Source organism: Cyanistes caeruleus, chromosome 17, assembly GCF_971803275.1.
Source record: "Cyanistes caeruleus chromosome 17, bCyaCae1.hap1.1, whole genome shotgun sequence".
In the NCBI taxonomy this organism is placed as follows: domain Eukaryota; kingdom Metazoa; phylum Chordata; class Aves; order Passeriformes; family Paridae; genus Cyanistes; species Cyanistes caeruleus.
This window is the reverse complement of record NC_141717.1, coordinates 5,679,146-5,822,223: the sequence shown is the minus strand read 5'-3', so window position 1 is coordinate 5,822,223 and position 143,078 is coordinate 5,679,146. Positions and strand designations below refer to the sequence as shown.

General features: G+C 43.1%; 2 protein-coding genes across 28 annotated transcripts; one reads left to right on the top strand and one right to left on the bottom strand.

The window, feature by feature from the left end:
* Nucleotides 1-39,255: 39,255 nt before the first annotated feature.
* On the top strand, nucleotides 39,256-110,142 carry USP7 (ubiquitin specific peptidase 7). Of its 26 annotated transcripts, none has more exons than XM_086855001.1 (33): nucleotides 39,280-39,347; nucleotides 40,238-40,381; nucleotides 70,197-70,301; nucleotides 70,694-70,726; nucleotides 75,986-76,184; nucleotides 77,563-77,701; nucleotides 78,404-78,492; nucleotides 79,191-79,299; nucleotides 85,057-85,187; nucleotides 87,538-87,592; nucleotides 88,133-88,213; nucleotides 88,306-88,396; nucleotides 89,147-89,229; nucleotides 90,163-90,272; nucleotides 91,129-91,285; nucleotides 92,172-92,316; nucleotides 92,893-93,023; nucleotides 94,111-94,245; nucleotides 94,451-94,552; nucleotides 95,019-95,124; nucleotides 95,485-95,577; nucleotides 96,382-96,449; nucleotides 97,331-97,431; nucleotides 98,767-98,920; nucleotides 100,199-100,266; nucleotides 101,323-101,431; nucleotides 101,524-101,601; nucleotides 101,939-102,039; nucleotides 102,637-102,736; nucleotides 103,579-103,698; nucleotides 104,954-105,025; nucleotides 105,925-106,015; nucleotides 108,762-110,142. In XM_086855001.1, exons 2-33 carry the CDS (start codon nucleotides 40,300-40,302, stop codon nucleotides 108,866-108,868), a joined length of 3,345 nt encoding a protein of 1,114 aa, XP_086711127.1. In that variant the 5' UTR covers nucleotides 39,280-39,347; nucleotides 40,238-40,299; the 3' UTR covers nucleotides 108,869-110,142. The 26 variants fall into 26 exon arrangements, with proteins under 26 accessions (XP_086711141.1, XP_086711127.1, XP_086711134.1 ...); XM_086854993.1 differs by having other exon boundaries at nucleotides 39,342-39,427; nucleotides 40,200-40,381; XM_086855018.1 differs by having other exon boundaries at nucleotides 39,346-39,451; nucleotides 40,183-40,381.
* Nucleotides 110,143-115,727: 5,585 nt separating this feature from the next.
* Nucleotides 115,728-129,165, bottom strand: LITAFD (LITAF domain containing). 2 transcript variants are annotated; one of them, XM_023936597.2, is made up of 5 exons: nucleotides 129,033-129,165; nucleotides 121,589-121,689; nucleotides 118,151-118,216; nucleotides 116,868-117,027; nucleotides 115,728-116,395 (listed from the first exon to the last, which is right to left on the bottom strand). In XM_023936597.2, exons 2-5 carry the CDS (start codon nucleotides 121,674-121,676, stop codon nucleotides 116,287-116,289), a joined length of 423 nt encoding a protein of 140 aa, XP_023792365.1. In that variant the 5' UTR covers nucleotides 121,677-121,689; nucleotides 129,033-129,165; the 3' UTR covers nucleotides 115,728-116,286. The 2 variants fall into 2 exon arrangements, with proteins under 2 accessions (XP_023792365.1, XP_086710999.1); XM_086854873.1 differs by lacking the exons at nucleotides 121,589-121,689; nucleotides 129,033-129,165 and having other exon boundaries at nucleotides 118,151-121,530.
* Between the last annotated feature and the right edge of the window lie 13,913 nt (nucleotides 129,166-143,078).

The window sequence follows — 143,078 nt, the reverse complement described above, 5'->3', positions numbered from 1 at the left end:
CTGTAGGGAGTGATTTTAGCAGGATTAGATGGCTGAGTAAGCCATGACAGCCAGCTCCCTGATCCAGCCTTTGAGGCTCAGCAGGACCCTCACTGAAGCTACTGAACATTTTGCTTGCAAGGACAAATGAATTTGAACATTTTCTTTAAAAGAGCAAGTGGATATATTGTGCATAATTGCAGGCAGTAGTATGAACAGAGGTTAGACATCAGATTTTGAATACCAGCTGCAATGTTCTTTCAGTTCTTCACCAAATTATTTCTTTGAAAAAGTGAATCTCTCCCTACACTCTTCTAATCAGTTGAGTAGGAAAAATCCAAACCACCTACTCCCATGTTGTAATGCATGTAATGACTGACTGCTTAAGTTTAAAGAATTTCAAGTGCTAAATATAATATTTGCAATCCTGCAGCTCAGTTATTGGAGGATTCAAGAGCAGTTGGAATGCCAGTAATCTCTTGGGACCCTGGCCAGGGAAAACTTCATTTAGTTTGTGTGGAAGTAGGAGGGACAACACTTCCCAAAAGGTGTCCTCTAGCATCTCTGATCAATTCTCCGCCTATATAAAGGAGATAATTCACTTCTGTTCCATCAAAACTGTGGAATGATACCTGCACTTCAGAGATCCTCATAGTGTCAGTTCTTTGAAACCTTCTTAACAATTTGTCCTGAGCAAACAGAACATGAGCTGGGGAAGGTAGTGGAGTCATTCAGGCTCAGTGGATAATGTATGTAGTTTGTCTTCTGCAATGACTGGTTTTCTCAGCCAGGACAGCAGGGGTGGAAGGGCTGTAGCAAGGGTGGCAGGAGGTGGCACGAGCCCCAGCACCCCCAGGGCAGCCTAAAATCACTTTGCAAAGGCTCAGGCCATGATCTGAGCCCCCTTTTTCATAGTGGGGTAGTGATATGGTGGTAGAGGGCAATGTTGTGAAGAACACAACCAAAACTTCATCTCAGGTCATTAAACCTCTCCAGTACTCTCCATAAAGAGCGAGTGCTGGGCCCCAAAAGCTTGCTGTGTATGGAAGAAATTGAAAATACTCTTTCCCAGGTTTGACCCCATCTTTCAATAGCTCTCTGCAGCATAAGAGAGCTGCTGCTAATGTTCCCAGTCGCTGCTGTTGGATGGAGTGCAGGAGACTTTAAGTGGCACTGGAGCTGGGCTCGGGCTTCAAGTGCTACTTCAAGTCCTGAATGTATCAGGCTCCTTTGAGAAGCAGGACAGGGAGAGATGGGTGTTGCAGAGTGCAAGCCTTCTGTGATGGGGCAGTTTTCTGGGTTGCCATGGTGCGAGCAACCACCATGCTGTGCTCTCTGTTGTAACAGCCTCAGAAATACAATGGCCAGAGTCTATTCCAGTGCAGATTTATGAGGATGCTGAAGCACTTACTCCAAAGCATATTTTTCTCCCCCCATTGCTATAGTCTGTTGTTGTCAACAAATGTTCTGTAACTCTTCCTGTATTTTACTCCTGGGAACAGACAGAAACAAACCCTAAAATCCAATAAACATGGAAATGGGATATGCTTTCTCTAAAAACTCTTTTTTTGCCTAATATTTTTTTTGCCTTTTACTCCAGATCTGAAGTTCTAGTTCTGGCCTTGCAGATCAAAGCATTTTGGGTTGTCTCTGCTTACTTTTGCTGCTCCAGCTCACCCATTTCATTATGGGCAGTGTCAGCCAAACAGGGACAAAGTACAGGCACTCATCAAAAGGGCCTCAGCCAGAATTTTGACTCCCTTTCTTTTATGTCAGCATTCCCAATTGTCCATCACATGCCAAAACAGATCATATTCAAGGCATTTTTTCATCTTGCCGTGTTTGTAAAAGTACTGGTTTTCAGTCAAATTGGTTCCCCAAGCTGGTCATTGGCCCCATGCAATGTGGAGGTGCTGAGACACGTCACAGTGACAGAGCAGACACGAATCAATATAAAGTCATCAAGAAACAGCACCTAAATACTGTGTTCTAAGTCATTCTTCTCTTCTGCAGGTGAAATATTAGCTGCCAAATTCCTTCACCTTTAGGTTGTCTTTTGGGAGGAAAGAAGGAATAAACTAAGGGAAGGAGAGTTTTTTTTAAACATTGGCCTTCCCTGAGGTAAAAATGTCTGCTGAAATGGTGAGAAAAAATCATAAATAACCCCAGTACAACTTGTAGAACAAATAAGGCATTCTAAAACACAGCTGAAATTTGTTTTAAATTCCCTGTGCCCCCACTGGCACACATTGGCTTTAGCAGGCTGTGTTAGCTGGAGCTCTGCCAGCCCATGATCACTGCCACCCATGCAGGTTGTTTATCTGGAATAAACCACTCTCCTGCCAGCCAGGAGGTCCTGTCTGCAGGTGGGTGCTGGATGTCAGGTGGACAAGAGCCTATGGGATCTGCTCAGGCTGGGAATTCCTGGGCTGTATCATCATTTGGTTTCCTTTGCTGCCTCAGGTCTGCCACAGGTTGGAAGAGACTGAATTTGCCCACTCAGAGCAGAGCAATTTTGATACCCTTGTGTTTGCAAGGAGGACAGTGAGTTTTACCTGGCTGCAAGGTACCTATGGTGTGTTTTCAGGGGCAGCAGTTGGGTCTTGTTGGATATTTTATAAAGTGTTTTTAGTTCTGGGGTTTTCCTGTAGCCAAAACCTAACAGTTGTCACAGAGCACAGCAATGAGATCAGCTATTTGATACATTTCTGTTCTTCCTGGGAATTCTTACTATTTTCCTCTGAAGTTGTGTTTTCCTGCTGCCACCTCTTTTGTTGTTTTGTTAGTTTATTCCAAAAATTAATTGTTCTAGTCCACATGGCACATCACGTTTTCTACATAACGTTTTCTCCATTTTGCAGAGGGTGACCATCATATATTTTCATATATCCCTTTTAAAAACTTCATTTGTACTTATTTGTGTCAATTTAAGATTAGTGTGCCAGGTCCTTCCCTCTGAATTAGTGGAAACAGATTGTAAAAATACATATGGGATATAAAATTTCTACATTTTCTTCTCTGGAGCAGACTCAGTGTCTTGGCTCATGTTGTGCCACAGCTGGCAGTTCAAGGGATGTTGGGGATGAGGATGGAGGGGAAGGTGTGTGTCAGCACACAGATGTTCAAATATTTGGGGAAAAAAAGATAATTATTCTGTTCTAAAATGCAATTTGTTTCTCTAAATAGCCTAGAAGCATCACATGGAGTTAGAGTTAGGAAGGGATGTACTGCTGGTTTTCATTTGGGGGGCTTAATACTGCACATATGTTTTTTACAACTGTTTTATCTCAATTCATGACAGTTAGATTATCCCTTGGCTTTATATTAGTGTTTAATATATTTAATATTCATAGATCCATAGTTCAGCATGTGTAATCAAATAATTACAGATGCCATTAGCTGAGTTATCACACTAATCTGGGTGTATTTCTATGGATAATAATTTAACGAAATTATCACTTAATTTCTGGAGCTCTCCTCTCTGCACAGAAATGAAAATGAAATGAAAGTGCTGCTTTTTTCCTTCATTAAGAAACTCCAGCCTTGATTAACAGGATCTGAATATCCAAACATTTAAAACTTGGTTTCCTGAATTTCTACTCCCAGTGGCATTCACAGGAGGACACCAGATTAAAAAAATAGAACAGAAACTCCCCATTTACACAAAGGCTGTGTGGGAGGGAGAAGGGAGCAGTGGTGCCTCCTGCTCCTGTGCTGCACTCCTGGAGCAGGGAACACACCGAGCCTTGGCATGGCAGGAACAGCCATGGCAGGAGAAGCTACAAGAGGGAAGATCTCTGTCTGCGGGCAGCTCCCTTCCACCCCTAAAACCTATCCGTGGAAGATACTGCTCATCAGAAAGGCCAGGAAGGCAAAAATGTTGGGAAAGGACATCTGAGGGGCAGAAGGGAACGGATGGCAGAGAGGCTGTTCCCTGCAGAGCCTCAGGCACTGACAGAAGGCTCAGCCCTGGCTGTGATGGGGCCCCACCTCTGCTCTGTGCAGGGCTGGGTCCTTGCTTTGCGTGGTGCAAGTCACACAGCTGGCAGTAAATGGCTCCTTACTGGCACTGACAGCAGGGGTTGTTTCCCTGCTTTTGAACCAGCTTTGAACTCGTATTGTCTTTCTCAAATAGATTTGAGAGCTATGATATGAGCTCAGTGCAAGGCCAGCAGCTGCAGAGCAGTTGGACCTCCAGGTGTTCCCTCCAGTTGTTCTCTCTCACCTTACCTGATCCTCCCATCAACTCAGTCCATATCCTTCACCCCTACACACCACACAAAGGCAGGGATGGCATTCCACGGCATCCACAGGGGACAGAAGCTGGGACAGTGAGCCTGGCACAAGCACAGCAGGAGCAGCAGCTCCTGGATACCCCAGCCCATGGGGCTCCATCTGCTGGGAAACCACCACAGCCTGCGGGACAGGGAATGCTGCCCCTGGGAAAACCTGCACCTGGGCAGCCAAGGGCGATGGAAACAGCCAGGGATCTCATCAGGAGAACAAGAGAAACAAAATAAAGAGATAAAGCAAATTAATGGATTCATTTTCATTTATCAGCATCACAGTGGTCTGGACACTTCTGACTCAGGAATTCCCTAAGTTCCCACTACAAAGCCTGTAGGAATAGGGCCAAGGAGGCTGGCAACCATCTTCAGCAGTGAGGCAAGTACAGAGCTGCTCTTCCCTGCTGCACATTCCCACAGCAATGGTTTATGGACTTCCTGGGTCCATGGCTCCATCCATTTCCAATAACAGTAATGCTGATCTGCCCCTTTATAAATAAAAACAAAGCTGTTAGGAAGTTATATACTATGGGATCATTTTCAGCAAACCAGACTGTGAGTAGCCTTTTCCTTCTGTTTGACCCAGGAGTGGAATTTGATGAGTGCAATTTGATGATGCAGAAGGACGCTGTGGTACCAAGGTTTGAGCAAGGGACTGTCTCAGCAAGCTTGACACAGTCTGAAACTTTGTGGCTGAGATCCTCTGCTCTGTCGTATGCAGAAAATCAGATTTTCATAATAGAGTTTCTGGTAAGCAGGGAAAATAAATTTGAATTCTAGATCAAGCTTTTTGTTGAAGCACTACCTTATTTCTGGGTTTAAATCCCTCCTCATTTTCAGACCTATCCTTGGATGTGGTTCTTCACTTTCTATGCTGGGTATTGCTGTGTGCTATTAAAGGAATGTTATGTTCCACTTGAGAGGCGGTAAAGTGAAAATCACATAAATACTCAGGAAGAGCTCTTTGAGATGCTTCAGGACTTAAAGAGCTATGAATTTGCAAGCTCTACTAGCATGATATTCTTTTATGGCATATGTTTGTATCAAAATATGGTATTTTTACACTCAGATTTGACACGTGGACTCCTTCCAACAGGAATAGAAAGATGGCATCAGTCATCTGTATTTAAAATCCAAATGGAGGATGTTGCATATAAGAATTGGCACTGGGTAATGAGAGGGAAGTCACAAGTGGCTTCTATTGATCCTCAAAGTGTGACCCTGAGCAAGTCCTTGAATCTTCTGTGCCTCAGCCTGTGATGCACAGACATGATTAGCATGTGTACTTTATCAGCAAGGTTGTTGTGCAAGTTGTTTAATGAGTGCTTGCAAAATGATTTGCGGCATTTGAATGGCAGAGGCTGTGTAATTGCACAGCACTGCTCTGGTGTATAATTGCAGAGGCTGCAGGGAGCCTATGGCGAGCCACTGGCTGCCTCCTTGCTGAATAACCCACGGACAAATGAGCATTTCAGTGCTGGGAGGAAAATCCAGTTACCCTGGAGCATAAGCATGGATCCTCTGCATTTCTGGGCAGCTCATGCTTCCTTGTGTAAAACTCGGGGGTAGAAGTTTGCTGCTGAGTGCTAAGCAGATTTTCCTAGTGCTGTCTTCTGACTTGAAAATATTATTTAAGCAGAGAAAAATCTGTCAAAGTCAGCAACAATCTCAACAGCAGAGAGAAAATACCATGCTTTGCTTGTGTCTCCATCAGGATGAAGAGCTTGCCACTGGAGGTATCTCTGCCCCAGAGAAGGAGTGCAGTCCTTGCATGTATTTTGTCAGGCCTCTCTCTATAGCCCTGGGCTCCTCACATGTCCAGCTGGAAGGTCAGCCAGTGGATAACTCTTAGCTGTCACTAAATAATGCTAAACCCTGCCAAACAAACATGTCCAGCAGTGAGGAAGCTGGGCACTGGGTCTCACACAAGAGCCAGAATCCTGCTGCACTTGCCTCTCCCTCTGCCACCTCTGCCTTCAAGGCTGATGCCTCCCTGATGTCCTGCCCCTGAGGACACCAGACACAGCTCCAGCCAGGGCTTTGACCTTCTGTCTGTGTAAATAGAGCAGCTTTTTTCCAATGTTTGCACTAGAATTCCTGAACTGCAGCAGTGCAGAGGGGGACTGGTTCAGCTGTCACTTTTGCTGCTGCTTTTTCTCCTGAGCAGGTGCCTTTACAGAGAGTTCTTCTGGTTTAAACTTCCCAGCTGTGTCAGGAGGCTTTGACATGCACCTAAAGACACAAAATATTTACTGTTTAAGAGCATCTGTAGGACCTGCTCCAAGCAGCAGCCTGTGCTGAATTCCAACTGATTTGGTCTTTTGCCCATACCATACCATTTTTATTAAAACTCCCTCCTCACCTTTCGAATTGTGCTGTTCCTTTGCAGAGCCAGGGCTGTGTGTGTCTCACCCCATGTATGCAAACCCCTCAACACAGGGTTTAAAAACACTTCTTAAATTTTGTTCCATGTAAAGGTATACACCCATTAATTTTGAATGTGAGTATAAAGTCCATGGACTCAATGTAATTTGCTTCATTCCTCAGCAGGGATTTCACTGGGATGGAAGGAATAAAGCTGCTGCCCACCCTTGGACACAAGCTGACTTTGGAGGGGATTTGATGGCATTTAAGCTTTAAGGTTGCACAAAGACAAGAAGTTTGGATTGCTATAGCTGTCTTACCTGGGTTTAGTTTCAGTCCATTTCCTTAAGGAGCTACTTGTGAGCATTATTTGAATAAGCAGCCTTTAATAATAAGCCCAGATGTGCTTATGATTGTAGGTGATCTGTTTCTATAGTGGGTGTTGAATTACTCTTTCTGATTTGGGAATAAAACTCCTGAAAGAGATTTTGAAACAAATAAGCCCATTTCTTAGGCAGATGCCAATTTAGGTTATAATCTAGAAATAATTATTCTTTCTACCACTTCAATTTTAAACAGCTGTGGCATGACATTGTGAGCTGTGCTTTGGACAATGTTGTCAAAAACCATGCCCAAAGGCCAGAAGGCTTGTTAAATGGAAAAATCATGGGCAGAACTCTTCCAGAAGGAAAGAATATCTTCCAGAAGGAAAGAAATCTGTGGGAGCTCTTCAGATTTCTTCATTCTGAGTGCAGTTCTAATTTTTTAGGCCAACTGAACAAAATGTCTGTCTAGAGAGCTCCAGAAAGAGGAACAAAAGTAAACTATAAATATTCAGCTCTTGATTTCAGATTTTAATAAGTTATGAGCTCTGGGAGAAGCATTTTTTCTTTCAAATAACAACTGGCTTGATTCATTTTAGAATTTATAGTGCTTGTCACCTTCTATCTGGATACAATGCATAAGTCTCTGGGAACACTTTAAGGTGACATATCCTGAAGGAAATTGGGTCCAAGGGTCTAATGAGGAACAAACACTCCCCGTGGAAGTCTGTATCTCTGTGCCTGTGTCTATAGCTATAAATAATATCTCCTGCTCGGGAAGGTCTGATGTGAGGCACGATGCTCAAAGAGTACCTAACATATATATATATGTATATATATATATATGTATTTGTATTTATATTTATATTTATATTTATATTTATATTTATATTTATATTTATGTTTATATTTATATTTATATTTATATTTATATTTATATTTATATTTATGTTTATGTTTATGTTTATGTTTATGTTTATGTTTATGTTTGTGTTTATGTGTATTTATATTTGTATTTATATTTTATATATATATTTATCAAGCCGGGAGTGCTCCGGTGCCAGCCCCAGGCTGCCCGGGGCAGGACGCTGCTGCCAGCCTGGACACCCGCTCTGTCCCAGGAGCACATCTGGCACATCTGGGGCTGGGCACATCTGGGCTGGGCACATCTGGGGCTGGGCACATCTGGGCTGGGCACACCTGGGGCTGGGCACACCTGGGGTCCTGCCGCGGGTACCGCTGCCTGGGGGTGACAGTCTGCATGCGGAGACACTTTCAGCTCTCAGGGAGGTGCAGCCGGAGCAGACACGGGCCTGATGGTGGGAATGGTTAAATTGCAGCCTGTTGGTGCTGCCCAGGACACAGCCTGGGGACTGTGGCACCTCCTGTGGCCGGGAGCCCGAGCAGCCGCGATGCTGCTGCCTCCCTCCCTGGGCCCCGCAGCGCCCCGGGGAACCCGCAATAAATTCTTATTCCGCCAGTTTAGAAGCTGCCGATTGATTCTCAGTGCTCAGAGGCGGATTTCTGGGTGGGTAAAACCCCGGAGCTGAGCTCTGCCGGGCCCCGGAGCGCTCGGGGGAAGGCAGGGCTGGCAATGCCCGCTCTGCACACACAGCCCACGGAGAGCAGCCTGGCAGGGTGAATGGCAGGGGACTGGCTGCCCTCTGCTGTCCCCTACTGTCCCCTGCTGTCCCCTGCCCGTCACTGCTGTCCCCTGCTGTCCCTGCTGTCCCCTGCCCGTCACTGCTGTCCCCTACTGTCCCTGTTGTCCCCTGCAGCCCGCTGCTGTCCCCTACTGTCCCCTGCTGTCCCTGCTGTCCCCTGCTGTCCCTGCTGTCCCCTGCTCCTCGCTCCTGTCCCCTGCTGTCCCTGCTGTCCCTGCTGTCCCTGCTGTCGCTGCTGTCCCCTGCCCGCTGCCAGCCCTGTGTCCAGCCCGGCTCACAGCCGCTCCCCAGCGCTTCCCCAGGCTCCAGGGAACGCTTGCAGGGAGAGTGTGTCCCCAAAGCCAAACACTGCCTGTAAGAAAAGTGTTTCTCTGGTGACTTTGAAATTATTTCATGCAACTTCAGGCTAAGCAACATTTCCTCCTTTCTTTAGCTTCACGCCCACCTCCAGGGCAGGAGAAAGGTGGCCACGCTCGCCCGCAGGCTTCTGCCTACTGACCTTCCACGCGGGTTAATTATTTTAAGATCGACCCAAAATATATTTAGAAATTCCAACAAATAACTTCTCCAAAATAAACGCTTCCCAGCGCTGCGGGGTTTGCCACACCATCACCCTACACTTCAAAGTGAAAACATGAATAACTAACATGAATAAATGTGACTCGTGCACTCCGCTGAACGCATCGGCAAAATTGCACAGGGAACCTCTTCCTTTAATAGGAACCATCAGATTAAATTCTCCCTGCTGCTTTGAGAGGGGGAATTCAATTTACCCTCAAAGATTACTAAACACTAATGCAGCCCTAACTTCAGGAACCTGAGAGTGTTTGTTTCCAGAAAAGAAAAGCCTTTTGGAGTTAAAATAAGGAGCCGTGTAAGGAGTGACTTAGAGAAGTACTACAGAGAGAAATCTCAGAGTATCAATCACTGCTCCAGGTTACTGGTAGGGCCATCCAACCCCTCTTACTTAGCTATAATGAGGGAAGGTCATAAATCTAGAGCCCTTTGTGTAGGGCACAGAAGGGATGGGCTTGATTGGCCCTTACTCCCTGGGATCTGCAGTTCTGAGCAGATCTTTAGCACAGGTTCTGGCTCACGCTTATTTTGCATCTTATTTCAAACTGCTGTGTCCACTCCTCTCATTCCAATCGATGCTGGGACACCTTTGGCTCCTCACGCTGAAAGATGTGCTGGCAGCACCTCCTCTGTGGGATGGTGCCAGAAAAGTTTTTCCAAATGTCTTCCTGTGGGTAAGGAAGGAAGGTAGGCGTAAGGAAGGTTACACTCCTATCACCACACTCACTCTGGCCATGACAAAATAACCGGCCTGATGCCCTTTCGGGGGGCACTCGTGCTCAGGAGGGCTCTGCCCAGCCCAGGATGCCCTTTCGGGGGGCACTCGTGCTCAGGAGGGCTCTGCCCAGCCCAGGAGCCCCTGGGCCGCCTGCTCAGCCCGGGCCAGCTCCCCATCCTTGCCCGGGCCAGCTCCCCATCCTTGCCCTGGCCAGCTCCCCATCCTTGCCCTGGCCAGCTCCCCATCCTTGCCCTGGCCAGCTCCCCATCCTCCATCGCACCCCTCCTGCAAGGGAAGCAAGGTCTTCTTCCTCCTTGTCTCTGTCAGACACTGTGCTGTGTCTGCCCACCTCATCCCTCAGGTTCCCCGCTTTTAGGGAATTGCTCTTTGGGTTGATGGGGCTGATCTCGAGCTCAGACCATGATTAGGAACATTTTTTATTCGGGCACTGCCTCTAAAAGCACAAAGCTTCCCAAATCACCTTCCCCTCGTCTGAAAGAGCAAGCTGTAAAACCTAGGCTGAAATTCCCATGTTGACATAATTCCAGGGTGTGAAGCTTGAAAAATAAATAATAATAATTTAAAAAAATAATAAAATAACATAAAATAACATAAAATAAAATAAAATAAAATAAAATAAAATAAAATAAAATAAAATAAAATAAAATAAAATAAAATAAAATAAAATAAAATAAAATAAAATAAAATAAAATAAAATGTTGCACAAAGCATTGCGAAATGCCTCATATAATAGTTGAGAATTGGCAACGTCTCAGGAACCTGTGTACCTGAAAGGCCTTTTCTGTCCCCTGCCAGCCCACTTTAGGGACAAATAGCTGGTTGTTGTTAAAATCGGGAGATTAGGGGCAGCTGGCAGAGCCCAGGAATGTGGGCTGTTAAGCAGACATCTCCCACCCATCCTGCTGGGGGTTTGGGCCAGCAGCTGCCCTCCCCCCGGCGCCCTTCCAACACAAAGTCACCTTTTCAGCCCCAGAGCTGCCTCTCTTGAGTTTTGCAAGTCTTGAGGACTTGCAGCCTCTCCAGAGTTTTAGCTCTGCCCTGTTTTTAGCCTCCTCCGAGATGGAGCGTGGTTTACTCGCTCCTGAGATTGCGTCCCTGTGCCTCATCCTTCTGCTCGGACTGACAGCATCCACTCGCTTGATATAAAGGGACATTTTTGGGGTTTTTTTGGGTAAAAACCTCCTGCGGCAAAGCGAACTCGTACACAATACCCGGCAGAAGCTCCTTGCAGGCTGACTCTAATTGTCAGAAATTCTTGTTAACGCAAGGCTGCAAAGTTTCAAGCACAATCTTCTGTCCTTCCCATTCCTGCTGAGCACTCAGATGTGCTTAAATCCCTCTTGGTGGCTCTTGAAGTATGAATGTGCTCGGATACAGAGTATTTGTCATTGTCCACACTAAATGTTTGTGTCAGTGTCATCGCCTGTGGGCAAAACAATGAAAGTTCCTTTCCTCCAGAAGTGGGAGCAGGCATGCCCCTCTGCCAGCTCTCTGTGCCTGACATCACAGGGATTCCCAGATCTAGGGTGTGTCCAGCAGGTCTGGGGAGCTCCCCCTTCCTGCATCGCCCTCTCACCTGGGAAAGGGAAGGGAAAGGGAAGGGAAAGGGAAAGGGAAAGGGAAAGGGAAAGGGAAAGGGAAAGGGAAAGGGAAAGGGAAAGGGAAAGGGAAAGGGAAAGGGAAAGGGAAAGGGAAAGGGAAAGGGAAAGGGAAAGGGAAAGGGAAAGGGAAGGGAAGGGAAGGGAAAGGGAAAGGGAAGGGAAAGGGAAGGGAAAGGGAAGGGAAGGGAAGGGAAGGGAAGGGAAGGGAAGGGAAGGGAAGGGAAGGGAAGGGAAGGGAAGGGAAGGGAAGGGAAGGGAAGGGAAGGGAAGGGAAGGGAAGGGAAGGGAAGGGAAGGGAAGGGAAGGGAAGGGAAGGGAAGGGAAGGGAAGGGAAGGGAAGGGAAGGGAAGGGAAGGGAAGGGAAGGGAAGGGAAGGGAAGGGAAAGGGAAGGGAAAGGGAAGGGAAAGGGAAAGGGAAAGGGAAAGGGAAAGGGAAAGGGAAAGGGAAAGGGAAAGGGAAAGGGAAAGGGAAAGGGAAAGGGAAAGGGAAAGGGAAAGGGAAAGGGAAAGGGAAAGGGAAAGGGAAAGGGAAAGGGAAAGGGAAAGGGAAAGGGAAAGGGAAAGGGAAAGGGAAAGGGAAAGGGAAAGGGAAAGGGAAAGGGAAAGGGAAAGGGAAAGGGAAAGGGAAAGGGAAAGGGAAAGGGAAAGGGAAAGGGAAAGGGAAAGGGAAAGGGAAAGGGAAAGGGAAAGGGAAAGGGAAAGGGAAGGGAAGGGAAGGGAAGGGAAGGGAAGGGAAGGGAAGGGAAGGGAAGGGAAGGGAAGGGAAGGGAAGGGAAGGGAAGGGAAGGGAAGGGAAGGGAAGGGAAGGGAAGGGAAGGGAAGGGAAGGGAAGGGAAGGGAAGGGAAGGGAAGGGAAGGGAAGGGAAAGGGAAGGGAAGGGAAAGGGAAGGGAAAGGGAAGGGAAAGGGAAGGGGAAGGGGAAAGGGAAGGGGAAGGGGAAGGGGAAGGGGAAGGGGAAGGGGAAGGGGAAAGGGAAGGGAAAGGGGAAGGGAAGAAGGAAAGGGAAAGGGAAGAAGGGAAAGGGAAGGGGCTCTGACACACGCTGTGTCACAGTGGCTCTTCCCCACACTAACTGGGAGCAGGTTGAAGGTAACAGTGTTGTAACTTTCGATGAAAGCCGATTCCTCGTGGGCACAGCAGCCCAGAAAATCCCTTCAGGTCATGGCAGCGAGGTGTGTGCGTGGCAGGCCCTGGGCAGCCGGCTGTGTCCCGGGAATGCTGCACGGCTGCTGGCCAGAGCCTGAGCACAGGGGCTCGGCCACCTCACACGGGATCACTCTGCCTTCAGAAAAACGTGAAAGGCCTCAACAGGCACTTTCTCACCACAAACTCTCTCCAGTGAGTTTGCCTTTAGATGCTGCATATTCTGTGTCTTTGTGCCTCTGTCCCTGGGTAATGTATCTAAAGCAACATTCCGAATTCAAATGGAACACCTTATGGTCCTAATTGGGTTTGGTTTTATTTCATTGTGCAGCTTTCCAGCTACATCTTTCTAATGAAACAAGAAAACCAAACCGGACCCAGAATGGCCAATGTCATCGTTAATGCTTGTTGCAAATGCTTGTAAACGCTACATTGTAAAAACTCCGAGCAGGCGTTCCTGGGATAACCAGGGGATGCGTTGCTGCCTGGGAAGAAATTATTTTCAGGGCCCTTCGTGCTGATATTTCACATTAAACCTCTGTCTAACGCTGTTAACAGGAACAGAACCTCAGCTGGGAAGGGGAGGAGGTCAGGGAGCAGGGAGAGCGGAGGGAGGGGATGGGCGAGCTGGCCCGGCTCCTGCTCCTGCTCCTTGCCCAGCCTCCCGAGCACAGCCTGCCCCTCCAGGGACAGCGGGATTAGCTGGGAGCCAATGCAAACCGCAGCCTTTGTATTGAACCAAGGGAGAAGATTGAAAAGGTGTGCACAATAACCCTGAGTGCTTTGGAAATCACGGCCATCAGCTCGAATTAGCATTAAATCGCTGCCCTGAGCAGCGCCTGGGGCTCAGAGCGGGGCGGGGAGGTACCTGCTCCCAGAGCCCAGCATCCAGCTCCCAGCATCCAGATCCCATCATCCAGCTCCCAGCATCCAGATCCCATCAACCAGCTCCCAGCATCCAGCTCCCAGCATCCAGCTCCCTGCTCCCAGAGCCCAGCATCCAGCTCCCTGCTCCCAGAGCCCAGCATCCAGCTCCCAGCATCCAGATCCCATCATCCAGCTCCCAGCATCCAGCTCCCTGCTCCCAGAGCCCAGCATCCAGCTCCCAGCATCCAGCTCCCATCATCCAGCTCCCTGCTCCCAGAGCCCAGCATCCAGCTCCCAGCATCCAGATCCCATCATCCAGCTCCCAGCATCCAGCTCCCTGCTCCCAGAGCCCAGCATCCAGCTCCCAGCATCCAGCTCCCATCATCCAGCTCCCTGCTCCCAGAGCCCAGCATCCAGCTCCCAGCATCCAGATCCCATCATCCAGCTCCCAGCATCCAGCTCCCTGCTCCCAGAGCCCAGCATCCAGCTCCCAGCATCCAGCTCCCAGCATCCAGCTCCCATCATCCAGCTCCCTGCTCCCAGAGCCCAGCATCCAGCTCCCAGCATCCAGCTCCCAGCATCCAGCTCCCAGCATCCAGCTCCCTGCTTCCAGCTCCCAGCATCCAGCTCCCTGCTCCCAGAGCCCAGCATCCAGCTCCCAGCATCCAGCTCCCTGCTCCCAGAGCCCAGCATCCAGCTCCCAGCATCCAGCTCCCTGCTCCCAGAGCCCAGCATCCAGCTCCCTGCTCCCAGCTCCCAGCATCCAGCTCCCTGCTCCCAGAGCCCAGCATCCAGCTCCCTGCTCCCAGATCCCATCATCCAGCTCCCAGCATCCAGCTCCCTGCTCCCAGCTCCCTGCTCCCAGCTCCCAGCATCCAGCTCCCTGCTCCCAGAGCCCAGCATCCAGCTCCCTGTGCCGGGCTCCTCCTGGAGCCTTCAGCAGCCACAGTGGTCTTGGCTCTGTGCTTGGAACACTCACACCTGCCCTCAGCTTCCTATCCAGGTACTGAACTTCCATGAAATAAATGAATAAATAAATAAACAAGTAAATAAATACTGGCCACCGGGAGATGAGACATGAAACATGAAGTCACACAATTCGTAATGTCCATTTATCTTCTAGCATATTTCCATGGTTACTCCCTAAAGGAGAGCAGTGATCTCAGCAATTTCCTAACCCTTGTAGTCAGTGCTGTGCTGAAGGGCTGCCTTGAAGGTGAGAAGAGTCCTGCAGAGGAATTCCATCACCATCCTCTGTCATCCCATCATCAGCCTCCAAATGCGGCCAAACCAAAGCCCAGGCACCGCACTCTCCCCTGCCCTCTCTCACGGACCCACACAGGGTCCTGCACTCTGTTTTCAGGGACTCCAGGAGTTTTAGCAGGTGTGTGTAGCTCACTGCAGAGCCCTGCTGAGAACGGGACACTGAGAGCAGTGTGCCCTCCCCTCGGGTGGGTGCAGGGCACCCCAGGCTCCCCAGAGCCACCCAAAAAGGGGGTGGGTGCTGCTGGGGGTCAGCAGCTGTGCCTGAGCCCTTGGGGAGGGTGTGAGCAGACAGACAGACAGACAGACATACAGCCCTGCACTCGGGAGCTCTTGGGACCATCCTGCAGGAGCAGCTGACCCACAGCCCTCTCTGAGATGCTGGGTGAGGTGACCCGAGGGACTCTGCTGTAATCTCAGGAATTGTCTGCTGCCCGAGCACCGGCTTGGAGCAGCAGCACACAGACCAGTCACTTCAAGCTTTTCACAAGTCAGATCTCCAGAGTCGAGGAATGGCTTCTCTCTACAGGGGGGGAGACAGCAAAAGAGATTAATCTTCTCCAAGGCAAGTAAGTGTTCAAATAAAATTCATCACTTAGTGAGAGGGCTGCCATTAAAGCAATACCCTCTGAACCTCATGTGAGTGGTTTTGCTTTAAGCACTGACAATTGGGAGAGCTGTGGCTGATGTAACTGAGACCCCAAGGGGGAACTGACACCACAGGGAGCTCAGTCAAACACAAGGACAGGAATTCCAGGACTGGAATCCCCATGAAACCACGACAATCCTATTAGACTTCACTACTTATTTCCCAGCAAATCCACAGCAGTCCTACCACATCATTTCGGAAGTGGGAATCACTCAGGAGCCTCAGCAAAAGTGCGTGAGATTTTCTTTCTGTTGGGAAAGAGATACCAGAAATCTCAGAAATCAGAAATCAGATATCAGTGCTGCCTTGCTAATCCTCAGTGCCAAGGTTGTGCTGACCTGCAGTGCTGACCACCCAGGGCCAGCGGGGCTCTGCACCTCATTTCTCCTGTGAGTTACACGGGAAAGGCCGTGGGGGAAAGGAGTGCATCCCTCTGCTTCATAGCAGAGCTCCATATGCTGGGACAGGTTGCAGAAAAACATTGAACTTTATTTTATAGCTATAGTTGGAACAAGGTTTAGGAAACACAAGTAGCTCCACTTTAGAAAATTGGAAAAGTGCCTCCTTGGGAATAGGGCTGCATTAGCAGGGCGTTTTGGCTGATTAAATGAATTTGCATGCAGATTTTGCTGTTTCAACAAAGAAAAAAGGAAAGATTTTTCTTCCTTCTTGGCTGGTAATTTTTCCAGAATTTGCCTGCCAGGGTAATTGTTTAGGATGGCGAGCGATTAAGATCTGTTTTGCAAACAGAAGTATAATGAGGTTTTAATATCTGGCATTTCCACAGCAATACCCTAAAATCCCCATAAGATAAAATACAGTCAGGAAGAACAACAGACATCTCCTAAGTTGTCACCAAGAAGTTTCTGGCTTTGGTGCTTTCGTGTGGTTTTCAAAAAAAATAAAAAGAAATGAGATGTTAGATTATAATTATCCATGATGGCAACACAATGCTCATAATGAGAAAACAATGCTCTTTGGACTTCCACCCAGGGCAGCACCCGCCTCTTCCTCTCTCCATCCCTCTGAGTAGCTGGATAAAAATAAAATATGATCTGGAGGAGGAGGCACGGTGCCCATGGGCAGGGGGAGCAGCCCCAGCCCCTGGCCCCGCTCGTGATCGAGAGCGTTCTGGGCCCACGCCAGCCCCGTGCGGGAGGATATTGGATCATTTTCTGCTCTGACAACAGGAAGCTTGAGACAAGGCATTTCCCATTCTTGTTCCAGCATTATATGAATGGCCTTTTTAAAAAAAAGGAATGTCCCACAGAGGAGTGGTTTTGACAGTGCCCCTGCTCTCTCTGCACGCAGCCGAGCGCGCTCCTCACAAGCCAGAGCAGCGCTGCTCTCAGGGCTTCCTCGGGCCCCTCCTCATGGCACTGGCCATGAGACACCTGCACTGTAAAAACAGCCCTTTAGCTGGGGCTCTAACACCAATGGTCCTCACCTGGCACATTTCCAACAGGATATTGGAGTTTAGATCCAGGTGCTGCCCAGACCAAGTGTTTAACAATGCTCACTTCAGTCACAGAGAAGGGAAGGAAGGAACATTCCAGCCATTCTGGGTCTCACTTCTGAGGTCACACCACCTCCTAGGAATGGCTGAAGAGATTCCTGCTATCCTTGATGCCCAGAGAGAGCCTCTACCAATTCTGACCCTACTGACTCTAACTCTCTCCTTTACCATTTTGCAATCCCCCTTTCTCCCACCTTATCCTCTTCTGCAAATCCCTTTTCTTCCCAAATCTCTCCCTCTACCTTAATCCCTTCTGACACTTTGTCTCTAGAATAAGCTCTCATGTTCAGTACCTCAATTTACAGAACAGCTTAGACTTCTCCCAGTCACTGTGCCAACAGCTGGACCTATGAGAGGATAACTGATGCTTTCACTACTGCCCATTCCCCAGTTCCCTGTAGACATGGATCCAGGCTGCCTCCAGACACACTGTCCCTTAATCAGTGCTTAGCTAAGTCATAAATAATGCCTTTAAACTCTTTTTGCAAGTCTTCCAGCCTTTGAACTGCTCTGTAAACTTTGCTCCAGTGCATCTTGGAAAGAACCTTTAAATGATTCAAATATTGCCTGAATTTTTCATGGGTCCTCTGCAGAGAGGTGACATTCATTTGAACAATCAGCTTTCATTTGCACCACGTGGGAAACGGGACAAGGAAAAGTTAAATGTTCTCCTCAGGGCCATGCCACAGCCTAGACAGAGATGTAGTTCCTTGACCCTAGTCCCAGTGCTGGCCCCAAACCAGAGGCAAGGAGATATCTATCTCTTTAGGAGGATTGCCATGCTGATCTCATCACTGGCATCTCACCCGCCTGCTTTTTTATCTCTAATTATGTACTGACACAATTATCCTTCATTACAGAGAGTGCCCGCTGTGCACACACAGACAGAGAAACAAGCTCTGCACTGCAGCTGGGCCATGCTTTATTCTGTCTACAGCAAGATTTACCCACCAGCATCATTTTTTAACTGTTGAGTGTAATAGAAACCAGTGAGGGGGGTGGGTTTTTGTTTTCTGGATAGAACTGCCCTGGTGTCATCTTTTACAGTTCATCCACAAAGATACAAATTGTTTTCATTTCTTCTCGCTTTTAGCATTTTCTGCAATATTAAGTTTATCATTAGACATGATAAAACTGCCATCACTAAAGTTTTCTGCTTGGTTCAGGGCACTTTCCCATGTCACCTACCTGTATTTATTTCTCCTTGGCAAGGATATAAATAGAGAAAATGCATGACCTGAGGCAATCTGGATATGGCAACCACTTCTGAAGTCACCAGATGGAAATCAATCAGATTTTAACTGCATAAGAATGAGTAAGGATCCCTGGCCTGATGACTGCCACCCACGGGGTCATCCATGAGTGAGGTTTTGGAGAGGGGAGGGACTGCAGGTGAGGCTGAGCTGGAGCCCCACACCTCCCACTCTCAGGCTGTTCAGACACTCCAGGCTGGTTGTCCCCATCCAGGTGTGGGTGGTGGGGATGGCAGCAGTGCCTGGCTGACCACACTGCCCTGGGCTCCTGCAGAGACCTCTCTGCACAGTGACTGCCCCTGCCAGCCTGTCCTGCCAGGCCACGCTGTCAGCATCATTCCCTGGCAGGGACAGCAGCTCCTGCCTGCCCACACTGTTCCCCTGGCAGGAGGGGCCAAGGGCTCTGCTCTAGGGGTGCCCAGCGTCTCTTGGGTGCCTTCTTGTGCCTCTGGTTGCAAAACAGCTCCAGCCCAAAGGCAGTGGCCTTTCACTGGTACAGGGCACCTTCAGACAACTCTCAGGACATTTGGTGACAGTTTATTTGTCCAAATCAGTCATAGGTCAGTGCTTAAATAACTCTATTTGTATCTTGGTTCCTATTTTGTTCCATCTTTGCTTTCGGAGTCAACCTGAGAAAGAAAGAGACAGTTCCTGGGGTAATATAAACCTCTGTTTTAGCAGCTGACCATGTGAACCATTATGTCTCATACCAGAAGGGAGCTTCTCTGCTGTCAAGAGCTGGCTTTCCCATTTAATTCAGTCCTCTGTCCTGCTGCCAAGGAAATGGGTTTCAGATTCCTCTGAATTTTCTTGGATGAATGGCTAGACCATGCTGGTTTGCAAACTTACTAAAAAAAGCAGTCAGGGCTGTGTTTTCATTTGCTCGTATTGTTTTAAGAAGTTGATATATTCCACAAATAAAACTATTCTTCGTCTTATGCATAACAGTAAAAGAAGTTGAGAAGATGAAGCTCCAGCAAATCCATCAGGAATTCCCCAGCCCAGTTTCCATTCTGTGTCACCTGACCAGGAGTGAAGTGCTTTGTGACTGATTCATATTTTGACAGTGCTGTATTTTATGTGCCATTTGTCAGGTTTCAGCACCATCAGAAAAGTTCTAGTGGAACATTTCTGTGGAGGACAGAGTGAGAGGAGGACTGATGGGAGGTGGACAGGAAGATGATTCTCCCCTGACTTGGTGGAAGAAATGAAAAATATCTCCCATAAAAAAGAAGGGAATCTGTGAGTTCACAGGGATGTAATACAGTCTGCCTGTGGCTCTGCCATGCCCTGTGCACAGAAACTCTAAAAACGCTCCTTTTTGGTTTTTTTTTTTTTTCTTTTAGAATCAAGAGAAGCTGTGTAATATTTACACCCTTCTTGAACAGAGCAGAGGAGTGAGTCATCACACTTATCTCAGCACAGTCCCTGACAGCAGCATCTGAGGCACTGGGCAGCATCTCTGAGCCAGAGCAGGGTGGGAGAGGCAGCACAGGGGCAGCTCTGGAGGGGCAGACCCACATCTGCCTGCTGGGCAGAAGTGATACACATACAAGACATCCTGCTACAGCAGAGCCTGTATCTCTGTGTACACTTTTGTACACTTGAACTTTGGGGCACACTATTAAAGGACTATTTGAGGACTCTTCAAGCAGTTTTTGTTTTTAGAGGAAGTTTTGGGCAAAGCCCAAACAGCTTTGGCTTGGTGAGTCAATGTTTCTTTCAATCTTTTCACCCCATTTGCAACTTGATTTGTAGCAAACTGTACTTGAAGGACTATTTGCATATGATCCTTGATGTTATTCCACCAGATCAATGCAACATTAGTCACCACACAGAGCAGAACCAGCTGGAAAACAGCGCAGACAGAAGCCGTGTGTTGCTCTTGTTCAGAGTTCAGAGAAACATTCAGAGACAGCTCAGCATCCAACTCTGTCAATGCACCTTAAATTGATCTTTTGTTCCTAATCCTGACTTCTCTGGAGATAATGTCCAGTGAAATTGCTCTAACTTTGTTTTTGTAGGTCTAATGCTGATCAAAGATCAGGATACTTTCACATACAGAACATTATGAGATAAGGACCAATCTTACAACCACAGAGGGTGCAGAGCATGCCATGTCCTCTCATAATGAGCTGTGACAGGAAATAAAATTATTTGGTTAATACTTCTGAATCTGGGAGGACTGAAGAGATGTTCCAAATAGGTCCCTGTGTTACTTTGCTCAATGAAAATTACATTATTTTATCATGCTTTCATACTAAGAGATTGGTTTATATCTGTTTGTGTACCAATAGCAACATTTCTAGTTCAGCATTCATGACCTTTTATCTCCCCTACCACTCCACATCTCCATTTCCCCACTGAGAAGCTTCCACCACTGAGCTGTGTTATCACCGCCAAGCAACCACCTCGATATTTGAGTGCTGGACCACAGCTGCCTGTAACACAAACTGAGCTGCTCAGGACATCCCTGCAACACACATTTAGAGAGCCATTTGACTAAAACAAGAGAGAAGAGATGGGCTCTGGTCTCTGCTATAGAACCTTCCCACAGCTCCTGCCATCCCTTCCACCCTCCACTGCTGAGCTTTGCCTCTCATTTTCCCCTGGAGCACTGTGCAGCCCTCCAGTCTCTTAATGAATCAGCACATTTTGTTCTTCCCCCTGCAAGATGTCTCACAGTTTGGGATTTAGGAGCCCAGGCAAGAGGTAAGCAGGTTGGTTTTGGATGGTCTCACAGTTTGCCACTATGCCAGAGTTAATGAAGGTGAAAACAAAATGAAAAGCAAACAGCACTAAGCAAACTGGAGGTGATGATAGGAGGGGGAGATGAACAATTTGGGGGCTGACAGTTATTTTTTGGGCCACTGTCAACCTACAAGCTTTGCTTCCCATTGATTTATCATCTTACTGCCCTCGGTATCAGGATAACAAAGACTCCCTCAAGCATCTGATAAGGAGGGAGACTCTTCCGTGGTTTCCCATGCACTGCATAGCTCACATCCCTGGCCCTGCAGGCGGTGACAGTGTCCTCCTGCATGTCTCCAGAGACAAATGACAACTGAATGTTGCACAGAAACTTTGGTGACATCTCTGAGCATTGCTGAGAGGTTTGTGGTGTGTCAGGGGCCCACTACTGCAATACTCCGGGCTTTGCAGAGGGCTTCAGTTCTGGATCTATGACAAATTCCTTGTGCTTGGGCAGTACACCTCAAAGTTTGCCTTTCTATCCCCCACCTGGCTGTGGCTTGGACTGCAGTGGGGAACAGAAGCCTTTCTCTTAAGAAGCAAGGTAACCACGCACTGAGACTGGTTCTCGGGTTCGGGCTGTACCTGCTATCTACACTTGCTCTGGTGTACCAGTTTCTGAGCATGCCCCTCCTGGGAAGGGTCACATGTTAAGAAATAGGCCTCCTCTAATTAGCCAAATTCAAACTGTAGAATTGAGTGGCTTATCCACAATGCATCATTTACATTTACCCAGGAGCAGAACCCCGGGTACTTGGAAGCTGTCAAGAAGGTTCTCACCTTCACTCTGGGAAGAGATCAAGTAGACAGTTAATATAAAATTTCCTTTTATCCTTTTATATTTGCTTATTGTCTCTCTCTTTTCAGCTACTAGGAAATAAGGTCAGCATCACCTCAGAGAGTACCTGTCATGCTGTTTTGCCGTCCCCTACTTCTTTTTGTTCACCAAAAGCCATCCTGATCTTGTCTGAGCTTTGCTTCGGCCGTTCTGAAGGGTTCATGTAGTGAGGAGCCAGAAAGACTGCATAAAGAAAAGGCACATTCACAAAACAGCAAAGGTTATTCCCCTTAAAAATCTTCCTGTTATTTTATTTTCAGTGAAGAGTTAAAAATTCTACTACAGAAGACCCTGGCCACGAGGCAGTGAAGTATTTCCCCAAGTCTCTCCCCAAGCTCTTGTAGAACATTGAGTCCTTCTGCTGTAGGGCTCCTTCTTCCCTGGTGCAATCAGTGGTCTTTCCAGATAAGTTATCAGTTTGATTCTCCCAAATTCTCACTGCTCCCTAGGCCCTGCAAGCTTGGTAATAATGTCCAGTGAAAAGTCTTCTAACCTGCTGAGCTGCTCTCTGGTGTGAACTTATCAGTCCTGCTGCCTCTCCGGTGTCGAGTGCAGGCTTGTCAGTAAGTGACTCTTCTTTCAGGAGTCCTACATGCTGGAAGCAGATTTAGTTTCATGATTGTTTCCCATGAATCCCGGGTGACTCTTAGTCCTGGGAAGAAGTAGGTCGTATTAGCGAGGCTAACAGGATTAAGCACAGTTCAGTAGGACACTCAGATGGCCACGGATTTCTGCCCTGCTGACAAGCACCGTGCAGCACATCAGAAAGTGCCAAATGTCCCCGACAAAGGAAAAAACTTAAACTCTCCTTCCTTTGGTACATACCTATTTCTACCTCGAATGAAAAACCATGCAATCTCATGATGGGAGCCTCAGACAGAGGATGTAAAACGAGTTCCATTTTACCCTTGGCTTATCTCTTTACTCATCACCCCTGGAAGCCCCAGCAGCAGAGTGGCGTGTAGGGCTGCAGGACCCCCAGTGTCCCCCAGAACAGCAGAGAATACATCCTCGCCATTGCCTCTAGAGGGTAGAGCAATCCTGAGTCTCCACAGGGGCAGGCAGGCCGAACAGTGCCATTTCAGGCTCCTAAAAGCTTTCAAATTCCCTTAGCAACCCTGCACAAAACCTGCCAGTCAGTGCAGCCAGCCGGCAGACCTGAGACTGGTGATGCAGCAGTTTCACAGCCGCTGCCAGATTCATCCCGCTCCAAACATATTCATAGCAGTCTCATGGACGTCCCAGGACTGCTTTGGCAGCAATTGTGCGGGATAAATAAAGCTCCCATTGTTGCAGATGACTCTGCTTTCAATTGCACGGGAATCCAGGCCAGCGGGGACTTCTGCCTGATAAAGGCTCGCCCATTTGTGCCACTGCCCTGGTAGCGCAGGGCTCAGCTGCAGCTCCACTGCACCTTCCCGAGCTGCTCCTGGGGCAGATGTTTCCCAGTCATTTGCAGCACTTTTCTAAGCACTTACACCTCCACTGTAATGTTTAATTCTTGTGTCCCCTGCACTGCCATATGAACAGGCAGGAGCTGGTATAGTCTCGGCCATGGGTAGGTCTGGCTCTGCGCATTAAAACAGAGGGAATCTTTGCCCCAGAAATCTTTTTTGGGGAAGAGGGGTTTATATCGTGGGACACAAGTCTGTAATCAAGGGCTTGTGTGATTGCTGAACTATTGAGTGGAAAGAATAGTGTTCTTTCTATAATATGCCTCGACAGAAAGTCTTTCTGTAGTTGTTTGAGCTATGCAGGTTCACTTATAGCAGTCCTGATCATGACCTCTGAACATGTGCCTGAAAACTCCTTGGATTTCACTAGCTGTAAATATTCCTTTCATAAAATAAATTAAAAGGGCCTGATGCAGATGTTTGCATTCTACCTTAACTTTACAACACATTTATTTACCCCTCCAGCGATCTACGGAACAATTACTGCTCCTGACTCATGTGCAGCCTGAACAGCACAGAGATGCAGCCTCCTCAGACAGAAATACCAGTCCATCTTCATTTGCTTAACTACCTTCCTCCTAAAACACTTCAGAAACTGCATGCAACTTCCCTGGAACAGAAATTTCTCACTAGTAGGCACCTGAATAATTAGAAGTCTTACTGAAAATTTTATTCCAGCAATCTGCTCTGCCTATACAGCACGTGTGTTTGAAGCTAATCAGAGCTCAGAAGGCAGTTTATATAAATCAGCCTGGGGATGGTAATATGATAGCAGCCATGCTTGATTGTAATACAGCCTTCTACATGGTGCAAAGTCTGAGTTTGATTGTTTATAGCAGCAATGAAAAGCCATGCTTCTGCCTTGCCCTTTGATTGCTCGCCTCATGTGAACCGCTGAAAGCTGCAAAAAATTCCAACAGCACTTTTTTCTAGATGTTTAATCCACTATGCTGCAGGCTGTGTGATAGGGAAAAATAAAAATGAGTAGTTAAGGTGGGCAGATTTTCAGGAGTCTAACGTCTCTGACAGGGGCCAGAGTGAGTGTCAAAAGAAGCTCCCCACGGCCCTGCAGCGCTGGCCGGCTGCAGCAGCTCATGGGCTGTGCACAGCCAGCACGCACAGCCCAGCTGGGCTCACAGGGCAGCCAAGGAGGGGAATGGGGACTGAGAGAGTCGTTTGTTTTCCCACTTCTCTGGATGCCAGACGTCTCAATCTGCTTGCAATTTGGGGAGGGAGAGATCCCCATGGGAGCAGGAGGGAAAGGAATGGAGGAGGCTGCTTCCTATGCTCTCAGCATGGCAACCCACTGAGAAACAAGGGAAAACAGACAAGAAACTTGCTAAAATACAGTCAATTATGTCTAAGGACCCTACAAAAGGGAGAAATGTTGCTTATAAACAATGCTCTAGGAAGAACAGAAATGACTGGACTCGGTTTCTGCACACTGTCCCGTGCAGATCAGATTCTCTGATGTCTGATAGCACAGTTGTGCTCTCCTTGCAGCTTTTATCACAGGGGAGGGAAGGTGGGTTTCTCCCCTGCACGGCACACTATTGGAGTGACACATGGAGCACTGGGGATGTGTTCATTTGGGAGCTAATCTCCTCGCTGCTTTTGGAAAAAATGACAAATGTGTAGGGCACAGCCTGACCCCTCACAGACAGGCTGAGGACCAGTGCAGGGGGCACTCCCTCGCTGCTGGAACAGGGTGGCACACCTCACCTTGGTCCCAGGCCATAACAAGTAGCACCACATGCCTAACTTGGGGCTCACCTTTGCTTTTATAAGCCAAACAGGAAGCTTTTTCCTCACAGGTTTCCCATGGCCCAGCTCCAGCCATGCAGAGCACACGTGGCTGGCCAGGGAAGCAGAGAGAGCTCCTGCTTCATCCCACAGTGAGGAGCCCCAGACCCCAGGTCACCAAATGAGGACCCCAGCAGCTGGAACTCACCTTTCTAGAGCTCTGAGTGAGCAGATCACTCCTGAGTATATAAATGAGCATGGACTGTAATAATATAGAATACAAAAAGCATATGAATGGGCAGGGCTGGCTCTGCAGGGAAGGTGTCTGTCCCCCATGAGCACAGCAGGGTGGGTGACACATGCCTGGTCTATGGCTGGTGTGAAGGCTACATGAAAAGCCACCTGAGGCTGGTGGCTGAACATGACCATGGTTTATGGCACGTTGTTTTCCCCTTTACTGTGCTTCTCCAGGAATGTGGTGTCACCTGAGAGTTGCAAGATGCACCCTGGGGTGTGTGACAGCCCCAAAGCCTCCAGAGCACTGAATTCATGGCTTGGCTGTGCTGAACTGCTCACGTTACAGAACTTGGGGAAGTCTCTTGCAAAGCCTATAGCATGTTAGCTATGTGAGCTTTGCATTTATTTTGTTATCAGACTCTCCTGTAGCTCCTGGGACTGTGCCCACCCATGGCTGTGCTGGGCTCTCCCTGCAGGATCAGCTGCTGCTGGGTGATCCTCTGCTCTGCTGCTCCAGGCTGTGCATCCTGTGAAAGACCAGGCTATTCACAGGTCATGCTCTAGTAATTTTATTGGTTCCCTTTATCAGTTTTCAGCATCCATCTTTAACCTTAATTATATATTTATATTTCTGGTGACTGTAACAACTGCCTTTTCTTCTCTCAGTATTGCTGACAGTAATAGTGTAGATACACAGATGTATTTACCTCCTTGGTGGACAACAATGAGTTTAAATCCATAAAGAAAAGTTAGACTTAGAACCACTATTTTCACGTTGGCCTTTCTTATTAGAGTAAGATACAAATCACAGAACTCTTAATTTTCTTTATGGTGCTGCCCAGTCCTCTCTGTTCATGAATTAACCAGCATTTCTCCTAGTTCACCATCAGTGTGCTGAGATGATGATAAACCTTACAGCAAATTATTTTGGGAGTGGGAGTAGGTAGTCTGAATTTGTGAATTTTTGATTCCAGATATATCTCAGAACAATTCTGCCTTTCTGTGACAGTATTCCTCTGGGACAAACTGAGATTGCCTACAGGTTACTGCTATCATTTTGCTTCTTTCACTTACTTAACCTATTTTTCTGCTTCCTGGAGTCAACCATTAAGCTATCCAGTCCTTTAAGGAATGATTCAAACTTCCTAACAGGGGAGTCATTGATATTCAAAGACTTGTATTTCTTGGGAGCAGCTGTTCTACAGGGCCTCTGCAATACCTATATGTATTTATTTATTTCCAGTGTAAGGGTTAAGGAAGTGTCCCAAGCAGCAGAGGCCACACGGGCTGCTGGCTGCAAGCCACCACACAAACACCTCCCATTTGTAACATCCCCATTCAAGTGTCTTTTTGCACAGTAAAAACATTCAGCAATGAACTCAGGCCACAAGGAGTTTATGTGAGTCGCTGTCCGACACAATAAATGACAAATGTGAGCGTCTAGTAAACTGCAGGGGTTTTAAAACATCACCAAAAGTGGTTTTGGGAAAAGAATCTCCATGAGTGCTAAAGTAAAGCAAGGTGACAGGTCTGTATGTGAGGATGTGGTTGACACTCCTCTGCTCTAACAGCCAGTCTTTCTCCTTTTCACTGACATGAGCCTGTTTCGTGTAATTTCCGTGCTGAGTTTTCTCTATGCAAACTCACAATTACTACAATATGTGTGTAATTGGTTGTTGGTAGTTAATCATGTGGCTAAATCATCTCTCCATAAATAAAGCAGGAAGAATCACACACCATCAATCTAGGAAAAGAAATGGAAATAAGATTTTCTACATAAAGTCTTGTAGAAAGACTTAATTCCCCCAGTCTCAAGAGGAGACAGAGCGCTCTGTCAGCCTTGCTGCTGCTGGGTCTGGTCATCTCCTGCTCCCCTCTGGTGCCAGCTGGTGTTCCCAAAGGGATCCTCCAATCCTGGGCATTGTCAGATGGGCTCTGGCAGTATTTGCTTGGAGTTAGGAAACCTGAGATTTGTTATTTTGTTAATTGATCTATTTCACATTCTATCTTTTAGAAATGGGAAGAAGTGGATTGAAAAATAACCAGGAGAGAACGAGGAAGCTGCTCTGGGCAGAAACAGTCAGAGAACTGATGGAGCCAGAAGAACTGGAAGAACAATAGGCCTTTGTCCTTCTCACAGGTTATTGCTATTTTGTTTTCCTTGAAGTTTAATATCCCAAGAAATTACTCCCAAACCAGCCTTGGTTCCCTCTAGTTGCCTCATATGATGTTTTCTGGTGGGAATTTCCAAAGTGCTCTGATGATTTAGGCTTTGAAAAGTTTCAGCTCCCCTGACAGTTACAAAATATTGCTGGGTTTTTTGCGGATTTTTTTGGTTTTTTGTTTGTTTTTTTTTTTTACCAATAAAGTGATTTTTAACTAAAATAACAGGGAAAGGAAAGTAATGAACCTGAGTTTTATGTAGCAGGGAAAGAGGAGAGGGTGAGTGTGGGAGCATAAGCATAGCACAAAGCACAGGTGTTGGCACAGGTCTCCCTGGGGCACCGCAGCTCCCTGGCAGTGCCAGGACCCACCAGAGGCAGGGACCCACCAGGGACACGACAAAGGGACAGATTGCTCCTGGAGCTGCACCCTGGCACAGCCCTGGGCACCTGCCTGCACTGCCCTGCTCTCAGGAGCCTCACCAGCACCTCAGCCTAGCCTTGGAGATTCTCTTCCCTTCGGGCCTGGGCTTCCACTGCTGCCTCCTCCCACCGCCACACTGAGATGTGGCTCCCCCTGCTCCACCAGCTCCCAAAATCACAGCTGCTCCTACAAGTCCTCGAGTCAGATAGAGTCCTTCCAGCTGTGTCTCCTCCACGTTTCCTTGCTGCCCTGCTGCTGTGTATATCTACTGCCCCATTGGGGCAGAAGACCGAGGCTGTCCCAGGGATTTCCAGATAGCCAGTCCTCAAGCAGGATTCAAAAATGGCTTATCACTATGTACAAGCTCTCTACAACCAGCCAAATCAGAGCAACAATCTACCTGGCCTCTAGTCCCTGCCACATTGCCCAGAACCTCTCCATCACTGCCACTATCTGAGGCTGAACAAGGCTCCAGCATGCTTGGACCAGCAGATTAAATCAGCAGTCTGAGGTTACACCACCTTCAGTCGTGCTCCTCTCCAAGGCAGAGATCTCTGATCCTCTGGGGAACCAGGTCCTAGATTGCCACTGTCAGCCCAATGTACTGAAGGAAAATAACTCCAGCCTGGATTTGCCTTAATACAGAATTGCAGCAGCCCCAGTGCTGATTCACAAAAAGTTGTCCTTGTTGTCAGGGCAGTGACACCTGGCAAGAGGATGGGAAAGGTGAGCACAGTGGTGACATCTTTAAACATACTGACCTTAGCAACGTGCTGTTTCTGGGACTGTGTGACACTGCTATAAATTATTATTCAGACACACAGGAAATGAGGACATTGGACTGGGAAAAGTATCCTACTCCCTTGAAACCAGCGCCGAGCTGCTGGACTGAGAGATGATCAGTAGCAAGTTGGAAGAATCTTTGAAGAACAACTTATTTCAACATCAAGTTGCTCTCATATTCAGACAGCACTCCCTGTACTACAAGTAATTTTCAGCTCTCAAATTATAGGCTACAGAGAGGAAGAAATCAATTGCACTAGATTTGCAGGTCTGCAAATGGCCATGTGTGAAGTTATGCACAGGAATATTCCCTTTGGAAAGCTGTGTGAGCCTGAGGGCATCAGGGCTCATCCTCTTCCAGCAGTACCTGTGCTGGCTGAGGCGCTGTTTGCCTTCCTCAGACCCTGAGTGTCAGTGTAACCTGTCCAGGACTGCTTCCTACTGTTTTAAACCCCTTAAGGCACAGGCTTCCACCTTCTTCCTGGAAAGGGATGTCCGTGATTTGGTACCTAATACTAATAAGGCATTTTTCATATACTCAGTCTAAAGTTTTTGAAAATATTCTTTCTCCTCTCTTACCTTGACTCAAATTCCCAGAACAAATGATTGCTCTTTTATATTTTGTATGCCAAAAAAAAAATCTATAAATCTGAAATATTCCATAGAATAACCCATTTCTGAATTAATGTATGCACATTTTTTCCTAGTTGTTGGTTTGTTCTCTAGTTCTGGTTAAGTGTTAGTGCTGTGAATGCCTGGTGAGACATGTTGTAGTGTACTAGCAACACCCAAACAGTATTGACTGTGGAACACCAACTCCTTTAAAAAAAAGGTTAGTGATGGAGGAGAACATTCAGATCCTCATTTCAGTGAAGATTCTCAGTTCTATATCTTGGCTTCTCAGAATGAGATAAACAGAAGCCTTTATAACCCACAGAGGTGGTGGCTGGGTACAAGTGCCAAGCACAAACTGGTGGCCTCCACAACTGCTTCAGCTGCTCCATGCAGCTCCCAGATTCAGCAGGAATCAATGTTTTACCAGAGAAATAAATCAGAGGGCAAAATTAAAAGAGGATGAGAGTGGGAAGTCTGACAGAACAATCCAGAAGTTACAAAATCAATATCTTATCAGACTCTCCTGTTGTTAAAGGACAGGAGTGAAGAGTCTCTTCAGGGAACTCAGCTCTGCTGATGGCTGCCCTCTCTAGAGGGCTGTCTGGACTCTTACACCCCAAATATCAGGAGGTGACAAAAAAGAAGATACAACTATGAAAAAAAAACATGGCAGGATGGAATTACTGGGAGAAAGGGATGGATACAGAAGCCAAGTCATATTTGAAACAAAAGGTGTGGTAACTCAGAGAGATTTCCATCACAGCATTGCATTCTCTGAAAGATGCATGCAAGCTTACAGCAAAAGCAGCTCAGAGCTAAGGGATATATTATCCTGAAACAGATGAAATTTCTACTGGCTTGAAAAGCTTGATTTCTATAATATCAGAAACAATTTCCACAGCACCAGATGACTAAAATTTCTTGTTGTAGACCAAATCTAAAGCATAATGGTTCTGTAGAGGCCTGGAGAAAGTCCTCATAGCTCACCTTCAGTGGCCTTTACAACTTTACCTCCGGTTGCTAACAAAAATTTAGAACAGGACTTTATTATAAGATTCAGGGTAAAAATGGCAAAGTGTCTCAAGTCTCCTCTTTGCAGGGACTCTCAGATGAGTTTTCTGCAGCACTCTACCATTTAAAATCTGAAAGATGATAAAGGAGTGACTAATGCATGAAACTCACTTGAGGTCAGCAAAAAATTCTTTAAGAAACAAGACAATGATTGAATCCGAGGAAGTCAGCAATAGCAGACCCTCATAAAGACCCTAGAACAGAGCTTTTTGTAGGAGGTTTCAAAAATACCCACTGCCATATGAACTCACAACAAAGGCTTATGAGTCTACCTTGGACTAATTCAGTTCAAGTAAATGTTGTTGGCATTTTTACGTCAAGGAGCCAGACTGCTTGGATGTGCTGCCTCCCACATATATTGAGGAAGGTCAGTGCCTTAACTCTGTGCTATGATGGGCTAAATCACCTAGCAATCATCAAATGAAAGCAGTTCTTCTTCACTTGCAGCTGTAGGTCTTCTCAAGTTTGAAATCCAGCTGATGGTCACTCAAAAATCTTCTCCTCGACCTGATCAAAGGGCAGAGGCAGAAGATTTGTCTTGGATAGAAAGCTCCTGACTGGAACTTTAAATATTCCAGCCTCTTGGGCTGTGCTGCAAGATTGCTTTTGCTCCTTCAGCATCTGCTGTGGAGGATCCCTGAGACTGATTTCCTTGAAGCCACTCAGAAGCATAAAATCCTATTAATAAATAAGAACCCCCATCCCTTGCTGTGACTGGAGCGTTCAGGTGACTCTGGGAGTTAACCCTTGGCAGAAACACCCAGTTTGATGGTGAGAGTTTATTGGCCTGTGGACCAAAATGTGAAAAAGCTGTGCTATTGAGCCTTTACAAGCACCAAAGTAAGGCTTTTGTAGAAGATTCTGGTTGTTAAACTATTAAAAAAAAAGCTTTTTGAAGTATCAATGCACTCTGAGCATTGAGGCAAGAAGTATAATGAGAGCATCACCAGTCTGCCCAAACGCAGTAGCCTCCAGAGCAGCCAGGGAAATCAAGTGCCCAAGCAGGTTCCTACATGCATCACAACACTCCAGGCAACAGCCACTGGTGATTTGGTGAGGACTTCTTTGCCAGGCACAGTCAGAAGAAATGATGAGGGACATGAAATATTCATATCCATATACAGACATATATACAGGTAGGTATACTTGCTGGAAAGAGTGTAGGAATCATAGGAATGCTTTTTGTTTAATGCGGCAACTGCAGGATCAAGACAAAAAGTTATTGAAAGTATTTTGTCCTAAAGATTCCAGACTAAGAAGTGACTTATACTGAAAAATTATCAATTGCAGAGTTTTCTTAGCATAGCAAATCTGAAAAATAAGTGACAATTCTCTTTCCTTCCCATGCACTTCTACTACTGACCACACCAAGCATCAGAAGTGTTTAGAATACAATATATCTAAAACTGCCCCAAATATCTTCCTCTGACCCTCCCCACAAGTTTTCCCAGTAGAATTAAATGTTTTTTTATTGTTAAAACCCGAGTTCAAGCAAACTGTAGCCTGAGTGAAAGGCCACTTCAGTCCCATTGCAGTGGCCACAGGAGGGGTTGCCCAGAAACCAGGGTGAGCTGAAACAGTGCAGCCTGCTCTAAGCTGTGATGTCAGCACCAGCCAAATGTCTCCTATTCAGATAACAAACCAGCTTGATTAAATGAATTGATATTCATGGCTAAATATTGAGGACAAATAAAGGTAGTCAGATGCCACACTTGGCTTCGACTTCACCACTGTAGAAATGTTAATTCATGCTCCCATCTCGATTCCCACACTATTGTCAGTTCTCCTTCTTTGCTCTTAAAAGTCCAGCTTCCCAAACTCCTCTGAATGTAAACTGCCACTGATAATAGGAAGAAGTGCAATTATGTGATTCCACCAGCAAGCAACTCCAGTTTCAGTTCCATTTCAGAATCCCAGTTAAATTAATCCTTCCTATTTTCAAGTCTTCAAATGCAATTGCCTGGAGGAGCCTTCCAGATGCTTATCTCTGTGCTCCAAGCTCTATTACTCTAATTGATATCTTCCTCCTCTCTGCAACATGCTGCAAAACTCAGGCATTGCTGGGGTGAGAAACTCCTCCTCCTCAAAAAAAAAACACATCAGGAGCAGTTTTATAGCAATTAATACTCAGCTTCTGCCCAAATGTTTGTAGCATTTACTTCTGAAAATTGCCTCAAGGAGGAGGCAGCAAAAATATCTCATTTGTTTCTCAAGGCCTTTATGACAAAAGAGTAAAGATATCTTTTGTTATTCTGTCCTGGGTTTTTGGCTGGTTTGCACTTTGACCTCTCCAGCTTTGCTGGCTGGCAGATAGCATAGGAAAAACAGGAGGGTGACAATGGCAATAAGGCTGATATCTGAACAATCAGAGGGCAGGGGGTTCTAATCAAACTACTTCTTCCTGCTACTGTAATTCTTAATAATAGGAGAGAACTTACTCTGGGCTAAATTCAGCAGTCACATCTCTATCAAATGCCAAAGGGCTTTTACTTCATGACTTTCTTGTAGGAATTATGAAGCTTCATAATTCTGATTATTTTTAAGAAGGGAGAAATAATTTGGTTCATTTTACTGGGAATTTCTGACCTGAAATAAAAGCTTGAGACACTGAAGGACACTGCATTGATTCTTGGATCCTCCTGCCCAGAGCTCCCTGCAGGATCAGGATTCTCATTTGAAAGTGGTAGAAAGAGAGTTCTGTCTTCTAGGACCTAGTTTTATTCACTTCAAAGCAAAGGTGTGTCTTCCCAAGCTTATATTTTAAAACTTTATCTCTGTTACTAGCTTCACTTCTGTTTTATTCTCTCTCTAGGATCTTTTCTCTGCCACTTAACAAAAATGGATTAATTCAGCCAATGCTGTGACACTCATATGAAGTAAAAATGCCAGCTACAGATGTCACTTGCCTTGTTTATTTAGTCATTCTGTGACCACAGATTTTGTGAGGTCTGCTTGTGAAACAGTTTACAAGAATAATCTTCAATACTGGAATCCGATCCATCCGAGCGGACTCCACTGACTTCATTGGGTCTGCTGGGGCTGATCGAATTGCAGGATCAGTTCCTACATTTGCACTGAACTCTGCCAGATTGTAAATAACACATTGGAAAAGAAATCAAATCTACCCCTTAGTATACAACAGATTATTCTACTATGACAGATACAGATTGGATGTAGCCATGGCATCCCCTGGTTATGCTGTCCTTGCCCTGCTTTCTGTTTGTTAAACCATCAGGATGAAGTGAAGACCAGGGTGAAGAACCCCAGTGCCAGAGAGGAGGTCATCATTAATGTGGAATCTTGAAAGTAGGAAGGGATTTAGGAAGGCAGGTTTTTCTTCTGAGGAAGAAGGCATGGGAAGGAGATAAGGAAATCACTGGAGTTAGACAGGGTCAGCCATCATCTTCACATGAATTGCTAAACTCAGTAACCAGGCTGGGATGTGATGCACAGTCAGGCAAAGGGAGGTGATTTCAGGGAAGAGAAATGGCTCAAATTTTAAAAACTCAGATATTTCATGTTTTATTTTATATTAATTTTCATTTTAACACAGTAACAGTTTGTTTACCTAGAGCACTAACACCTGGCAGAAAAAAATGCATTTTGTTTAGCAGGGACAGTACCTGCCTATCTCTCTGCCCCTTTCCTGCAATCAAAGCAGAGGAATACATTTGTGGACACACAGCTAATGCCTCTAGTTAGCAAGGCCAACTTTAAAGTGTGCTGTGGTCTTCTGGGTCAGCCATTTGGTGTTTTGCAGAGCAGGTGTCACATGTGTGACACAGGTGTGACACAGGTGTGACAAAGACAAGAACTGAAGTACCATCTCCTAAGCCTCAGTGTGGTACATTAACTGGAAAGTTTCTGTTCTTGTTGTGTTCAAGCACTCTCTGGGCAAAATGCACAGAAATTCTTTGGTATTTTCAGTTGAACAGAAAAGTGGCCAAATGCCATCACAAATGATCCTTGCTTTTGATGTCAATAATCAGGAAAATTAAAAATTAAAAAGTTTTTTGCAGCAGGGTGATAAATTGCTATGCCGAATGAAGAATTCACCTCATTTTCATCCCGCTGCTCTCTGTTGGGGCGTGCAATACAGGGATGGACAGAACACACAAACCATTATTTTTTCTAAAAAGTCACTTTAATACACACACAGGTCACATTCTGGACTGGTAAGGTACCTTCCATTCCCTTTTTACTTTGGATATCTACTGCTGTAATACTTGACTTTATACTTTTCAGTGTCCAATAAAATATGAGAAAAAAGAATCATTGGACTTTTCAAAGATGGTAAACAGAGACTGATCACTACCTACTAGCTTAGGTGTAAACATTCAAGTTTTCAGTAAAACAATCCCAGTTTTATTGTGAAAATTAAAGTTTATCAGTTCTTTTTTTTTTAATAGTTATGACATCAGATGTGTCAAATGTCTGTGAAAGCCATATGAAGATTTTGGCTTTGAAAAATTGCTATGAAATATACTTTAAATCACATAAATCTTTGAATTAATGTTGTATTCTGTTGTAATGGCTTCACCACCTTCTATTACTAAGGAATAATGACTTAAATCTCTCCTTAAAATATAATGTTTGTGTGATTAAAGAGAAATCATCAAACCAAAGATCTCCATTGAAGGTATCTGTATTGAAAGCATCCCTGAAAAATGTAGTTATGTATTTTCTGAGGAAACAGAGCTTAGGTTATTGCACTGTCTGCCAGTCCATCAGTCTCAAAAAAACCCCAATCAGCAAAGGGGTAAAAATCTGAAGTGGGAAATACCTCCATACTTTGTGGAATTTGCTGGCACATTAAAGAACCATGGAATTATTGCAGCTTGGAGGGGCTTTCAGATGTCATTGACTCCAGCCCTTGCTCAGAGAAAGACTGAGGTTATTTGGAACATTTTGCCACTGGAAAGAAAAGCCATAAAAGTCTGAGGTTATTGCAGGATACCGAGTGTTATGAAACGTAGAAAATACATTTACAGGGCATGAAACTTCATCCATCCCAATACTTGTGGAACAAGTTGCTATAGGTAAATACATACATTGCAGTCAAACAAATAACCTAGTTTTCCCAGCTCATTTTAACAATATTTTATGGCTTTTGCCTTTGGCTTCCTGTGTCACATGCTACAGAAGGCTTGTGATTCTTTCTTTCCCCACACTTAGTTTGAAGGTGTTTGCAAGAGTCACTGGTCACCTGCTTCAGCTGGAAGGGCTCAGGTTTGCAATTATGTTGATCTACAGCACGGGGACAATGGATATGATTATTTGGGTCCCCAAATAAAGGTTCCTTTCACTCTTTCCAGGTACAAAGCAACCCAGGCAATGAGGCAATTAGAAGGACCATGAACAACAGAATAGGGGGCTTCTGGCCACGGTGAGATAATTTAAACTACTTTTAACACTGTAGCACCAAGTGTCTGATTGTGCGTATGTGAGATGGAGGAGAAAAACTATGAGAGACCAGAAGAGGCTGCCTGAGTGGGGCACACTCAGTGTCTTGAGTGTGTGTCAGTGCCTGCTGGCACAGAGGCACGTCTGCAGTAATGGATATTCTTCCACAAACATAGCAGAATAAACTGCACAAGCAGCAACCCCAGTTCTGCTGGCTTAGTACATCGGTATAAGGGTGTGCGCTGGTGTAATTGCCCTTCTGCCATTAAATGGCTATACATCTTCTTAATTATAGCCACGGCCACCTGCACACATTATGGAGCCCCATCCGTGGTGCTGGGAACGAGTTCAGCACTGGCTGGGAGAGGCCATCTCTAGGCTGAAGCAAATGGAGCCAAGAGGGAAGCAAGATTTCCTGCAGCAGGGAGGAAATAAGCAAGCTGGCAGAAACACGCCTGGTCTGGCTGATTCTGCCACGGGGCACAGGATGGGCTGAGCACCCTCCTCCTTTCCTTCAGTTTTCCGCAGCTCCCTCGCACAGTTTTCCAAGCCGTGGCCATCAGGCCCTGCTGAAGAAGGGGTACCCCGGAGCAGGACGGGGTGAAGCCCCCGGCTCTGCCACGCTCAGGATCTCTCTCCTGGAGGGCAGAGGCACACGGACACACGGGGCTCGCTCCGGTTCCCCAAGGCTCGGCCTGACCCACAAGCACGGGCCTGGGAGTGTTTTAAAAATAAACAGCCTGACTTGGATTTATTTTTACGTTTCAGGGAGGCTGGGGAGCAGGTCAGCCTCGCAAAACAAAGCCCATTTCTTCAATGGCATTTTAAAGACGATAGCAGCTCTTTAACTCCATCTCTAGGATGACCAACGTGGGGGGAATGTGGCGAGGCCGCAGCCAGTCCCAGCCCTACTGACCCTGGCACACCCCGGGGATCCCCTGTGCCCGCAGAGCCACGGGGAGCTGGCACAGGGAACCCTGGGCTCAGCTGCAGCCCCAGCAGATCACCCAGGGGACACAGGGACCAAGGGACACCGCGCTGGGAGACACGGGAGAGGACCAGCTTCAGAGAATATTCTGACAGTGGGTGTAAGAATTGAAAGGAAGGAGTGAAAAAGCAAGGACAAGAATGAAAGGAATGGATACCTTGACTCTATTCGTGATGTTCCAGCTAATGGTATTTACTCTAGCTTTTTGTAAATATCAGTAACCCACGCCAGAGCTTTGCCCAACTTTCCTGCACAAGGAATTTGCCGTCAGAACTTCAGTGGACAGCAGTCACAGGAGGATGTGGTGTGCAGCACAGAAACAAATTTGTAAGAAAATAGGAGGCATTTATGGATCAGCTGGATGAGTAAGCGATTTGGAGTCAGAGCTGGAATGGAGGCAGTGGGAAGTGCTGGCAGCAGTGACATGGCCAGGTGGTTATACAAAGGTGACTGTCCTTTCCTCCAAAGGGCAGAACCTTCGTGTCTTGTGCTGGAGAGAGATGAAAATTCCAGGAGGGAGTAGCAAAGGGTCAGGAACATTCAGCAGAGGTATTATTCATGTAGTTAGCATAAAGTGTTAGCATTATGTTGAGATCTGGACTTCACCTTAGGCTCAATAGTTAATAAGATTTCTATTTCCTGCTTAGAAACAATGGAATCACACTGCTACAATCACTGGCTGATGGTATAAAATGCCTGCTATTTAATAATTTCCTAAGTGCATTTGATATTACTATATACCCATACTTAAAATTTATTCCCTCTTAAATATAAATACTTGAATCAATTCTCAATAGTTTTTTGCTATTTTTGCACAATATAAATGACACATTTTCATATGCCTTTTCAAAACATTTTGAAGTACTTTAGACCTTATTGTAGCTGGACTCTTAAAACATAAAGTCGACTTAAATTAGGAATATACAATCAAGTGCTGGATATTGATATGTTGCCTTCACAAACTGATGATGCATTGTTCCCACACGCAGCTAATGACAGGAAAATTCCTGCCTCTCTCTTCAATACTACCTTTTCCACTTTTCCACAATAAAGGATTTGTACAGATGAATTTTGCACAATTTTTGCTCCCCTAAAACAGTAGGAATTTTGGAACATTATTTCAACATTTTTGGAAAATTATCTACCTTAAAATGAACTGAAGCTCAGAGAAGTTTTTGTATACAAAAGAATGTTTTTAAGGCTTATGGTAACATCAGCCTAGAGTTAATTTTAGGCACTCGTTCTTTGCAGTAGTGAAATTGTTTTTCTCTCTTGTTGCTTGCCCACAAGCCCCGTGTTGGTGGCTGAAGAACCAGGTAATAACCCATAGCCACCTCCTTGTGACATACTGGTTCATCCTGTATTGGGGATCACTTGGAAGGGAGGATGGAGGGATGAGTTTAAACCTGTGTATGATTTAGGAGGTTGGAATGGAAGTTGTTAGGAAAGAGTAATTGTTCTGGGAGGTAATTATAGGGAAAGACTGGCAGTGGGGAACTCAAAGTTTAGGACATGAGGAGACTAAAGATACATGCATCAATCTCTGTCTGAACCTCTGTCCTAATCTTTCTCTTTTGCTGAGACAGTGTAAACCCAGATTTGGCAGATTTGGCATGTTTTTGCCTGGATCAATAGCAATAAATAATTTCCAGATTTGTAATTCATTTTTCTTTAAAACGCTTTTGAAAATTCAGAGGAACAGGGAAAGTCAGAATATACTTTCTGAGAGGCAAACTATCAAATTAAGTGCTTGTAAAACCTGATCCTCCCACTACTATCCTCATCTTTGCTTATTTTTCCATTTTCTAGACATGGAATTTACTTCTTAAGGCAGAGTTTCACACGCTATACTTGGAAATTATTTTCCTCTCCTGCCCATCCCTGTAGTCTCCTGTGCTGCTGAGAAACCAGACACATTGAATTTTCCCCTCAGATTGGTTCTGCTTTGCTCATTTTATAAACTAGAAAAACAAATAGTTTTAAAAATTCATTTATGTTCTTGCAGGCAGACCAGCACTTCTGCTTAGGTACATTTTCAGTCCCTTCAGGAGGCCCGATTTTGCATGTTCTGAGTCCTTCCCTTTGGAGAACACCCTGCTGCCTGCTTCCCAGGATCCTGAAGTAAACACTGGACTGTTTAATGGAACTCTCCACGGCCTTCCAACTACACTTTCATCCTTAAATTCAGCTGCTTCCTTCATTGCTTTAACCTCGGCCTGGGCCAGCCAGGTATTATTTATTCATCAGCACCCCTGCCTTCTCCATCCATCCTGGGAAAACAGACAGGTCTCTTCCTTAGGAGCGACTACATTCTCCAGACAAGGCCCATGAAAAAATAGCTGCATGCAGGCGAGGAACTGGCTTGTTTACAGCAATTTTTCCCTTTCCACACATCACACAAATACGCCCTTTACCCGCCCGTCCATGCCGCACAAGCGGCAGCGGGTGCCTTGCCAGGGACGGGCCGAGGCCCGCGCAAGGCCCCACCTCGGGCACGGCCCGGCCGAGCCCCGGCTGCGGCGGCAGCCCCGTGCGGGAGGCTCCGCCGTGAGCCGCCGCACAGCCCCACACCCGCGGGCCCGGGCGCAAGAGCCCGCGGGGCGCCGCCGGAGCGGGGCCGGAGCCCGCGGGTCCCGCGCGAGGCGTTCGGTTTCGGTAGGCGGCCGTGCGGGGCTCCCTCCGCTCCCCGCCCGGGCCCGCACGGCGAGCGCAGGGCGCGGCCCCCACCAGCCAGAGCCGGGGCGAGCAGCGGGGTCTCCGCCGCAGCGGCCGGGCAGGGCCCGGGAGCAGCAGAGCCGCGGCCGGGCAGGGCCCGGCGGTAGCGCAGAGCCCGGCGCTCTCCGCGCAGGTGGCGGCGGCCCTGCGGAGAGGCCGCGGCGGCAGCGCCGGCCGGCCCCTGTCCCCGCCCCTCCGGCCTCCTGGGGCGGCGGCGGCGGCCGCGGCGCTGTTCCCCTCCCTCTCTCGCTCCCTCCCCGGCTGCGGGGCTGTTCCCCCTCATGCGGATGTGACATTTCACGGCGTTACCGCAGCCGCCATTTTGAGGCAGAGAGCGCTGGCGGCGGCGGAGCGGCAGCAGCGCGCCGGGGCTCGGGCGACGGGGGCGGCCCGCGGGCCGGGAGCGGCGAGCCGGGCGTCGGCCAGCGGCGGTGCCGGGGCGCCGGGGGGGGCGGGAGGGCACGGCAGGGGCCCCGCGGCGCCTCCCCGACTTCGCAGCGCCGCGGACACCTCGCCGGGGGAAGGGGAAGCGCCGGGCGCCGCCGGGCCCTGACTCCGGGTCTCCCGTTCCCCCCTCCCGGTTCCCTCCCCTCCGGCCCCCGGGGAAGCCGCCGCCCCCGGCCGGTCCCTCCTCCCAGCCCCTTTTCCCCGACCGGGTGCCGCCGCCGAGATTGGGCGAATAGCGAGCAAATACGTGCGCGTCTCGCTGCCTCCGCCGGCGCCCCGCTCCCTACTCGCCGGAGCCCCGCCGCAGCCCCCCGAGCCGGGCGCCCAGTCCCGGCCGCTGCCGAGGCCCCGCCGCTCCTCCGCCCCTTCCCCTCCCGACACAGGCCCGCAGCCCCCCGCGGGAAAGGCCCAGCCCGCCGCCGCCGAGCCCCAGCCCCAGCCCGACATGAACCACCATCAGCAGCAGCAGCAGCACCAGAAGCCCGGGGAGCAGCAGCTGAGCGAGCCCGAGGACATGGAGATGGAAGGTAAAGCCGGGCAGGGCCCGCGCCCTCAACTCCGCGGAGAGTTTCCCCCTCGCCCCTCTGCCCCACTCCCGGGGATCCCCCACCGCCGCGTCCCCTCGGGGATCCTGGGCCTCCCTCCGCGGTAAACACGCTCTGCCCGGGCCGCTCCTGCTGGCCCCGGCACCTCCGGGGCGCGGGGAGCGCTGCCCGGCGGGGTGCGGGGGGACGCCGGGGAAAGTTGCGGTGCGGGGCCGGGGAAGGCGGCCCGGGGGGCTCCGCAGGAATTCGCACCGCGGGAGGGGGAGGGCGCGGGGGAAGCGCCGCTACAAAAGGAGCCCCGCGCCCCCGGACCCTCGGAGCCTCCCGCCGGGCGTGGGGGCGAGCCCGGGGGAGGGGGGCACGGGGGTCCGGTCAAAGTAGTTGCCGTGATCCCGGGCCAGGGTTTTGCCCGGGGCGAGCGAAGGGGACGCGGCTGTCGCGGGGCTGCCCGGCGGGGCGGGCGGGGGGCTGCAGCCCTGCCCTGCCCGGCCGCTCATTGTATGCAGGCAGCTACGCTGCTCGCCATTTTTAATTAACCCTCCTCCGAGGGTTATTTACAGAACCCGCTGCCGGCCGGGCCTGCGCGGGTCGGCGGGCAGCGCTGGCCATGTGTAGCGCCTGCACAGCCCGCGGCCCGCATCCTGCACCGTCATGCAGTTGCGCTGGCTCCATAAAGGAGGCACTACGTTTGCATGTTCCCTACCCCCGTCCGGTGTAGTCTCCAGTGGTGCCTTTAGCGGGGCCTTTTTCTTTTTTTTTTTTTTTTTTTCTCCCCCCCCCCCCCCCCTTTTTTTGCATTGTGGTGGTGTTTTTGCACGCCCTGCCCTCCTCTGAACAACACCTTCCGTCTGAATTTAACGCTGTAAAATTATTTTGGGCAAATGTACGGCAGGGTTTCGTTCCCAAAGGAAGGACGGCCACAGTGAGCTAGCTACTCGTACCGATTGACTTGGAGGTCAAAATCACCAACTACCTAAATATCGTTTAGAACGCCTCGCTGTGAAGATGACAATTCTCATTCAGCTGTTTTAGTGAAGAGTGACATAAATAGTAGCCAGCACAAGATGTTTAGCTTAAAAACGGGACAATCGACTTTACAAATGTATCTTTCTGCTAAATAATAGCCACTGAAATTGGGAAGAGTGAAGGTGTTTCAGTGAAAGTTTGTCACAGTGACTGTGAGATTACATTTCAAGATTAGACAGTCATTACATAAAGCCTGACTTTTTAAAACATAAGTGTTTATTTTATAAAATAATGGCTAAAAGTTATTTACTATCTAAGTTACTCTTAAGTTCTGTTTTATTAAAATCTCCAGATTGATGTTTCTATACAATGGGACAAATATGTAAAAGGAGGTGTTTTAAAATACATCTCCTATTTGTATACATACAAGTATTAGCATCTTGTGGGTTACAGTTTCCAGCAGATTGTTTGATAGTTATTAATAATCTGCATTTTCTCAGTGTCCTCTTCAAGTCCTTTAGAATATTGACCATGTTTACTGTTTTTATTTTGGATTTTGTGGGCTGGATGCTCTACTATGCTGGGCTGACTGTGAAATGCTGGACATTTTTATGCAGTTTAAGGGAACTTCTGGATTGCACCATCTCTGCCATTGGGAATACAGTAGTTCAAAATACATGCAGAAATACTGTCATGGTTGTGAAAATCATGCTGGTGGCCACTTCCATTGGAGGGAAGAGTCTCTGCACATGTCAGCATAGTGACACTGAAAATACATCATTGTCTCAGAGATCTATTTCAAATCTGCTAGACCACATACAGCTGATTCCAACTGATATGACAAACTTGGTATTTTTTGAGACTTTACAGAACTGTCCATTTATGTAAAAACAAAACCAGTGAAGTTTAGCCTTTGGAGGTTTATTCCCATACTTGATTTTTCTTAGAGAAACATGTTAATTTTACCAGACTGCAGAGATCAGATTATTGCTAACTTTTATTAAAAGTTGACATCATGGGTATATATTAATTTAATGTGTAAAACAGTGTTCATCATCTTAATATATGGATGTTTGTTCTTTCTTTAGGGATGTTTTCAAGCAGCGAGGAAAAGACTTAATAACATGTAGTTAGCTTAATTTTAACATGCACAGAGCAGTATTGGATGCCATTCTTCAGTGAGTGATCACATTAGATTTAGGAGGCATGTGAAGAATGCACAGTGGAAAATTGCACATCTTGATTTTAAATTACTTGAAGGTTTGCTTAGTCTGTGTACAGCTACACTAGATGAACAATTTTTAAAGAGTGAAATAACAATTTCAGATGTAGTAATCGAAGTGTGGAATTAAACTCTTAAGTGTTGAATCAGATATGGTATTTTGAGTGTTTGCTCTCATGTCCCTGTTTTTCCCCTCCCCTTTCCCTTATGACTAATTTACTCTTCCTTGATGACCTCATGAACGCCCTGTGTAAATGAAAGTACTACTGGACAGGGCTTTTGGACTTCACAAGGAATGAAGACATTCCCTTTAGAAAGAAAAATTAATCAGTGCATCACGGAGGAGAGAAGCAGTGACAGCTGTGGTAAGGGCCAGGTACATGCTCAGCAGGACCAGGGTGATGTGGCCTCACTGCTTGCAGTACTTGCTGCAATGCTGCTGTGTTACCAGTCACCCCTTTGTGTATTTAGTCCTGTTACCTGTGGGTGTTAGTAATCAGCTTTAGCCTTACTGGCACTTGCCAGTAGTGATATGTGGACAGAGAAACTTTAAATTTCAGAGCACCATGGGGGTTGTGTCCCTGTCGCTGAAGGCAGCTACTTCCCAAGCTGAAGGGACACTTGGACAACACAGTGTTTTCTGCTGCTGGTTGTCCCCTCGTGTGCCACACCAGCAGTTGAGCTACTGCACCTCCCTGTGACTACTTTACAAATTATTACAAACACAAAGTGTGGGGTTAAAATGCAGCTCAGGTTGTTAATTGGGTTCACCCTGCAGCCCCATTTAGTGTTGTGTGAATGTGGTGGGGGTTTGGCATTGGGGCAGGAAGGAACAAGAAGGGCAGCTTTAAGTAGCACAGATGCTGACAATTACTTGGCCAAATTCTGTCACTAGTCCTGGATTCTGTGTGCACCCCTCATTTATTCACTGCTGCATAAAAGCATGTGATTCTGGCTGCCTTGGCTGCCTTTGGGCCAAAAAAGAGTGGGAGTGTGCAGATGAGCCGTTGGTGCCTGGGTGTTAGATAAATTAACAGTTTGGGGTGGTGATTAGTAAATTATCCTGTGGAAATTCTGAAGAGTTTATTTGTATGCTAAATACATTTAGTGGAAGAAATAAATAGTAGTTTTTTCTGTACTGTAAGTAGGGTGTGTAGTTTGCTTTATCATGCAAAGAATTAGGGCTCTAGCGCGTTGCTAGTGAGTTGCTCTATAAAGTGTAATTGAATCCAAGTCTGATACTTTATATATGCTTCCACTGTAACATCTTTTCACAAATGTGTGAACTTCAAAGAACTCGACTAAATACAAATCAACAGTTATTGCATAGAATTCTTCCATGAAAAGTCTCATTTGCAGTTTAATAACCGTAAGTTTCCCTTATTTATAATTCAAATCTGTTTTGTTTTAGGTTCAGCCTCTGCCTGTAGTTCCATAGGTATGTGTGTTTCTCATTAGGAAAGTTTCTTTCCTGAAGTAGCAACAGAGTGTCACAGGCATGGAACATGCAGTGACTGTTAGTTCAGGTTGAACACTTGTTTTCTGTCCTTGTGGGACAGCCTCTCAGGCAGTGCTAGCTTTCAAGTTTTCCCTTAGTTTGGGCAATTTAAAATTTAGACTTGAATTTCAGGTGGAATGATGCAAGAGATGTACAAAAAACCACCCAGGAAAAATCTGACGTGTCTGTGTGTATGTGAAAAGTTTAAAATCACACTGTTTTGCAGTTTCCCTGCAAAGTTTATGCTTCTTGCTTGTTCCTGTTCTGCTCATTACTGACAGAATTTGCTAGATTTCAGGCCCACTGTGGAATACTGGTCTCAAATACTTAACTTATTTTTGTCTGTCTTCTGAATGCTTGCTTCCCTCCCATATTTTGTCCTCATTAGTATTCTCAATTCCTGGCAATTTAATGTCATTTGCATACATAACACAGTGTTCACTTCTTTTTCTGCTTGCTTCTATGCCTTCCTCCTGAAGGCCTGTATCCCTCTTTTTCCCTGCACTCCTTTGCTGTCTTCTGTGTTGTTTGTGTCCAGGTGGTGATAAAATGGGGCTATGTGTTTGAGAGGAGAATATGCAGACTAATTTCATTATACAGCTGTGGGAATCTGTTTATGTGTCCTTCCTGTCCCTTCTCTCCAGCGTTTTCCATAAAATAGGTGATGGTCAAGCAAGGGAATATAAAAATGCTGATGCAGTGGACAACAAGCAAAATTAGGTTAATTCTGGGGTTATACCTAGAGCAAAGAACCAGGCCCAGCCTCTTACTGCCAGTAATGATCGTGTTTGGTACCTCTGGAAACAGCTTGCTTGGCCTTGGGAAAAGATGTGCATTGGATCATTCTCACGTAGCCACTTCATGACAACCAGGAAAACGGCCTTGGTGGCTTCTGAAAAGCACAGGCTATGTCTGGAGTTCCCTCTGTGCATTCTCTATAAACTGACTTCTCAGTAAGTTGTCAGATTTAGTAAACTCTCTGTGAAGAAGTGGAAATAGTGGAATAGTGGAAAATGTATTCAAGCTTCAGACAGAAGTGTGATTGCATGCTCCTCAGGATGAGCTGCGTATCTCAGACTTCCTTGCAGCGCTCCAGTTGTTCCACCCTAATTTGGAAGCGGTAAAAAGTGCTCCCTGTTGTTCCTCAGGAGTTAAATGAAGTAACAAGCAGTCAAGTTGTGTGATGAGAAATAATAAGACCCCAACCTACTTTAAAAAAGCAGGTGAAGATGGTTGCTTAAAACTAACCAAATCAGTTTAATTGCTGCAAAGTAATTTATCACAAGAGAATCTAAACAGTGCATCCAGCCTGTAGTAGTTAAACCAGTTTAGCCAGTACATCTTGCATGACATCATTTGATATTTGGGGTAAGGGTGAAAATGAACTAGTTTAAAGCTTGTGAAGCATCCAACTTTTCTTGAATGATAATAAATTTAAAATAGGGCATTGTTTGCTTTAGTTTGTGCTTTGAGGTGTCTCAGATCAGTTGCTTTAGTTTGTGTCTTGGGGGTTTAGGGCTTAGGGCTGTTGATTGTGAGGGAGTAAAATATTGGGTGCCTTGCAATAGAAGTTATTAGCAATCCATAGCAAGTGTGCTTTTTCCTCTGAAATATATATGTGTATTAATATATTCAAAATCTGCTGCATGCTGATTTGACATTACCAGCAACAAGGTTAACAGTTATTATAAAGTGATCTGACAAGTGGAAGGGAGGCTGGAGACGGGCTATCATATTTGTCAGGTTATTAAATATATAGTGTTGTTTTCTGAAACATTTCTGTTGGTCACTTAATGTATTTTGCTGCAGTGGTTATAGCATTTTAATTTCATATAGTAGCAAAAAGAGTGAAAGTGCACCTAATCAGTGGCAATGGCTATAGCATAATCTGTGTGTATTGTTGCAGGCTTAGACTGCAACATTTTAACATTTCTGCTAATCCATTTATTTTTTATCCTGCTTTTCTGATGGTAATAAAACTATTTCTGTAAGTCTAGAAAGATTGAATAGGGTTTGAATTACTTTCCAGCAAAATGAAGAATGGTCAACTTAGAAACAGTGTCTTATTCTGACTTGGATTTTTCTAGATTCACTAGAAGGCTGAGATTTTGTTGACTAGAAGTAATTTGGCTTGTGGAAATTAGTAGATGGATTTTGAAAATACTATGCTGACTATTTCCAGTTTGGGGAAGACAGTGTTAGCCTTTCTGTGGTGTCTAAGAATCTTGGGGATTCTCTTCAGAATTTAAGAATACATTTGAAAACTGTTTTATAGTGGACTTGATATGATCTAGAATATCACAGTTTGATTGTCCAGTGTAATAGCATGGGTATATTTGTTAGGCAAAATGTATTAAAAATATGGAGATTAAGTGATAAATTTTGAGAAAATTTAAATTCCATGCTGTAATCAATAAAACATAGCTCAGTGTTTTTAATTTCTCTTTGGCAGCTGTTCTAAACATTACTAAAATAAGTCTTTCCTGACCCATATAATAGTGAAGATTTAAACAAAACCATCGTGCTCTGTAGCATCAAATGTCTTAGGAGAACAGGATGTTCACTGTCTGCAAACCTGAGTTCTCCCTGTCTGCAGCTGTAAAGTGAGCTCCAGAGTGATGCCACTCAGAGAAGTTGTGCCAGGGGCATCCTGCTTAAAATGGGGAAGAAAAAACACTGTTCCCTCAGCCTGTTCTTGCATATGTGCTGGTGTATGGTTCTAGACAGTCTCCCAGGTGTCCTGGACACCATCAGCTTTTCTGCACCATAAGCTTCCCCCCGGCTGGCACTCCAAAGCATAATGCAAGCCAGAGGAAGACAATGTGGACAGTGAGCTGGAATGTCATATGAGGAGAAAGTTCAAAATAGACTTTTTTTTTTATAGCAGTACTGCAGTATTTTGCAGCCTAGGAGAGGTGATGAGTTTTTTTAATATAGTCACATCTCTTGGATATGAAACATAAAATTGCTGGGAAACAGAACTTGGAGCTTTATGTTGTGTGTTAAGAGGTTTAATGCACTCCAGTAGAATTTGATTTAAATGCAGAAATCTGTGAAAATTATTAAGGTAATTTTTCATAATTTCTCTTTTCCTAGTGTAAATAGCAAAGGATGTGTAGGAGTATCATTGGTGTTCACTGAGCTCTAATCTAGATCATCTGATGATTTCACAAGGTGCAGTGTAAGGATGTTTTTTAAGGTTATGGCATCTCCAGCTGAGCATGTGTGTTTTGGTAAGGGTCTAAAGACAGTTCTGGTTTAGGGTTCTAAGTGTGACATTATCCTAATACAACAATTTGATGAATCTCTGCCTTGTTTGAAAAAAAGGAATGGTTGTATTTTCCCACAACAGAGATTTTCATCCCCATGCATTTCAGTGATTTTTCTGATATTTCTGATACTGTTCAGCAGAACTTCAATGGAGATTTTGGTAAAAGTGTGAGAATACCTATTAAAACTTGGTGATGGTTTTAAACTCCAAGTACAACTTAGGAGGTTTATATTCTTCCTGATAGATAGATCAGGCATTAGTGGTGTAAATTGATTTCATAAAACACCTAGTCATTGAATTAAAAATGTACAGATGTTACATCTATCTTCAGTAGATAAGGTAACAAATTGTTATTTATTTTAATATATGATATTTAAGAAGGGAGAAATCACACTTCTAAGAGGAGAAACAGACTTCCCAGTATAAGACCAACATGTTGTTGTGGGAGGAAGCCACCCTGTCCAGGCACTGGGGCAGCTGTGCCACCCCCTCTTGTTGCTCCCATGTGCAACTGAGCCCATATTCCTCAGCAGAGGAGGAGGACTGCTGGGTAGGTGCTTTGAACTTGCCCATGTTCTGCAGTACTCCCACTGTGCTGGACATGGTTGTGGCAGTGGCAGAAGCTTGTATGCCAGCATTCCAGTGTGCAGGTATTAGGATCTGAAGGTTGGCCACCCTGGGCCTGGGGTCTGTACTTCATGCATCACTGTTTTGCCCATCTGCTGTGGTAAGGGACTATTTTGGATCTGGTCCTACCAGGCTGTCTCAGCTCCCTGTATGACTGTGCTGTTTAGCACTATGCAGTTTTTGGACAGCAACCTGTTGCACTTTTTAGTCTTGACAGTCTCTAATTGCTTGAGAAGAATGAAGAGATTAAGTGTGAACATTTTATCTTATTTCTATTATTTTTTTTCTTCCCCCCTCCTCCATCTGAAAATGCATATTGTCTTACTCAAGATGGAATTCTGAATCCTAGTACAGGGTCATGGTGATTTCTGCATCATCTTTGTTTTTTTTTCCAAGACCTGAGATCATTTCATTTGGAGGTGGGGCAGAACTTGGATTCTTCTTTCCTGCTCACAAATCCAGACAGCTCTCTTGATGCAGCCACCTCTTTGCTGCTTGGTAGTTGTGAAATGTGACTCAGTTACTTATCACCAGATATTTCTGGTAACCATGATCAGGTAACAATTTTTAGACACAAGTTTTCTTTTGGTGTGTATCTTAATTCTTCCAGTTGGATAAATGGTTAATTTGCTTCTGTTACAGATGTTGGAGCTGACTGGATTCTCATGCTGCTGTGTAGGTATACAGGCTTCAGGTCCTAAGACAATGTGATCTGTACTTGTTGTAAAAGGAAATTTGCTTATGCAGAGTCTGTGTGAAACTTTTACTGTTCATTAAATCAAGCTAAGGATTAGTTAGATTTCCTTCCTCCTTGGGAATAGCAAGGAACTGACCTCTTCTAAAGAATTTTTCACCTGGTTACGTGTTAGTTGCTTAATAATGTCAAGGGGTGAACCTAATTCTGGAGAACAGGAGAAACCATTAGAAGTTTGAACACAGAGATAACTCAAATGTGTCTGTATATTATATGAATTAAACAGTGGGTCACAAGGCATGTACAAAACGCTCCCTGCTAGTAGCAATTAAGAGTAGTGGTGTTTCACAATTTCCATCTGCTTTCCTCTCCTTCTCATTCTTCCTGTGTGGCTTTCACCTCCTCTATTTCAGTCTGTTGCAAATACTTCTTTCACGCTGCATCAAAAAAAATAGTCCCCTTAGAACCTAATATAATACTTTGTAATATTTCTGTCATGCCACAAAGGTAACCATAAGCTTATGTGTTGGGGCTTCTTTGTTTTTTTTTCTTCCTAAAAGTGTCCTTATGGTTGAGGAATTAAAAATAAGAAACAGTAAAATAAACCCCAAGTCTTCCAGAACTAAAAACTGACTAATAATTTTTTTTAAAAGTAGTTAATTCTGAAAGTTTAACCACAAAATTTTATAATAGTTTTTCTGCTTTGAATATACTTCAGTTCCATATTGATTTTAAAGTATTTTCTTATCCTCAGCAGATTAGTCTTGTTTTTTTCCACGTATTTTGTTCATCAGGCTCACACTTCGACCTCATACCTGTGCCCTGGAGTGTATCACCCAAAGCAGGAGAAGGTGAAGGCTGGTGAAGACATCCTGGGAAGGATGTGGTCCTTACTGGGAAGGATTCTTGTGGCTTCCCTCTAAAGGAGGGAAGGCTGTGCTGCTCCTTTGCTTATCAGCAGAGCTCTGCTGGGGAAATCCTCTTGATTTTGATAATAGCACAGATTAATGGGAAAGTAATTAGAAAGTTGCACAACAATGGATCTCATTGTGCCTGTTGATAAGTCATGACTGTTGTGTCCCCTGTGCTTGGCTGGAGATCAGGAGTCAGAGCCAGGGGCTCTTCAGTCCCTGCAGTTGAGCAGGAGCTGAGCTGGCTCTGGGGCATGTTGGGGTGTAGAGGTGGGACTGAGCCTGTTGGCATTGCCACTGAAGGAGGGTGTGTGGAACCTCAGCATCTGTCTTTAGACTTTTAAACTCGGGATAAAAACACTTCAGCTCTATTGGTCAGTGACCTCTCTTGCTGGATTAAGAAAACATTCCAACTAATTCTGTAAGACCTTTCAGCATCCTGCAGTTACAGTGAGCTGAGTGCAGTGAGAGCCCATGCCTCAAATAGCAAATAACAATTAAAATGAGCAAAAATTTAGATATTATATGCCACCTTTGAAGAGTAAAACTGAGGTCAAACCCAAGAACAGTAAGTTATTCCTTGTAGTAAAACTTACTCAAGGTCTGAACATGAGCTATGGGAGCCTTACTTATCCAAATGTGTAAACACATCCTTTTGCTGAAGAAGCTGTACCAGTAGCACTGAATTCAACACAGACTGCATCTTGAAGGCCCATTTTGTTCAATATTATTATTATTATTATTATTATTACCTGTCTTTTGCTTAAATTAGCCTAGCAGAAGCCCACTTAGCAGGTGTGCATGCTTGACCTCTCTGGAGCCAGAGGTATCTCCCACATCCAAGGAATCTCTTGACTGATACAGTGTCAGGTGGCTGTGCAGCAGTCCAGCTGAGAATAATGCCTGCAAGAAGGAGTAACTTAACCCAAAATTGAGCACAAGCTGCAGGGAAGGTCCTTGATTTTGGTCTGGGCACCAGACTTCATTTTGTCAGATGACTTTTACATGCTGCTGAGAGCCAGGGGAAGAGTTGTTTCTAGTTCACTTTAATGTTGCTACAGAGAAGAGGTTGTCTTCTAGCGCAGGGTTTTTTGACCTCTGTGCTTCCCTTTTGCCTCCTTGCTCATAAGGAGATGAATGAAGAGATCTGAATTTAAAATAACTTCCTTATTTTGTGTTTATTTTTAACCTAGCTCAGTTCACTGGTCTGCTTTATTGTTTGGCCCCCAGACAAGTGGGTCAACTGTACGGAGGAGGCAGGAGTAGGAGAAAACTCTTGAGCCATTAATGGCTTCTATAACTTGTTTTTAAAACATACCCAAGACCCTTTATGGGGCACCTGGACCTGTCTCTCCCCCAAGAAACGCATTGCAGGGCCATAGAAAAGTTCAAAGGTATAAAATCCAAGTTTACAGAGCTCTTAGTACAGACACATGGTTTTACCATTATAAAAATTGAATGTTGTTCACACTTCTGGGGATGAAATTGTTCCTATTACAGGTCTGCTTCTGAATGTCTTCACTTCTTTTACTTATTTTTTTCTTTTCTTCCCACAAGGGTATTCCGTATAGCTTAATATAGTTTCTTGCATTTTCCAACCTGGAGATATACCTGAAGGGTCTTCAGTTTTTTCACCTGTACAAAGTAGGTTACTATTTTCTGATTCAAGTACATGTTAAAAATTCAAACAGTTATCTAATTTAAATTATAAATTTAAATAAAAATATAAAGTCATATAAAATAATGATCTAAATGTATCTGTGGGGCTTTTAGTCTCCTGTCCAAGTTGTCTTTTCATGTGGGATAAAAATTTCCAGCTTGCATTCAGACCTGGAGTTGGTGTTTATTGCAGCTGTTTGATCAGCCAAGGTTTCTGGACAATGTAATGGTACTAATTTAAAGATGAGACATTGCTTTCTGGGTGTATAATAAAGGTTTTTAGCAGGTGTGTTAGAAGCAGAGAGTTTCAGAGTTAACCTGCTTCCTGATCTGGAAAGCTTGCAGAAGAAGATGCATGAAATTTCTGTCACTTTGGATTCTGCTTAACGTGTGCCTATTGCTATTAGCATCACATTCACAGGTTAGACCTAAGAAGGTAAAACTGGCTTAGAACTGATGAGCTTAATGCTAGCCAGGGTCTAGTTAGCATAGCTGGAGCAAAATGTTGGCAGAGATTACCTGGGCTAATGCTAATTTTTGATCTCTCTTTTTTAATATACCTTGAAATGCACATTAACCACCTCAGTTGCATGCTTTATTAAATCAAAGGATGGGTGTACAATAGAAGTATTTAAAATTTTGGCAGCATACAGCTGTGTAAATAGGTATTTGTGTTTTCTGGAGTAAGAAATTTTTTAAAGTAAGTGCAGTTGTTGAGTAATTATGGTTGATTTCTACCATAGGTATGGACTGTTGCCTTCTGTGAGAAGCTAGCTAAACTCTTGGTGTTGTAAACCTGCTGCTGTAGTGTGCAGTTTTGATTTGTACACCATGCTCAGAAATTTGGGGAGGGGTTGCTTCTCCAGTGGGGATGTACTGCACCCCATAGGCAGTTAATGTGGCCCCTGTCCTGTTCCTGACAGCTCTCCTTCCCAGCGAGCCATCTCCCAGCTGGGTGACCTGTTAGGGTGGCAGGACACTGCTCTGTGCCCCTTTGTTTCCCAGGTGAGGGTGCACCAAAGGCAGAGGAAGGGCTGCATGGGAGGAGAAGCTTTGAAAATACATAACTGCTTCCAAAATAAAAACTTTGCCCTACCTCCTGGTCCAGTTCAGAAGGGTAGCTGGAGAAGTGAGCAGCTGGGAAGAATGCCTTGTTACTGATTGCAGCCTTGTCTAGGTGCTCTTTGGACCTGAACAGAGGAGAGGCTGAAGGGATACCTGCTCCTTTTTCCTGCTGCCACTGAGAAAGAAGATGGTTTGTTAACTGCCTGCCAGGCAGGGAGTGGTGCCAGCACTCAGCTAACATGGAATTTTTAGTGGTGTTTGTTCACTTCAGAAGTTCAGCTTATATTCAGAAGATGCTGTATACTTGGCTGTGTTGTGTGGGCTTGAATTTTCTGGGAGCTGGAATGCTTTCCTCACCCTACTGTTTTCCTTTCCCATGTTAATTCACTCACCAAGATCTGTAAATCCTGTAGTGGTTGAATGCATGCAGATGCCTCCTTGATCTGCAGAGAAATTTGGACTGTCTCTGTAATCTTCAGCGGCAACAAAAGCTGTTTTAAGATGCTATTTTAATGGTAGTTCAGCACCTGAATATACCTGAATAATTTGATTTGTGGCGTACCCAGATCGCTTAATCACTTTCTGTGTTGTAAGATTTGGGAGAAAATACAATTTGCTGTAGATATGCCACTTGTATTGGTGAGAAATACCTTCTCCTTTCCATAGAGTTCTACCAGCTCTTTGAGATGTCTGTTTTCAAGCAACAATAATAAAATATAAGGATTGGAGTTAAGGTGTTCGAGCTATACTGAAGCGCATTTTACCATTTTTAAGAAGTTTGTAGAGCACCAGTGAGATAGCAGGAGCCAGCAGGCCAAGAACAGCTCTTGTGTGCACATCGTGTACCTGCCATCTGTGTACATCATGTACCTGCCGAGGTTTTCACTCATCCTCTCTGTATTTCTGAACAAAAGTCAAAAACTGAAAACCCTTAATGCCCTAGATGCTTTTTGTCTCCTGGTTTTCTTTCTGTTTTCCCCTGAAGATAAAGCATCATGGAGGTTACAGACCTGTGTAAGCGCAGATTCTGATTGCTGGATGTGGAAAAGCTATTGCTAATCCTGTTCAAGATCTGGCCAGACCAAGTACACTAGCATGTGAAATAAAATGTAGGGTCATTTCTTTGATTTCAGATAAAGTATTTATGTAAATCAAGTATTACAATAGTAGGGCTGATAATACTAAAATAATCCTAAATAAATACCAGTACTACTGTTTCTGATTTATTCCTCATGTACCAAACAGTGTGAAAGCTGTATCCTTGTTGAGTCAATCTGATTGCATTGTTGTTAAAACCGATAACAAAAATCTCATGGAAACTCTGCACATCCAGCAGACTTTTTTCTCTAAAAAGAATGTCATAGTTGTCCCTAGAGCAGCAGTTGTAACATGCAGTTAATGCAGTGCAGGCAGTGCTGTTGTGTAGCAGGGGTTTGTCACTCCATGCTGGTTCTTAATCTCGGCTGCAGAGGGATGCCAGGATTCTGCTGGAGTGCGTGGGACCAGTGTCTTGAGTTTGACTGCATGTGTGCAAATGCATGGGGGATGCACTTATTGGTAGATGTGGAATAATCTTTCCTCTTCCCCAGTAGCTGGAGCTCAGCATTCAAGTGGAAGTTCCCTGTACAGCTCAGTAGGGTGAGCTCAGAGTTGTGCCTGAGAAGGAAATTTGAAGGGATTGGGAATATGCTCAAACTTCAGGGGTAATGGAGACAGGGAATTGGAATCACTACTGGCATTAAAATCCTTACATTTGTAGCCTTTCTTTTTGCTTGAGAAATTAGTGGTGTTGATCTGCAAATAGGATTTGCAGAAAATAATGAAAATACCCTTCTCCGCAATTATAAACCCAAATTTGGCTGTGAGCATTGGATGTGTTAGGTATGATGGCAATAGCAAAAGCTAAAACCAGGTACCTGTAAGTTAATTGAAAGGTGTTTCACCTTTTTTCTGGGGTCATTTATTCCGTGTCAGCACTTTGAAGTAAATATTTTAATTTTCAAAGAAGAGGCATTTGCAGTGTTTTGAACACTGAACACCTTTTTATCTTGCATTGTGCAACCCAGCAGTAGTGGATGTGGTATTTTCCCTGTGTGTGCAGCCTGGTCCTTGGGGTGCATTGCCCATCTCCTGCAATTCAGCTGCAGGTGGCTTAAATCCCAGGGCCCTGCTTTGAGAAGGGCAGTATGGGGAGGTCCTATGGCTTGATAGAAGTTTTCTGATAAAATCCCAGAGATCTCTAGCATCCCACAGATAATCATCTAGATGTTTAGTGAAATATCTTGTTTACCCAGATTGTCAAAGTGAAACAGAAATATATTCACCCTGTCCTCTTGTCTGTGTTTCTCTTTTTGGTCTTGTGGGGTTTCTTTGATCTTAAAGTTTACTGAAAATACATCAATAATAAAACATACATAGGGACATTAAAATACCTGAGCTTGGCCATATGAATTAATAGTGTATGTTTATTTTAACATTTTTATGGTCAAAGGATGTAATGGGGGAAAAAGGTACATCTGCTAGGTAAAAATCTAGACAGTGTGTTGTGTCTAATGGGGTTTGTGAACAAGCTTAAACAGGTAAAAACTCCAGTTACATGTGCATAAATAAATTTCCTGTTGTGTAGCTTAGGTGTTTGGAGTATGCCAGTGTTGTGTTACCACCTGGGTAAACACAGTGCTGCCACTTGTAGCCACCTGGTTTCTGTAGGTAAGATAACTGAATATTCTTTCAAAGGCTTGGTTTGGTTCTTTTGCTAGTTGAGAGCTGTGTCACAGAGAGTGGCTTCTCCTCCCTGATAACCTCCAGCAAAATAACCACTGAAGTAACCATTGTCTTTTCAGTCCCTGTCTATTTTATCTTTTTAAAAATTGTCTTTTATATCTCTGCTTATTTTTTATTGCAAAGACACAGTGTGTCCCTTCCTTTCTTTCAGACAAAAAGTTTCCCCTTCCGGAAGGGATAACAGTTGCAGTTAAATTATTACCGTCTCTAGTAATTCTTAAATGCTGCTCTAATTCTGACTTTGACCAATAACATCTGGTGTTTGTTTCAGGTTTGGGAGAGACCAGACTGTAAAGGCATTTAAATCGTAACTCTCTGCTTCAGTTCAGTTAGTTTAGTCCTTTTTCAGTGAAAAATCTGCAAATAATGCGCTTTAATTGTAGATACTTTTGTTTTGGTATGTACTTCTGTTTCTTCAGCAAGATCTCTTAAATCATGTCCTCTCTGCTTCTGAGAGAAGGAATATCCTTATGGCTTCTCAATTGATTTTTTTTGGTGAAAAAGGTCTGGAGCTAAGGAAGTGCCAGGAATTACATACTAGAGAGTTTGTGGTGTACCTCTGTGTTTGGGTTTATTTTTCTCTTCTCTCCTGTGGTCCACTGCCAGGCACTATCCCATGCTCACACCCCTTCAAGGAAAACTCTTAGCAGTTTTAAAGTCATGGAAAAGCAGTCCAGGAAAAAGAGAGGCAAGGAGGGTCCAGCAGTGAGAAGGACTGCCAAAAAAAAAAAATCAAAAAAATCTGCTTTTGTATGCTCCAGAGATATACTGCAAATAGTGAGAGCTGTGGGGTAAAAGTTGTAGCAGGAAATGTAAATGGACTAACTGGAGCAAAAGAAGTGTGAGTAGTGAGGGTTTCCGTCCCAGCTGTGTGTGAGGCTGTGGTGGCTGATGATGACACAGACCACAAAACGCTGCATTATTACAGAGAAAAAGACAGAGTTTGGAGTAAACTTAAGAGACAAAGGAAGAATCATTCATCATCAATAGGAGAAGGAATTTGAGATACAGCTTAATTCAGTGATGGTGTTTATACCAGCTTCTAGCCAGAGGCAAAGCAGGAAGACAGTAATTAATTTTGGAAGTCCTCAGAATTTGCTTCAGATGAGTGGCACTAGCAGCAGAGTGAAAATAGAAGTAGTTGGGAAGATTTACCAGAAAGAATAGAGTATTGAGATTGGGAGTGTATTTCTGGAATTAGGGTGTTCTGCAAAGCATAAGAAAGATGTAGTTCGCTGAGTGACGTGCAGTAGCCAACTGTCCTAAAATGTGTTTTCAAGTCTGTTTTGTTGTCTTTATGTTCTAAGAATAGTTGACCAGAAAGCTATTGAAATACTGTCTGAGGATTCGGCTCATGAAACAAAAATAAATAATATGTAGTAAGAAAGTAAATATGCAACAAACATGTGAGAAGTGAAATAAAATTTCCTTTTCAGAATGTATTTCTGATGAAAAATGTGCTAATTATAACTGCCGCCACATGTGAAGTAACTCAGTTTTCCAAAGAAAAAGGAGACTTTTGACCAACTTGTTTTGTTTCCCTTTACAAGGGAAAACTAATTTGGGTGATTATTTGGGATGGTGGCACATCAGGACATTACCGAAAGCACTGAAATATCCAAGAGCCTGATCATATACAATGAACTCCATCAGAAGCATCATTATCCCTTCAGCCCTGCCATTTGGTTGCTCTTTAAAATGAAATTAAAATAAAATTACATAGGTGTGACATCTTCCTTCTTGAATGCATCTTTCAAGTTTCTGTTTCTGAAATAGTTGTTTGCATAAACCATGTAGTTTTGAAGTCTGCAGATGTTACTGTATGAGGCACAGGGTTCAAGAAGCTCTGTCTGTGATACAGTTCTAAAAGATGGCTGGTTTAGAGTTCCAGTGTGTATCAGTAGGTTCTTCTTTATTCTTGTTTGTACTACAAGTTGTTCAGCTTCGGAGATCTGAATTTGGCTGTTCACATCTAATGTGCCTATGGAGGAGTACACAGCAGTTTCTTTTGCCTTGTGGATTTCAGTGGGTTTGTGTTAGGATTTGGAAAAGCAAGTTAGCCTCAAAATCTGTACATGGCTGGGTCTGTATACTGTTTTCTCTAGAATACAAAGTATAACTTAATTCCTGTTTGTGATTGCTTAGCTAATAGTCCTGGGGAAGTAGGGACTTGATTCTGTGGTCCCATGGCAGCCTGTTTGGCACCAGAGCAGCTGGTTGGCTATTTAACACTGAATAGTTAAACAGGAAAAGCTTTTCCAGTCACTTAAAAGTTTTCTTTTGTTTTCAGTAAGAAAAGAATGCGACTTAAAATTGCTGACAAAGAAAAAGTGATAAAATTGTCAGTGGAGTGCTTAACTGAGGATTATGAAGTTCCCCTTCTGCATTCTTTTAAGAATTCCATGGTAGATAGTGGAGACTGACACCCAAGATTCCATACAAAACAGTATTTCAGCTGTGTTGTTTGAAGAAAGTTGCTCTCCATATAGACAGTATTAAATAATTAACACTGTTTAGTGCTAATTTTGGTGTCTGCTAACATTTGGATGTTTTCAGTACAGTAACTTTCATCTTCAAAGCAATAAAGTGAAGCTGATCTTCAGAACATTTTACAACAATAATCAGCTCTTTCTCAGAACCTAAGTAATAATTTTCTTGCATTAACACTTGGGGGTAGAAAGGTTGCTATCCGGATGGAAAGGGAAAATAAAGGTTAAATCTTAGTTAAAACAAGTGCTGAAGAAAGTGTAAACTGCTTTGGAATTTAATGATTCTGTTGTAGAAACTGAGGAAAACTCTTGGATCAGTGCTCTGTTAAGGCTTCTAAAATTATTTTAATGATTGCTAGTGGTCGTGCTACACAGTAGAAGAAAGCAGCCACCTGGCAGATGATTCAGTAGATTAAGGCTGGCCAGAAATGTAGTGGCTGGGGTTTCTTGGCAGTGTCTAGACCCCAAAATCTTCATGGAGACTCCAGTCAAAGCGGGACATGGATGGAGGGAGGGGGATTTCCAAAGGGGAGCAGGATGGGGTAAAAGCCACCCCACAGTCTTTGCTCCCTAGGACACCAGTCCTGAGCCTTTTGTGTGTTCAGGGCAGGGGGATCACCAAATCCCCCGTCCCAGCTGGGCACCCTTTCCATGCACAGTCATTCCCTGTTCATCCTCTTGGGTCAGTGAAGCTTTTGGAGACAGTGCTAACAGGCGAGGCTGGAAAATTGAGTTTATTAAGGAACAGCCTCAAAAGCTCCTGGGAACCATGTCTTGTAGGAATCTGGGAAATATAGGGGAGAAGAGAGCTCTGAAATCTATGTCTTAGAGAACAAGAAAGCAGCTTCTTTTCCAGATCACCCCATTTGAAAAAAGGAACGCTTTTTGTTTTGCTCATTTTGCAGTTGTTAATTTTAGATGAGAGCATAATTACTTCTTGTTAATTACATAGAAAACAAATGTTAAAATTAACACAAAGTGTAGATTTTTTTTTTTTTGTAGTAGGAATCTCTTAAAATCATAGTTTACTGTTACGCTTGAAATGTATCTGTTACTAAACACAGTGAAAAGTGAATTTCAGTAGAAATGAATGATTTTGTCAGCAGTGCTCCCCGTATGGCTGGCAGGAAGCAGTAAATGTTCTTGTGTTACCAGGCCGTGCACGTGTGCATGTGTATCAGTTCACATAAAGGACTTAACAGAACAACCTCAAACCTCAGGCCTTCAATGGTTTAATTGTTGTTGTCGTTTTCCCCACGGTTAATCTGCACTTGTAAAAGCGACCCTGATGTGAGGTTAGGATTTATCAGCACCGGCACCCCACGCTAATTGGTTCAGCTCTGCACTTCTCTGCACGGTGCTTCTTCCCAGCAGAGGCTGCTCCGAACGGTTCCCTGCCCAAACCAGGAGGAATCTCACCTGGATGTGTGGGGCTGATCCTGTTCCCAGCCCCACACTGCCTGGATGCTGCTCCAAACTGGGAATGTTTTTCCTGAAGTGGAAGGAAAGCGTGACTTGGGCCTGCTCTTTATTTTGAAGGAAAAGTGCCAAACATTTTGGCAATAGGCATTTCTTACCTGCTTAGAGTTTTATAGATGCTGCAAAACTGTATTCTCAGTCAAGAATTTTGGGTTTGGTTTTTTTTATACTTTAGGCTAGTAACAGGGGTTTTTTTGTATGAATGTTCAGAAGTTCCTTATGGAAACCCTGAATATTTGCATAAGATTAGCCATCCTGGATTGAGCAAAAATCGTTTAACTTGGTGTGTTGAGGTCTGTCAGTGGCAGATGCTGATGTTAAACATGAGTGCAGGGGAGGGATGGCGAGTTCCCTTCCCTGCTGTGCACACCCCGAGGGTGTCTGAGCCTGGCCACGCCGCCTCTGTACCTTTTCACTGCTCCTCATAGAATCTTCTTCCATTCACTGCATCGCCTTTGGAAGTGAACTGGGAATAATAACTGCTTTGTGTAAGTTCACTGTGCTGCTGCATTTTGAACACTGAGTGCAGCCTGGTTAACAGCCTTGCTTCCCTCCTCCATCTTGGAAAGGTATAGGAGAAGTAAAGAAGTTACAACAAGGAAAACAAAGATGGTACAAGGTATCAAATGGCTGTTTAGCAGTATTGACTGAGTAGATTAGGAAGGGTCCTGGATAACCAAGGAAAGAAGTGCTGGAGGTGCGGAGAGCAGATTTTATTTCTTTAAACTTGCATTCTAGTAATTTAATGTGAAGTCCCTTGAGTACTATAAGTAGTAGAAAATCCCATATCATCCTCTAGTTATGAAGAAGCCAAACCAGCATACACAACAGGCTTGATTTATGGTTCTTCTGTATAAACAATATCTTTATGCTTCCATATTACATTTCAGATTGCTCTAGTACTCTGTGCACTGTGCTAATTAGAGCCTGCAACTCCTGCTTGCAGAAGCCACCACCTCAAGAAAAGCATAGTCAGACACTGTACTACTGAGATTTTCCAGTTGTGCATCCCAAGTGAGCAGTGTATGCATCCAGTGGCATGGCAGAGATCGCCTCTCCTTGTGTCCTCAGGGACACAGTTTTTACATTTTTCTAATTCAACATGGGACTGCCAATCAAGTCTGGAGATGCTTTGGCCTGGGGTTTTAGGCTGCTTTGCTGTAACAGTCACCTCTGAAACACGTTCCGTAGTTATCTTCAAAGGAGTACTTTCTTGTGAGCATATTTGGTTTTGACTCCTTTACTGTGCAGCAAAGAAGTCTGGAGTTAAGCTTGTTTGTGTTGTCAGGTGAGGAGGAAATACGATTAACTCTGCTTGCCTGCTTTTTCACAGTTTTATATAGTTTTTAATGTTATTTTCCTGGATCTGATTTATTTGCCTTTCCCTCTTCTCACTAAAGCCTAGTCTAGAACTACCAGCTGCCTGCCACCACTGAGTCAAACTCCATGAACCTGGAATACCTTGCGTACCTATCCATTTCTCTGCACAGTCAGGAGCATAAGGAAGAAGAGGGAAAACAAGATCAGTGTTAGGAAATCTCCAATAATAAAGGAAGACCTTTAAAAGCATTACTGAAAATAACAGGAAGAAATGCTGGAGGTGTTAGATCCCTAAATGTGAGGGTTTGGGCACATTGCACAGTTTCTGTGGCTTGGATCTTTTCTGTTAAAAGGTTCATTAAAAGATGGGGCTAAAGTAGGTGGTTCTTTGCTCCTAGTGCCTGTAAAATTAATTCCAGTGCAAATCCATATTGTTATCCAGTGTTGTTCTCAACTAGGAAATTAGTTTTGCTTTTAAACTCCAACATGGACAGATCAACAGTGTTTCAACAGTTTAAAAATCACATCACTATTAGGAAAATACATTCAAGCTACCTTCCTGTGCTACTGCTAGTGTGAGCAAAACTCAGCGTGCTTCAAGGCTGAATTCAGGAGTGAGCAGTACATTTGCTGTAAGAATTAATCTGGTCTCAAAACAGAGTTACAGAATCTGAAATAGTGATGAATAATATTTTGACTCTGTAGCAAAGTAACTGCGCAGAAGCAGTGTACCTTCAGAGCCAGTTTGGGCAAGTGGTGTGTGTGTGATCATACCCATGTAAGGCAATGCTTTATGCTACTGGTAAATGTGCAAAACCTTTTTGCTGCTTAAGCATAATTTGAGTGTTCAGTTACTGTGTTTAATTAAATAGATGTACCCCAAGACTCTCTGAGACTGTGGATTGTACTCATCTAAAATAATACAGAAGTAAGTTCTGAAAAATTTATGTATCTGAGTAAAAAAAATTGTGTTGGTCCAGGTGGTGGTGTGTGCTTTTCTAGACTTCCACAAGGAAAGAGGAAGTGCTAATGGATACAGAATCACTAATTTAATAATGTTACACTTATATTATTGTCCAAATATACTCATTTTAATTGCTTTTTGTCTGTCTTAAACACAGCAAGAACATACCCACAGTACTGTAGCATGCTGGGTATAGTGTCACACAAACTTAAATACTGTGTGGCCCTTGGACTGCCCTGCTCCTGCTGAGGGTGCATCCTTTTTTCCTTCTTTCAGAACTTCGTTTTTTCTGTGAGCTGCTTTGCAGCCTCTCTAGTGATGCCACAGATGGTAGCCTTTGTTGTTGCAGTAGAGAAGGCCATTACTCAGTAGAGCAGTAAAACATGGAGAGGGGTGTGATACTGGAAAAACACATTGTTTAGGGTGTGTTCCGTAGGTTGGGACTGAGTGCCCGACCCGCAGCAGAGATGTAATCACACTGCCATCTCCGGAATGTGCAGAGACAAGACGTGACGAGTTGGGGTAGCTGCTTCTGTAGCCTTGCTGCTCTAGATTCAGCAAGGAGAAGGTACTGCAAGTCCAGGAGCTGCTGCCATAATAGGTCATGACATTTCTGATGTTTCGGCCTTTCCTGATCAGGGAAGAAAATAATTTATCTTGCCAACTGTTCTAGTTACTGTTTTTGAGTATTACAGGTAGCCAGAAGCAGTCTTCCTGCCTTTCTTCCTGATCTGATAGTTCTCTAGAAGCATAGCCTGAGCTAAAAAAGTTCTTCAGACTAACTGTAAAAGATTTTTCAGCAGACTTTCTCATGTCTTGAAGACTGCCAGGAGGTTGTGACACTGTATAATGCATAAAGGCAGGATAATGAGACAGGCAGGTTCGTGTCTTCTGCTAAATAATGTCACTGTATTGAAGAAAAACTTATGCCACTGCTGCTGTCTACTCCAGTTATTAAACACCTGGGGCTTAAGCATTTGGAAGATCCCTTGAAATGTGAAGGCTGCCTATACAGACTCTTCACAAAGGGTATAAAGCTGTACATTTGTTGGATAATTATGGGTGTGTTGTTAGTGTCCAAACTGAACTCTGGTTCACGCAGTCTTTCATCTGACATTGAATTACTCATAAAGCAAAGGGTTAAACTGCTGAAAGCAGGTAATTTAGTTAGTAATTTGGTTTCAGTAAATTTTTGGGGTGATTTCTTCAACGGCAGTTTGAAGTCCTCTGAGTAGTTGCATTAGTAATGCCCTAAATGCTTTTTATGTGTCAGTAGGAAATTAATCACATTTTAAAGACATTTTAAGGGTTTTATTTTGTAAAGTGCCATCAGACTGCTCCTGTCTTTGAAGATCAGCAGATAAATGAGTTGCCACAGCAAACTGTTTAGTTATAGAGCAGGTTCTGTGTAGGCTATTTGTTCTCAGCTATTTTTCTATCCACAAAGTTACAGTGTACCTCTTGTTTATTTTCCCATGAAGATAACTGTGTCAGTGGGATGAAGCTTCTGATACTATTTACCTTACAGACTGGTATTGTTCATGCGTGTTGTTCAGTGTTCAGGGGCTTCTTAGAGTATAACTGCTTTGTTTTATCTAAGAATAGAATAATCATGTAATCTAGTAATACAATTTTGTTCCCATTCATTGGTTACATTGGCGCAGTTAGAAACCAGTCTGGCCATCCTGTGCTTTGTCAAAATGTCCTCTTTGGCCAGGCAGAGCCAGTGATGGGAATGCAGGGCAGCAGCATAATGATTGATCAGTGTAATAAGTGGTGGCTGCAATGTTGTTACTGTCTGTCTAGTCATTGCTACATATTCTGTAGGCATGGCAGAGATGAGTCTGCTTCCAGGAAGTTGTCCCATCCCAGTTCTTCATTTGCTGTCTTGTGTAACATCATCTCCTTCTGTGGGAGATTTGCAGTTCCCAGTCAATAATGCAATAATTACTTGTTTCAGATGACAATTAGAGAGCAAGAGACTTCCATAGAATACTGTTTTGGTTTTGTTTTGTTTGGTTTGGGTTTTTTTTTAAGATTTAATGTTGGCTACTTGCTCTTTAGTAAATAAATGTCTTTTCTCCTTTCTTTCTAAATGTAATAGAGCAAATTTTGAAAGGCTTGAAGATCTTTAAACCTTGTTTCCCTAGCTGGAAGTCTGCTCACTTTCTATGCCCCTAATACCTTTCTCATTTGGTCTGTAAGCTTGGCTCTGCCTCCTGATACTTCTCTAGAAGCTTTCTCCCCTTAAGACTTAGTCATTGTCCTTCATAAATTTCTTGTTAAGGTATACACATTTCTAGATACACTTTTTGGCACTGGATCAAGTAATGAACCATGAAGAAAGAAAAATAATAAATGAGACCAAAGCAAATTTTCCCCAGGTTTGCTAATGGGCGAATTAACTTTTAACTGCTAAGACAAATGACATAATATTTACAAGTAATGGAAAGATCTGTGACAGCAGTTATCTACATCTGGATCCATAGGATTGTGGGGGTTTACTTCCCTTTCCCTCCTCCCATTCTTCTGGCCAAATTAATCTCAGTCTCCATGACTGTTTGATACCTTTGAAATGTTTTAGGTCAATTGCTTTATTTTTGGATGCCTTTTGAAAGGCAGTACAGAAATTGCTTGATTCCTCTTCAGATTTTTCATTATAGCAACCTAGGACTGCCTTGGAAAAATGAAACTCTGTAGAATGCTCTTCATTTAATTCCTGTTCTCTTGAGTCCCTTTGTGCAATAAGTGGTGTTTGTATTCTAACTGCAGGTAGGGATTAGAGGCCAAACAGCTTCTCTTACTGTGGAAAAGCTGAGTTCTTTCAGAGCAAGTGAGGGGAAATTTTTGCTCTGAACACTTCTGGTAGTTCAAAGATTGACTACTGTAAGTGAATTCCATTCAGAGCATGGGGTTGGGAGCTTGTTTGGCTAATTTTGATATGTGTGGTTGTTTTGGTTTTATTTTTTGGCCTGGGTATTTGGTTTTTTGTTTGGTTGGTTTTTGATTGTTCTTTTTAAACCCTCCTGGGAGCCACTCTATTCATCTGGCATTCAGAGCAATGGTTTCCAGACTTCTGGAGGAGCAAGCTGCTGGAGCCCACAAGTTTTCCTGTGAGCTGTTACAGCCACATACAAACCAGTTCCACAGGAATGCCTGAAGCCCCGCTACAGGCATGGTCAGGGCAGTCTTAGCTCCAGAGCTGTGAAGTAACCTGTTGGCATTGTTTCTTCCAGTTCAAGGCAGGTATTTGTTCACCATCTTCATATTTTTCTAACTTTCTTGTTTGCTTTCAATAAGTAGTATTCTTGCTTTCTGTTTGAGTCTCTTTAGTGTTGTCTTTGCACCACCACAGTTCAGTAACTACTTCAGAAAGTGTGGTATTTACTGCTTGCTTTAGGAATTTCTCAATTATGTATTTTGATATGCTGCCCAATAGCTACAATAGGAAGGATCAATTTGGCGGTTAAAGAAATTATATTTATTATACCACTTGAAATCACGGAATGTTTATTCATTATGATTTCTAGCAGTAGTGATTTCTTAATTTATTTATTTTTTTTTTTACTTGTGTGCTATTATCCATCTCAGGCTGGTATTTCAAACTATGCATTGAAGCAAACTTTTATATGTCTATTTATTTAAAATACTGATACATTTTAAAATAATAATTTTTAAATATGGTTTGCTCCACAATAGAAGAGATGTTCTGTAGAGAGTGCAGAGGACCATGGCTCTGCTTGGCTCCCCTGGGGGGGTGTGACAGCTTTGAGTCCTGAGACTGAGAAGCAAAGCTAGACCTGGACTGTGTTGAGCATGCAGTGGATATCCTTGATGCTGATGTAGACTGACTGCTACAGCATGGACTTTGCTCATTTGCATTCTCTGACTTTATTCTTATTTCCTGCCACCTGATTATTTTTGCTCAGTAAGTCTTTCTCCTAGTGTTTACTGCAGGTTCACTCATCCACTGGAATTCCCTCCCATCCCCCCTTTATCATATCTGTATATAGTATTGTATTTGTATTTAAAAAGAAAAATGCCCTTTTAAAACTTTCATGAAGGCTTTGATTCTGAATTTCCATTTAGTGCAGCAGAAGAGGAGAAAATCGTGTTATTTTTTGCTTTCCCCCCGGATGTGAAAGTTCATGGTATTTATTCAAGCTGCTGCCAGCAGTGAATGACTGACTCCCTTCAGGCTGCTGATGCTGCCCTCGGTGCAACTCCCTGCTCATTTTGGGGTTGCTGTGGCCCTGCTGCATGCAGAGCTGTGCAAGCTGTCTGCAGGGACTGTGAAAGCCCTCACAGTCCCAGTGATTTCCAGTGTGAGGCGGATGTGTGTGATAACTGTAACCAAGCTTTTAGTATCACTATTACTCCTCCGCTGTGGTCTCCTTAACCTCAAAAGGAAACAAATGTTTCATAACCTGCTGCGGAGACTTCTTCAGTTTCTCCTCTGTGGCTGCCAGCTCCAAAAGCTAATGACAGACATTATAGATAATCTTTCAGACTTTGACTATGGCTGTGATGTGAGTCATGACTGAAAGCTTAGTAAAGCTATAGCTCACTGTCATCATTGTTAAATAGAGGCAGTTTGTGCTGTAGTGGAATTGCTGCGCTTGTGGAGTCATTCTGTAGCTTTTGGCCACACGTGACTGCAAACACGTGTTTATGCTGAGCAACGTGTCCTGCAGCTCAGGGACAGAGCACTCTGCAGTGCTCCTGTCTCAGAACTGCATTTGAGTTATGGCAGAAACCACATGAACTTGACAAAATCTTTTCCACTTTCTCATCAGTAGGACAAAAATATGACAAACTGAGATTCATTCCTTGTAGATTTGAATTGTTGTGAACAGTAGAACAACAGAGCAATGTATCTTACAGTGACTCTTGAGTTCATATCATTAAATAGGCTGAATCCATCAGAACAGTTTATTTTTTTTTTTTTTTAAATACCAGGTTTGTATTTGAAAACTACTGATGCTATTTTAGTTCTGATTGCTTAAGAGTGTATTTGAATATAATGATACTGAGCTCACAGCCCAAAATAAGCAGATTTTTTTTCATATGTATACTTTCTGTAGGGTCTGTCATTATACGGCAAGTTCATAGCTTCAGAGAATTTAGTTGGGTTTTTTTCCTTCTCTCTCCCGCTTTCCCCTGCAGCAGTTGCCATAACCATTTTGCTTTCAGGCTTTCATCTCAACACTTCTGTGACAGATGTAGTTAATGAGCAATGAGAAGTGTGCACCTGCAGAGTCATTTATTTATAATCCAGTAATTTGTCTGTGTAAGGTGACTGACACCAGCTTCCCAACCTGTGGCGTCACACTCCAGTTTTGTTCCAGTTGCATATGTCAGTGTTTAGACTTATTTTAGCATTCATGATCTTTCAGTAACTGAGTGAAAGCTCTTTTTTGTGCACAAACTCACTAATATCTGAAATGTCTCTTCTTGGGAGTTTCTTAACCTTCAAATTCAAAAGACCCCCTGTAAACTCTTCGAGATGTATTTTTCATTTGTAACACAGTGCGATGGACAGAGAGAAAATGGTATGTGATGTTAAATATTTCAGAAGAAATTGTCATCACTATTTTTCATGTTGCCTTGCGTTCCTTTTTGTAACAAAACAATAGCTACAAAAGTTTGTGTTGCATTTTGGAGAGGTGGAAAATAAGTGCTGACAAAACAGTCTTGCAGGGTCTCCAGTTTTGCTATTGAAAGTTGTATTCATTTAATATTGCAATAATTTATTAAGGAGTTAAAAATATTTCCTATTCCTAAAGTCATTTTGTTGTGATACTTCCTTAATTGGTGTGGTTTATGTTAACTTTCAGTTGATTCATGGACTGCATTTCACATTTATTCCAGAGATATGATTAAAACTGGGTATTCTGATGTGGAAATGGACAGATGACATGACTGCAGTGATGTTGACACACTGTGGTTTAAGCTGCATTAAAGGCAGCAGTGTGTTAAGTAATACGTTTGGTAGGAAGGTTTTCCTGGCCAGTGTGGACAGGTATTTTTTCTCTTTCTTAACCCAGTCATGTATAATTTGAGTGAGTCTTTGGCATTGCCCCTACTTGAGGCAAAGGAACATATGTTTCTTAATTAAACCTTGGTATGATTTTACAATTCTTTCCTATGAGCTCTTAAGGACAAGAAAAAAGAAAAAACAACCACAAATTACTGGTTTTCAATGCCCTAGTAGAAAATGTATTTTGTTAATACTGCCTGCTAGTACATCTGTTGAAGAGGGATTGTGTTTTGTTTGTGTAAAGGATTAGTTGAATTTTATTAGCATTTAAAATGCTTCCTTTGTTCATAGTAGCCAAAAGCATTGACTGGTGTTATCTGGTTTCCATATTGAAAGCTGTATCACAAACTTTGTGTCCATCTATGTCAGAAGAAGCAGCAGGGGCATTCATCATGGTTCATTTGTCTTATCACTAAACAGTATCTCTCAGAAGCTGTCTCTGTTTAAGTTGATTGATGTTTCTGTGACCTCTAACTCCTCATACTTTCAGAGAATGTAGAGCAGTATCTCATAGAAAGCTCTGTATTTTCTTAGTTAAGGACAGTTCTTTCTCCATGAAACATGATGTCAATATTTATAATCCCTGTTAAAAGATAACATTGGATATCCTTTTAGTGAAGAACAGAACTATTCCTCAGGTGTTTGCTTCAGTTTGTTTCCAGATACTAAGTTGCACTGATAATAACTTTAGGAAGAAAAATATTTTTTAAAAATTGTATTAGTTTAGTGTAAACAATTGTTGCATTTTGAGAACATGATGTATGCTTCTGGAATGCAGTGACCCAGATGACAGCTTTCTGTTTAGATAAGCACGTGCTGTTAAAAGGTTAAAAAAGCAGGGAGGAAGGCAGGATGTTGGAATGAAATTGGAGATCTTTCCTTCTCTTGATTTTTGTCATTTTTCCTTCTGTTAAGTTGCAGGAATTCAAACCTGTCCCCCCCATAATTTTGTTGTAGTAAATCTTTGACTTGCTGTTCTGCTGCAGCATTGCCAGTGCCGACTGCTGCTGAGGGGGCCCTGAGGCTCTACCACACCCCAGCCAATCTTCTGCAGACCTTCCTACAAAACTTCAAGTCACACTTGATTTTACTTTGTTTCTAAAGCTGAGAATTTAGAAAAGTGCACGTGGGCGCTGCAGCGTGTGTATAAATGCCCAAAAGCCGTGTGTGAGCAGTAAGTTCGTGATGTAGCGTAGCTCTAATCCAGGAGTAAGTCTCTAACCTGAGCTGTTTCTGTCGTGCTGAGGGCAGAGGTTACTACTTGTGCGGATTTACTAGGAGAGTAAACAATCAGAATAGAAGTGCCGGGTGTGAAAGTATCTTCCTGTGTGCTGTGAATTGGAATGAGGCTGCAGAAGCGTGCTGTGCTCTGAGGAGAGGCAGGACCCTGAAGCACCTGGTGACCGATGCTGCTGCACTTCTCCCGTGGCTTAACCTACCTTTGGTGGGAGCTGCCTGGCTTTTTTAACAGACTCGGGAGATGACCACACACGATCGGGAGGTGCTGTCGTCTCCTGTGTTTGTCTCTTTTGCCCAGGAGAGGCTGGGCTGCGGTGCGGTGGAAGGCAAGTGTCCGTGCCGGTTGGCAGCAGCTGCTGCGGGGCCCGGGCCGCGGGCCCGTCCCGGCGTGCCCGGCCCTGCGCGGAGCCGCTGGCGGGGCCGGGGCCGAGGGCAGCTCTGTCCAGGGTGCTGACGGGCAGGGCACGGCCGGGCGGCTGTGCTGCGGCTGGCATCGGGCCGTGGCCTTGGCAGCGCTTCCCAGCCCGGGACACAGCTTACCTGCAGCCCCGGCAGTGCGCGCCGTCCGTAGCTTGTGTGTAGCTTTTGGGTATAAAACCGCTCCTGGTTACACAGATCAGTCACCTTGGGGCTCTTGACGGGTAGTAGAATATATAAATTAATAGCATGACTTGTATAGCAATGAGAAACTCATCAGACCCTTTAAATTAGAGTGTTTATTAAGTAGTGTTTGTCCTTGAGATGGCTTCAAGGGCTTATAGGTTTTACAGTTTGATGATAAAACCCAGTTTAGTTTATCCAAGAATATATAATTTTTTTCTGGAATCGTGCTGAAACTATCCACTGGCTTTTGGTGTGGAAGCAATGGAAGGAGGTGTTGTTCAGTTGTTGGAGGAATCAGGAAGGTGCTTGTTCAATCAAAGCAATGCATCTTAGAAATAGTGGGGTTTCATTTCATCAAGTTATCTCATACCTCTTGGTTTAGTGGCATTTACATATGTAATGGCCACTGGAGCAAAACTTAATGGCAGTGATGGTTAGAAACTGGAAAACATTATATCTAAAATGTTCCTTAATCCTAAAAGATTTCCTTTCCAGTTTTCCACAAGTAAGGCTTAAATCTTACCATTACATTTGATTAGAGGTTCAGGTTTTTCCTTTTAAAAACAGTAACACTGAAGAAGTCTTAACATAACTTGTTAGTTTAGAAAGTCTGCTATTAGAAATTTGAAATTGTGTAAAAATTTCTTGCATTGTAAAATGCAAGAAAAAATAAAGAAAAAGTTCTTATTTATTTGTAAGGCCATTTGGAAACTTAAAAGTCAGTTTATGTTCTTTGTATCTGTATTCTACAGATTAACGTGGACCTTTTTCTTCATCCATAAAGTTTCACCTATATGGGGAATTTTCATTAGTCACATACCAGTACAAATGTTGAGCAATAACTTAATTAAATACTGTTCTACATGAGCATGCACCATTCATGTATCTCATAAACACAACCTGAGACAAAAAACTCCATTTTTTATTATTATGTGATTAACTTTTACATACTTTTTTTGGTCTTAGCTGGAGATACAGATGATCCTCCAAGAATCACTCAAAATCCTGTCATTAATGGGAATGTAGCGATGGCTGATGGACATAACAACACCGAGGAAGACATGGAAGATGGTAAGTAAATATCTGATAACCTCATGGTTTGTGTAGCTTCTTTAGTTTTATGATTTTGAGGCAAAAATGGTCCATCTCTTACCTATATCCTGTTATCTGCAGCTCATTAAAAAAATGAATCCCTCTGTAGTTATGGCTGCTGGTTTTCTGTTAAGGCATCCTTTTGACATAGCTGTACAATAGGATTAGACTTCTGAAGGCTTGGGATTTTTTTCTTTTACTCTTTCTAGGTACTCATTTAAAAATTGCTGAAAGTGCTACTGTCCATTGTTATGTTTTGTGGTACAGCCCTTTAAAGGTGCTGCAGCTGGGCTTTGCTGAATAGTAATTTTATCAGTTATGCAATTCCTTCAGGGTGTTTAGAATCCTTATCTGTCCTGCTCTCTTGTCAGGTGGCAGCTGTGCTCTGGTTTTGTCTTTGTGTGGTAAGTCAGTGGTAACTATTCTGTTGATGAACACCTTTTGTTAGTTCTGATGCCTAATTTCATTTGCAAAAGCAAAGGGAAAAAATATGTATTAATGTCTTGTTAATAAAAGAGGACTTGTACTTTTTTAAATTTTTTTTTTTTTGGTCCATTAAATGAAAATAAGGGTGTATGCTTCGTAGCAAAAGATCAAGTAATTGTAATGGGATATATTTAAAGAAAGGTAACAAGTTTCTAAATCTGTTATGTTTAGTGAGAAAAGTGTGCAGTGATATTTCTTCTCTTAGGAAAGGGTACGGACAGGGACTGCTTGTTTTGCAGAATGAAGTGAAATTGAGTTTGGGGAAGGGAAACATCGTATGAGTGAGATTTGTTCCATATTCTGTGCTGTCTTGTGAGAGTACATTTAGGACTAGGCTTAAACATTTAGTTAAATTTGTGCAAAAATGTTGAGTGATTTTTTTCAGGAAAATCATAGTTTGAGGTTAAAGGTCAAAAAAGTGCTTACTTTCATGTGTTCAAGGAACATGGAATACTGATGGAAAATAGCAATGTTCCATGAAGAGAATAGGGTTTAAATTCAGAACAGAAGCATCTCATGATTGAATCACCTTTGTATCATTGGCAAAGATAAAGTTTTCTGTGACCAGAGTCTTGCAATGAAAGAAAAATGCAGTTTTCTTAGCCTATGAATTTTTGTGCGATTGCCGAATCTCATTCAGAGGGTTTTGATTTATTGCTCAGAGTAAATAGGTGAGACTGAAACAGGGAATTCTGTCCTTATCAAAAGCTGTTGTAAAGGATGTTAAATATCTGTCAGGCCATGGTATTTAGAGGGTGGCAAGAGAAGACCACATGGGTTGACACCAGCTGGCTAGAACTGATGTGTTTAAGCTCTGTTCTTGGGAGGGATGTTTATTTGTAGAAAACCTGGTAGTGTGTGGTGTTGATACAACCAGTATGTAACACACTGCTGGAATTGGAGGAAAATCATTTGTCCACTAGTTGGTCTGTATATACTTGTACAAATGAGCCAAAATAGGGACTTAAACTGCAGAAATAACGGGTGAAAGCCAGGCTATATAAGGGCTGGCAAGCAATCAGATATTCACCTCTTCATTCAGAGTAGCATTGACCCTTTAACCAAAAAACTACTGTGAACCTGTTTGTGTCAATTCCCAGTTGCTTGACTCCTCTCAAACTTCATATTGCCCTAGGGAGAAGTGTCTAAAGGTATTTGACAGAAGGCTTGTGAAAGCTTCTCATGCTTTTATGGACTTCAAATGTGGTCAGGGGCTTGGGCCCACTCTGCAGTGGGACATCCTTCAGGTTTAAGTGTGATTATTAAGCAATACTCTTAATAGTTCCTCATTATCATATTTTAATAAGGAGTGTCTGGCTACATGTTGGTGCTGCTACAGCTGTGCATTGACACAGATAGAAAAGAGTGTTATTGCAAAATGTTAGAGTTGCAAAAACATTCCTGAAGACTGGCATCACTAAGAGGATGGTGCCTCTTTTCCAAGTCCTGTAAATCAGATTAGTTGCTTGCTGTTGCATTATTTACACATCAGTGCAATTGCTCTCTCGCTGTTTGTGCTCTTGCTAACCTGGTTTTCAGCATGATATGCATGGGTAATGGACAGCTCAGAGATTCCAAAGACAGGGAAAATGGGCTTCTCTGATAAACATGCAGTTTTTCTTTGCTGTTACTCATAGCAAGGGGCATCAATCTGAGCTGATATAGGATGCATGAGGAGAATTCAGATACCTTTTCAGCGAAATTAATGAGTTTAATGGTTCCTGTGAGAGAGGTGAACAGTAGGATGAAAGGATGATGCTTCTAGCTGGATCATAGAAATCAGCTTTCTGGTGATTTTCTGAGTTCAAGAAACTTTTGAGGTGATTTTGTTCTTCCAGCTTAGCACATAAAGAAATGACTGATAAGATTGGGGGGGACAAAAAGTGCAGCTCTCATCCCCTTTGCTAGGCAACAGGCTGCAGGCATTGTGAGGCACAGGGAACGGGAGCAGCAGTGCACCACCAGCAGGACTTTCAGATAAGGTTGTGTTCTCACAAGTGCTGTGACCAGTACCTGTTGCTGCTCTGTGTGAAGTCTTAGCAATTAAAAAGAACCAGCTGAAGGACTGTGCTGTGCTTTGTATGGAGAATGACTTAAATGAACCAGACTTTAAAAGCTGGAATAGCAGGCTCTGCAAATAAAGTGAAAAATAATAAAAACAAGTCTCTGATCAAAACTTGTTTGCAAGTACATCAGTATTCAAAGCGACACATAGAATAAATTCTGTTAGAAGTTAAAGTTCAAACAGAAGGTCCCTAGCTGAACATAAACTCACAGCTTTGCTATTACCTCCTGAAGTCTCATTTCTATGAAGAGTTGCAAAGGCAAGAAGCCTTTCAGAAGCATCAGTCTTAGCCATATGCTGGTATTGCATGCTGTATTTGGATCATTATTAAAATATTCATAGAATATTCAGCCAGTTTCTTCATTAATAATTCAGGTTCAGAATATTTTAATAACTCCAGTGCACTTTCAAGGTAGCAACATTTACTAAGAGAATAAAGAAATCTGCTTTTCCCAAAAGCATCAACATTTAAATATGTGTTTGAGCCTTAAAATGGATCATATTCAGTATTTGGATCTCTGATTTGAAGGATCTTTCTTCTGTGAAGATGCTGAATGTGGCATTCATCACATCAATGAAAAAATGTTTTCCACGTAGCAAAGATGGTCCATTGCATGTAATTTCTCTAAGTATTGTCAGTCCTTTTTACCTTGTGTTCAATTTGTAGTTTTGGGATTTAGAAAAGTCTCACTTGCCAGTTACTACTAAATTCTCCTGCTGCCAGTTGCAGTCTTTAACTGGCATCTGGAGGACATGTTCATGATGGCAAAAAAAATGCTTTATTTATTGATGTACTCAAAATAATTGTCACATTTGCTATGTAAACTTCTTTTTCTAATAAAATTAATCCTTTAATCCATTATACTTTCTAAGGAAAAATGGGCTTGCTGGAAAGAAAGGAAGGTTGTTATTTTTAAAGAAACTTCTATTTTAGTGTTGACCTGTGTTACAAGGCTGCATTTTTATGGAGCAGTTAGTAGAGCTTGCTCATATATTTTACAGAGAAGAGTTCCCATTCCCTGATGAGCTCTCATGCACAGGCTTTCCTGAAGAGAAATCAAGAAATACAGGCAAACTTTCTCTGAAGCATCTGCAGATGCTGCGTGGGCTGCATTTTTTAGCTGACACTGTAGCAGCACTGCTGCATCCTTGTGCTGAAGTGCTCTGAAAGCTGCATCAAAGGAGGCAGAAAGCAAAATTGGCTCCTTTTTCGGAAGCTCAGACTGAGCCCAGAAGCACTGACATCATGATTGTGAGTAGGGAGGTGGCCTCAAGTTGGTTTGAGATCCACATGATGCCAGACTGATTTAAAATTGTTAAGTGTGTTACAGATTCGTTTTATCCTGACTGCAAATCAAGTTAGAGCTCCTCTGTCTGCAGCCTGTCAGGTTCTTGGGTGTATAAGATCAGCTCTTCACTCTGTCAATGGGCAGTAAGTAGTGAAACTGGGAAGAGAACATTTTTTAAGTAGGTGATAGACTGCTAGTTAGCTGCACTTCCAGGCAGGGAAAAAGGAAAAAGTAATCCTTTGAACTCTTATATTATTGAGGAAGCTGACAGCACAGGTCAGCAGGGTGTTTGCAGGAGTAGAGAGGACAGGAAGCAAGTTTGGGCTGTGGTACTTTCAAAAGACATTTGGAATGCTTAGGGCTGTCAGGCCATACACAAAATAATCCTCTGTGTTGCAGTTCAGGAGTAGGACAGCTGCCTGAAAACTGCTTCACAAGGGAGAAGAATGAAATCTGTCATAGTTCCCTGGCAGTTATGGATAAAGCTTGGTAATTTTCTGTATGAAATGTATAATCTTTACCCTGTTGCATGTTGTAATCAAGAGTGTTCCATTTTTTAAGTAAGGTAGCAATCAGGACTCACCTGTGTTTTGGAAAAATGATTCAGCGCTGTCTCTGGTGCTGTGCCAAGCTGAGTAAATGACTGCTGTCTGTGTATGGAAGGAACACATTTCTGTGTGCCTTGTCACAATTTCACAATCTGATTTCTGTCTCCATGGTGTTGCCCCTCAGTGCTCTTTGATTTTGAGTGTCACTGCATGTGTGACACACCTTCAGTTGTGCATCCCCCGTGGGTGCTGTGAGAACAGCAGGGTGACCATGGCTGCTGCCTGCTGCCCTGTGTGCTAGTCCAGCCTCCTCACAGCCAGGAGGATTCCGTGTTACACGAGTCAGGCTGGAGCCATGGAGAAGGAGGGGAGTGTCTTGTTCATCCCTGGCCTGTAGAGTTGGGATACATTGCAGGTTTTTCCTCCCTGCATGCAATATGAGGCGTGTCACAGTAAAGAGAGCCTGGCCTTGCTGAAGCTGTCACAGTCTCTAGCACCCTGTTATAGCTGTGTACTACAGAAGCAGAACAGATTGTGGTAGGTGAAGAATTGGGTATGTGGGAAGAAGGCAAAATTACTTTAATTGTGTGTGTCAAAATAAGCTCTTTGAAAGAAAATAGTCTCATTTAATTTTGTGCTAGACCACTAAAAATCGCTAAAGTCTTTGCATATCACAAAGAAAACAGGACCCTACTCCTGAGCTGATTTTCAGCAGACTGATACAATTTTACAAAAATCCAATAATCAACCTGTGGCATTCATCTCTTTTAAAATATACTATTGCAAGCCAAAGCCAACTAAATGGTGACATGATATCAACAGGGCATTTGAACAGATTGTGAAATTCCTTTGTGTGTATGGGTTCAGGCAGCAAAATGACTTAAACTGGGCTATGGAGACGTTGCACAACAAGAAGAGTTAGAGTGGGCTGTGATTTAGCTCTAGAGAATTTGATGTCTGTGTCTTACTGCACCTGCTGCTTTAGAAGAAACTGGAGTGGTAACAAATCCTACTGCTAAGGAAGCATTTAAGGAAATAGTGTACAAATGGAATGTGTCTTGCAATGCCATGTTTGCCTGAATGGCATTGCAGTGCTTTTCAAAATGAAAAAATTGAAACCTCATTAATTAAGTAGTTCGCTGTCCCTCTGGGATGGGGATGCTTTTGTTGCTTCCCATATCCCACTACATGAAAAATGCTCACATTTAATGATGTTGGTCATTTTGGAGTGAAGAAGACGAGGTGTTTCAAATAAATGGTGCGTGTGTGTTACAGATACAAGTTGGCGATCAGAAGCAACATTTCAGTTTACAGTGGAACGCTTCAACAGGTTGAGTGAGTCAGTGCTCAGCCCTCCCTGCTTCGTTCGGAATTTGCCATGGAAGATCATGGTAATGCCACGACTCTACCCGGACAGACCACACCAAAAAAGCGTAGGATTCTTCCTTCAGTGCAATGCTGAATCTGATTCCACGTAAGACCCTTTTAATTATTGCACAAGTCCTCACTTGATACTGGTTAATCTATTGCAAGAAATACAAACATCTACAAAAAAACCTGCACCTCGCTTTTTGCATGAGGAGATAATTCTTGCGAGGGTTTGAGTGCCCTTTACCCCTCACCTTTCTAAATCTCAAAGCATAAGAATAATCCCTTCTTTAGGATGAGCTAAAATCAGCTTGTGTGAGTAGAAGTTTGTGGTAGAATTTAGATGTATGCTTTCTGAAGGAGAAGTCCTTGACTGACAGTTTTCTTGGCATGGAAAAAATTCTGGGTTTATTTCAAATGAAAGTGGAGCTTCTCTAACCATGCCAAACTATAAATGCTGTCCTATGAAGCGTGTGAACAAGTAACTGCCACCAGTGCAGGCAGAGCAGGGCATGAGTTCTTGCCTTAGGTGGAGTTCATCACTTATCCAGCACGATCTGAGCACATGTGTGTTCTTGGAGTCCTGCATGCAAATCAACATTGACTACCTTTGACCACTTTTGTAAATAATAGAAATGATAGAAAAACTTTTTAAAATAACTACAGATTTCTGGACCATTCTTGTAGCTTATCCAGGAAGAGTGCAGGTGTCCTTTCCAATAGGGTAACTCCATTCTGGCACTGAATCTCACAAAACTTGTTGTTTACTCTGAATAATAAGTTGCATTCTTCATAATTTTTGTAATTTAGAGGTAAGTGCGCAGGGCAGAATATAAAGAAAAAAAGTTGTAAGTGTATTAACAAGTCACAGGACGTGTGATTCAAGTATTTACAGGAAAAAGATAATGTGATTTTCAGAAGTACCAACTGGTGGAGCTAAGCAAGCAGTGCCACTGCATGAGGCACTGACAGGACCTTGTCTGAGCTGTGTCCAGAATGATTGCATTGCACAAGTAGGGGGGTTTTGAACACCAGTGGTTGTGAAGAAGTGCTGTTGAGACAATTCATATTGGGGAGTTTATCTTGTGGAAGGGAAGGTAGAAGCTCCTCATCCATTCCTTACCAAAGGCTCCCCTCCCACTCCATAGGCACCAGGAGCACTTGGAGCTGGCCCATCCATGTGCAGACAGGCAGGTCAGAACTAACCCACCTGGGAGAGCCATCAGCTTCTTAAACCAACCTACAAGTCACTGATGCACTTCCTTGTCAACACTGCTGCCACAAGAAAATCTCTATTCCAGGTTCATAATGTGGCTTCAGAAAGCCCCAGAGGTTCATGCCCTCAATAACAATTAACATCTAATAAGGAAAAAAATCCAGTGTGTACAAGTAATGTACCAAAAACCCCTAACAAAAAAAAATTATGTAACGACTATAAAAAGCTTGGTTTTGAAGGATTTCAAGTGTTTCTTCTGTATTTATAGGTCATGGTCCTGTCATGCACAAGCAGTTCTCAAGATAATAAACTACAAGGATGATGAAAAATCATTCAGTCGTCGTATTAGTCACTTGTTCTTTCATAAGGAGAATGACTGGGGCTTTTCTAACTTCATGGCCTGGAGTGTAAGTAATGGACATGTATTAATCTATTGCTAGATAGGAGCAGTTTTGTACTTGTACTCCTGCATACTGAGATGCTGTTAGCAAAGGGCTTTTTCCCCCAAACCTTTATTTTTTTCATCATTGTTGTAGATTTCTTCTCAATTTCTTACTCTATTAATTTGATTTTTGTAGAGTGCTTTTACTTATGTTGTAATTTAAATATTCCCTCATTTTTATTTTCTGCCTGAGTGCTTGTGTTTTGTTATCATGGTCTGATAGTCAATGGCATTCTGAAGCAACATAAATTTGCTTGCATTTCCTTATGTTCTTTGTGTATATGTACATGTATATTTAATGCCCTGATAATACTACTAAGGTTTCTCTTGACTTGTGACAGCTTTTTAAGCATTTCTAAGGGTTTTGGAATATTGTCCAGAAGAAGCAGAACATTTGATTACCAGCTCTTACATCATTGAAAACTGAAAAACTACTGCAGAATCTTAAAAGGCGGGAACAAGTTTCCTGCATTGAGACACTAAAAACAAATTAAAATGTAGTGAGCTGAAAAACAATTGCTTTGGTGTTCTTCAGTTTTTCTTCTTTAGTTTATTACTACTGATAGCTCAGGCTTAGAAATTAGAAAGTGATGTCTAAATGGATGTTTCACTGCAGTCCTGTTGCATGTTCCACTTCTCATGTTCCTGTGTCATTTGTGTTTTACAGGAAGTTACTGATCCTGAAAAAGGCTTTATAGAAGAGGACAAAGTTACTTTTGAAGTCTATGTTCAAGCAGATGCTCCACACGGAGTAGCGTAAGTATCTTTGATTAAAAACAAAGCAATATTAAGAATTCTTAATTCTAGTATTTTTATGTTGTTTGGGATCATTCAAGTATTCGGTGTTACTGCCATTTGTAGCTCCCATCAGACATTCTTACTTTGTCATTGCTAGTTGATGAATTCTCACATGGCAATATTTTCATATTCACATAGAGCTTAAATTTCTGTTTGCATCAATCAGCAAAATGTTGTGGAGCCTCAGCTTCTGTGTGAGTTGGTTTGTGATTTAACACCTCTGCAGTTCTGGCCTGAGCATTGGTGGTGTGGGAGCTGATGGGGTTTCAGGTGCAGCTGAGTGGCTCTGCTGTTGAACTTGCCTTGGTTTACAGTTGTAAAACTGCTTCATCTCAGTTGTTCTCCTTCATGGCACTTGTAAACACTGGGGTTGTACAGAGGTGCAGACTCAAAAGTACAGCTCTGAGCTCCAGGGCACTCTCATAGGACATTGTTTTTCTGCCATATAGAGCATATTTTTTTAAAAAGTAATAGAATCACTAAGCATCTAATTGCAAAGACTGTTGTTACTGGCAGGCAGCAGTGAAGTCTAGTTTGTTTGAACCTTCAGTAGCAGTGGAGAGTAGCTGATACCTACCAGCAGCACTGCCCTAGAACTAACACTTTATAGCTGGAATACAGAACTTCCTTGTTTTTAACCACAAACTGTTTTCTAGGTGGGATTCAAAGAAGCACACAGGATATGTTGGCTTAAAGAACCAGGGAGCAACTTGTTACATGAACAGCTTGTTACAGACTTTATTTTTCACAAATCAGCTACGAAAGGTAAGTAATACATGAAAGAACACGAGATTATAACACTGGCTGTTTTAATTAGCATTTATAAATGCTTCAAAACAGACCTGTGTAATCCTTTTGCCTCCTTTATCCTTTCAGAGGAGTTGTGACTTACATGGTGATACATGTCTTACTGCAGGCAGAGTACAGGAAGCTGCCTTTTGTAGTTTGTAGAACAGAAGCTTTTGTCTTCTGTGGAAGCGGGCAGAGCACCTGGAGAAGACCTGAGCTTAGGGGGTGTTTCTTTGAGTGTTTTATATGTTAATATTGTTAGGAATTGCTGGGGGCGGGGGAAGCAATTTAATCTCGCAGATAAAAGATGGAAGCAATTTCTCTTTTCTGAAATAGTTAAAACAGGGAATTATGGCTTCTCGGCCCATAATGCACAAAGATACACATTTGCTCCATCTTGAAATTCCTATAATGCAGCAGAAATTTTTGTTATTATGGTTGCCATCCTTATAGTGATGGAAAGCATTGTATTTTCAGTAGTTTAAACAATGTAATTTTATATTTACTTTAGTAGTATTTCTTGTTTACTGTAGATGCTTTTTCTTTGCTGGAAAGAAAAATATATTCTTTAAATACCTTTTTAATAAATATCTCATCTAAAGCTAGGATAAAATATACTAGATAATGTATAATTTTAAAATTATGCAGTACCCTTACTGGTAAGGGTAAAAATAGAAGTCATGGCTTGATGTTGGAGGTGGCTATTTAAAAGGGGTGTGCTTGGAGAAAAAAACAATTTGGCACTATTCAGTGTATTGGTGTTTCCTGTTGATCCTAATTCATCCTTCTGTGCATTTCTGCACTTAGTGTCTGTCTCCTAGTGAAAATGAACTGTTCTAACTGGAGCTTTCTCTTATGTAGACTAGTTATTGCAGTTCAGTTAGTCTTTCTTTTCCCTTTTTAATGTACCTGCTTTCCACTGTCTTTAATTTCCCACCATCTTACTATTTATATCCCCTGGCCTGTAAGTGTCCCAGTTGGCATCTCTTTTTTCTCTTTGCAATGTGCTGTTTACTCTGAAGTGCTGAAAAAAAATTAACACCTCAAACTCCAATAGAATGTAACTGAGATCTTCCTAATGCCATGGACAGCAGATAAATACTTGACTTGTTTCATGTGAAGCACCTGTTCCTTTTTTGCAGGAAGTATAATTTACTCATTCAGTTTATCACTGATAATGCCTGTTCTTTTTGCTCAGCACTCAATGTTTGTGCATTTTACTTTTTTTTGGACAACTTCACTTTTCTCTTGAGAGAAAAAAGTGTTTTTGTAATAGCTTCATCTAATGCAGTTGAGTAGTTTGTTCAAGACTGCCTTGTAGTCACTAAATTAATATGTACCATGAAGTAGTGAAGAAGAAATTATTTTTGTAATACAGGTTGGTTTCAACTGAAATAATCTTACCAGGCATTCCTGTGCACTTCTTCCCCAGCCCCAAAATAAAAGCAACTTTTGGCATCTCTTAATATCTGGCTAGTGACCGCATGAGAAAACTTCATAGAGTTGGAAGCTGCAGCTTTCTTTATGGAAGTGTTCCTGGACATCAGCTGGAATGTTCAAATCCTTGCTCATTCCTCAAGCTTCCAGAGCTCCTCCAAACAGAACAGATGACAGTGGCAGTTTTAAAAAGCTTTAGCACTCATTTGCCATTGGTACAGAACAGGAAGAATCACTTGTTGTCTGAAAAAAGTATTTTTTACATTTTTGTTTTCACTTTGCCTGAACTTGTGCCTCTTTAACCAAAGTAAAACAAAACACAACGTGCAGTATCCTTGGTTTGCTTTTCACCATTTCCATAATTTCAATGAATCTTCCTTCCTTGGAAGAAATAATGATTTCTGTGGCTGTTACTTAGAGCTTTGTTCACAGAGAAGCTGCTGTCAGGAGCAGAGCTGGGGAAGCAATGAACAATAGCAAAGGCAGGCATGTACCTATGGAAAGTCAGGCCCTGGGGAAGCGTGGGTGAGGATTGATGGAGAGGTCCTTTCTTCTCTGCTTCCAGATAACAGATGGGAGTTCTGGGGTGTTTGAAATGAGACCTCCCTTTTAAGCAACAAGAGGTGGCTTCAGTGGTAGGGAATAAAGAAGGGAACTTTGATGTTAGGTCATATTGTTATTTGTTTGTGGCTGATAAATATGTGCTTAACTTCAGTCCAGTAGGCAAGGGGCAGTGGTGACATCCCAGTGGGGTCCAGCTTGGACCTGGGCTCTGTTGCCAGAGTTGTCCCAGCAGTGTCCTTAGTGCCTCCAGCCCTTCAGTGCTTGTGGCTGCATTCAGTCCATTTGGGAACTTTTTGATGGTTCCCTTGCAAAAGTCCCTACAACTCATGAGAACATTACAGAATACTTATATAAATATTAAAATAATTAATACTGGTCCATTCCTCCCTGATCTGGCTCTCCTCAAGTTAACCAATATATTTTACCCAACCTTGGAATTTCATGTACAGTATTTATTTCCCCTCTTTAAGTAATACCTGCCTTTAAGCAATGTGCTCAAAGTTACCTGTACCATTCTATTGTTATATAAATATCTAAATTTTCATATCCGTCAATATGCCTATACATGTCCCTTATCCCTCTTTTGTGTTCATTTCCTGAGGGAACTTCTCAGGTGTTAAATAAGAAACACTGCTTTTTTACGTGGATCTGAATGCCTCACTCCTTTACCTTGAGGTCAGGCTTTCAGAATTTTGGAGGGTAAGGCAAAAAAATAAAGGTTTGAAGAGGATAATATTTAAAAAGTGTTAGTGTGGAGAAACACTTAAGAGAAATGAGCTCCAATATTACCTAAATACACAAACAGAATGTAGAGCCAAGAAAGGCTGTGTCAAATGTCTGCTTTGTCATAACACATGCAGAATTTCCAAAGAAATAAAACTGGTGTTTTTATTCAATGACAGCTGGAATGTAGTAATTATAAGTAAATTGTAAATTATTATTTGAATATTACTTGAGAAATATAGGAAGGGAATTAATTGTCCAGATGGTATATGAGAAAAACATTTTAAAAAATAGGAACTAAAGTCAAAGGATTCGATTTTGATTAATTATCAAGATATTCTGAACTCCATTTTATGCATTTTTGATGGAAGAGTCAATCACAAGGCTGATTTTTAGCCCTCTGTAGGTTTAGCATTTTAGTATTTATTTTTTGAATGTATCAGCACTGATTATATTTGCATTTTTTCATGACTTGATTTTCACGCCTTGTTTCTATTTGTTTAAACATAGCAAGTATCTATATATTTGTGTTTTAAAAAAAGCATTTATAAGATGTTCAAAAAAGTTAGTAGGAGCTGATGATAGAGTTTTGGAAGATCTGAGACTTGGTCGTTCAACTACTTCTGTTTCTACCTTTAGCTAGTGACACCCACTCTTAAAAAGATTCATAAACCAGGTACAGGAAGAGGTTTAAAGCTGATTCTTCAAGGTGCTGACTTGTTCTAGTGTTGATACATTAGAGCAAGAAATTGCTTTTGCTTGTGAAATTAAAGGTGATCTAGCTATCACTATCTAGCTAGTGATACTAGAATTTGAGTTTGCCCAGATCGACCTGGTTAACTGAGATTCTGCATTTGAATGATAAAAATAAAGCAATTGGAAATTATTTACTTTATTAGCTTATTTGAGTTGTGAAATTGAATGTTCTGATCTTAGGAAGGAAATTTTCATAATCAGTATGATCCAGCTTTACATTAGAATGTACGGAGAGGTGGTGGGATCTCCATTCCTGGAGATGCTCAGAACTTAATTGGATCTGATCCTGAGCAACTGGATCCCATCTGAACTTGTCAGAAACAGAGATCAGAACCTACACGGTTCTCTTCCAGACACTATATCACTATAAACTATATATGCATCACTATAAACTCTTGAAGCAGTGCTTAACACACTGAAAAAGTTGAAGGTTTATTGACTTGCAGTAGTTAAAACCTGTTGCCAGTGATAAAATTGAAGATACAATTTTCTTCAATTTATAGAACAGTTTAAGCAAATCTCAAAGTACAGCAAAAGACTTTTTATTGTCGTTAGGATGAGGTTGGGCTAGTGTTCTTAAAATTATCCTAACAAAGACTCCTGTTGACTGTCCTTCAGAAAAAAGTTGATGACAAATTTCAGCAAATTTTTATTAATGTTTCCTTTTTATATGTGTAAGCACTACTAGCTAGTACTACTACTAGGGTGGTAGTGCAACTGAGGAAAAAAAAACTTGGAAGTTACTTGTGTTCATATTCTGTTTTAGGTCATCTCTATTAACTGGTAACTTTAACTGAAAATGAAATTTAAATTAACATTAACTGAAAATGAAAAAATTTAACAATACAGTCATGTGAATTATTGTATTAGTTTACAATTGCATAATTAACCATTGTTTTTCTGTCAGAATATCAGGAATTTGCTTTCTTAATGAAATTGTTTATCTTATTTCATCTTACTGTAGTTATTCTGAGATATTCTTTATTCTTTGAAGTATTTCTGTTGCTGTACTTTTGGAATATGTAGTAGATCCTCAGAATTGGAATAGAAAACTGACCTGTCAACACTTTAGGCACTTCTTTAGTTGTTTTTCTTTCTTTTGTCTTCAGCCACACCCTTGTATTGTTTTTGTGTTGGTGTTGTCTCTGTCTGGTGCCTGTCCCATCTGGTTCCCATCGCTGTGTTCTGAGCTGCCCTGCAGCAGTGACTGGGTTTGCCCAGCAGTTCCCAGCTGCACTGCTGCCCTTGCGCTGCATGCAGGGAATTGGAGTCTGGGCTGAGCCAGATGTGCTGCACACCTCTGGAATTCTGGCTAATGCCCAGACTGAGGGAGAGACACTGAGGTCCAGTTCAGCACTTCACTCACAGAAATGGATCATTCCCTCTTGTTTCCCAGGCAAAAATTCAGATGGCAATTTTTCCATTTTAACAGGTTGTTTTCTCATGCTACTTAATATTGGAGTCTTTTTTAGTTTCATTTGTTGCCTAATCTCCTTCCAAGGTTGTCTGTTTCTTTTTATATTTACACTTTTTAAATTAACATCTCCCTTTTGTTTGCTCTTCCTTTCCCCTAGATGTATTGATGTACACTTTTTAAAAAGTAAATCTCATTTCAGTGACTATTGAACTCTCCTAATCCCTGTTTGGTCTATTTGTGTAATTTCTTTGTTCCAAATCCTTCCCACATCAGTATAATCAGTGAATTGAATTGTTAAGCTGTTTATTTGCTGGACAGTGATGACGTTAAGTAGGAATGAATGAATTGGGGACTCTCAGAGCTTCCTCTGACATCTTTCTCCATGTGGACCATTTCTGTTTTTGTTCACTTGTTGCCCTTTATGTTTTCATGTGGTTGCTTTTCCACAAAACCAGTTATTTTTGAAAGTCTGTGGTATTGACTGGCATATCTGGTCCTACTGTGATGATTGCACAGACATAATGAACATGAGAAGGGATTTGAAGGTGTTAAATGTTTCAGTGCATTTACTGTTCTAGGCTGGAATAAGGGAACTATTTAAATAAAATAACCATGAATGGAATCTGTTGTTCACATCTTTCTAACCACTGTACTCTAAGACGAGTTGTTCCAGACAATTAACATTTTTACACTACAGTACAAGATTTTTTTTCAGACTTTTTTGAAATGTTGATTAAATTGAGTTCTATGAAGGAAGTCACGGAAGGGGAAAGAATGCATTAAACAGGATGAGCAATAAACTTTTCTGATACTAATTGAACTAAATGCTTTTTCAGGCTGTGTACATGATGCCCACAGAAGGAGATGATTCATCCAAAAGTGTTCCTTTAGCATTGCAAAGAGTGTTTTATGAGCTGCAACATAGTGACAAACCAGTTGGAACTAAAAAGTTAACAAAGTCATTTGGGTAAGTTTCAGAAACTTGGACTATTTATTTGACTCAGGCTTCATAAAGCTTTTCTTCTAAACAATTCTATTTCAATAAGGTTACTTTTAGAGGGTGCAGAGAAGTGTTAGTATAGCATGGTGTTAATGGTTAAATTTCTGTAGTTGACTTGTATAGGTTTTTATTTGTAGCCAGTACTAAAGACAGCTGATCCAAAACTCAGATCTTTTGGGAATGGGAATGGTACAGAAACAGAGCTGTTAAAAGCAGGGTTATAATTTAGCTGAACATTGTGTGATGCATTTGACTTAAGTAAAATTCAGAGCAAAATAGTCATTGAAACATTGCAATTCATGTATTGTTAATGTCCTTAAAAATTGGGATCTGGTTTAGATTTAGTGCAATAGCAATAATTTGCATGTCCATGTTGTTGAACATCGACGGCTGCTGTAATATTTTCCTACAACGCATTGAAGACACAAGTTAGGATAGAAAGATCATCATTAGTATAACCTTTACAAGTCTTCTTTTTGCATGTCTTGTAAGTGTGGAGTAGGATTTTCTTAAAATCCATTCTAAAATACTTTCTTTTGTATTAATTTGGCTCACTGTATTTATAGGCTAGTCTTGTACTACTATTGACAAGCACTGTTTTATTTCAAAACACGTTTTGTGTCATCTTTTTTGTACGGTTTTCTCGTGCTCATCCTGCATCTGCTGCTACAGCCTATAGTTATGCTCTGTCCTAAAACCACTCCTTTTAACCTTGTGTCTTTGCAACCTTGACTCTTCCCCTTTAGGGGAATCTTAAATTGGTAGCCTCAGTGTTATCTGTTTGTCTGGCTATACCCTCTTCCTAGTAGCACACTGTATATTTGCTTTATATCAGTGCTCCTGCTGCCCTGTTACAGGACAGGACTTGTTGATAGAGTAGATATTTCATCTTGAGTTAAGATCCCAACTGTGTTGTATTCAGTAGCTTAAAGAGGCCTTTCCCAAGGGCGTTGCAGATGCTTAATTTCATATCCAACAGCAGGGTTTTAAAACTGTGTTCATGCCTGCTTTGGTTCTTGGAAGATAATTTTAGAATGTGTTTGAAGATTTAGGTTTCCCCCTTCCCTCATCATTGAATCAGAGAGAGGTTTTTAGCCTTGTGAGCCCTAGGTGCTCATTAGGGTATTACTTTTTACTGAATGTTAGGAATTTCTAGGTTTGACTTCCTCAAGTAGAAAATGATGCCATGTCTGAAGGAGCCCTTCTTTATCCTAATTTTAGTGTGTGACTTTTTCTTTGGTTTGTCCTATGAGCTGGCTAATGTTTAAAGCCTGGAGAGTCAGGGCATTATTTTCTATTCTTAATTATCTGACAGGTCACTTGATTCAGCTTGTTTAAGTGTGGACCCCACACAGTTGTTGGCACACTTTGGAGATTAGTTTGCTGCCGTGTGACAGTGGGGGTGAGTCACTGAGAAGAGAGTGGGAGGGAGGATAAAGTCAGCGCTGCTCCTGATCACCCTGCTGCTTGCTCCAGGGCCAGGGTGGCACATCACACTGAAGCTGGAGCCTACAGTCAATAGAGTTTATTTTATACAGTCTGCAAAAAATACTGTCAGAGACCTAGAACTTAAAAAGCTTTCTTGAGTTGAAGTTACAGTTCTCACAGGTGTGTTTAATTCTGGAGCTAGAAACACTTTATGCTTCTTGTTTTATTGAAGGCAGGAGAGCTGAACACCCTTGTTGCACTGTGCCATGCTGGCTATGAGGCATTTAGATCCTGCTACCTTCACCTCTGCTTTCACACCATGTGTTTGCAGTGGACAGTCCAGAGAGCTGAATGCGTCCTTGGAGTTACTGTATGCCCAGGACTAACTGTTCAGATGAGCACAAAGGAGCCAGTCTTTGCTATAAATCCATTTGCTTCCTTTCCTGTGCTGAAGTAATCCCTGAACACGGCTCAACTGCACCTGAAGGGCCCTTGCAAGAGAGGCAACTGGAAACCTGCAGTGGAAACTGATGGCATTGAATTGCTCCCAAGCCTTATTTAAGAGTTTTTTTGGCATGAACTGAGAGTGGGTTGTAGACTAGAAGAGCAACAGCCTGGCTGTGCCCTCCTCAGCTGGCTCTGGGTGCCTTTGCAATCCCTGCCCCAGCCCCACACAGGAGCAGGGGTCTGGGCACAGAACAGCTGCCAAAATGTCCCACAAGGTCACTGCCCCTTCTTCCTACCCAGCTAAAGAACCTGTGCATCAGGCAGTCCTAAATCTCAGTCATCTTGTTGTGTATTACATTCTTGATCTGCAAAGAAATCAAAAAATGTCTTTTGAGGTGTTTTTTTCCTAGTTAGTAATCTTTTATTTATTTGCCTTACAAAGGTGGGAAACTTTAGACAGCTTCATGCAACACGATGTCCAGGAATTATGTCGAGTGGTATGTTTATACTATTTCTTGCTGATCTGTGATGTATAAATTTCTCATGATATTCTGTATGTGTGTATATATATATATTAAAAGTATAGTTTAGGAATGATCAGAGTAGTAATGCCCTGATTAATTTAAACTGGGTCTCAAAGGCAGAGTTTTTGCCTTAGTTTCTCTTTAAGAATGGGATTGCTTGTGGCCTTTTGTGAGCGAGGAATTTGTAAAGAGTAGAAAAGCTTGAAAGTTGCTGGAATGTGTGCTAGTAGTACATTTATAGCCATGGAGAGAAATGCACTTTTGAAGATGAAATGCACTGTTACATCTGGGGAGCTGTCCAGACTCAAAGGAATGGAGTAGTTGGAGTAGCCCTCAGTTTAGGGGGAAGAGGAGGATTTAAAGGACTAGAAAGGAGATGCCTGTACAGATAGACTGACATTTCATTTTTGTCCAAATGACTTAGCCTCTAATCAGTTAAGTAATCATGTGTATATGATGAATAAAATTAAAAACTGCAAATTTATCTTGTGTAAAAACTGATTTTTCTTTCAGCTGCTTGATAATGTGGAAAATAAAATGAAAGGCACGTGTGTAGAAGGCACAATCCCTAAATTGTTCAGAGGGAAGATGGTGGTATGTATTTTACACCTTCTCAAAAATAATATAGATTAGCTTTGTTACTTCTAGAAAATTGAACTTTTGTGTTGTTTTGGTTTTGTTTCCAGTCTTATATCCAATGCAAGCACGTAGACTATCGATCTGAACGAATAGAAGATTATTATGACATCCAGCTAAGTATAAAGGGAAAGAAAAATAGTAAGTGATACACTGTGATATGCACTAATCCAGTACTTCAACATGTTGGACAACTTCAGTGCCTGATGTTTTCAAATGCATTTATTGGTGCACAGTGATTGGAATATGTGCTTTAGGATGCCTTATTGAAAACATTTTCAATGCATAGAATGTTTTTGCCTGCATTCCATTTCCTTTCCCTGCTCCTTCCTCCCCTAATTCTCTCACTGGTATCTTTTCATAAAACTCTAGAACTTAAGTGGTTTTCTGGGGTCATGAAACTGCCGTGGTGGTCACAGTGGTATTGTCACAGTAGTTGTAATTTATATATAAAGATGAACTTGGATGAAATAGATTTTTATTTAGACCTGGCCATAGTAATAAGAAATAAAAAAGGATGAACTGCTCAGAAGAGTATAGCAGTGGTCCCTTATCATCTCTTTACTGAGCACTTGGGGTCCAAGGCACAGGAGAGGATGAGTCCAGCAAACAGAGGCATCTGGCTTGATGCTTAACAGAAGTGAGGAGCTGTGGCAGACAGCTGTAACTGTGTGATTTTAAAAGCTGCTGGTACTCTTGGATATGCCTCTGCAATATGGTGCATTTCTTGACATTCTTAAGCAATTGAAAACTTGGCTTAAAGTAAGGACAGAAATATTCAAACACAAACTCCTCTGTCCTAATACTTCATTTGATTAATACATTGCAGGCTAGAATAAACTTACATTTTTTCCTCCTTCTGTACAATTCCCCAATCTTTTTTCCATTCAGTTTTTGAGTCCTTCATTGACTACGTTGCAGTGGAGCAGTTGGATGGTGATAATAAATATGATGCAGGAGAACATGGCTTGCAGGTATTCTATATTTTTTTTTAACCCGGTTTTAAATATTATTTCTTTATGCTTGATAAAATAACAATGTTGCAAAACCCATTCTAGATTTTATCAACTGATTTTGGTGATGTTTCTTCTTAGACAAGTTTTTATATAGCTCCTCTTATCTGGTGTTAGGTTTCTTAAAATGGAGCTCAGATTTTATAGCAATTAAATTTGTAGTGAGTTTTATAGGTCCAAGTCTTCCAGTTCTAGAATCGCTCACTTTTCCACCAATCTCAAGACTGAGTTCTTCCTCTATGAGTAGTCTGTTCTTCCCTGTGTCAAGTGAAAATGCAGCATAGCTCTAGAAGTAACTTAGGAGAGCTCATGCTTGTACTCTCAGCAAGAACATCAAATGAACTCTTGGAAATTAAACATTCATCTGTGTGCACATGTTTCTGAGCTCTTCAGTTGCACTTTTCTGCACCCACTGGAGTAAGCTGAAGTCCTTTATAAATAATGTTTCACTAAAGCTTATTTCTGCAGCTTTGACATACCAGGTTTTGTCAGTAATGTTCTATATATTCTTTAGCTGTTCTTGGCAGAATAGCCAAATCCTTGTTGGCAGGATGCAATGGACATGAAATTCTTAATTGATCAAAAATGATCTTTTGCCTCCATATTCTCCCAATTTTATTTATGCAGGTAACTTGCTCTTAATGCAGTGAGATGTCCACATATGTTTGTATGAGTGGCCTAAATTCAATTTGAATTCTTGGGTTACTGGAGTAGCTCATGGGAGATTGGTGCAGTATTAGGATACTCAAATTGCAGCCAAGTTTTAAACCATTTTGGTGCACATTGTGTCGTCAAGTCTATAAAAGTCCATATGAAAGTGTCTGCAACAAACAAGTATTCTGAGTTGCTAAAAAACCTGCAATTTCAACCCTCTATTTCCTTTAAAATGTCTAGGAGGCAGAGAAAGGTGTGAAGTTCCTAACACTGCCACCAGTATTACACCTACAGCTCATGAGATTTATGTATGATCCTCAGACTGACCAAAACATCAAGATAAATGATAGGTAAGTGGGTTGGCTGGTTTAGTGTGTGGGTTGAGTTTTTTGGTAGAATTTAGACCTGTGAATGTATTTTACCAAAAAATAGCTTCCCAAAATCCTGGTTTTGACTAAACTCTGAGAGGCAGGCCTGTGGAGTGACACACAGTGGAGGTCCCCTAAAGGAGCACAGGTTGAACGTTGAAATTCAGAATGACAAATTGAATGCTTGGCAATTCATAATGCTTGTTTAGAGCATGAACAGCTGACTGCATCTTCAACGGCTTGTGTAGCATTCTTTGTGCAGTGTGTGGCTAGGCTGCCACCAGAGAAAGCAGGATGAATAAGGAGTTAACCTGCTTGCCCTCCATCTGTTTCCATGGATGGAGTGAGAGTCATTTGCCCACTCACTGTAAGAAAAGGCTGGTAATTTCTCGAGGAGATACATGGTTGGTTGTAAACTGAATGTGTATTGCAATTATCTCATTATCACCAAGGTGAGGTATTTCAGAGGAATGTTCCAGTCCAGTGGTACCTGTGCTAGGAAAGCTGCATTTGTCTGCTAGAAAATAACAGATTTTAAAGCTTTTGCCTTGATGCAGTGAATCCAGACCAGCCCTAATTCAGTTGAAGTGCTCTTGCCCTTGTTACTGAGGGCATACTTTCCTGAGCTGCTGGAAAAGTTTATTTTTATTCCATGTTTAAACAGTATAAGTTCTGCCACTGTATGCAGGATGTCCTGGATAGAAATGACATTGTAACAGTAATATGTTCAATTTTTATACTTTGCTTTAAGAGTTCACATAATGTTCCATAGTAGTACATAATAATGTGTGTCTATCTTAACTACAAATACAATTGTCTTAATTCTTTTCAAAACTAGGTTTGAATTTCCTGAACAGTTGCCACTAGATGAATTTTTGCAAAAAACAGATCCTAAAGATCCTGCAAATTACATTCTCCATGCAGTTCTTGTACACAGTGGAGATAACCATGGTGGACATTACGTTGTTTACTTAAATCCAAAGGGCGATGGCAAAGTGAGTATTGAAAAGCACCTAAAAGTTTTTGTGTTGTAAATGCATACTTGCAGTTTTTGTAATGGGAAAATCTTCAGAATTTTTGTCCCCTAAAAGAAGAGTGCATACACACTTGACTTTTGTTAAAAGACTTTTTAACTGAGGAAATCTCTTCACTTGTGTGTGTATGTGTTGAAGTTGTTCTGTAATCAGATTTTATCCAGCATTTTTTGGAGGCTGACTTTGCTGAAGCAAATAGGAGCATTTCCAGTGTTCCTGTGACTCAGAAGTTCAGCATGTTTGTGTGTGTCCCACTGTTCCAGGTTTAGGTGACTTGATTGGATCGGACATTTATAGGTCAGGTGCCTCTTCCCTTGAGTTGACTGGTTTTGTGTGTACATGATTGTTCACAGTAAGAATAAAAGTAAGATTTTATTGTGAATTTTTTGCTATTTGTAATGTATTTTTAAATTTGCTTTATTGTTTTAATTTTAAATTTGATATATATTACTCTAAATGTACAAAGAATTGCTAGATGTCTTGTGTTATCACTGCTTTTTATTTAATTTTACAACAGATAACATCAATTTTCTGTTTCCTACAGAAGTACTAGACATTAGAATATCAGTGTTAAGAAAAGCTTCTTGAACAATTATTATGCTTTTGGTACTTACTGTAAAATGTTCAGTAAAGGTTTGGTATTTATGGACTTAGGGACTTATGCCAAGCACAAGTAGCAGGTAGCACAAATTATACTGAACTAGATTTCCTTTTAAAAGTCGTGCCGCTTGAAGGTAATTTTAGTTACTTCAAAGAGCTGGAAGACATGCCAGAAATAGGATTAATTTATCATTCAGGAACATGTTTTTACATGTAAAATCACCTTTCTATAAAACTTGCTCCCTAGTGGTGTAAATTCGATGACGATGTTGTGTCGAGGTGCACAAAGGAGGAGGCGATCGAACACAACTACGGGGGGCACGACGATGACCTGTCCGTGCGGCACTGCACCAACGCCTACATGCTGGTGTACATCAGGGAGTCCAAGCTCAGTACGTGTCCTCTCTGTGCTCAAAGGGGCCCTACAGGCAGGGAGGCAGGGCTCTTTTACCTCTGAATTGTTGGCAGTGTTCCTACACAACAGGACTGTGTTAGTTACAGCCGGGACCTAGAGATCCCACGGGATCGACCAGCCGCTCTCTCACTTTTGGAAAGTATGTGCTGTCCTGGGTCATCTTTTAGCTCAGTGAGGCACCTGCAGAGTGCTTCAACCTTGGCTGGTTTATAGGATGGGAAACTTTGGGAACTGACTTTGTAATGGAATCAAATCAGATTGATTGTAAACATGTAGACACATATATGCTTTAAAAATGGAGTGGTGGCAAATATTTTTTTAATTCTGGGTTGAATATTTCATTCGGAAGCCTGTGATACATATTTCATAGGAAGTAGTGCATTTTGGCATGGAAATGGGTCTTTTGCCAAAGCATGATGATAACAAGCCATGTTTTTAAGTGAAAGATGAAGAAAGCTGGTTTTGACTTGAAATCAGAGGGAAGTCAAGTGTGTATGAAAAATAACCTGTTTGATGTAAATCTTGAAATAACATCATAAAATCTGCTTTATAGGTGAAGTTTTGCAGCCTGTCACTGACCATGATATTCCTCAACAACTTGTAGAAAGGCTACAAGAAGAGAAAAGGATAGAAGCTCAGAAGAGGAAGGAGAGGCAGGAAGCTCACCTCTATATGCAAGTGCAGGTCAGCTTTTGAAACAGATTAAGTTATGACTACTTTACCATGAAAATTTTGAATGTTGAACCACCCTTGAGGCAAACCTTGATTTTTTTTTTTTCCCCTTAAATTTTGTTCTGAAGTAGTGTTTGAAGAGAATTATGATTTTAGTGCTTTTAAGTGTATTTACATATGCAACGAATAGTAATAAAACACACAGTATTGTATGTTATAAACATTTCTGTTTTCTTTAGAATTTATTGTGCTTGTGAGTAAAAATAGTAAGTTCAGGTGAAAGGGAAAAGGACCAGGTTATTCCAAATGCCTGCCCTTCCACTGCACTTTTATCTCCTTCAGGAATTATTTTCTAAAATTAGAATGTATCTAGCCATAGGCTGCAGGTCTGGACTGTTGCCAAACTGAACTCATCAAGTAGAAGCAGAAGGAAAGATTGCTTATATTTGCAATTATCTTTTTGGAAAAGCCAGATGGACTGGATTGTTATGAATTGCCTTAAGGAACCCTGTTTATGGCTCTTTCCAGAGCCCATCTGGCACAGGGAAATGGAACCCATTTTCCATGTGCCTCCGTGTTTCCTTGCCTGTTCTGTCTGGTGTTGATAAGCAGAGATACTGGTGAAGTGCAGCTTGTTCTGCACTGCATTTGCACTGAGTTTGCAGTGGGACATGGCAGCGTTGCACTGTTTGTGCTTCTGTTAACAAAGAGTGCAGGGAGCTGTGGGAAATACAGGGAGAGGGTTCAGTGGCCTCCTTGCATTGCACCAGTCACAGAATTATGTTGCCTTTTCATTTTCTCCAAGTGCCAAGATTGTTAGAGCACGTTCCAAGACTCGGGATCTAAGCACGACTGGTTTTTAATTGCTCGGGATTTGTAAGAATTAATGTATTTAATTACTTGCACTGATGAGATTATCAATCACGATTTTTTAATTTCATTATGATCTGTATTCTTGCAAATTTGCTCCCTGAGAACATGAATAGTGTTAGCACTGTGCCAGAGGGCCAGTGTGGTTGCATAGTAAAGCATCCTGAGAAGGTATTACATGGTGCAGCTGGGCTAATCTGAATAGTAACCTTTAAATGTCATTTTTCAGATAGTGGCAGAGGATCAGTTCTGTGGTCATCAAGGCAATGATATGTATGATGAAGAAAAAGTGAAATACACTGTTTTCAAAGTATTAAAAAACTCCACACTTACAGAGTTTGTTCAAAACCTCTCTCAAACAATGGTGAGTTTTCTGTAGCTGAATACCTACATGTATTTATTTTGTTACATTATGGTTCTTTCATAGCCCTTGACTTCTCCACATATTGATAGCAATCATAATTTGGACATTTTAACACAGAAGATCTGTTTGAGTTTAATAAAAGCATCTTAACATATTTTTCCCTTGTTTTGATTTAGTTTCCTGTCACAATTTTTATTCATTTTAGGGATTTCCCCAGGATCAAATCAGATTATGGCCAATGCAAGCTAGAAGTAATGGAACAAAAAGACCTGCAATGTTAGATAATGAAGCAGATGGCAATAAAACAGTAAGTAGTCACTGAGAGATGATATTACTTCTGTGCATCTCCCATGGTTTTTAGTTCTCTTTAAGAATATCTAACTTTGAGACACAAGGTTTTTCAGGCTTTTAATGTAAAATTAATTTTATTGTTTCTGGTGAGGTTTGATACTTAGGAAGACTTGGTGTTTAGTGGATTAAATACCCTTGCCTTTATATAGGTAGCTGTAGGTAAACTTCTAAAATACAAAGAAGGGAGTTCATTTTAAGCAAAACCTACTGTTACTGCTTCATCAAAGTTTTTGGTAGTTTTATATCTGTATTTGTTTGTCTTAATAAATTTCATAAACTTCCTTTAACACAACTTCAAAACATTCACATTCATTCACATTGTAGAATGTCATAAAGTTCTTGTATCTGATTAAAATGCAGATACCAAGTTGTATTATGTTCTTCAGAGGCTTTTTTTTCTCTTCTCCCATCTTTCTACATAGATGATTGAGCTCAGTGACAATGAGAATCCATGGACAATATTTTTGGAAACAGTAGATCCAGAGATGGCTGCTACTGGAGCAACATTACCCAAATTTGATAAAGATCGTAAGCATATGGGCTAAACCTTTCTAAAACACAAAATACTTTCATTTTGGGTGAATCTCCAAAAACACTGTGCACTCCTTTTTTCAACAATGTTTTTGATGTATCCATCAAACTAATACAGTGCTGAAATTAGTTTTTCTCATGCAGTTTTTCCCTTGTTTCTATTGAAGTGGAAGACATGCTTTGCATGTTTTTAGACTCACTGAATAAATTTCTCTATATTGTAAGAGCACTTTGATTTATTTGAATTAATAAATCAAAGACACTTATTTGTTACTGTGTAAATAAAAACATCTAGGCGAACTCCTTCCCCCTCACCAAGCCTGACTTAAAATTAAATGTTGTTTTTTTAATTTGTAGATGATGTAATGTTGTTTCTCAAGATGTATGATCCGAAGACTCGGAGTTTGAATTATTGTGGACATATCTACACCCCTATATCCTGTAAAATACGTGAGTTCTGAATTTCAATTTCATAGTAATCATTGAAGTTTTTAAAGTAGATTGAACAAATTTCTCTTTAATAATAATTCCATCACTGAAACCAAAGGTGTACCACAAAAGCAAATTCTTATTTCACCCAGCACCTGAGGGTTTTCTTCCCCATGTGGTGTCAGTGATACTTTCTGCAGGTCTGACCCTCAAAATCCCAGAGGTGGTGAATTCATTGTTGCTGTACTCACCAGGTGTTACAGCTGTTTCAAACCTGTTGTAAAGCCTTGGGATTTGATAATTCCCTCCCAAATAGCTTTTCAAATAACTTTTGTACAACCTTTCACTATGGCAGCCTGAGCAGCTGCTCAGCCTGGATTGCATGTGAGCCTTGACTTTCATATGGGTCCCCATTTAAGGAATTCAGCAAATAACCCACTGACTAAAAATATTTTAATTTTTCATTTTGAATGTCTCATTTTGTTAACCTATACATATTTTTTAATTTTGTATTTTAGCTGTCATTAATTAATTTTTTTTTTAAGACACTAAACCTTTTCTGTGGGAAAGGAGCAGTGTTATTTCATCTCTTGGATTTTCACTAAACTTCCACATATTTTTGTTGTTCAAATGAAGTGGAAGGAAACCATAAATGTGTGTCTGGTTGAATGCCAACAAGAGAAACTTTAATGTGAAAGTCTGTCTTTCTGAGGCATTGTAGAACCATCTACCCAGGGTAAAAAAAGAGGTTCTCTCCTTTCTGTGGTTGGTCTCACTAGCAATTAGTGCAACACATTTCAAATTCCTTCTTTTCTTTTCCAACAGGTGACTTGCTTCCAGTTATGTGTGAGAGAGCAGGATTTCCACAAGAAACTAACCTTATCCTCTATGAGGTTGGGATTGATAGACTTTTTGTAACTTCTTTGTCTTTTGCATGCTGTAAAGAGAAAAAAAGATTTATTAATTTTAAAAAGTTTCTCCTAACAATGGTAATCCCTGGCTTTGAGGTCTACAGTGCTGCAACAGAGTAGCAGCAGAGAGTTAACTTCAGAACAGATTTTATATTAAACTGATAAGAGTGTAAAGCTTTAAAACCAAAAAAATAATCTCAATGGGGTCCTATATGAGCAGCTTTGGTTTGTTAAACCTGTGTTCCTGAGTTAGAGGAGCTAATGCTGCTGACATTATTGGCCATTGTGCTTTCAGTGTCCACCTTAGTGAAGTTGAGAAAATGTTGCATCTTCTCCTTCCTTCCCCAAGCCAAAGTCAGCAAACAAAATCCTTAGTCTGCTATGATGTTTCTGCCCAAGCCATGAACCTTTATAACTGCTACATTTATTGAGTGCTGATAATGCAGATCTTGCCAAGGCAAAGTCCTTGCTAGAGTAAGAACAAGAAATTGGGTTTTAGTTGCAATTTCTGCTGGCAGGCCTGCTGCTCTCTCTGGTGGTTCCAGGGCAGCACACGTGCTGCTGTCCTAAACAGCAAAGCTGTACTCCTTGCTCTGGGCAGGTCAGGGTTACAGTGTCATTCCAGTTTGTTTACACAAGTGCTTTTATCCCTGGTCAGCCCAGAGGTCAGCCTGCAAGTATAAATATGTAATATGCATATAGATATTTAATAATACATGCATTGGATTTGTTGAGATGCATATCTATCCATTTGTTTCACTTAAAAGAATGCACAGGTTACCTTATCTGATGATTTCTTCGCTATTGTGATCTTTATTTTTGCCTTTTATTTTGTGATCAAAAATTTTTGTTCTTCATTGCAGGAAGTTAAACCCAATTTAACAGAAAGGATTCAAGACTATGATGTATCTCTTGATAAAGCTCTCGATGAACTCATGGATGGTGACATCATAGTGTTTCAGAAGTATGTATTTTAAGGGGGCACCTTATTGAAATTACATCACCTGGTTCACTTTGAAAGTTGAACTTCCTTTAAGCTTTTTTATCAAGAGCAAAGTATTGCATTCCAATAGTAGATGTGTGCAGTTCTCATTTGTTTATTCAAAGGGGAAATGAGCAAATATCAGTGGTATTTGAGTATCACGTGCCACATTACTTAAGGACAAGGTGTCCTCCTAGTTCAGAAAACCAATAACCTAAAATATCTCATAGTATTACCAGAGTGTGTTCAGCAATGCATCTGATCTGTGCAGCTTTGTACTGGAGCCACTGTAACGCAGACATCGAAGAGCCTTCCAGCATTTCAGATCTTGGGCTCAGTACCATGGCCTCTGGACAAGGCTCTTGGAGCTCTTTCAGCCCAGAATTACACTAAACTGCTTTCCCTTTTTGCCTCTCCCTTGTACTCACAGTCGGGTCCCTACTGGTCTGTGGTGATGAGATGCTCCCAGTTTGCCTGAGCATGTGTCGCTCGTAGGTGTACTGGTGCTTCAGCTGGAGATTTCTCCAAGGCAAAAGGGGAGCTCCTGCATCCTGTATCCAATAAAGGGATCTTTCATAAGCTTGGCAGGGCTATAAATCAGCATTTCTGTGCTCTCACTCCTGATGGTCACACCCAACTGTGTTGCTCTGTTTCTCTCCATGGGCTGACAGTGGGTGGAAGCCAGCTAGTCTATCTTCAGCACTCTTACCCCAGATTATGTGAGATGAATGTATTTCTCATGTCATGCCTTGGAACTCGCATTCCCAGTTGACCCAGTTGGTGTTATGCACCCTTGCCTGGCTGCTGACTCCTGGGTAAGTGCACAGCTTGTACCCTAGTGCTGTTTCTCTGCAGAGAAGTTGGGGTACCAGTCAGGAGTGGCCCAAATCAGCCCCTGTGCCCACTGTTCTGCCTCTCTGTGCCAAGCGATGTTGTCCATCCAGCCTCGGTGCAAAGTGATAGATACAGGGGCTCATGGAAAGCTGTGCAGCATTAGTGCAGACACACAGGCATGTGCAGGGTGGGAGGGAGGGACAGCTCCTGCTGCAGTGGTGCTGTGAACCCACAGGAACCAAGAGTAGGGCCAGGCTGCCCAGGGAGCAGCACATCAGGTGAGGGCACTGGGCCCTGGGTCACTGCTGACTGCACCAGTCCTACTGTGTACCAGTGGTGGCTCTTGCAAAAGGTTTCTGAACTTCATCTCTCTATCTCTCCACTGCTGCTGACCTACTGTAAAACATGTTTTTAAAAGCCCCAACTGCCTGTGTGTGTAACAGTGTGATGTGTAATGGTATCATCATTTGTTTTCTTTTGTAGGGATGACCCAGAAAACGATAACAGCGAGCTGCCCACAGCTAAGGAATATTTCAGAGACCTCTATCACCGTGTGGATGTCATTTTCTGTGATAAAACCATCCCAAATGACCCAGGCTTTGTTGTTACTTTATCCAATAGGATGAATTACTTTCAGGCATGTGTCCTGTTTCTCTTTTGTTTCCTTGTTTGGAAAGTAACTTTTGCCCTAGTTCACAGCTGCATTATACATGCTTTTAGAAAAGTTCTAAAACTGTCCATGTACATTTTTTGTGGTTTTTGCATTTCATTTTAAATGAAAAATATAAGGAAGCCACTAAGGCTTGTGAGAAGAAAATACTAGAAACCCCCCAGTTTTATTAATAATGAGTTATTTCATGATCAGGTTCTTTCTTGGTAGACTATTCTGCTCTGTCAGGGAAATGATATTCTCATGAAATTATGTACTTGCTTTCAAAGTGATATGTAAAGCTTGCTTAATGTATTTGGCCATTAAAAGGAAAATACCATGGGCATCTAGTGATTACCTATTGCCTGTGATATCACTCTTTATTTTGTAGATCAAATTCTATTTCTTTCTTCACACAGTGAAGTGCTCAGTGACAGTATGGGTTGGGGTGTTTAGATGAGGAAGACTGGACATGAAAACATAAAAAAAAAAAAAAAAAAATGAAATAAAGTTGGTCTGATCTATTGAGAGCCTGAGCAGATTTGACTCCCTCTAGTTCTCCAGCAGTTGCTTTTGTCAATGTCAAAAAACAATCACTAAAAATCAGTTTTATTTTCTGTCCCCAAAGGCAGAAAGTTGGAGCATCTGCATACAGGGAAATGTCAGGGATGAGTTTTGCTGTACTGTTCTCATCATCTGTTTTTAGGCCTATTGCACTCTCTTACTTTTATTTCACTTGAAGTGTAAGGTCTGTATGGTTTGAGGTTTTTTGATAAGACAAAACCAAAATGTCCCTGCCTTTTGTGAGGCAGTGATGTGAAGTGTACTCATGGGAATAATGTGTTGTTATTACTCAGCAAGCTAACTGACGTGGAGTGAATTAAAGGAGTGGGAATCTTCAGAGCAAGTCATACTTCCCTAATACTATAATTAAAAAAAAACAAACCAACAGCAAAAAGCAACCAAACAACAAAAACAAGCAAAATAAAAATGGAGCAATTGTTGTGGATTTAGTGGCCTTTTGGCAACAGTAACTTACTGTAATAAAAGTTTCCTCTTTTTTTTTTCCTTAGAATATCTTATTCTGTGTCAAATATTCAGAAGTTAACAATACTAGTTTATTTAGCCTTAGGGTGGTAGGCAAAGTGGGTTTTCTCAGAATTCCTGTAGCATAATGTTCCTGTCATGGAATGAATGACTGTATGATTGTAGAGCAATGTCATAACTGTGTGAAACAATTCAGAACTTACCAAAATTTATTTTCAGGTTGCAAAGACAGTTGCTCAGAGACTTAACACGGATCCAATGCTATTACAGTTTTTCAAGTCCCAAGGGTAAGATGAATTCCTTAGTATTCTGTGTCTAAGCTGTTCCTCAAAAATTAGCCTTTTCCAGGTCATTAACTAATTCTCTACCACTAAGATGTTACCTTTCTGGCAAGCACAGCAGGTTGCTTTGACAGTTGAAATATTGCAATGTCTGTCTCTAGAGCCTCAAAGAATTGCATGTTTTAGAAGAGTTCTAGTAAATGTCATTTTAAAAATCATTAATTACTTCAAAGCCTGATGCTGTGGGATAAATTGCTAAGCTAATGCAAGTGCTGTTTCAGTGAATGAACATTTCTAGAATGGAGGAGAGTAGAAACATGCACACATAAAAGCAGTATTTTTGCTGATTTTATAAGTTTAAATGCAGGAGTTACTTCACTGAATTCCCCCCACCTCCCTCAAAGTCTGCAAATGAGGTTTTATGAAGATGTCAACAATCTAACAAGTTCACAGGTGCTCAGAGGGACATTCCTGGTTAAAGTGTTGGTTTTACACATGTTTATGTAAAACTAGATGTGAATCTGTATAAAACCATAGCAGAAAGCAGTGTATTATTGCTCTTGTGTATGTGCTTCAGGAATAATGCACACCTAAAACTTACAGCTTTCTGTATTCATAGAGGTGTAGATGTTCTTTAGTTACCTGAGGCTATCTCCCTTCATCATCAGTGAGAATTTGAGTAGCTCTTTGTAGTTTCCAGTGCTGTGGTCACTGTGGAATTTGCTGTGTCATATGGCTCAGCAAATTAACCTTTCACAATCTAAAGCATGTGCTGCTATGCCAGTAATTTCAGAGGAATGTAGGTCTGCCAGTCTACAGCACTGATGGTGAGCTTGTAAACATCCAGGAGAGCTAACACACACCCTGAATGGTTTTCTGTTCCCACAGCCCAGCTGTGTTTAAAAATCACTAAAGTTCTGTGTGTTGTGCTGCTTAGGCTGTGTTAGCAATTATGTGAAACTAGAAGCCAGTAATAAAAATGCTCTTAGTGCTTCAATTTACTGAGCAGTGCTGGATTTTGAAGAGATGGATTTTAAGAACATGTTTTTTTTCCTTCTGTAGTTATAGGGATGGCCCTGGTAATCCTCTTAGACATAATTATGAAGGTACTTTAAGAGATCTTCTGCAGTTCTTCAAGCCTAGGCAACCGAAAAAACTCTACTATCAACAGGTAAGAGTCTTTTCTTTTTACTGGGATGAGTTATAAAAATAATTCTGCCCTATTCAAAGTATGCCTAAAGTGTTTTTCTTTTCTTTCTTAAGCTCAAAATGAAGATAACTGATTTTGAAAACAGAAGAAGTTTTAAATGCATATGGCTAAATAGCCAGTTTAGGGAAGAGGTGAGTGAAGCCATTACACACTTGCTGTCATTTCTGTGTCAGAGCTGGTATGCCTGGGTCACACACTCTTCCCCTGAGTAACACAGAATTAGAACAAAGTTGTACATGATGTAAAATAATCTAACAAAACAACAGCAGAAAAACTCAAAGAGCACAAAAAAATGTAAAAAAAAAAATCGGATTCATTAACAAAAATTTTGAAGATGACATAGGTGTTGACTTAAATTATCTTCTGAAGATGAGTGGTGAAGGAGAACAATCCAGTGTGTTCTGTGTTTTTATGTGGTTGTTTACGTTTTCAGATTTTCTAGTGATTTTTGTGTTTCAAATTCCACAGGAAATAACAGTATATCCAGATAAGCATGGGTGTGTGCGGGACCTGTTAGAAGAATGTAAAAAAGTTGTAGAACTCTCTGAAAAAGGTTCAGGGAAATTAAGGTAAAGCTGGAAGACTGTGATTTCTTCTATGTGATCATGTAAATTTTATGCAGCAGAGTATCTGTAGAATTTAAAATACTGTATAAACCATTATTAACAGATTAAATGTAATGTTGTATTAAAAGCTTCCAGATTGCCACTCTAAAGGGTTCTTCTTAACTATAAATATAAATTTTACACAGTTATTTATTTATTTTTTATTTAATAAAGTTACATCCTTGAGTTTCATCAATTGCATTTGTTAGTCATGACTTATTAATTGTTTAAAATCCAAGCATTTCTTGCTATTCACTTCTCAGGAGTTACAGGGGTAAAAAGTGTGGTCATTTAAAGAGGATCTATAAAATTATCTCCACTAGAAATCTATATTTTGTAATGGCACATCCTGGCTTTTTGCCATGAGCTAGAAATAATTGAACCTCCTATGGCTTTACTGCTTGATTTTTACAAAAGGTTGGATTTAAAATTTTATAAATACAATAGCAGCATCAGTTTAAATTCTGCACTAATCTCTTTCAAGGTTTGAGAAAGAAATGTTGCATTGATTTTTTTTTTTTAATTAACTTTTTAAAAATGCTTTCCCTGTTTATCTTTAAGGCTGCTAGAAATTGTAAGTTACAAAATAATCGGTGTCCATCAGGAGGATGAGCTGTTAGAGTGTTTGTCACCTGCAACAAGTCGAACGTTTCGAATAGAGGTAAGCTGTTCTTGTCTTGGAGGAGCTTTAAAACCTGACTTTGAGAGAAGAAACTGTTTCAAGTGGTATTTTTTTTTGCTGGGTGCTGATCTTCAAATACTGTGATGTTTGTATAAAATTGCATGATAATATTGCATACATTTTTAAAGATAGTGCTTTAAAAAGATCATCTTTTGTTCCATCTGCTTCCTTATAATGGTTTCATTCTTTCATTTATAGATATATTTTTATAAAAATATAAAAAAACTTTGCAAGAGCCTGCCCATAGAACATTTAATGTCTTGGCAATAATTCCAAGGTTTGTTCAAGAGCTCATGATAGAAGTGTTTATGCTTAGGACCCACTTTTGTACTCTAATATTCTAGAAGGTTTTGTTTCCTTTTCTGTTACAGCTGAGGTTCTCGAGCCAAATTTGATCCTTAACATGTGATTTTTTTTTTTCTAAACATCACCATTTAGATCTGCTAACCTGCTTCAAAGATCAGAAATATAAAAAAAAAAGTTTCCAGTGTAAACTGTAATAAGGAGCTGACAAGAGGCCTGTGTTATTGTCTGCTAGTACTGCACTGATAGAAGATTTCTTGTCAAAAAAGTCATTCAGGGATGCCAGGAGAATATTTCCTGAGTAGGGGAAGTGCTGTCATGCCAGGGATGAGGGACTTTGGTAAAAGACTCTGTCAAACAACATGTCTCTTTTAATTGTTTTTGAATAGAACTGTTTGAAATCAGTAACATCAGTAATGTTTCCAGTTTCTTAATAACTAGAAAAAAAACTTCAAAACTTTAGTTTCTTTTTGTGGAAGTTTAACTGATCGGAGTCACAATTCTCTGTCTGGATCTAGGAAATTCCTCTGGACCAGGTAGATATAGACAAAGAAAATGAGATGCTAATCACAGTGGCACATTTCCACAAAGAGGTTTTTGGGACGTTTGGAATTCCGTTCTTGCTGAGGATACACCAGGTGCAGTATGCCTCCCTTTTTCTCCCTCTGAGATTATCCTGATGATGGTTTCTTTAAGTACTGCATTAGTGTAAGAAGTATGTAGGAAAATACACCTCTTGTACTAAAGGTTCTGCCCCATCTGTGCCTTCTATGGTTAAATCATTTCCCATCTCAGTTCCTTTTGCATGTCCAGGTTGTTCAGTGTTTCAGTGAGCCTGTGCAATACCTAGAAAGCTGGCATTTGGCAGCAGCTGTCATCCCCTGCCCCCTGCAGAATTTCCCAAGAAACCAGAGCCCTGTTTCCAACAGCACATGAGTAACTGCAGTGCAGAGTTGCTGGCAAAAGTGGCCCTGCCATGGTTGCTCTGACTGAGAGATGATTATGGAAAATGGGGTTGCTTTCTCCATCACTTTCTGAGATGACTTTGCATTTCATCCCTTTTGTAATTTGATGTGCTTTATCTTCTAGGGCTGAAAGTTGGTACAAGAACAAAAGCTCATTTTGAAAGCTTAATTTAAATTCTCAAGTCTTTCTGTGGTGCTGCTCCAGCTGAATGTCACCCTGATTCTCTTAATACCAATATGTATTTCTGGGAGCAGTTAGCCATTTGCTTCTAAACTTTTCTTGGTTCATGTATGTTACTTTGTATGAAAATTACTTACTTTAAAAATTTGGGAATAAGAAATATGTCCATATCTCTCTACCTCTAGAACTCTAAAGTTAGAATTTTACTAATTTCCATATTTTTGATCAAAGGGTAAAACCTGTGTGGTGATTTTTGATGGAAACCATTTGTTCTGCCATTCATAACCATTCCTTGTTATGACAGTTAATATATATTATTCATCTTTAAGTTGATGGTATCTGTCACTTTTTTTGGCCAGTGTACATAGAGAGGGAGCAGAAATATACTACAAAAAGTAGTAATATTCTTAACAAGAATATAAGGTTTTTTACAAATTCCTGTTTTTCTGCCAATTTTCTAACTTTGCTACTTAACTTTAACCTGACTTGCACGTATCAAGTGCCTGGCCAATTAATGTGGCAGTTTGCATAATGATGAACCAGTAAGACTTAAAGCTCCTGAGTTTAGAGCAAGTTGCCTGCTGTTGTTCCATATTGTAGAGAATGTTGTTGACACTTGTGTAATTTTGTAAATAACAGAGAGATTAAGGCAATGTTTTTCAATGAAGCTTAAAGCAGGAAATACTAACAGCTTCCCTTTTTTTTCCTAGATTTTTTTGACATTAAAAATCTTGTTGTAATTATTAGGGTGAACACTTCAGAGAGGTCATGAAGCGGATTCAGACAATGCTGGACATACAAGAAAAAGAATTTGAAAAGGTAATTTCAAATTGTGAGAATTTTTACTGCTGACTGTGAACCCTTAATTGAGTTTATTTTAATAAGTTGCAACAACACAGACTTGGGTAAGTGTAGATTTTGTGTGATAGAACAGCTGCTTGACTGAAATAATGCTTTTTCTAGGACTAATTAGTTAGGATGGGTAGGATCAGTATTTCTGTACTGCATCAAGAGAGATATTATGCAAAACATTGAAGTAACCCAGAAAAGTGTAGCTAGTGTAGGACCTTTAGAAGCCACCCCCACATCACATTCCTACTCAGAGCAGAACGTGACTCAGTCAGGTTGTGCAGGGTTTTTCAGTTGCAATTTGTAAACTCTCAAGGGTGGGAATTGTGCCCTGTTCTGGACATTGTGTTTCAGAGCCTTTCCACTGTCATTGGGAAGGCTTTGCTTTCCTTGCATGTAATCAGTTCCATTTTGCAACTTGTGGAGGTCACCTCAGTGCAGTTTTTTGACAAGAGCCTTGCTCCTGTGTGCCATCCTTCAAGTGGTGGAAAACTAGATACCCTGTCAGCCTTTCCTTCTCTGAGCTAAACAGAACCCATTTCCCAGAGGTTCCTGGATGCCAGGTTGCCCCCCAGTCCTCTCACAGTCACACTGGACTGTTGCTGCACGTGCTGCAGTTTGTTGTCCTGTCTTTTTTCCTGGAGGGCTTGAACCTGGACATGGTATTCCAGGATGTGAGTTCATGATTTCCCAAACATTTATTTTGTCCCATTATTCAGATAGTTGATGTGGGTTTTAACCAGGATTGGCCTTTTTCAACCCCTGAAGAATACTACCAGCTGCAAGTTAGGCTGTGAACTTAGGCTTGAAGACTGTATTTTAATGTCATGTCCTACCACTTGGTTTTTGTGGCTTTTTTCTTGGCACAGTTTAAATTTGCCATTGTAATGATGGGCCGACACCAGTATCTCAACGAAGATGAGTATGAAGTGAACTTGAAAGACTTTGAGTCCCAACCTGGTAAGTTGTTAGACAATCTCACTTTTCTTTTGGCCTGCTGAAGTTGCCCTGCCAGTTGTTATAATGTGTTCATCCTTAACCCAGGATGCAGAAAGAGTTTGGTTTTTTTACATGACATACATTAGATGTAGTGACTAAGCAAGTATTTATATACACCTGTGTGCACACTGAGAAGTATTACATGAATGAGTTAGTCCAAGAATATGTATTTTATAGGCATATAGATAAATAATCTATTTCCCTTTGAGTTAAAAGATTGCATGTGAATGACCAAATGGGTCCACTATCAGTATAACACACTTTGTCTTGTGTACCTTGTCTTTATTGTCCCTTGCATGTTTGATTTTCATGGGAAGTTAATTCTTGTTTATTCTTGATGTTCTCAATGAATCTGAAGATTCTGACAAGAACATTAAATATGTCAATTAGATCCTGTTTAGATTTTTTTTAACCCCTAAGAGATGATTCACCAAGGTACAAATGTGGCTCCATTCTAAATTTGTCTCTGGCTGGGCTGCTGTCTTGTTTACTTGACTGACATTTAAACCTCTATTTTCTTAGACATTTACACATGGGAGAAACCAGGTTAATCCTTCAGGAGTTCCACCACAGGAGTGTTTTCATAGTCATAGAATGGTTTGGGCTGGGAGGTGCCTTAAAGACCATCCCATTCCACCCTGCTGCCATGGATGCCACACACCAGACTGGTCTCTCAGGGCCCCATCAAACCTGGCCTTGGACACTTCCAGGGATGGGGCAGCTACAGCTCCTCTGAGCAACCTGCACCAGTGCTTCTAAATCCAAATCTCCCCTTTTCCTCTTTGGAGAGTTCAGTTTGGGAATGACACCTTTGGATCCACAATCAGGGATCCATTGAAACCCTTGAATTCATTGGGGTTTCTTCTCCCAGCCTGGCTGAGTGTTCCTCTCCATGAGTTGCACCATCTTTCTGCAGTTCCATTTTTCTGACAAATAGGAATTCTGGGTTTTATTGGTAGGTTTTGCTAGGGTCAGGCTTTCCTCAGTTTTCCCCAGCTGTGCTGTGGATTAATGTAACAGTTGTAAAGAAATCCTGTAACTGTCCATTTATTTCAAAACCTGTGGAAAGTTAGACCTGTGTTATTCCTAGGCACATGTGGGAGCCTAGCAAACAGTCCTTTTGTTGTGTACATAGCTCAGGCAGGTTGGTGGCTTGCCAGAGCTGTGAGTGCCTGCAGCTGCACGAGTCACCCCAGGGCCCAGGAGTGTGTCACTGCAGGACCTCTCTGCACTGCTTGTGAAGAGGCTCTGGATGGTCAGCGTGCAGGTGGACATTCCTCCACAGACAGATAAACTCTTGTGTGGTCAGAGCAGGCAGAGTCCTGATTTTATTCTGGGAGTCATCCTTCTTGGGTCAGGGAGGGAAAGGCTGGAATATGTGAAATAGTGTGGAATGAACCACTGGGCTTGGTGAGCAAGGCAGGGCCAGTGGTGCCCAAACAGCTTGAAAAACTAACCAGGTGACCAGGTCAGAGGCACAGAACATGTCAGAATGTGGAAAAAGAGAGAACTTGAACTGTGTGTAGGAATTGTAGGGAATGTGAGAACAAAAGGTTTTCATTTTAGAGTTCACAGGATTCAACCCTGTGATAGAATATGCTTTGATAGAACTAATTTCTACAAAAGACAAATTTTAACACATGCTGGACTGATGGAACCAAAGCTGTGGCATTGCCCAGTTTGATTGACATAGGTGATGTCAGTAGTGTCCCTCTGCATTTGCCAAGGTACACTAACTAAAGCCATGACTGTGCTGGCACCAACCATGTAGGATCTCTTCATTCAAATTCTCCCACTAAGACTGGCAGTTCTCTTTTAATTTGATATTGACCATTAGGTCAAACGGGGGGAAAAAAAAACCAAAATAATATTGATTGAAGAAAATATATCACAAAATGCAGATGCAGGCAACCAAAATGGTCACATGTTTTATGCTTTAGTGGTTACAGCTGATGGCTTTGAATGTAGAATGTATTTTCCTTGCTGGGGGCTGCTTTAGTTTTTGCTTTTATCGTTTCACTTCAAAGAATATTTGATGCTCTGCTCTGAGAACATCTTAAAAAAGAATTTCTCCCATTTTCAAGTATGTGGATTGTGGTTTTTCATGAAAACTAGGAGTAGAATAAATAATATTGGGTTGAATAAATGAAAAAAATCTGTTTTTTCAAAAATATTTGCTTTGAAATCTTAAGTGACTAGGGTTTTTTCTTAGAAAATAAAGAGGAGAGTCAGTTTCATGATTTCTTAATTAGCATTATTTGCATTTTACATGAATTTAACAGATATTCCTGCTTAAACCAGGTGACAGGAATAGCAGAAATTATGACAAATACTGTTGGTTGTCATGTTTCATTGGCAAATTCCTCCCTGCTTGAAACAGGCTCAACATTGGTGAAAGCTGGTACTCTGATGTATCTCTGGCTATAACAGTGATTATTTTGCTTTAGCACACCCTTCAGTGCTGTAAACTCCTGCAGGTGACTGAAGAAGAGAAAAAGCAGGTGCCTGATGTGGAAGGAGCTCTGGAATGTGCTGTTGGAAGGAAAGCCCTGCCCTGCTGGTTCTGGGGCTGCTCTGCACTCCTCTGCCCTGGCCCTGATTCCCAGCAAACTGTGGCCAGGGCACACAGGAGTACTTTGTGTAATGGAAACACTTTCCCAATTTACTCTTAAAACTTCATTATTTTTTTTTCTCTTTTCTTTTCTAGGCAACATGTCTCATCCAAGGCCATGGCTAGGGCTTGACCATTTCAATAAAGCCCCAAAGAGAAGTCGCTACACTTACCTTGAAAAAGCTATTAAAATCCATAACTGACTTACTTAACCAGATTGTCAAGGCAAGGGACAAAAATAAGTGTGTGTGCACCTTTTTAACAACTGTAGAACTTTGGTACACGTGCACTATATCTGAAGTCTTCAGCAAGAGGATTTGCTGCTGATGTTAATTTTATTTTGTTGAGGCTGTTCAGTTTGGCTTCTCTGTATCTATTGACTGCCCTTTTTGAGCAAAATGAAGGTGTTTTTATAAAAGCTTGGATGCCAATGAGAGTTATTTTATGGTAAACGTAATGCAAGGCAATTGTCAGCATAATGAGGGAAGAGTTTAGTAGAACAGTTGACATTGGCAAAATTATTTGTCTGTAGTACGTTTATAGATGGCATAAGCTGACTGGCTGCCCTTCCCGTGTGGTGTTCATCATCACTGCAGCTAGTAAGTCTTATGTTTAGACTCACATCAGATTTATTTCCTTCAGTTATACTTTAAATGACATTTTTGTGCATTTGTAAATGCAAAAGAAAAACTCACATCATCAATAAATAGCAATCTCTACTTCATTGTGTACATTGTTGGCACTTATTCGGGATTTTTGTCTCCTCCAGCTTCATAGAATCTTTTTTAATAAACTAGTTTTCATTTAATTTAGTCAATACTTTGCATCCCATTTTGCCAAGTGGATGCCCCGAGTCCTAAAAAGAGATATTTGGGTATTTTTATTAAATTTCCAACCATTGAGAAATACCGTTGCAATTGATTATGCCATCTTCTGGCAAATAGAATGACACTCAAAAGTTGGCAAAAGCAAGTGAAAAGATTATAAATATCATTAATATAGTTACCATGGGAAGAGATGGGGAAAACACAAGAACTAGCCTTTTAGCACAGAGGGCATGCTCACTAGTGTTTAGTAAGCTGTTGACTTTGTATAAAAAAGGAGGAAAAAAAACGAAAAAAGAAGAAAAAAAAAAGAAAAAAGAAATTGTATATTTAATGAATGAACATGTACAATTTAACACTTGGAGGTTAATTTTATTGGGTGAGTCTGCAAGTGAATTTCACTGATGTTGATATTCATTGTGTGTAGTTTTATTTCAGTCCCCAGACTGCTTCCTTTTCTTTGGAGCTAATGCCAGCCGCGTGTCTAGTTTTGAGTGCAGTAAAGATAGAATCAGCAATTCACACTTAATTTTACATTCTTTTCCAGTATTTTATTTTGTTTCTGTAGCCGCAGTGTACAACTCCTCTTCCTGTATATTGCCTTTTTTTGCTGGAAAATGTTGTATGTTGAATAAAATTTTCTATAAAATTTTTTTCGATGAGTGATGACATGGACATTGAAGAAGATTTCTCCTCTCCTTGGAAGTAGAGTTTTGGGAAACGTTTTCATTCATGAGATTTTGCTAAAGGTGTGGTTTTCTTTTTCCTTAAGTGTTGACAATTGTATAATCCTCATTGGTTGTATTGGGAAAATTTTGTGGGGGTTTCTGTTTAATAGTTTTGGGGTTTGGAGGTTTTTTTGGGGTTTGGTTTTTTTATGTCCTAGCTAGTCACATTTGAGCTTATGAAATAAAAGGTTTTCCAGGAAAGGAGCCATGTACAAAAAAAAGACAAATGGAAAAATTATTTTACTAGTTTGTTTGTAAAGCTTGTAGTAGAGTCTTTGTGGTAGACTGGACTCTGCCTGCCTGTACAAAATTTTGTGGTCCAGATTCTCAAGTCTAATATTATAAATGGTGTAAAGTGAAATCTGGAGTCCCTAAAGGTAAGGTCTCTTCATAGAGTAATAGATTCCCTCTGTAATGTGTTCCCTGTATTCATAACCAAAACAGAAGGTGCAAGTTTCTAGGTATGTTTGATTCTCTCTTTAGTTTGTATCTTGCAGTGCTTTTGACTGTTTCTTATTTCCAGTCAAGGCAAACTAGTTGTTTATTTTGTTTTGTTGTCTGAGTGTGTAGGTTAGCATAGAGGGAAATGCTTAACTGGCATGCCTTAAGTGGAGAAAACTTTCCTTTGCTTTGCATTTCCATCAGGCTGGTGAGAACTGCACCATCCCAGGGGTGGTTTTACTGGTACTTGCATTGTCTCTACAGGCTTTCAGTAAATGTCAGGATTTGTTTCCAAACTGTTTCTGTGAATCAGAGGCTCTGGTCAGCAGTAGTAAGCCCTAATTATATTAAGTGTTGTTTAGACTGATATAAAATTGAGCTTGTATCTGAATGTCACTAAGTTTTCACATTAATTTATGGGATGGTGGCAGCTTTTAGGGACTATCTTAAGAAACACAATCCTTCCTATTTCGGAAGAAAAGCCACTAACAGTAGGTTTTGGGTGCCTTTTGGGTTTTAGATGACTGGATTTTATGTGCTTCAGTATTTGTGCTATTCCCACACTAGTTTGGTGAAGTCCATACTTTGAGGCATTCCATATGCAGTTTTCAATTACTGATGGATTTCCTGGGGAAAAAAAGAAAAAGGTTTGGAGCACAATGACTTGTTAGTCAAATGTGGAAACACCTATAAAGAGGAGGACAGGAGTGTTTTTCAAGTGTAGTATGTTTGCTTAGTTCACTTAAAAAAAATTACAATGGAAGAATACAGTCTTCAAAATTGCCACGCTTTCCATTTCTTTATTCAGATTTTGGAATTATCTGGATAATAGACAGTGAATGCATTAAACTAAGGTAATGGTAATATAAGTGTTAAGCAATAAGGATGTAATTTCATGGTACACAGCATCAGAGCAACATGTTGTTAGCGGCCCATCCGAATTCTCCCTAGGAAAATAGAGCGTTGTTCCTGTAGATTTACATAGTGCCTTTTATCCTAAAGGAGTCCAAAGCATTCTGTGAAATCTGAGCAGATCACACCAGTGCTAGTTGCTGACTAGAGAGTGACAGCCAGCCCCAGCCCCCTCCACCCGCCCAGGCTGGCACAGCGACCCCGACAAGGCCGTGCTGCCGCAGGACGCGCCAGGGCCCGGCCGTGGCCTCCCCGCAGGACGAGCAGAGCGAGTGCCTCCCGCATCCCGGATCTACCTCAGCTGCTGCCCTCCGGAGCTCCTCCAGCGTCCCCGTGCCAGCGTCCCCGTGCCAGCGTCCCCGTGCCAGCGTCCCCGTGCCAGCGTCCCCGACCCGGCCTGCGGAGCTCGGACCGCCCGGCCGCGGGCGCTGCGCTGGCCGCGGGCACATCGGAGCCACGCTGGGGGGTTGCTGTTTGATATCCTCTGTGAGAAATCGTTTTCTGTAGGAACTGTACATACTGTAAATAAAACAGCCCAGGGTAAACACTGCATTGGTGTCTTGGCTCTTCATTTTGGAGAGGAGTGGGAGTTACAGCTCTTGGGTCACTCAGAACTCAGAGATTTTGGTTAGATCGAGTAGGTGAAGTTTACAAAATTCAGCTAAATGGTGTGTCAGGATTGGCATTAATAATGTTGGGTGTGCTGGCCAGAAGGTAAATTCTGACTTGTGTGTCAGCTTCCACGTTGTGAGCCCCTCTTTTTCCTGAAACATTTTGGTATTGAGGTGGAAGGTTTGATGTCATAGCAGCAAGTGCCATTTATTGTTTGCTGTTAAACCTGCATGGTCTTTGGGGTCAGAAAAAGAGGGGAAATATATGTGATGTGTCCTAATCTGGCTCCAAATCTGGATTCTATTTAACTTCTGCCCCAAGTGATGTTGAAGTTAGCTGTATACCAAGCACAGCAGGAAATTAAATTTGCTATGGCTGGATGTCTTTATTTTTTATTAAATAGTTGTGCAAAAGTGTTGTGCCTATAAATAGTGGTGTAAGAATGTCCTGACTACTTCTGTTAAATACCTCTTGCACATCTCAAGTCTTATTGATATAATTTCTTTGCTATGTGTGTGTATTCATGTGGATTTGGGTTTTACACCTTTCCTGATTAATGTCACACTGACTTGGTGCATTATTTACCACTAATTAACAGCAACGTTTGTGGTTTCACAGCCAGATTTTAAAACGGAGAAAAATCTTAACATCCTAAAAAAATGTGTGAATTGGTAAAGCCTGTCGTGCTGCCATTTAATCCTTGAGGGTTTGTACTGTGCTGGGTCACGGCAGGCTGGGTGAGCAGGGCAGGGACAGCCACCAGCCCTGGTGCGGAGCAGTGAAAGCTGGGGCAGCTGCTCTGGCCATGGCCTGGCTGTTGAGGCTGGGGGGTGTTGGCTCCGGGTTTCATGTAGGGCTCGGAAAATCGTCATTTACCAGTTCTTACGTGTCTTGATTACGTCTTTTCACATCTCACGGTCTGAAGACTGGGTTCCTGTGGGCTAAAGACTGCACTGATGCGGGTGTTGAAGTAAAAGGCAGCGCATATGCCCAGCCTAGCTGAACTAAACTGTGGGATCAGCTCAGTGGGGCAGTCGGTGATGCAGACTGTGACAGCTGCCTTGGGGTGACAGGGCTGGTGGGCAGGGCTGTTCTGCAGCTCATTCCTACAGCCGCCTCCAGCCCCGCGGTGTCCCTGCCAGGCCGTGCCTCGCTGTGTCACAGCGGCTGGCACCTGGCCTCGGCCCGTGTTCCTCACCCTTCCTGCTGTCCCTGTCCGGTGTCCCTGTCCCTTGCCCGGTGTCCCTGTCGCTGTCCCTGTCGCTGTCGCTGTCCCTTGCCCGGTGTCCCTGCCCCTGTCCCTTGCCCGGTGTCCCTGTCCCGTGTCCCTGTCGCTGTCGCTGTCTCTTGCCCGGTGTCCCTGCCCCTTTCTGCTGTCGCTGTCCCGGTGTCCCCGCGGGCGGAGCGCGCAGTGCGCCCCGTGCCCGGCAGGGGGCGGTGGCGGGCGGTGCCCCGGGACCCGGGCACGGGCGGTGAGTGGGCGAGCAAGCGGGCAGGGCAGTGGCCACTGCAGGGACAGGACAGTGGCCACTGCAGGGACAGGGCAATGGCCACTGCAGGGACAGGGCAATGGTCACTGCAGGGACAGGGCAGTGGCCACTGCAGGGAAATGGTCACTGCAGGGAAATGGTCACTGCAGGGACAGGGCAGTGGCCACTGCAGGGGCAGGGCAGTGGCCACTGCAGGGACAGGGCAATGGCCACTGCAGGGGCAGGGCAGTGGCCACTGCAGGGACAGGGCAATGGTCACTGCAGGGACAGGGCAGTGGCCACTGCAGGGACAGGGCAGTGGCCACTGCAGGGACAGGGCAATGGTCACTGCAGGGACAGGGCAATGGTCACACTGCAGGGACAGGGCAATGGTCACTGCAGGGACAGGGCAATGGTCACTGCAGGGACAGGGCAATGGTCACTGCACGGACAGGGCAATGGTCACACTGCAGGGACAGGGCAATGGTCACTGCAGGGCAGTGGCCACTGCAGGGACAGGACAGTGGCCACTGAAGGGACAGGGCAATGGTCACTGCAGGGACAGGGAAATGGTCACTGCAGGGACAGGACAGTGGCCACTGCAGGGACAGGGCAATGGTCACTGCAGGGACAGGGCAATGGTCACTGCAGGGACAGGGCAATGGTCACACTGCAGGGACAGGACAATGGTCACTGCAGGGACAGGACAATGGTCACACTGCAGGGACAGGACAATGGTCACTGCAGGGACAGGACAATGGTCACTGCAGGGACAGGGCAATGGTCACTGCAGGGACAGGGCAATGGTCACTGCAGGGACAGGGCAATGGTCAGTGCAGGGAAATGGTCACTGCAGGGCAGTGGCCACTGCAGGGACAGGGGAATGGTCACTGCAGGGAAATGGTCACTGCAGGGACAGGGCAGTGGCCACTGCAGGGACAGGGCAATGGTCACTGCAGGGACAGGGCAATGGTCACACTGCAGGGACAGGGCAATGGTCACTGCAGGGAAATGGTCACTGCAGGGACAGGACAGTGGTCACTGCAGGGACAGGGCAATGGTCACTGCAGGGACAGGGCAATGGTCACTGCAGGGACAGGGCAGTGGCCACTGCAGGGACAGGACAATGGTCACTGCCGGGACAGGGCAATGGTCACTGCAGGGACAGGGCAGTGGCCACTGCAGGGACAGGGCAGTGGCCACTGCAGGGACAGGGCAATGGTCACTGCCGGGACAGGGCAATGGCCACTGCAGGGACAGGGCAATGGTCACTGCCGGGACAGGGCAATGGTCACTGCAGGGACAGGGCAGTGGCCACTGCAGGGACAGGGCAATGGTCACTGCAGGGACAGGGCAATGGTCACACTGCAGGGACAGGGCAATGGTCACTGCAGGGCAATGGTCACTGCAGGGACAGGACAGTGGTCACTGCAGGGACAGGGCAATGGTCACTGCAGGGAAATGGTCACTGCAGGGACAGGACAATGGTCACTGCAGGGACAGGGCAATGGTCACTGCAGGGACAGGGTTTGGACAAGGGGCTCTTTAAGCTCTTTCAGTGGCTGGTGGTGCAGCCCCAGTGCCCAGGGCAGGGTTGGGGAGCAGCCCAGAGCTGCTGCCGTGCATCCCCCTGCCCTCAGCAATCCCTGTGCCAATGTCAAAGTATTCATGATGTTACAGCAAGGAAATACACAAAATATACTTCTCTTCCTCTGCTAATTTTTCCAGCCAGCAATAATCTGCAGCAGCTGCTGCTACTGTCAGTGTTGGGAAGGGTCTGGGCACCTCCTGGGCACTGTAATTGCAGATATTTGATTTCACCAGATAAGTGACTGTAAAGTTCTGTGTAAAGGTAAAGTCTAAAAAGTCCTGCTTTGGGAGATGATTCACTACAGTGCAGAGAGGCCAAGAGGTAAAAGCAAAGGCCTGTGGTGATTTTTTCAAGCTGTGTTTGCTGATTTTTCGTCTTTGTGCATTTGCCTTTTGGACTGTAGCTTGTTAATGTAAAGGGGGTGTCCCAGGACCTGCATCTCTGCTCTGGGTGCAGAAAGGCAGACAGCAGATGTTTTGCCAGTATTGTAAACAATAACAGCTTTATTTTCTTAGCTCATACATAACAGAGTAAAGACAGTCTCATAACTTAGTGTTTTGTTAATAAATAATCAGCTGCACTGTACTGCCCACAGCCCTGCAGGGGTAGGTCCTGCAGGGAGAAGAGCAATGAAATCCCAAGCAGTCAGTTCCAGTGCAGAGAAGATAAGAGCTTCTCTGAAGCATCCATGTCCAAACCTTGGTTAGTGGTGGGCCGAGAGGTCCAGAGGAGTCTGTGTCCCAGCTGGGTGGGAGATTTGAGAGGAGCTGGAGTACTCACCAGCTGGAAACTTCACAGCACAGGGCAGCAAGTCAAATAGAGTATAAATTAAGTGACACTGCAAATTATTCTTGAAGTGGTTTTTGTTTTAAAGCCAGTCCAACCATGTGGTAGAAAACTGGAGTTTACCAGGTGGGTTCACCAACAAGGGAGCTGCAGAACCTAAGCATAGTCCTGTGGGTTTCCAAGCAGTAGTTTTATGTGCAGAATCTTATGTCTTTAGGAAAGGAGGCTTTACATCATCTGGTTGCATAAACTTGGTTTCTATAGTCTTTTGTACCTATAAATGTGAAATTGGCAGCATGGGCAGTAATGATCTGCGTCCTTGAAGAGCTTCACAAAGAGAGGGACGAAGCAGCATCCGAAGCAGCACCTAGAGCCAGAGGGGAGATGGACATGCACAGAAGGATTACTGGCTTGCCTTTTCTCCTGGCCACAGCTGTGATTTTCCCCTGCCTTGTTCTGTCTGCCTTTTCTCTGTCTGAATCCACTTCTTTCCCAAGTCTATTAATGTTTAAAGCATCTTCCAAAATATTAATCTTCTTTGCTTCTGATATCTTATGCATGAGTCTGTTTCTGAGCCTGATTCTAAATTACAGTTGGGAAGTAGACAATGGTGTACTAATTTCTGCTTGTCTTATGGAAAGTGAAACATACTGGGTTAAATTTAGCAAGTTTGCATCCCCTGTAGCCACGATGACTGCACCTAGAAAGGACAGAGTGACTCCTCATTGAGTGGAGACGGGCAAAGTGTCTGTATAAGCACTGACTAGAACTTTGATTTTTAATTACTCATTTTTAACCTTCTGCAATGCTGAATCTGCACAATGCCCATGAAAACTTACCCAACCATGCACAGGCTGGTGCACAGGAGGTAGGACAGCCTGCCCAGTCTGTAGGTGACCTGGGTGGTGATGTGCTGGCGGCAGGAAGGACAGATTGTGGAGGTTGGTTTGCTGGAGAAGATCCCTGCCACGATGATCGGAGGCTGGGGCACCAAATAAACTGAGCTCAGGAGGAGAGGAGAGGAGAAGCAGCCAGGTTAGAAGCACAGGAAATATTTTGCAAGTTACAAAGCCTTAATTGGGAGAGTGTGGGTTCTTAACGTGGCACCTGTGTTATTATTGTTGATTTCAGATGTTTTCCTAAGAACCCCTGTGCTGGTTGTTCTGTGTGTGCCAACACATTGCAGCTAAAACCAGCCAGAGTTTGCCTGGATAAGGACAAACACAGGGAATTGTCTATGGGATAATCCCCAGCCAGGCAGTCCCCACCAGCCTCTGGTAGATGTACTCTGACACTGAGGATTTGTCTTCTGATATTTAAAATAATATGAAAATGCTTGTTCTCCCTGAAGAAGAGATTTGAAGGATGCTGGGGAATTTTCTGGATCAACTTTTCAGTGTTTATAAGAAATTATTCAAAGCAGTTTACTCTTACACCTGAATGCCATCAAACAGCTGCTGGTGCTGTCCCCAGTTAGTCTCTAGCTCATGTTTTTGCAGTCTAGACTTGACTGTCATACTCCCTGAGGGACACGCTCCTTGTAGGTACACAAGGAACATTTTCAGAAATGTTTTCAGTAAAAAAAAAAAAAAGACATTTTAAGGATCCTAAAACATGTTTAGGGTACAACTTCACAGTGTTGCCTGAGGCAAAACTTGAGGAGTGGGAAGGTATCTGTTAGACAGCACAGAGCATGTCTGAGTTCAAGTGCCTTCTGGTTTTAGGGATATTTAAAAATGCATGTCTCCTTTCCTCCTGTATGAGGTGTTATTGACTGTTCTTCAGAGCTTTTCCTCAGCATCTCCTTTAAGCTTCTCCACTTCCCTAACTAGAACAGGAACACTGGCCTTACAATGATTTGTTTTGAAAGCCCTGGCATCTGGCCTTTTTGGTTTGGTTTTATTTTAATGGTTACTTGTGTAGATTGGCTAAAGCTGGAAAATCAAGCCTGAGTCCCTTGTCTTAGTTTATCTTCTAACATTTCTGTGGAAATCTTCCAGCTTATGAGATTGTGACTGTGTCAGAAAGCTCCCAGCCTCTGTGCTGGTGTAAAAGCTGAGCCCAGGTGGCTCTGCTGGGCTGCAGGAGCAGAGCCAGGGCAGGAGCGCAGCCCCCGGCTCACCGGGCTGCTCGATGGTGACGCTTTCTCGGTAGGAGTAAGGAGGGGGGGAAGGATACTCGTAGCCCCCTGCAAAGAAAAACAGGGAAAAACATGTAAGTGCAAACAGCTTCTGGCTCCCAAAAGCCCCGTGGAGTGAGACAAGAGGGGCCTGGCAGGGAGAGCCAAATCCTGCACAGCGAGGAGCAGCCACTGGATGGGTTTGTGAGTTTTGAGAGCCAAACCTGCAGTGACTGGCTGCTCTCATTTTATAACAAAAGCTGAGACCCCAAATCATTTTCCAGGAAAGGCAGCATAACACTGAAATGATGCTCAATCTTAATTTGAGGACTCCACTGATAAAGGACTCACAGTACTTCTGCCTTCAGTGGTAACTACTCTTACTGTGAGCATTTAGAGCCTTTTCACTTGTTTAAATTTTATCAGCTTTCAACAAAGTTATTTCATTGTACTCTTCATTCCAGAAACAAAAAGTTAAAATATCTTTTTTCCTTTTGTTTTGGGAGAAGGGAAGCTGGTGACTAAGACACCTCAAGCTTTTTCAGTTCTTTTGCTAATCTTTCAAATTAAGAATGCAATCAGCCTACCTGAGGTGAAATAAATGACTGTATTAAAAAAAAAATACATTCATGAATACATTCAAAATAAATCCATGTAAAAAGCTTTACAGGCAGCTAGAGTGGATGTGGTACCAAACAACAGGACTGGTCTGAGACAGGAGGACCAGTCCCCAGGAGAAATCTTGGTTGGTCAAGCCTGGATGACACTGGAGAAACGCTCACCCCCAGGCAGAGCAGCCCCGAGCTGGGAGCCCAGCCTGTGCCCAAGATTTTCACAAACAATGTGAGTGCAACCAGGGAATGAGCCCAAAGGGATACAAATGGAATATAAAACCAGAATTTTCCAGAGTGAAATAAAATACAGTGGCAAAGGTGGAAAAAAAAAAATGTTATCAGTATTTTCTTGAATGGCTTGCCAGAGGTGGTAGAGATTTGCAATGGCATTTGGGTTTCGTGGTGGTGGGGTTTAGTTTTTTGGGCTTGAGGAGTTTTCTGTTTGATTTTTTTGTTTGGTTTTTAGGGGGTGTTATTTGTAGGGGAAAAGAAAATTTAAGTAAAAAAAAAGTGAAAAAAATAGAAGTGAAATAATTTCCTTCTGATCTAGAAAAGGAATGTGCTTAGCACAAGTGAGCTCCCACTCGAAGTGTGTTAGTGAAGGATCTGCACAAGGACAAGAGGCTGCAGCTCAGTGCTGATGTGTGCAGTGCCTGTGCCTTGGCTGAGTGGCTCACAAGTGAGACTCCTTCTCCCCAGCCTCTTGCAAGCTCTGCTGAGCTTAGAAAAAGGCCAGAGAGATCTTTGAAGACAAAAATATTTACAGGCAGATGAAATGCTCTGAAAATGAGTCAGGTTTGGAGGCCCACGACTGACACACGGAGCTTTATTAGCTCCCACCTGATCTCCCATGCAGATTGTTTCTCCAGTCCTGCTCAGTAAATGGCAATTTCCTCAGATGCAGGGAGGTAAGGAAGGTGCAGTCACTAAAGATGGGGAGTGCTGTGAGGCACCTGTGAGAGCTGTGCCAGGTTTCTGAAGGAAAAGGCAGGAGAGCAGCAGGCTCTGGCAGCCCTGGAGCTGAACTCATGGGCAGGGATTGCTCCTCCTGTAAGAGCCTGGCTGCAGAGCTCGCCCAGGGAGGGCAGCTCTGGCCAGCAGGGATGGGAGCAGAAAGGCCAGCCCTCTGTGAAGCTAGATGACAATTTAAGCAGGACACAGCCCATCCACATGCAGAGTTTGCTGGCTGAACATTTGCACATCAGGAGTATGAAGTGATTGCAGAGAAACTGCTGCAGTAAAGCGACTGCTTTTTGAAAAATTATTAACTAAACCAACAAAAATATTTATTGCCATTTTAATGATGTGTCCATTAGGAGATCCTATGCCAGCCCTGGGTTTTATATGCTGGCACAGACACTTTCTAAAGCCATCCTGCCCTGGCAAGGTTGGATGTTGGAGTCCCAGGAACAGAAAATGTCCCTTCATCTGTGCTGACAGGCTCAGGCACTCAAGAGAACTTGGGTTTAACTTAAGACCATGGAGAAGTCTTCTAAAACCGAGTGGAGAAGCTGGGAAGGCGAATGTGTGAATTAGATAGAACTATGTTAAGTCACTGGGTGAAAAATATAGAGTTTAGAGTTATAAGATATAGTATATATAGATATATAGTATATAGTATATTATATATATAATAAGAGATGAGACGACGGTTCTTGGGCATTGTTTTGTCTTTGCTTCCCTTCTTTGGGATTTGGGTATTGAAGAATCAGACAGAAAAGTATGCAGTGTGGAACACAGGTGTTTGGTTATTGGGTTAAAAGTAAAAATAAATTAGTTGGCATTTGATAATTGGATAGTTTATGCTTAAAAGGCCTTGTGGACAGAGCCCGAGGTGGCCATTTGTAGCTTGTTAGGTCAGTGCATAGAAGTGTTCACTGTCTGTAAAAATGTAATATAGATAAGGTAAAATAAACATCCTAAATCTGAATGCACAAACCATCTCTGCTCATCAATCCTGATCCTGGGGAAAAGAACCTGACACTTTTACAGTTGGTGCCCCAGAAACTTGTACAGGTGGGCTCTAGATGTGTGGGTGCTGTGATGGGTGCTATGATGTGCTGGGTGATGTGATGGGTGCTGTGCTGGGTGATGTGTTGGGTGATGTGATGGGTGCTGTGATGTGTTGGGTGTTGTGTTGGTTGATGTGCTGTGCTGGGTGATATGCTGGTTGATGTGTGGATGCTGTGCTGGTTGATGTGTGGGTGCTGTGCTGGTTGATGTGTGGATGCTGTGTTGGTTGATGTGCTGTGCTGGGTGATGTGCTGTGCTGGATGCTGTGCTGGGTGATGTGTGGGTGCTGTGCTGGGTACTGTGCTGGATGCTGTGCTGGTTGATGTGTGGATGCTGTGCTGGTTGATGTGTGGGTGCTGTGCTGGGTGATGTGCTGTGCTGGTTGATGTGCTGTGCTGGATGCTGTGCTGGTTGATGTGTGGGTGCTGTGCTGGTTGATGTGCTGTGTGGATGCTGTGCTGGTTGATGTGTGGGTGCTGTGCTGGTTGATGTGTGGGTGCTGTGCTGGGTGATGTGTGGGTGCTGTGCTGGTTGATGTGTGGACGCTGTGCTGGGTGATGTGTGGGTGCTGTGCTGGTTGATGTGTGGATGCTGTGCTGGGTGATGTGTGGGTGCTGTGCTGGGTACTGTGCTGGATGCTGTGCTGGTTGATGTGTGGGTGCTGTGCTGGTTGATGTGTGGGTGCTGTGCTGGGTGATGTGTGGATGCTGTGCTGGTTGATGTGCTGTGTGGATGCTGTGCTGGGTGATGTGTGGGTGCTGTACCAGAGCCCCCCAGTCAGCCCCAGCAGCCCCTGTCCCCCAGCCCCACGTACCGTCCTGCCCGAGCTCCGGGGCCGAGGGCTCGGGCCGCGGCTCGTACATGATCACCGGCACCTGCGGGCCCTGCTTCTCCCCAGACATCTCTGCAGCTCACCTGCCGAAGGAGGGCAAAGGAAAACCTTCTGTAGGTGACTCTCCGTGCCCTGCACTTGCCAGTCCTTCTGCAGCTCCCAGCTCTGCAGCTCGGGGGGTGCTTAGAGGGAAATGGGTTCTCGCTCTCCGGCTGTTGGCAGGCTGGAGAGCGGTCAGCTCCTGTCACAGCTCACGATGGCAGAGGTGGAGGATACAAAATACCATCTTAACATTTCTTTGTGCTGGGAAAATGTTCCCCAGAAAACACCGTTCAAACTGTGCAAGCTGGCGACTGAAAGAGTTACCTTTGCAGAAAAATTAACCAATTCTTTTCCCTATGGGTTGTCAAAGTAATCAAGGAAGGGAAGAGCACACTTGGAGCACCTATGGAAAACCTTCACGTGTGACTGAGTCAGTGCAATCAGCAGCAATTCGGATCTGTCTTTCTTTGGGTTATTGTGCAACCTTATCACCATTGTTATCGTGAGCAGTTTTGCCCTGTGAAACTATTGTCTCATCGGTAGGTGACAGGATTTTGTTGGGAAACATCCTTGTTATGGGTGACTGTGCTGCCCGAGGCTCTGAGCAAGATGAACCCACAAAATGTGTGTTTTGCAGGTGTTGGCAGCAGCTGATCCTCGCAATAAAGGCGGGTGGGAGGAAGGAGAACACGGGTGCAGATACACGGTGTGTTTGTATTGCTGTCAGTGGAAATACATTAATTATTCCTAGCTGCCCCTTGCACCAGTGTTAACTGAGTTCCTACTAGCATTTACTGTGAGAGTCCTTTGCAGGAGAAAGGCACAGCCTTTTGGGACAGGTCAGAGAGTGTTTTGGAGGGAACTTTTGGGGGAAAAAGGGGCACAAACTGCCCGAATGTGCGAGGTCAAAGAAAAGCAGCAGAGGAATTGCTGGGCAAGGCAGGGTGGTCTCAGCTGGTCTATTTCCAAGGAGTGTTGGAGGAGGAGGATGAAAAAGGGAGGATCAGCAGTGCTGAGATGAAGCATCAGCCCCGCAGAGAGAAAAAGGAAAAGAAAAAAAAAATGGCATTTGAAAATATCAGCAGGGAAGATGTGCCGTAATTTTCACAAATCTGGATGAACTGCAGGTGATATGAAAAATGGTAGCAGAATGAGTCATAAAGGGAATAGGAAGGATGCTGTGGATAAAAAAATCAGAAGTACAGCATTGGCCAAGTTATGGCCAAAGATGCCAAAAGAAATTGCAAATACACGGATAGGAGAGGATGGCTGGAGAAAGGTGCATCTCAGTATAGTTGTTATAAAGGAGCTGAAACAGGGGATTGGGAATGGCAGAGGTATTAATAGGCCATTGTTGAAGCTTCATGAGGGTCCCACTGAGAAGAACAAAGTTGAGAGTCAAGAGAATTTGGGTAGGATGAAGCTGTGAGAACCAAGGGAGAGGAAATGAGAGCCTGTTGGTAGTGACTGTGGGCTCAGGAGTGTGTAGATAATGTCACATTAGCGGGTGTTGGCCAAGAGCTGTTCTCCTGGGACCGGGATTAGTGGGGAAAATTACAGGGAGTCTCCAAGTTTTTGTCTTATTCCTATCTTGGTACACTAAATACTGGGTGGTGTCCATTGGGATGACACTTCTGCAGAATTCATCTCGCTGTGAAACAGGAAAAAGAGGAAAGGGCTTTTGAATTCCATCCAGTTCCTGTAAGCTCAGGCAGGCGCTGCAAGAGGCGCAGGGTAGGAGGGAATAATAGTGGCTAACACAGTGAGAACTTGGCAAGTTCAGTGCTGTGAGCAGGCACACACTGACTAATCCTGGCTCCACCCAGCCTGGGATCAGGATAACACCACCGGGAGGATGTGCAGGGCACGAGGGGCAAAAATGAATCAGCAGCAGAGCAGGGAATAGTGCGGGATGCCGGGTCTGTGTCAGGACAGGGAATAGTGCGGGATGCCGGGTTTGTGTCTCAGAGCAGGGAATAGTGCGGGATGCCGGGTTTGTGTCACAGGACAGGGAATAGTGCGGGATGCCGGGTTTGTGTATGAGAACAGGGAATAGTGCGGGATGCCGGGTTTGTGTAACAGGACAGGGAATAGTGCGGGATGCCGGGTTTGTGTCACAGCAGGGAATAGTGCGGGATGCCGGGTTTGTGTCACAGCAGGGAATAGTGCGGGATGCCGGGTTTGTGTCAGGACAGGGAATAGTGCGGGATGCCGGGTTTGTGTCAGGACAGGGAATAGTGCGGGATGCCGGGTTTGTGTGTCAGGACAGGGAATAGTGCGGGATGCCGGGTTTGTGTCACAGCAGGGAATAGTGCGGGATGCCGGGTTTGTGTCAGGACAGGGAATAGTGCGGGATGCCGGGTTTGTGTCAGAGCAGGGAATAGTGCGGGATGCCGGGTTTGTGTCAGAGCAGGGAATAGTGCGGGATGCCGGGTTTGTGTCTCAGAGCAGGGAATAGTGCGGGATGCCGGGTTTGTGTATGAGAACAGGGAATAGTGCGGGATGCCGGGTTTGTGTCAGAGCAGGGAATAGTGCGGGATGCCGGGTGTGTGTCTCAGGACAGGGAATAGTGCGGGATGCCGGGTTTGTGTCAGGACAGGGAATAGTGCGGGATGCCGGGTTTGTGTCTCAGGACAGGGAATAGTGCGGGATGCCGGGTTTGTGTCAGGACAGGGAATAGTGCGGGATGCCGGGTTTGTGTAACAGGACAGGGAATAGTGCGGGATGCCGGGTTTGTGTCACAGCAGGGAATAGTGCGGGATGCCGGGTTTGTGTAACAGGACAGGGAACAGTGCGGGATGCCGGGTTTGTGTCAGGGCAGGGAATAGTGCGGGATGCCGGGTTTGTGTCAGGACAGGGAATAGTGCGGGATGCCGGGTTTGTGTATGAGAGCAGGGAATAGTGCGGGATGCCGGGTTTGTGTCTCAGGACAGGGAATAGTGCGGGATGCCGGGTTTGTGTCAGAGCAGGGAATAGTGCGGGATGCCGGGTTTGTCTCAGAGCAGGGAATAGTGCGGGATGCCGGGTTTGTGTCTGAGAACAGGGAATAGTGCGGGATGCCGGGTTTGTGTCTCAGAGCAGGGAATAGTGCGGGATGCCGGGTTTGTGTCAGAGCAGGGAATAGTGCGGGATGCCGGGTTTGTGTAACAGGACAGGGAATAGTGCGGGATGCCGGGTTTGTGTCAGAGCAGGGAATAGTGCGGGATGCCGGGTTTGTGTCTGATCTAAAGAGGCTGCTGAGGCAGACGCTGCGGGCTGAGGCTGGTGACAAAGCCCTGCAGTGTGTCCCTGTGGGTGTCTGGCTCCATGCTCCAGCAGCTGTGTGTGCTGGGGGAGCACTGCTGGGCTCAGCTCCTGCAGGAGCCTCCCCAGCCTGTGCCGGGAAAGGCTCGGGTACCCTCTGGGCCTGAACGCTGCACTTCCAGAGGGCCAGGAAAGGCTTTTTCTGGGGTTCTTTATGCAGCCCTGCAGAGCCTTTAACTTGGCATAGAAGCGCTTGCTCTCAGTCCTCGGTTCCAGCCGTGTGTAAGGTGCCTGAGAGCCCCTTGGGACTGTGACCCCAGACCTGTAGGTGGTGCTGCCATAAATCAGAGCAAGAGATTTCCCTCCTTTTCAGGTGTTGGAGAGGAAGATATGGGAGAGAACTGTGTGAGTAGCCCTGGAGGAAGGAGCCGTAAGGAGAAATACCAGGAGCAGTTCCTGAAGAGCAGGAAAATGCCCTGTAGACTTTCCTACAGCAACACCCAGGAGGGTCACCATTAACAGCAGCGATGTGAGGTGTCCTCTCTGCAGTGACCCCGAGCAAATAGAGCAGCCCCTGGGGCTCTCCTGGGGTCTGTCCGAAGCACAGGGACTCAAACTACTGCAAACTGCTTGATTTGCAGGCAGAACTGTGTAGGGACACCAAATCAATTCCCTGTCTTCTCTCTACATATGGATATAAACCAGTTTGCACTGGAAAATAAAGCTGACTTTAAGTCCTGTGGAAATCAGTATTTCAAAAGAGAAATAAATCTCACCCTGAGGAATATGCACAGAGCCAATTCAGCCAAAGAAAGGTGCAAATGGCAAAGCCTTTCTGTTCCAGGAAGGAGAGATTCCAGGGAAGGATGAGCAGGCAGTTTCCATCATCTTCCTCTGATTTGCTCCAGGGTCTTGTGTTTGGGTGTGAAGAGCAGCCTGGTGCAGGCAAGCAAAGCTGTGGAATTGCAGGGCACAGCCCCACTCTCCAGCTCACACATGTGCACCTCTGCACATCCCTCCTGAATTCCCTGCTGGCTAAATAACCCCACAGGTGGGATTCATTCCAAGTGTGCCTGCAGGGGCACAGGCACTGTCATCTGTGCTTGGAAAGGGGTTTCATTTGAAAAGCAAAGTTCCCTGCAGTGCTAATACTTCCTTCAGGTTCATACCTGGCTCTCAAGGATGGCATCTCAGCAAGCAGTGACTTCAGAAGAAGTGTTTAATCTCCATTCCAGCTTCATCTGATGCCAGTGTGGGATTTGCCACTCAGTGAGGGTGTGTTCAGAGACAGAAAAAAGGGAACATGGAATCTGGGAGGAAACTTTAAGATTTGGATGTTTGAAGAATCGAGGGTACTACATTCAAAAGTTTGGTATTTTGGAAGATTAGCATTAAAACATTATGATAAATGATCTCCACATTTCATGGACATATGGAAGAATAGCAGTTTTCTCCAGTGGCCTGTTGGCTTGTAGGCCAAAGGCTTTTACTTTGCTGCAATGTGTTCTGTTTCTCTTGCCATCACTAGCTTAACATTTCCTGGGCATTTAGCCCTTCCAGCTGTGTTTATCAGGCAATTTAAAATTCTGATATTTTAAAGGGTGGCCATAAAATGCCATTGTTGGCATGTAAGTGCATCTGGGGCTTGGACAATATCAAGAGCCTGTTTCACTAGATTGAAGCATTTAATTCCAGGTTTTGGCTATCAATGAAACACTGAATTCCTCAGGGGGAGATCTTTTCCCTTTAGTCCTGAGTTGGTCATTTCGGGTAACATCCACAGTGTGCTGAGAGTTTTCAGATGTTCAGCAAGGAATAGTTCCAGCTCTAATACAGACAAACATAACTGGGGAGCAGAATTCATGTATTTGCCCATTCTCATTCTTAAATAGAAGCTAAAAGAGAGGACTGCTGGCAGCAAGTAAGAAGTTGGACTTTACAAAACATTCATTATATCTGAAGTAGACAACCTTTCCAAGGGGATGAAGAACTCTCTGCCAATTCCCCATTCTACTTGTGAAATTAATTTTTTAGCATCACAGTTATTCTGGCCTTTAAGCCTGAATCAGGTTACCAGCCTCTTCAAATGGAGAGGATGTAGCTGAGGGGATAGACTGAATATGCACCATATTTCTTACTGCAAACTCTTCACCTGGTTCCCTTTTCTTGTCTGTTGACAAGACAGAGAAGCTCCCTGACATGTGCACTCAAGGCTGCTGGAAAGGCAGGCACTGCCTGGATTTTCCAGTCCTGTCCCACATCAGATGTTTATGTCAGGTTAGTCCTTGGTGAAGGGAGCCCCAGTCTATAATTCTGTACATTTACTGCTCCTGCTGCTCTCACCTTAAAGCAATTCAAAACACTGTAAACTTTCACAAACCTTCTAGTCTGGAATTATTAATAGCAGTTTCTCGCTGTGTGCTATTGTGCACATCATGCTTTCACAGAAAAACCTTCTCCCCTCGAGCCAGCCCAGAGAACATTCCCGTCCCTCTGCAGCCTTTCCTTCACAGGACTAAGCAAGGCTTTGAGTCCTTTTCATTTCTGCACAGTGACTTCACCCTCCTTGCCCACGAATAGTCAGTGACCTCTTTCCTCAGCCTATGGAATGGTATGAATGTCATCTTGTATTTAATGGAAAAGTTGTCTGCAGAACAGTCCAGCAGCACTTATTTCCTTTTCCCAGCCACCTCATGCTGATGGTTGGTATTTAAGTTGTCATTAACCAGCAGCAGGTCTTTCTCCTCCAATGTCATTCTGTACTAATGAACTCCCAGCTTGCAGCTGAAATTTTCAGCAGTTTTCTAAGTGCACTGCTTTGTCACATTATAATGCACACAAATGCTGCCACAGCAGGTCTCTAACTTTTCTTATTCTGTGTAATACATTTTCTGCTTCCATAATTTGTTTCTTAAGTCATACATTTTATTAGCCACTCCTATATTTCTGCCAAGGTTATTAATTAAAATACTGAATAAGATCCATCACTGCTTTACGTGCTAGGCTTTGATGCAAACCAGGTTTATCTATTAAACCTTATTCCTTAATTTACTGTTTGAAGTATAATCCCTTGTTCCCTTGAGATGACCAACTTTATTCACATTTAAAGGGCACTTGCTCTGAAGGGTGAGCACAACTGAGCCCTGGGATTGCATTAGAACTTGTCCCTCCCTAATTGCCATTCCAAAAATAGATAATAACCACTAAAGGGATGTATTGTCCAGTGGTTTGTGTATTAACCTGGACTGGGGAAAAAAATTTTGCTCAGTTCCTGTTTTGCCACAGTGACATTTAACAATTAATTAATCTTGGTTTTCCTTAGCTCTGCTGTGGACAGAAATACTGTTTTGGGGAGATACTGCATCAATTCTGCTGTGACATGGTCACATTTGGTTATGCCTTTAAACTTGAGCAAACAGAAGATAGGAAATGCTGAGTTTAGATTCAGCCTTTGTCCTCTATGAACACAATTTTATCTTTCACATTCCCTTTTAGTCTTCAAAATTGAGGGCAGCCTTACACAGTTGTTTCCAGCACTTAATCATTACTTTAAAAATTGATGTTTGCCAGCTTTTAATTTAATTCCTTTATAGATGAGCGTTCCCTCACCAACAGCATTGAATCAGGGGTAGCCAGCATTTCATTTACACCCTTTTAAAAAGAATGTCCATAACTTGTCCTTCAAATGAAAGCTGATAGAGAAGCTCAAGTAATGTGTCCTACAGCATCTGGAGCTGGTTTAGCAACTCTTACAAAGTTATTAGGAATAAATTCACTTGAAGCAAGCAGGTGTGTGCCCTGCTTTTATGTGAGAGCTTTCCTATGGTGCATCAGTTCAAATTTCTGTCCTTATTACTGCTCTCATTTCCACCTTCTCAGAAAGCTCCTTTTCCTTTCTTCCAGCTCTGATCTGTTCTAGGAGAAAGAAAATATCCTAAGAAAAATCCTGGCCTATAGATTTTAGGAACAGGAGAGAGGCTTGCAGATTTTCAGACTTTGACATTTTAATCTCGAAAAGTTGACAGTGACACCAGAGAGCCACAGTCCCTGAGCTCACTCTGCTTCAGTCCTTGGCACCTCCCTTCCTCTCCTCCTGAGGAGCAAGCACAGCCTTCATCCCAGACCATTTGAAAGCTCTTACCTTTCTGTAGCTCTGGCAGATCCGGGGAGGAAGAGGAGGCTTCAGAAGGTGTTCACTTGATCCATGTCTGTGCCCTGGCTGAGCAGGGCCATGGCCCTGGGTCCTGCCCCTGCAAGGTGCGAGTCAGCCTCACTGAAATACCTCAGTGCACAGGCTGTCATTACCCCAGTTTGCCACAGCCCCAGCCCACTGCTCACACCTGCTCTGTCACACAAGGAATGTTGTGTGACTGGCTTGCACCACAGGATGTTTTTGTTGCTTTGTTTCATTCCCAATATCCCAGAGATTTTCCTTTGTGCCAAGCTGAAAGCTGAGGGAGACGATGAGAATCAGCCCAGGAATAACTTGGAGGCAGTGGAGAGAGAAATATGTATCCTCAGCCTTTGTGCTTCTCTGTGAGAAAAGAATGATAAAAAGCCACAGGTACAGGTGTATCTGGGGCTCTGATATTTTATTATTGAAATCACTTTAAATTTCTGACCAGTTAAGTGTGCTTGGATCAGCAAAGATCTCTGTGCAGGCTGGTAACCATTGATATTTTAGCTGGGATCTTCTTGGTAACCAGGTGTGTAGCTGACCTGGATTTTGTTAAATAGATGCTTTGTGGTGGGTTGCCAGATGCCCACCCAGGTTCTCTTATTCTCCTCAACAGTGAAAATAAGATGGAAATGTTCTTCAGGTGAGATGAAGTCAGGGAGATCACATACCAATCTCCATCCCAGGCGAACCAGACTTGGCTTGGGGAAAACTAACTGAATTTATTGCCAATTAAAACATACTTGAAAGGTGAGAGAGACAAAACCACCTCCCTCAGATGCCACACGTTTGGCACTCTCCAGTGGCTGTGTGACCCTCTCAGTAAGAATTGTTTTTACTCATCTGAACCTCCTACAAAACTGTTTAGCACAAAGATCTTGCTCCACAGCAGGAGCCCACCCCCAGTGCTTCCCACCAGGACAGAGCGTGGCACCCTGGGCACCACATCACCAGCACAGAACGTGCTGCTGCCTGGATCCTGGGAAAAATCTGATTTAAGAAAGGGCTGCAGCAGCACAGAAAGCCCCTGAGCTTGGAAAGTCAGGATTGCACAATAATTAGCAAAAGAGTATTTTATATTTCCCAGTAGAACTGGAAAACTGCCATGGGAAAAGGAAGAGAGGGAACTGTTGTGTACTCCAAGTTTTCACTCCCCTTTTGTCACCACAACTTGGTAACTCTGGAAACTGAGATATTTGTTGTTGTTAATGGATGTTTCAGTGGGTTTGGATGTTGTTAGTGGTGGCAGCACATCACCTGCCTCTCTTCCAGATGTCAAGGACCAGGTACAGAACACTTACTCAGACTTGCTTCATTGCCAGAGTGCACTTTGTGCACTACACACATCATCAGAGTAGCTGCAGACTCACCTCACAAGAGTCACATCTCCAGGCTAAGCTAAAAATATGAAAGGATGACTGACTAATATTACTGTGGCTGATCCCATTTCTGCCTTCCAAATCTTTACTCTTTCACAGGTTTCTTATGTGATATTGGGCAAGTTATTCACTACTCAGTGTTGTCTTCATGTAAAGAAAAAATATTAGACTGATCATAACAAATCAATTTTAATACAAATGTTAAGATACTGTTTTATTGAAACTCAAATGCTTTGTGGAGAGGCTTTATTTTGACAATATTTTCTAGGAAAGTCACTGCATGTTCACACTGCAATGTACTATTCCTTAAAGAGGTGCTCTAAGGTCTAGGGAAAGCATTCTGGAAGAAAAAAAAAGAGAAGTAATTATAGTAATTAAAAAATACTAATTAATATCTGTAGAAAAATTGATTTAAGGATAGTCCTTTAATATATTTATATATCAGGAAATCAGTGTGGGAGAAAGGGGCCATTTCTTAGGGGATGGCTGTCTTTCCTTGTCCTGGAACAGCAGAGGAAAAGAAGCCATGAAACCACAAGTGCATCCAAAAGTACTCATGCACAAGAAATTCTGGCTGTGATGTGGGGTGGCTTAAAGTGCTCAAATATTCACATCAGCTTTAATTCACTGACTGTGCAGCCAGGCTGACACCCAGGAAGGGCCCTGGAGCTGCCAGGGTGGGTGGGTGGCAGTGCCAGCGCCGTCCCCAGCTCCTTCTGTCCCCTCAGCCTTTATTGCAGCTGAGCTGGGGGTGCAGAGATCCTCCTGTCTCCTGCCAAACTGCTTCTGGCCCTGCTGGGCTCCCCTGGCAGTGATCCCCCAGCCCTGGAGGAACTCAGTGCTTTGAAACTTTGGTTTATCACTGGCTCTGTTTGCCAATCTTAATTACAGTGCTTGCCCTAGGAGAAACAGTGTGATGAGGGGAGAGATTGTATCAGCCCCCTGGATGTCATGTATGCTATCAGAGACAAACAAGGGTGCAATAATCAGTATAAATTAGTCCTTCAAGTGATGATTGCTTTTCCTAGCCTCTTAAAAAATAGCCACTTGCCGCATGTGGGAGCTGTTCATCATTATTGGTGGCTTCTTTCCCATTTTTGCTTACAGTTTCTCACAGGATGGGAAAACTGGATTCAAGATTTTTTTGGGTTTATTTTCCTGCCTGAAGCTGGTAGTCCTGACTGTGGATGTTGTGAGTGTGGAGTTAAGATCAGAAGGATCTTTGTGTGAGATAAAGGCTGTCAGTTCTCACCTAGGGATTTCTGCAGAGCCAGAGCACTGCTGGATATCAAGCCCTACTGACCCAGGTAGGGGAAGCTGCCCCTGGGGAAGCTCTGGGAGGTTTGGAGCCTGGTCCAGGACAGGACAGAGCACTCATCAGAGCAGTGAGGACAGGGCTTGTTCACCCCCCTGTGCAGGTGGAATGGGGCACAAAGGAGATTTTTGTGGTTCTCCATTGACTTTAGAGGGGGCTCAGACAAGTGGCTCGTGCTGTGCAGGTGGGTGGAACTGAGATTTAATTCTCTTTGATCCCATTTAAATAGTTCATATGTTCTTTGAAGCAAGAATATTTCTTTCTTGCTGCTTTGTGTTCAGGTATAGCTCATCAACCTCTGTTAAAGCATGACAGAAATAAAGTTGTATTGAGATCTTATTACAGATAACTCATATTTTGGTATAGCTTCTCTGCTGCTGGAAAAACTGACAGTGGGTAAAGGTCCTTTGCTAATAAAGCTTGGAGAAAAAGATGGACCTTTTTTCCAGTTTTAGAAAGCAGAGACCTTGTGCCATTCTCTCTCTGTTTACACCAGCAGGTGTTTGGGTGCAGTCAGTGATGTCTGGAGCTGTGTTTTGTAATTCAAGAAATTCAGTGTCTGTGAATATGCCTGCTAAATACAGTGCAGGGAGAAAGAATTCCTTTCCCAGTTAAAATGCCACTTTACCACAGGTGAGCACAGCTCCCCTTGGCTGGGAACTCGCCTGTCCTGTTTGGTATCTGAATGCAGCATTTTCTTGGAACACTGATTACACAAGAAGGATAAGAGTGACTCAAATGTGAAACACCATTTTTCTCAGATAACATCTAGAGATGAGTTGCTTTAATGTGCAAAGTAAATATTTGGGTGACACGTGGCAGCACATAGCTTAAAGCAGGAACCATTTCTGTGCAATGCTTTCCACATGAAAAATGATCTGCAATATGACAAATTGGACACTGGCTTCTTCTAGTAATTTGCTGATTGAAATAAGATGTAAAAAGAGCACCAACAGCACATCATGCAGGAATCAGAAAAATCACTGTACCCTCTGCAACCCATCTGATCTGAGACCTCAGCCATTAGCTAGTTTTGGTAACAGCACAAAAGTCATGGGTTTTTCCTTTTTTTTTCTTTTTTTATCCTTTTAAAATTAGTTTTAAAAGCTCTGAGCTTGGTGTCAGGAAGATGGTTATAACATCCATATTATAATCATTGATGATGTGAGGCAGAAAACACTTAACAGTTTAATTCGAAATTAATCTTTGAATCAAAGGAAAATGAGTGAATGTTGGTTTGTAAGGAATACCTTTATGAAAAGTATTTTATTGTTTTCTTATTTTTATTTTGGATTTAAAAAAAAAATCCACATTTCTAACTTGGTATTTGAAAATTCTTTGAAGCAATACATGGAAAAAATCAGCGAGAACATTTCAAAATATATTCCTTTTTTAAAATTTTTGCTGGTTTTGACCACCATGGCCACTAATGGTTTTCAAGAGGAGACTGTTCTGTTAGGTCACTCACAACAAATTCTGCTTTCCTGCAAATGCATTCCTGCCACCAGGAGCAGAAATTGTTGTGCCTTCAGCCAGGAGCCCTGGGCAGGGCAGGCAGAGCTGCAGGGAGGTCAGTGCTGAGCCCTTGGTGCCCCAGAGTGATGGAGCAGAACGTGAAACCCACGGCAGAGACACCCTGCTACAGGAATGGAATCACATCTCCTGGTTGTTATCACACCTTAACAACTGCCAGAGCCAGAACCATGAAGGATTACACTCACAGACTGGGAAAAAAATTAGGGAATTGTGAAATTTCATGCAGGGAGAACAAAGCCTGCTGTACTGACGTGACTGTGATGCTGACAGTGGTGATTATACTGTTGGGCTGTGCTTGGCATGTCCAAGAGGTGTAACATTTTCTGCTTGAATTTAAGGGCTTTCTGATTTTTTCTAACAGTGGGAATCAACAGGATTGCCACTGACATGACACACATGACAAAAACACCTTAGAGACCATCGTGCTGATCTGGGAAGGAGCAGGAGTGGACCCTTAACCCTCAGGGTCATTTGGGAATTTCCTTATCCAGACCCAGGTAATTAAGTTCAGTGGTGAGGATGGAGATGCTGGAAAGAGCTGATCAGCAGAGCTGGCTGGCAAGTCTGGGATGTTGCTGATGTAAGAAACAGTACGTGGTCAGATGCCTGGATTATTGTCCAATTGCACACTTTGGTGCAGCCACAAGAATTCCAGTTGTCCCTAGAACTCTATTGTATTTTAATTATAAAATTGGACAACGTGGAGAGGAGATTGAACACAGTTTAAATAGACCAAGAGTATCTGTTCCTGTGCAGACTCTGCTGACCTTGCAAACCCCTGTTGCAAGTGCAATCAAAATGTTTCAAAAGTTGCTTCCCCCAGGGAATCCTGCTACACCCAGAGGGGTGGGGGCAATCCTGTCTTCCCCCACGAGGTGGAAGGATGCAAAAGGCACAAAACCCCTGACTGGCAGTGCCTGATCCCTCTCAGCAGAGGGGCTTCAAGTCCCTGCAGGCAGGAGGAGCCCAGGGGTCTGCGGCAGGTTCAGCCTGGGGGAGGCTCTGGAGTCCTTTAATTAACTGGGGCAGTAATTAACCTTAGTCCCAGCATGGGGCCCAACACTGGCAAATGCACCCTTTGGTTAATTTTAAGCATCCATAGTTTAGATTGATTGTTTTGGTTTGTTTTTGTTGTTTGTTTCTGTTATTTTTAGGTCTGTGATTCCTAAATTCAGTTTTGAAGAGCAAGGAGTTGGATTTGATGATCCTCATAGGTCACTTCCCACCTGCAATATTCTGTTTCAGCTTCTGGAAGCAAACAAAATTATCTGAAAATTACGTTTTTTTTCTTTCCAAGTGAATTAAATTTAAATCTTGAACACCTGGACCTTCCTTCAATTTCCTCACTTGAAAGAAGCAGCAGGTCAGAGCATCATTTCTATAAGAGAAAGGATGGAAAGAGCTCAGCACAGCTGCTCTTAGTTGTGGCAGGTTAATGGCTGAATTACCCACAAGATACAAATCCCAACCAGTAAATTCCTGGAAATGCAAAGTGTTCTTGGAATTTCTATGCTGAGATTTTCTGGGAAGATTGCTTCACCTGCCTGGTGGGTAGAGAATTACATCTTACAAGAGAACGTATATTCCTCTTTTATAGTTCATAATAATGTCCTTTTTTACCTCTCTCCCTTGATTGAACTTCTAGAGCACTTAACAAAAAATCTGCCAGAAAAGAGGTTCCATTTAGGGAGAGCAGCATTCTGTACTCTGACTTGCACAAAGGACAAAGCAGCTTTTCTGTGTGATAAAGATGGTGTTGGCCAAAGAATAATTTATACAAGTTACATGCAAAGTATAACAACTCTACACAGCTTCAGCTGCTGAGATTGTGACCGTGATTTGTAGAAAGCAATGTCATAAAATCAAAAACTGAAAGGCACACTCGTGCTACATTAGTAAATAGAGGCAAGATTGTATTGAAATGGGAATCTGGGGCTGGAATTGTGCAGATAGCAGAGCACTCGGTGTGTAGGAGTGGATTCCAGCCCCAGGAGCACACATGGCTTTTGTGCTGGCTGCAGCTCACCCTGCTGGGTTTGGGCTGGAGGCTGCTGCCCTCTGCAGCCTGCAGAGCTCCAGAGCTCCGGGACTGTGGCACTGACAGAACCGAGACACCTCTGTCCCTTCAGCTTTTAGAAGCCTCAGGTTAAAATACATTCGTATTTGATACCCCAAAATATCTGCTTCCAAGTATTTTTACAGAATGGTTAACAAAGTTAGGGAATTACAAAACCAGACAGAAGTAATGAAAAACCCAGAGCCATCTACTTAGATCTTTTATCATCTATTCCATCATAAATACAAGAAGAAATAGCATTGCCTATTAATGGTCACTCACAAGGTCTGTAATCCAGTAACTCATCTCTTACATGAAGATTACAGCTTAAAAGCAATGAATCCTTTCCATCACTGAGTTCAAAGTAGGCCACTCAAAGATCTGTATGGGGACAGGATAATGGGATTTTCTTCTGTAGCTGAGGCTGGGGCCAGAACTTGCAGTCCTCCATAATCCCATTCCTCACAATTTAGGTACCTTTAAAGTTATTTTTGGACTTGCTCCTGGAGCCCTCTCGTGTCTGAATGACCCTGTTGTTAAGCCTTGAGCAGCAGCTGAGGAATGAAGACCTTACTAATTAAAACAATCCACTTTATATGCAGTGCTTTTCCTGATGGAAACAAAAGACACAGCAGGAAGTTTGTCTTGTGGCTGGAACAATTCTTTGAAAGTTGTCCAGCAATGTCCAAATGTTTATCAGTCTGTGTTTGAAACTATGTCAAGAGGGACTTGTGGAGAGTTAAAGGTGTGCAAAAGTAGTACAGGAGATCAGGGAGGGAATTATCCTGGAAGCAGCTGTAAGCAGGATGGTTGTTAAGGTACTTACTGTACTGTAGAACTTGCTTAATGCTCTCCTGACAGGCTGTGAAAGCACATCTTTCTGTTGGGGTATGTCCCCTCTAATTTACAAGCCACTTTTGCTCAGTTTAAAGCCATTTTCTGCTATTTCAGGTTTCAGTCCCAAATAACTGCTGAAATTCCACCCTTTTAAATGCAGTGCTTCTTCTGCAAGCCCTGTGAAAAAGCAACCACATACCCTGTGATCACCGTGGCCAAGTGAAAACCAGACTGATGCTGCTCTATTTTTTCTGGCCTGAAGAGACCAGCTGTCTGCCCCTGCAGAGCAGGGTACCTTGTGGGTACCAGCTGCCTGTGCCTTCACTGGGATGGAAACTGCTCCAGCCTGCTGGGTGAGCCATGCAACATCCCTGGATTCCATGAGAGCAAAATAATTCAAAGCCACCCCAAGGAGCAGAAGTCAGACACACTGAAGAACAGCCCAGGCTGGGTAATCCAGTGAGTGCAGGATCTGGGAATTGTCCTGGCTGTGTGTGAGAGCCTGTACAGAAAGGAACAAGAATGAGACAAAAAAATATGTCAAAGAAAGAGTTCTTGTGCTCTAAACTCCCAGGGTTGTTTTGTGGAAGGCCCTTAAAATCCCGACCCAGGAAGATGGAGATAACACCAGCAGAGCACATCCAAAGCTAATTTGTGGGAGTGTTGTCAGGAGGCACTGTGGGAGAGAAGATGATGACTTTATGCCAGCACAGGGTATCTTGAGCACAAGCTGAGTGTTTCAGTTGTGAGTTTAGCTTAGTTTAGAACAGTCTGAAGCTCTGTAATGCCATTTTTAAGTGGTTTTGAGTATGTTAGTCTGAAAAAGAAGATACAGAGAACTCTTTCAGCACAAAACTCTGTAATTTACTGGACACTGTTTTCAGGAGGATTTTGGTGCTGTACATGAGGTGCTCAATTTGCTTCTCAGACATTTTGCCAGGCAAGATGCTCAGTAATTATGTACTGAAAGATCAAGAGACACTGGTGCTCCTAAACCAAACAATTTCACTTTCAGAGCATAAGGAACTCATGTAAGTGACAGGTCAGAGAGCAGATTAATTTGAACACAGCATGCTTCTCTCGAGAAGCCCTGCTTGGAGGGGAAGTGCTTCTTCTCAAAAAATAATAATTAAACGAGAGTGAGTTAGATTATGTACCTCTGGATATGCTTTGCTCTGCCCTGTCTCTCATTAACTCTGGCAAAATTACTAGTCAGAGAAATACATTACAACTCATCTGTTTCATGGTGCCTCCATCAATTAGGAACAACAATATTATGAAAGAAATTAAAAGATGATAAAACCTTTCATGGCTGAACCTAGTCTTTTTCTTTGACCCCTTTTCTCCTGGCATCCATTTCATTTTAATTCTCAGAAAATGGCCAAATCACTGATTAATTGATCAGCCATTGGCATTGCTGTGAATTACAGAAGTTTTTCTGCAGAGCAAAAGGAAGTATTTCCTTGCTGTTGAAAGCTGCTCTCAGTGGCTCATGATAAAAGGGCTCAGAGTTTCCTGGAGCACTCAGACAGACCAGTTCATTAAGAAGCTCAGAAATACTATTTTTTCCCTTTTTTGTCTGTCAGCTGTGACACTCTCCCATCTGCCCTTGCAGCCCATCCCTGGATTGTTGATCAGCAGAGTTGACAAAAGCCAGATGACACGAGTGATGGCAGAGAAAGACCCAGAGTGGCCTCATCAATGCTTTTGTAGGGGCTGATCAGTCACGTTCTGCCCCAGCCCATCAGCTGCCTGCTCTGCTCTGAAATCCTCCTGGGAATTCCCTGAGAGCAGAGAGCTCAGCTTTGGGGTCTCAGTGTCTCCTGGGACTGTAACAGGGTCTGCTGGCAGGGTGACCATGGCCTGTGCCTGTGATGTGCTTTTTGCAGAGGAATTACTGAAACTACAGCAGTGTGCACTCAAGCACACAAAAAGTGAATAATTCTATCCCTCCCAGGAGAAGAAGAGGTCTGGGAGGAGAGGTTATCAGTACCCTGTCTGGATGGCATCTTCTGGGAATAAAGCCACTTCCAGGACAAAGCCAGGAAATGTTGATTTAAGCCTCTTACACTTACTCCTGACAAAGTCACTCACCATAAACCCAAAGCTGATGCAGAAGGAGAATGCAAAGATGGGTTTCCACATTCCTGGGAACCCTGTACCACCACCCTGTCCCCCTCCTTAGCCAGCTGGGTGTTCTAGCCAGCAGTAGCACAGCCTTTCCAGGTTAAATTTATAACCAGATTTAAAATCTTTTGCATCATTTTTTGAGTAAAATCATTCTACTGTGACAAAGAGTCTGCAGCATCTAATGCTGCCTTCCCCTTAAAGTTAAGAAGGGTTTTAAGACATGGAGCTGCAGCATCCTAATCACTGAGGGATGGCTTGTGTCTAGAGCAGGCTGCATCCAAAGCAAAGCTAAAAGCAACAGGCAGTTTCTAATGATGATTTATGATAGATAATGTCTTTAGCCCTAATTGTGTTTACTGTAAGTGAGGCCCTTGAGGGAAAACCAATATAAGCAGTTTCTCAGTCAAGAATGGAGCCACAAGACAAGCACATTGTTTAAAATAAAATCCACCGCCTGCTAGTGAGTTTTAAATCTTCTGGAAGGTGGAACAATAGTTGCAGAGTAAATATTTTCCTACAGGACTACAAAAGACCTGACAATTGTGTCAGCATTGGCAGAAATGGAGACATCCTGGCTTGGCAGCCTCCTGGTTCTTGGGAAAAAGCTGAGTTTTGGGCATGTTATATGAAATTCAGTGTTTTTCTGGATCTTAGAACTAAGTATCAGAAACAAGGGCACACACTCTGTATCCCAGACTCCAACAGGGACAATGGATGTGGAATAACTGATAATAGTGTACTTTTCTGTGTCACCATCAGAAACAGTCCATAGTATCTCAAATAGTCCCTATTCCAACACCCCAATTTAAGACATAGTCCATATTATCTCTGCAGAACACAGACTGTGAAACACTGGTGTGGACTAGACACACATGGCAAGATGAGAAGCCCAAAAATAATACCAAGATTGCTCCAATACAAGAGCATTTTTTGGTTCCTGTGCAGAAAAAGTAGCCATGGAGTTAATTAGGGGAAAGGAGAGAGAGGAAACATCAAAGCTGTGAAGCTGCTTTGTCACAGGGCCATCGATTCTGTGCTGGCTTTTTCCTCTGACACTTTTACTCTCTGTGCCAAACAACTGGCTGCCCTCTGATTCTGTGCTTGAGTGACAGCACGGTGTTTAGAGAGCTGAGAAATGTGAGTAGCTTGAGAAGATGGAAAAAGTGCACCAGGCTGTGGCCTGGGAGGGAGGGGAGCTGTGTGTGTGTGTGTGCTCAGCAGGCTGCTGCTGCTCACACCTTCCTCCTGAGTTCTCCCTCGTGATGCTCTGAACAGCTGGGATGCAGAATGCTTACCTTTACCAAATTAAGGAAAATTAGGAGAGTGAATGCTGCACCCATGAGCAGGGAGTGCTTCTGCTGGCTCCTAGTTTGAAAGACCAGGTGTGGCTGGGGTATTTGAATTTCATCAAGATTCACTCTCTTTATTTTCAAGTCTGTTTTATCAGTACATTTTCCTTTGTTATGAAAGCACCTGAGTACATCATTAGGAACTTGAAAATATAAATAATATCTGGTTTTGTTTTGTTTGTTTGGTTGGTTGAGGTTTTTTTTGTTTGTTTGTTTTTGTGGGTTTTTATTTTCTTTTTCACATGCATAGATTGTGAATGTCTCAGACAAAAGGGAGATCTGAGACTGACCAATTTTTTCAAAAGAAAAGCAAGTCTGGAAGTCATCCCTGAACAATTTGGTACCTGGTGGCAGCACAGTGGTGAGGCTGCAGGGCTGCTTCTTCGATTGCCTGGCTGAAGTGAAAAATTGGAAGCAATTTCTCTTTGAATCAGCTCAAAACAAAACATGGACTGAATTAGAAAATACAGGTTGCACTAAATGGAACAGTGTATTTGGCATAAAGCATCTCTGCCATGATGCAACATTTAAGACATTTACAAAATAATAACAATAACAACAACAACAACAACAACAACAACAATAATAATAATAATAATAATAAGAATAAGAATAATAAGAATAATAATAATAACTGTCTAAGCCTATTACTGAGGTGGATATTGCCAGAGGCTGTGGAGTGATAGCATTGATGGAGTTGCAGCACATTTAACATCAGAATGGGGAATCACCTCATTGCTCACAGAATTAATTTAGTAAGCACTTCAGCACTTCTTTCCAAGTCATCCTGGAGATTTTATTCCTCTCATGCCCACTGACACATTTATGTGTCTAGGTTAAGTATTGCACCACAAAAATCTATATAATTAATAAAATCATCCTTTATACAGCAAATTCTAGTCCATCAGTCTGGAATTTGAGACTGCAGGTGGAGGATTAATGGAAAAGCATAAAGTTGCAGGAGAAAAGTGTGAAAAGAAACAAAGAGCAGTGCTGCAATGCTGTTGTCACCTGGATGCAGCTCATACCTGGAGAAACCCTAAAGAACAGGAGCCCACTTCTTTCTTCAGCGTTTATGATCTGGAATATTGATTCCTGTTTATTCCTACTCACTCCTCTTTACTTCAGCAGGAACTGGGGGTAGTCATGGGATCATCTGAATGTTTAATTTTACCAAATACTGAATTCATTGTCATTCTGAAAGAATCAGAGCTGTTAAGTGCTTCTGCCTCGTGTATTCTTTGTTTTCCCCAGGCTTAAGGATGTGAGACACCTCCCAAAGCTGTCTGCACTCACACACACAAAACTGAGCATGTGTTGGGGTTGTTGTGTTCAACATCACTGTACAGGAACGACTTTCTCCTGTGAAATCTTTTCCAGGGTCAGAAGATAACCAGAGATCAGCAGGAAGGAATTAAACACACACACACACACACACACAGAACTATGCAGCTGCAAATCTGGAGAAGGATGAGGTGCAAACTGGCCTGATGAACTAGTAGGAAGTGTTATACTGAATTATTTTTAAAAATATTATTTAATTTAAATGATGTCTCTGGGAATTTTAATATTTTCCAATGACTTATTTCATCTTGAGGAAATATGGCTGTTGGAAGGAGAGTAGGTATAGAAAATTCCCTGATCAGGAATCTCTTATTTTGGCTTTGTCCTTGTCAGCTGCCATGGTGTTGACATAAAATAACTTTCAATATTCCCTAAAATACCAATGAGGATGTGACACTTCTGCACCACTGAAGCTCATCATAAGGAGAAAGGACAACCACTTTAAGCTGCCATCTTTGTGCAAACACCTGTTTCCAATCTTTCCCCATTTCATAGTGTGATACAAACACAAAATCCTTCTATCCTTGCATTTACCATACAAAGAGGAATTAATTTTTTTAAAATTTTCTGAAAACAAAAAGAAATTGGTGGACTGCATTGAATTCTTTAGTTGTTTTTGTTTTGTTTTGTTTTTTTCAAAAATATAGAGCCAGTGGTTGACTCTGCTGAAATAACTAATGAAATCAAACACCTGGAACTGTCAATTTAAAGAGTTAAAAGAAAATAAAATGCTGTGATGCTTGCCCTGCATGGCCAGTTCCCACTGCCAAAGGATCCCAGCCTGTCCCTGCAGAGGGAATATTCATGAGCAATTTCTCCATGCCCTCAGCTGAAAAGAAAGAAAAGCTAAAACTAAAAGAGGCAGATGTTGTGAGCTCTCCTGGTTTCATCCTCCTTATTCTCCTGCCCTTTCCCCACCCCACCCAATATTTTTTTCTGATATTTGAGCTCCTGATGAAGATTTAAAATTAGGTGAACAATTTCAGTTAATTTTTTTAATTGTCAGGTTCTTTGTCAGTGCTTGGTCTTATCTTGCATACAGACTGGCAGAAGTACATTGAATTCCTTGCATCGAGGATTGTTTATGTTTGCCTGTACCACGTGAGTGTTCCTGTCAATACAAAACACAGAGTGAGCAACGTCTCTACCCACTCCATGCAGTTCCTCTGCATTCAACTAAATACTAGGATTAAATGGTTTGTTGTATTGGGACCCCCTTTGTATGTTTGGAGGGATTTCCTCTGAGATGGAATGCAGCTGCAGTTTAAATGGAGAAGTGTGCTGTTCTGCAAGAGAATGAGTGAAAATATTCCCGTGCATTTTCCACCCCAATACAATTAAGTAATACAATAATACAATTTAAACATATTTACCTTTATCAGCTCATCCTATTGATCTGTTTGCAAGATGCCATCAGTTGTGGCTGTCCTGGACTTAACCCAAAGGACTGCACAATTGTCATTATTGTACAGCCCTTTGAAATAAAGCACAGCTACATTTTTTCCTAATCTCTATTCAGTTGTGCAGCAGAGAAGTATCAAGTGCCATAAAAAGAACCTGTGAACATTGTGGAAAGCATAAACAAACTGCCTTCATAAGGACAAGCTGCAGTTAAAAAACAACAGCAGCACTGTTTATTGGGTGGGTTTAACAAGCCAGATCAATCCTGCTGCTCTGTAAGGAGAGGTTTTTTATCCTTGCATATGTCATTCCCCTCTTCCTGCAAACCAGAATTCTCACTAAACCTCTTTACAACCAGTTTTGATCTCTGTTATTTAGACATGAGTATTCATGGTGCATCAAATGCAGGGTGTGAAACCCTGGGCCCAGGGGAAGGCTGTGCTAATGGATTTTCAGAGTTCAGCTTCAGTCCATGGGGCTGGAAGAGAAATCCCAGGGGAATGAGCACTACTCAGTTTGCTTCATTTGCTTCAGTTAGGGCAAAATCATTTCCTAGGAACGATTCTCTGCAATGCAAGATGTCATAAACCTCAGCACTTCACCAAAGTTATGGAGGGAGTGGGGTTTAGTCTGGTCTTCTGTCTGAATTGATCTGAGTCTACC

Coding starts and splice junctions, on each gene's coding strand:
- USP7 (XM_086855001.1), top strand. CDS start 40,300: ATGAACCACCATCAGCAGCAGCAGCAGCACCAGAAGCCCGGGGAGCAG. Junction 90,273..91,128: donor AACATCAAGATAAATGATAG/GTAAGTGGGTTG, acceptor TTTCAAAACTAG/GTTTGAATTTCCTGAACAGT. Junction 96,450..97,330: donor CTAACCTTATCCTCTATGAG/GTTGGGATTGAT, acceptor TCTTCATTGCAG/GAAGTTAAACCCAATTTAAC.
- LITAFD (XM_086854873.1), bottom strand. CDS start 118,424: ATGATTTGGGGTCTCAGCTTTTGTTATAAAATGAGAGCAGCCAGTCAC. Junction 117,028..118,150: donor CGTCACCATCGAGCAGCCCG/GTGAGCCGGGGG, acceptor TCCTGAGCTCAG/TTTATTTGGTGCCCCAGCCT. Junction 116,396..116,867: donor ACCAGCCTGTGCATGGTTGG/GTAAGTTTTCAT, acceptor CTCTGGCTCTAG/GTGCTGCTTCGGATGCTGCT.